At 39.9% G+C, this 144179-nt stretch overlaps 3 protein-coding genes and 1 non-coding gene across 7 annotated transcripts; 3 read left to right on the forward strand and 1 right to left on the reverse strand.

The window, feature by feature from the left end:
* Positions 1-14807: 14807 nt before the first annotated feature.
* Positions 14808-28063, reverse strand: SUB1 (SUB1 regulator of transcription). The gene is made up of 5 exons (XM_065860840.2): positions 27923-28063; positions 25997-26069; positions 24168-24287; positions 18708-18816; positions 14808-18273 (listed from the first exon to the last, which is right to left on the reverse strand). The coding sequence occupies exons 2-5, from the start codon at positions 26066-26068 to the stop codon at positions 18194-18196; spliced, it is 381 nt and encodes a 126-aa protein (XP_065716912.1). The 5' UTR covers position 26069; positions 27923-28063; the 3' UTR covers positions 14808-18193.
* A 9925-nt stretch (positions 28064-37988) lies between these two features.
* On the forward strand, positions 37989-79103 carry ZFR (zinc finger RNA binding protein). Of its 3 annotated transcripts, none has more exons than XM_065860591.2 (20): positions 37989-38145; positions 38421-38505; positions 50672-50954; positions 52614-52758; positions 53498-53716; positions 54973-55220; positions 56266-56457; positions 57555-57855; positions 58765-58958; positions 61611-61730; positions 62691-62836; positions 63214-63376; positions 65036-65241; positions 65473-65623; positions 67045-67186; positions 72007-72104; positions 72925-73020; positions 75985-76096; positions 76206-76303; positions 76706-79103. In XM_065860591.2, the coding sequence occupies exons 1-20, from the start codon at positions 38109-38111 to the stop codon at positions 76883-76885; spliced, it is 3216 nt and encodes a 1071-aa protein (XP_065716663.1). In that variant the 5' UTR covers positions 37989-38108; the 3' UTR covers positions 76886-79103. The 3 variants fall into 3 exon arrangements, with proteins under 3 accessions (XP_065716663.1, XP_065716664.1, XP_071658986.1); XM_065860592.2 differs by having other exon boundaries at positions 37990-38145; positions 57555-57843; XM_071802885.1 differs by lacking the exons at positions 72007-72104; positions 75985-76096; positions 76206-76303; positions 76706-79103 and having other exon boundaries at positions 37990-38145.
* On the forward strand, positions 48811-48947 carry LOC136115593 (small nucleolar RNA SNORA66). Its single transcript, XR_010653240.1, has one exon. It is a non-coding gene; the product is annotated as a small nucleolar RNA SNORA66 (small nucleolar RNA).
* A 13046-nt stretch (positions 79104-92149) lies between the features above and the next one.
* On the forward strand, positions 92150-127162 carry MTMR12 (myotubularin related protein 12). Of its 2 annotated transcripts, XM_065861029.2 has the most exons (17): positions 92200-92310; positions 93505-93641; positions 100429-100483; positions 101659-101798; positions 103632-103704; positions 104931-105061; positions 105703-105796; positions 108229-108352; positions 109492-109567; positions 111981-112087; positions 114289-114413; positions 118762-118840; positions 120458-120528; positions 121346-121518; positions 122274-122441; positions 123355-123516; positions 124346-127162. In XM_065861029.2, exons 4-17 carry the CDS (start codon positions 101685-101687, stop codon positions 124919-124921), a joined length of 2073 nt encoding a protein of 690 aa, XP_065717101.1. In that variant the 5' UTR covers positions 92200-92310; positions 93505-93641; positions 100429-100483; positions 101659-101684; the 3' UTR covers positions 124922-127162. The 2 variants fall into 2 exon arrangements, with proteins under 2 accessions (XP_065717100.1, XP_065717101.1); XM_065861028.2 differs by lacking the exon at positions 93505-93641 and having other exon boundaries at positions 92150-92310.
* Positions 127163-144179: the final 17017 nt, after the last annotated feature.

Raw genomic sequence — 144179 nt, forward strand, 5'->3', positions numbered from 1 at the left:
CTACTTTCTGGTCTCTACTCCTCCAAGCTTCCCCACCATCCAGAATCAAGGATGTTCATCAGTACATTCCTCCTTGCTTTTTCGTTTCAGATTCCCTTCATGCACATGTCTTTGTCACATCCTTTTGAACCTGCCTCCACCACCCTTTGTGGCAGTAGCCTCACAAGTGCTTTCTTTTTCCTGCCTTAAAACTCCCTATGACTAGTTTCACCCTGTGGCACCCAGTTCTTGTGTTCTGCTACTTGTGAGAACAGCAATCCTCCATTCCATTTATCTACCACCTTCTAGACTTCCTAAATTTCATCATAAACCTCATCGACATCTCCCCACACACTGGGGAGTCCCAGTGTTTGCTGGGGCCTCACACAGGTACAGGAACACCATGGATCTATCTAGATGTCCAAGACCATCTGACTTTGAATTAAACTAGTAAACTCCTTGGTTTGTGGCAAAAAGAAATAGGTAGACATTTCTATCCATTACAGTAAACATGTATTCATGATGAAACCCAGATAGAGAGTAGATAGGCATAAGGTTCGAAAGGTAAATATTTATTTCATTGAATCTTTGAATTATCTTTTCTGATAGCATACAAAAAAAATCATCACTCCTGATTATGGACTCACGCTAAGTGTACCAATATTGAAAGAATTTTCATTCTCTTAGACACAGACAAGATGGATTTTAGTGAATACAAGGTGTTAGAGCATCTTTCACAGAAAGTCTATGAAAGCTGTGATCATGAAACAGTCAATAGGAAGAGCTGTCCCCTGCAGATTCTTCACGATAGTATTTTATACCTGGAGCTGAGTCATTCTGTCAAAGATGATGATACTCAAATACTAGCCTTGCTCGGGGAGCAATCAAATTGTAATAAGATCTCTCAGTCATCACCTTGTCACATGAGGCCTGTGCAATTTGGTCTAACGAGGCATTCAGAACAGCCAGGCTCTACTAGGTAATGCAATCACAGTAAAATGTAATGTATAAAGATCCTCTAATTGAAATTACTAGTTAGAAACTGTCAGTGAGATTCAAATATACAGTATAAGGATTGCAAAGTAATGAAGTCCACAGAATTTCTAAAATAAGTCACAAATGATCTGACAGGGTCTGTGGCAAGAAATAATCTAGTTTAGCTTAATGGCAAACCTTGATAACATTCTCCATATCACCCAGCTTTTCTAGCATACAGTATTATTTTGTAAAGCAAATGAGAAACCAGCTGATATTTTTTCCCTTCCAGATTCCCTGCAACATGAGTGTCTAAATCAATTGCACTCACATTTCAGAAGACATTGGCCTCCCAGGCTGAACACTCATCTGCCAAATTTTAGCCTAGAAGATATTTGGGGATGTGGGGAACAATGCCAAATGTAAATTCCACTGGGGGGTATAACAGAAGCACTGACAGCACAGCAACATAAACACATCTCTGTCTTCCTGAATGCTTCATAAGACCAGCTCTCTCAACTCTCAATCTCTGGTTCAGGAACTGATGAGATGTGTTGTTTCCAACAATATTTTGTGTTACTTTTCCTCAGTGTAAGGTCTTCCTGAGGACTCAGGGCCCCATTCCTGCAAGCTGAGGCACGTGAGCCTCCACAAAACCCCATTACCTTCAACGGGACTTTGTGTGGGTGTAAGAGTTTGCCTAAACAGATTAGTTTGCAAAATCAAAGCCTGAGAGACTGCACTTGAGTGCATTTTCACCTCTGTCTCCTCTCCTCCCTGCAGCTGGGCCTTAACTGTATTTCCCCCTAAGACATCCCTCCTCTTCAACTCAGTCAAGGCTTATATCCCAAATTTCTCTGCACTCAAGTCCAGACTTTCACGCTCCCTCAACTTTTTATTCAGAAGTCATTATGCCTTTACTCACCAGTTTTTTCCTTTATTCGCCATCATCCACCTCTTCGCCCCCATTAAAAGCTCAGTCTTCTGCCCAGCAGATCAGGTTAGGAGCAGCTTCAGCTCGTCATAAACTTCACTCATGAACGAAGCCAGGCCTGAATCATCGCTGGTATTTTCGTGAACTAGAACAGAGCCATGATATCTGATTCCCTAGAAAAGGATTTGACTCTTTGGGGACACACGTTTATGGTCAAATCCTTTTCTAGAATAAACTTCTATGGATTTGCTTTTAAACTTTAAATCACTGTTTGTACTAAGTTCCGTAAAACCCATTCCTAAAGAAAACTTACTTGTAGTGTAACTAGTAAAACTGTACTTTTAAGGTTGGTATAGCAGCCTTCACTTTGAACATTTTATTTCAAGGCCAACCTTGCAAAACTTCCTCACCTCTTCTCAGTGAAACCCTGAAAACTCACATGACTGGTCCTGCTGTACAAAGTTACTTACGGGTGTACTTACTGGACTGAGGCACACATGAGGTATTTACCAGATAATCCCTGAAACTGCTTCCATCCAAACAAACTACCCTGGCATAACAAATTATGCAAATGTCCACAGCAAATCCAGAACTCCATGGTGGGGGAAGGCAGACACGATTCCACGCTGTTTTTTCCAGCTCCATCTACTATTACTTGCATTCCTGAACCTGCGGCTTTTTGTTTCACAGACAGTGTCCGATTTTCCTTCAGGATGAGGCTTGACATCATTTTCAATGGTTCATTTTTGAGATTGGTAATTTTAAAAGATTTTTTAACATACTTTTTATGTTTAGAAAACTGGAAAGAAAGACCCTATATTGTCTGACACCTAACACTGGATGCAAGGTCTCCCTTACCTCTCTAAATTCTATACAGGATGGAAAGCATAAAACATTCTACAGCCCTTCATTGTAGAAAGATAGCCATCTTATTTCAGCTTTAAGTCTCTGTTGGTGAGTAAAGGTATTTGCCCAGTTATCCTCAATGATTAGCACTGCTGAAACTAACTACACTTGCTTACTGAAATGCATCTTCAACATAATCCTGATCACCTCAAAAGGCAGCTCTAGTTTGCTCCTAGATTTCCTTTTCATAGTAAAAAAATAACTTTAGCAGTAGATTTACTAAAGAAACTTGCCTTCCCACTTCTCTTAGAGAAAACATTCACCTCACTCCTCTGTTGTATTTTATAACCAGCCTTTTTCCTGAAGCTTTCTCTAAGTATACATAGCAAGGGGTACATTGATTGAGCTGTTGCAGGACTCTTTCAACAAATCCAAACAACAAAACAACCCGTTTGCTCTGTTTTCCTGTCTTTGATCCTACAAAACCCAGGAATCACTGTAAATCAGTTATCACTAACAAAACAGGTATATGTTGAAGTCCTACAAACATTGTCTCCTGCCTACAATTTACCCAGAGAGATGCCCCACCTGGATACCCCAACTCCCTTCTGTCCATCTGCTCCCCCCACATGCACCTACCACAAAAACTGAAGTTGCTTTCTTGGTTCTATCTAATGTCTTCCTGCACCCCTGGGAAAGGGATGTGAATTGTCACTTCTGAGACACATAAGAGGTGTAATAATCTCAGTAGGCTGAGGGACTTTCAGATTGATGGGATTTCAAATTTAGAGTAGGTGTGGGGATTGTCCATATGCCCAGTCCTCCCAGATTTTGAAAAATGCTGAAGGGATATTACCTGCAGACCCACAGGGGTAAGAATTTGATGCATCTTGCTATCCATATTTAGGTCTATTTCCACCTTTCCACCTAACAGACATATAAAACCAAAAAAAAAGATACTGCAATTTACTACAGCTTAACAAGATTGACAAATTCTGAATTTTTCCATCACTTAATTGGTCAAAGTAAAACAGATTATAATGCACACTTCATAATTTCTCAGTGCAATCTGTGTTCTTCTCACTTCCCCTTCCAAAACAACAACATAAATTATAGGGAAAAATAGGGGTTTCTTTTTTAATTAATACTGGGCTGAGACCAAGTTTTTAAGTGGAAGAAAAATTTTATGTCCCAGTTTTAACCTCTGAAAAACAACTTATAATGAGAAAGCTGACACAATTTTAAGTGGAGTGACATGAATGGCGCCAATATAATGCAGTAAAAACATGTGGAAAATAAAGTATTTTGTTCCAAAAGGATATGAAATTCCCAACTCCGAATAAAGTATATATCTGATATTTAGTGGATTCTACCAAACATAACAGTTTTGCAAAACATAGAAGGGATTCAGGGAGTATAGGATTAAATCACAATTCAAAACCTCTTCATATTGGATACATTTGAGACAAAGGGATCCACGAGCCACAGGGGCTAACTTCTTTCCTTCCTCCAGAAACTCAAGTAAGACTTACTCTGTGACAATAATGGTAATAGATAAAATAGGAGCTCAGCAAAAGATCTGTCCAGCAGAAGCATTCAAAAGCCCACATAAAATCCAAAATACTATAAACCACTTGAAATTATGAACTGTGTAGTAACTATGCAGCACGGGAACAATAGCAATATATACCAAAAAATAACAGAACTGGAGTTGATATATCCTCTACAAATCAGCAGAGGTAGTTTTAACGCTGACATGAAGCAGACCCTGAGATGAGCTATTATAATGTTATTCTTTATTAGTTGTTAAGCACCAATGTCATATTCAGTTCTTCGCCAAAGAGCCCTTGTCCTAATGTATTTACAGTTTCAGGCCCTCTGCCATTTTTTCCAGCCAAGTCTTAAGTCCTTGCAAACTCCTAACGTCAAGATGGATAAAGAGATCTGCCAACACAAACCAAATCACTGCACAAAAAAATACAATAAAGAAACTATACAAGGCTAGAAATACAGAAAGAGTTAATAGTACTTTTACAAATCACTTACTGTGGGAAATACACAAAAAGGAAATATTTGAGAGTGATTTGAATGGGAAGAGCTGGATTAAGGAAACAATGGATTAGTTCTCTCTTGAGAACAAGAAAACTGGCACGGGGAACTTTAGAAGACACTTGCAGAGTTCTACCCAGCATATTTGATAGAGCAAAAAAGGGAAAGAACAGCCATGAAAAGCAAAAGGAGCAAAAGGGGTCGGAAATTGTGTCTTCTATAGGATAGGTAGATATCGTGTCTCTTGGGCAGGATACAAACAGAAATTAAGGAAAAACCTAGTGACTCACATTTGTCAAAAAACCAGTTGTCCCTCTGCCTTCCTTCTTCCTGCTCTGAGCTGTACGGTCTCACCCTTGGTGCTCACAAAGTACTCATCTGATGGGAGAGGCATCATCTCCCCATGTTCCTGCTGAGTTATTTTCCGGCCAAAATAGTCACTTGAAGAGCAACAGAGAGGAATGGGACTGTATTTTTCCTGCATGAGTGAGCCATTGAATTGGTTTAGCCAGCTTCCCCCCGTAGATGCACCTCTAACGTGCACACAAAGGAGCTTCAGCTGAGGGGCTCTGTGATGCAAAAGCATTCTTGCTGGCGTGGAGCTGCCTACCTTACCTCTCTGATGAGTCCATGCTCAAATGCAAACACAACTGAACTTCAAAATTGTTATTATTAAAGCTCACTTTGTTCTTAACCCCTGTAGCAGATATCCATGTCTATTTCATGAGGACTAATATGCAGCAAATTATTACGCAAATCCACTCTGGTATGGTGCTAGCAACATGGGTTTCACTGATCATCTCACAAATACAAAAGCCTGCACTAGTACCTGTCTATACCAGTTACCAAGTCTCTGTCAGAAATCAACTTCACATCAGCGCATTTTAAGTAGTGATGGCCAAGTGGTACCTCAGCTGTCAATATTTAAAATAATGCTGACATCTAGTGGCTGGCTGTACTCATGCACATCTGCGCAAGACTAAAAGCCATGTGCTTTCCAGTTGTGCACTGTTCGAATTTAGAAGATGCATCCTAGTTCTGTAGACATCATAAATTAAATATAAAAGAATAAGCAAAAATATAGGCAAAAAAAAAGAGGAAGAAAATGTTATTATTCGACTTTTGTAGATGGAAGTTGCCACAGGGTAAAAGAACTCAGGGATCTAGGGGTTCTGGTCAACATCAAGTTGATCATGAGCCAACAGTGTCCCTGGCAGCCAAGAGGGCAACTGTGTCCTGGATTCATCCAGCACAGCATTGCCAGCCAGGCAGGGAGGTGATTGTCCCGCTCTGCTCTGCACTGGTGCGGCCTCACCTGGAGCACTGTGTGCAGGTCTGGGTGCCACAGGATAAAAAGATATAAAGCTACTGGAGAGTGTCCAGAAGAGAGCTATGAAATTGGTGAAGGGTTTGCAGGGGAAGCCATATGAGGAGCAGCCAAACTCACTGGGTTTGTTCAGCTTGGAGGAGACTGAGGGGAGATCTCATCGTGGCTACAGCTTCCTCACAAGGGGAGGGTGAGGGGCAGGCACTGATCTCTTCTCTTTAGTGACCAATGACAGAATCCGAGGCAATGTCAGGAAGATGTGCCAGGGGAGGTTTAGGTTGGACATTAGGAAAAGGTTCTTCCCCCAGAGGGTGCTGGAGCACTGGAACAGGCTCCCCAGGGAGGTGTCACAGCCCCAAGCCTGGCAGTGTTCAAGGAGAGACTGGACAACATCCTCAGACACATGGTGTGAACTGTAGGGTTGTCATGTGCAGGGACAGGATTTGGACTCAATGATCCTTGTGGGTCCCTCCCAACTCAGAGCATTCTGTGATTCTATGAAATTAGAAGCCAGATGATTAAAAGCTGATGGGGTCAGGACTGATGCCAGCTGGAGCTGAAGAAAACTCAAGAAGTGTCCAGACTTTCCCAAAAAATATCAGGTGTTTGAAAATTGTCAGATTCGATGAGCTGGAGAGAGGCACATTGAACACTAACCCTGCCACACTTACTCCTCACAGTCCTCCCTCAGCAGAAGGCTGCTGACCGGCTCCGCACTATGGCACTGTTGCTCCTGGTCTGAGCAGGGAGGAGACATCCTGGGCTGAAGTGTCTTAAGTGACACATACACAAAGAGAACACACCCAGAAGAAGCAGCTGGACCTCAAGAGTCCAAAGAGGAGCCTGAAATCTGGCCAGAGCAAAGATTAACAATCTCTTGTCCTGTCTTACCTGGACAGTGAGCTTTTTGTTGAGACCTATAAGATACAAATCAAATAAAGCTATACAAGAATGAATCTCCTTGTGAGAAATTTCTGCAAAGACTTTTGCGTGGATCTCACTTTTGCCCTGGATTGCAGCCCTGCTCGCCTTAACTGCCAGAAAACTGGAAAAATCTAAATAGATACATTTCCAACAAATGAGCATCACTGCCCATGCACCGCTCCCATACTGCATTTGCTTCCTGATGCATTAAAAAGCAAGAACAGAACCCTTGTTTACACAATGCATTTAAATTTTCTAGCAGAACTTAAACATCAGGCCCTTGAAGATGAGACTGGGAAGCTTTGCATACATTCACATGCTGACTAAACTGTGAGGTGGTTCCCCCTCTTCAGAGTTATGCAAAGCTGCTCTGAAGTTTTCTCCAAATGTTGGTTGTTAGAACACCATTTATTGATAGAAGAGTATAGGCCGACCCTGCATCTTACCCGCTGCAGCAGTGAAACAGATAATCCAGAGATTAACAGGTCCACCTTCCTCGTGCTGGAAACTGAGTTGTGCCATTTTCTAGAGACAAGAGGCATGTGTTCATCTGGAAACACGTTATTGGCCTGGAGATACACTTCATACAGCTGTTCTTGCATTATTTTTTTTCCACAAAGAATCATCCAAAAAGACAGCTGCTATACTTTGCAACAGTACCTTACTTCATTTCAGAGCAGACTTTGGTGGAGGAAGGTTTTTCTCCTTTTTCCAGGTACCAAGGAGCGCCGAAGATAGCAAAGCAGACAGCAAGATCCCATAGGTGCCACTGCTGCTACTACCAGCATCTCAGGACATATGCCCACTGGCACTGAAAAGCTGACAGGGGTTAAAAATAATTTATAGAGAATTACAAAAGGTAGGACCACAGCAAGATCACTGATCATTTGGGAAAACCTGTATGTAGCAGAGATTAATTCACACTGAATGTCACAAAATACTATATTTTAGTACCAGAACAACATACAGAGTAGGGCCCACCTCACCAAAGGACAAGCCAAGAAGTCCACATGCAATAATCCATCTTCACAAATTTTTCAAACTTTCAAATATTTTACAGCAGTAAATGTTCAGTATTGTCTGAAATAACCAAGTGTTGAGGCAATAGAAGCAATATGTGGCCCACATGATCTGTGCTGGTTTTCATCTCTTTGCTCTGGCAACTTTCCTAGAAGCTGAAACAAAATTCTTAGCAACAGTAAACACACGTTGTTCTAAATATTTCGAACAATGGACATTGTCTTGCTTCAACATATTACTCAAAGTCGGCATACCAAGACAAAAATATATCTGCAAAACATTGGCTGATTAAGTCTTCAAATTGAATTGACACAGCAACAATTTTCCTGGGGGTTGAAGTCAACTGCTCTCCAATATTCCCGGTCCCATCATTAAAATAATAAGGGTGTTAAGACAATGTTTTAATTCTGTGACTTCGAAAACAATGACCCGAATCCCTGTCCTACCAAAGTCAAAGTCTCATGTCTCAAGAAATGAGACATTTGTGTGTCAAGAAGTGGAGGAAAGCACTCCCACAAATGTTTCTTTTAAGTGCTGAGAGGGCCTGGCACTACTGGCAGGCAGCCGCACAGAGTACTCAAATAAGCTTTACTCACAACTATTTGCCATCATAACCCAATACTCTCACTGTGCTGACTTCAGTCTTTTCACAAGAGTCCTCCATAAAACATGGAAGAGGTTGACCTCTAAAAGATGATGAATCTAGGGGGTTCAGAAACATTTTCAAAGTGAAGGATTCCAATCTAATAACGCAGTGTTATTATAGGCCACACACATGTAGACTTCCAGATATTCTATAACAAATACCTGCAATGACAACAGTGCAGAATATGGTTGGAGGCCTGTTGTTAGTGGGGTTTCACAGGGGTCGGTACTGGGTCCAGTCCTGTTCAGCCTGTTCATCAATGACCTGGATGAAGAGACTGAGTGCACCCTCAGCAACTCTGCTGATGATAACAAACTGGGAGGAAGGGCTGACACACCAGAAGGCTGTGCTGCCATCCAGTGACATCTGGACGGACTGGAGGACTGGGCAGAGAAGAACCTGATGGATCTCAACAAGTGCAAGTGTAGGGTCCTGCACTTGGGGAAGAATGACCCCAGGCACCAGTACAGGTTAGGGGTGGATCTGCTGGAAAGCAGCACTGCAGGTAAGGACCTGGCAGTTCTGCTCAACAGCAGGTTGACCATGAGTCAACAATGTGCCCTTGTGGCCAAGAAGGCCAAGGGTATCCTGGAGTGAATTAGGAAAAGTGTGACCAACAGGCCGAGGGAGGTTCTACTCCCCACTACTCTGCCCTGGTGAGGTCACATCTGGAGTACTGCATACAGTTCTGGGCTCCCCAGTTTAAGAAGGACAAGGAATTACTGGAGGAAGTCCAGCAATAGACTACAAAGATAGTGAGAGGTCTAGAGCATCTTTCTGATGAGGAGAAACTGAGAGAGCTGGGTCTGTTCAACCTGGAGAAGAGAAGGCTGAGATGGGATCTCATCAATGTTTATAAAAATCCCTAGGGTGGGTGTCAAGAGAATGGGACCAAACTCCTTTCACTGGTGCCCAGCAACAGGATGAGGGGCAACGAGCACAGACTGAAGCACAGGACGTTCCATCTGAGTATGAAGAGAAACATCTTTACTCTGAGGATGACAGACACTGGAACAGGCTGCCCAGAGAGGTTGTGGAGTCTCTTTCTCTGGAGACATTCAAAACCCGCCTGGACACATTCCTGTGCAATCTGCTCTGGATGACCCTGCTTCAGCAGGTGGGTTGGACTGGATGATCTCCAGAGATCCCTTCCAACTCCAACCATTCTGTGATTCTGTAATGTCCTTTCTACTGTTCAACACCCAAGAAAACCAAGTGCATGGATCGAGACTTGTCTCAGGCAAATTATTAAGAGTCATTGTTATGGGGTTAACTAAAAGGGTTTTATTAACAATTAAATGATCAAGTGATAATTAACCAATGATGGATGGAAATTAAACTTTAATTAATCAATAATTGAATGGTAATTAGACAGTGATTTGACAATTTTTAAATGACTATTTAAACAACGGTTTAGGCAGCAAACACTCTGCTACTCACTACTCTTCTAATAATTAAGCTGTAGCTGGAGATATATATACACATAAATGTCACTAGCATATGATACACCTTTAGACCAAATGTAAAATGCCACTTACCTCACTGCAGATACCAGATGCCGGGTGAAGGGTGTCTCAGCCTTCAGCAGCGACCTTGAGAAGCATCCCTGCCCCAAGGGAGCTCACCGCCGTGCAGCTCGCTGCCCAACCGCAGAGCTTGGTGGGCTCGGTGAGGCCACAGGCATTTACAGCGTGAAGTGACAGCCTCGTCATCAAACCCAGCCTCGGTGTTTGTGCACGCGTGCAGCCGGGGCAGTTTTAATTTTGTTCAGTCCCAGCTCGGGCCGGTGCTGTTATCTCCTGATAAGACATGGCCCAGACTCCCTGGTGCCTGAGGACATGCGGCCTCGCGGGGTTCTCAGGGTTTGCAGGGCTGGTATCAGCGTCACCTGCATGTCAGTGATGACAGAACCAAAGTGCTGCTGTCAGTCAGAACCAGGGCATCCATCACCGCACCATTACAAACTTAACGTACACATGCTCTGCTAACCTATACCAAATTATTATTTAAGCAACATTGCCAGCAGAGAACTTGCATTTAGTAGCCACTTACATAGAAATCTGTCTGAATATTTGTTAGAGAAAATGTAAAAAAGTAATTATTGAGGGTTACCCAAAACAAACAAACAAACAAAAAACAGCAAACAAACAACAAAAAACAGCAAACAAACAACAACAAACAGCAAACAAACAACAACAAACAGCAAACAAACAACAAACAGCAAACAAACAACAAACAGCAAACAAACAACAACAAACAACGCACTTATCTGAAATATTACATTCACTGATGAAGACATACCAACAGGTTGTCAAATTGTTTTGTAGGAAGGTTTTCAATTCAGAGCCTGTATTTTTCATGTGAACAGCAGTAATACGAGTTATTTTATTCCACTTCACACCTTCCATATGTGCTGCATGCATGGAAAAGATCCATAATGAAAAAAGAACTGCTTGGCAACAGAACAGTACCTTACCTTGCACCGGGATTTCCATCCTAAATGTTGTACTGGTCAGTGATGCCTATGGAAGTACATGGACCATGACTCAAACAGATATGTAACCAGATGCAAAAGAGAACTGAACATTGTCTGAACTATATACCAATCGCAGAATTATAAGTTTCTTGACCATGTGCTAATCTCCATCCCCTTGAGGACAAAACCACACAAAATTGAATGTTTAATTAATAAAGCTAAATATCCATCCAAATTTGACTTCAATAAATACACCAAAAAGTCTTAAAAAGCCAGTTGCCCCCTTCATCAATACTGCAAACTGCTGATATCAAGGTTTTGAAGCCATACTGACCTAAAGCAGACCAAACTCTTTGCCCAAAGCACACAGCAGCCTCTTTGTGCGAGAACTTCCACACAAGTTAACAGTTTCTTACTGCAGTCAAGGGTGCAACCTCTGTCTGTGGAAACCTACAAAGTTCTCACAAAGCATCAGAGCAATTTACTTCTTCAGTTAAGATTAATGCTTCAAAAGATCAAAAGAACAAATAAAAACACTTAAAAACTATATATTGGTATAGATTCAACTAGCTTTAAAAATGTTGTGTTGCTAAACAGTGTTCATATAGGCAGATTTATTTTTTTAAAAAATCACTATAATTTTTTCAAAAATATTGGATTAAAAAGGAAACGTCTGATGAACTTGTGTTTGAACAGAAGTACAACTTTAAGCTTAGCATTTTTTAATAGTTTTGGGTTTACTTTTTGCCTTCAAAATGGGAAAAATATTGTTTCTGGAACACGTCCTGAAAAAATGCAGAAAACTACTCATTTCTTTAGCTGCACGTTTTCCCCTCCTCACCCTTTCACATAGCATATCACAACCTTGCAACTTCACATTTCTCTCTTTTATAAACAGGTGCTTAGACTATACAGCAGTCTCAGGCAAAACAATCAGTAACTTAACAAAATCTAGTAAGAAATGCATCCGAGCATGAGTTTGCAAGTCCATTTTCAAAAGTTACAACTGGAGCATGTTAAAAATAAGGAGATTCAAAACTCCTTAATGATCACAACAAAAAAAAATCAGCTTCCTGTAAAACAGTGCCACAAAATTAAAATAACAAAGGCATGAACAAACGTATTGGAGGATCAGGGAAAATACCTAGATAACCTATTTACAAAAAATTGCCCCCAAAACTCAAAATGTTCGTTCCAAAACATTTTAAAAGATAAGCCACAAACATTTTCCATAGGTTGCAAATTGTTTTGACAGATGAAATGCGCATTACTATGGGATAGTAACATAACAGACGCTGTGTGAAAAAAAGATATTACGCATTCTGTACACAGTCTCAGAGGAGCAACTCAATCACAAAGAAAACAAGTAGGGACAAGCACACTGCAAATGAAGACTGTTCGAAGGTTCCTCTGCACAGACAGGAGGGCAGTCTCTACATCACCATAAATGCTACTCGTGTCCTACATGGCACCTCAGGAACTTTTCAGGCTACCCAAGCAACTGAATTTTCTTTCCAGTACCCAAACCATTGCAATTACAAATACCTTTGCTTATGGCAACCAGATATCCAGGTGGCAACTCTAATAACACTTACCCCAGGAACAGTCTCACTGTGGTATTTTTCAAGTTGGTAGTATTCACTTCAGGGAAAAAAGGATTTGTCCACTGCTTTCACTGCAGACAATAATTCAAGCTAATACAAAGGAAATTACTGCATTTGGGAAGTATGCATGTTGGCAAGAGTAATCCGGCTCTTTCACATATACTTTATATTATTTTTTTAGCATTGTGATAAAGACATATGACCATTAATTGGCCTCTGTTAGCAACAGCAGTTGTATCTGCCAACCATAATTAGGAACCAATCGTTAAGGTATCTTTGACTTGTGATGACATGAGTGTAGTCAGAGATGCTTCTGTTCCAAGAGATGGAAGTGATGCCTCCAGTCAGAATACAAATAACAAAGGAAATGTAAAGGGAGCTGCAGATCTCAGTAAGGGATGGCAAATGGAAAGCAGATGAAACAGCAGAACCACAGAGACACTTCACGTTGAGAGAGCAAAAAGCTTCAAAGATTACATATAAGCAACACCACAAACAGACAACTAAGTTTTATTCCTATATATCACCTAACTTTCAATTTCAAGTAGTTAATTGTTAGGGCCATGTCAGTCTCAAGTTTGTTCTTAATAATGTCATTCACCTCTCTCTCAGATGTATTGTGTGAGGATATTTTAGTGAATAGGAAAACTTAGGCCTTCCTACTCCTAAAATGTAATGGGCTTTCTTGTCTACAGCCTGAAAATTGACACATTAGCCTATTAGTGAAATCGTAAAACATTTAAAATCTTCATATGTGAAACAGTTCCTCCTTAGATAACAAAGGTAATGGGGCTTATGTAGTATCTTACCCCTTCCTCACTTAAGCAGTTTTTCTGCTCAACTGAACCAATCCCTAACAGTAGTCTGCTAGGCATGCTGGCCAACGAGACACAAAATGTTTTTCTTGTTTAGCCTTATCAAATACACCTAGAGATTTCCAAGAACAGTCTGTTCACTCCACCAACTTCCAGTTTTACAGCAAGCTGTATTCACCTTTAGGACTGAGAGGCCACCTCCTCCCAAAGGATAACAATGTTCTTAAAAACTCGAGTCCTCAGCCCAACCTCAGTTCCCACCTCACTTCTCATCCCATCATTGAAGAATACATGGATCCATTGAAAGCAAATAGGAAGTACAATGAACACCAAATTAAGAAGATCTTACAAAAATAACATTTTTCTTAAATGAACCACAATTTAAGCTTCCCTGAAAGACCATCACTAAGCCATGGACCATTTATTCCAGTTCTTCAGCAAGTGTCTTCTACACTTCTACACGACAATAGGAAGGACACATAGGAAAGACATTGGCTATCAGAATGTTCTTCCATACCTGCTCACCAGACCTCCAATGAAAGTTGAATCCTATCAATAAGTGGAAGGCAGTAGACGAAAAATAGGTAGGACATGATGACCCTCCGTCAACCACAAACTCCGTTTCTTCTCTCTGAGCCACAGTCATTTCTGTGCCTATGGCAAGAAATTGCTAAACTAATCAAAATTACTTGAAAAATCTGTTCAGTTCGACGCTACAATCAGTTAATCCACTCCTTACAAATCAGTCACAGCAAGCATGTAAAAACCAAACATCCTTCCCAAAGAAGACCCCACTGACCTAACTGGCCAATGCAAATAAATAAATGCATGAGAGGCTTTAGCTTTTTTCTATCTAATCTAGGCTTAATTTATTGTCAGATCAAAACAAAACTCCACTGAAAAAGATAATCAGCCATTTTCTTAACAGCAGTGGGTTAGCAGGCACTTTCCTTCTCTTTGGTATTTGAAAGTGTGTTTATATCTGCTGCTTCCATATTTACACACCACTTGGTTCTTTCATCATAGTGAAAAGCTCCTCTCCCTCCAGGCTACCCTATCAATCCCCCACCCACAAACATGGAACAAGTATAAGATGATTAAGCTTTCAAATTTCCAAATTACAACAGTTGCAAGAAAGAAACATCATTTTCCATAACAATTTGGGGAAAAAAAAAAGTTTTAGTGACGCTAAAGTTCTATTAAAAATAACACTTATGTCAACAGAAGTCTTCATTTATTTCCAAGTGTTCAAATTGTTATTACATGTATACCATTTAACTACTTTTTTTATTTGAACATTAAAGTAATTACAGCTGGAGATCATATTTCCAGTGGTCTCTTTGCAATGGATACCACCAGAGCAAAACATGAAACATTCCACATGGTTAACATGACATTTGAGTTACCAGAATTACAATCATGAATTTTTTTGCTAACATATCACATAAGTAGTATGTAACTGGGGCATTTCCTTTACCAAAAATATCAAACGTAGTACTGGATTTGCTAAATTTCAATATGAACATCTCTACATAAGAGGAACATCATACATGACAGTTTGATTTATCACACATACAGTACTTTGGCAACTCTGTGATGCATTTTTCTCCCTAAGCTCCTTAGTAGGTTTAAATTGTAAAACATATTGCTAATATGCCCCTGCACAATTATCAAAAAATCAAATGCATCTTTATTTTACCACCTTAATGGAAAAGGAAGCAGTGTTTTATCTTACATTACACAGCCTTTTCACATATGCAGTGTTTTCTTCCATGGACATTTACTTCTACAGGTACTCTAACATCTTGTCTGCAATAACAGATTCAAAAAAAAAAAAATCTGAATTTTCTTCTCAAATTATAAAGACTACAGCCATAGACAATTGCATGAAAAATCACTACCAGCTGTTTATTTCAAAATAACAGCAAACACGTCAAATTTTTATCAAACAATAAGCACATCAGTCACCTGAGGTGCAATGGATTTCCTCAATTCAACTCAACTCATTTTGAGCTTTTGTGAAATTGATTGGTTTATTTAATTACCTTTCTTGTGGGACATTCATACAGACGACTGGCTCAGGTAAAATGTATTTTATGATTATTACAGGCAAAAGGAAAAATATTTTTAAACACACAAGCTAAGTAAAGTCAAACTGCTCCAAGTTTCACCAAGTAAATGGGATAAACAGCTCCAGTAATTATCACAAATTCAGCAAGGGGGTTATCTACAATAGGACTGTTAACAAATACTTGTTTATTTGAACACCTCTATCACCAGTTTCCATGAGAGAACTAATCACTATATTGAAAGTCCCCTCAAATGAATGAATTGTCCACCTTCTGAACGCAATTACATTGTACTCTGATACACAACTTCCATTCAATGACATATTACAACAGTAATCAAAGTGAGGACAACGTTCCCTCTAATATAATTATGCACTTTAAAGTAGCCACATGAAAGTCTTCAGGTACAATGGCAAAAATCTGGTCACAAAATTTCAGGTTTAAAAGAAAAATTCATATATACATACCACAAATACAAATTACCTAGAGCCTGTCAATCATAATCTGAAGCAATTTATTTCATTCACTTATCTGTGAAATTTTAGCACATCTTTTATATTTATTCTATTTGGTCCAAGTATCCCCACACACCTCTAAGAGTAACTCAAAAAAAGAACGTTGTGCCCAAAAATGCACCTGCTACCACAAAACATCGCTTTACCCTTTTATTCACCCTCAAGCAGTTCTTAAAAATCCAGATTTCCTGAGCTACAGAAATCCAGATCTTTATTTGTAATATGTCAAGAATAGGTAAGTTAAAAAGCAGGTAGGAGTATCTGGCATAAATAACATTTAAATTAAATACTATAAATTTAATTTGATGAAGTCACTCTTCCTCACCCTTCAATGCTTATTTGTATTGAATTACAAACTGCAACACAGAAATAGTATGTGTATGGCACCTCCACACATGTCTGCACTATAAACATACTAAGATATTCCAAAATTAAACAAATAGTAAATCCTGTTTATCTATACAAAATTTTAAAAATATATGAAGTTTAACAACAAATCGGAAAACTACAGCTGAACCAATTAAGTTGTACATTCACTACACATCTCAAAATATCAATTTTCATGAAGCTGCTTCATCTTCTTCCTTCAATTAACTGAATTAAGTCAGAAAAATGAACTCCTGTCTAATTCTGCTAATGTACATTTCTTCACTGTAGTTATTATATGTCAGCTAGCTTTGAGTTTTCATTGTTAGCTTCTGCACCGGCACACCCCTTATCTCTCCAAGTTCTACTCAAACATCACATTGTCCCTCCTTCATTCCAATTATTTGTGACACCTACCAAGAAGCCCTTCAACTGGGGCAGCATCTTGTCTAACAGAGCTTCCACTGGACAGAAGCTTCTCTTCCAGACACTGCAATGTTTGACAAGCGAAGTTCGCTACTTGTGATCCACTATGTACCAGCGCTCCACTGTAAGCACGAAGCATCTTCTGTACAAAAGATAAAGCAGCTGTGCACACATAAGCCACACAAAGCATGCCAAGTTAAGTGGTTTGGGCAGGCAGTGTGGACAGGGCAGAAGCAGGAGAGCCAGACATTTTGGTTGAAGCAATTTTAATCTTGTTTGACCTGTAACAGCCTAGTTTATGCATCGATTTTTATGCAATACTCTCGAACAAACAAAAGCCCTACAAAGACAGGTCAACTGTTCTCTTCTATAGAATAACTAGTTTGTATGTGCTTAAGAATGAATTTAACACAGAGCTTGAAAAGGGTACCTAACTAATAACCACATTTGGAGCTTTTAAATACTATCTTACTCTGAGGTATATGTTTATTACTGTAAAAGTTTATGCATCACATTCTAAAATCTAGGGTTCAATAAAAAAGTCTAATTGTATTTTCTAAGAGAAGCAAGCTATAGAAAAATGGGAAGAAATCGTGTGTGGCTTGTGTCCAAGTGTTACTGTTTATCGTAATGTTTCATGCAAGTAATGCAAAAAAGTCATATACTCAGGAATGTTTACATCTTAATAAATAGGGTAAATTAGCAAATACAGTATTTAAAATTATCTACAAAAATGTGTTTTACCAAGTCTTCATTGTTTGTATCAAGTCTTAAAACAGAAAGCTGTCAGGGCAATACCAAAGAGTATGAAATAAAAGAAAAAAATAAATTGAGGCATTTTAAGAAATCTCCTCAGAAAACAAATTCATATTAACCATTAACTAAGCTGAAACTAAAACTAAGACTAAAGCTATTAGGTGGTCTTATCAGCAAACACCTTCAATCAAACAGCCATAAACAATTATGCTTTACATATTACTTGTTTTGTTTATTTTACATCATGAGGTGAAAGCAACACTCTTACTTTTAGTAAAGTATACACAAATAGCCTCACTCAGAATACACTTTTAATGCACATAAGAAAAGTATTCATCTTACAAATCGATTTGCAATCCAAATATACAATAGATTGGAAAACAATATTTTAGAAAACAAAAGCCAATATAAAAAAAAAGTTCGCTTTAAACAACTGAAATGATTAAAGTTTCTGTATGGTCTGTCTTTACAGTTTTCTTACTGCATCATCAATATCAGAAATCTGTTCCTTCAGCTGGTTCCACTGTTCTGGATTTAAAGAAATACCTGAAATGCATTAAAAATAAACACTTAAGACAAAAAGAAAATTGCAGAGAAGAATCTTGCATAATTACTACTAAGGCTGGTTTCATACACCAAGTCTGTGTTGTGACTACTAATGCCTGAGCTACTTCAACAACTGTCTCAGTTACAAAGCGAAACTACTCATCTGGAACACTTCAGATTAACTTCTGACTTCAGCTTATCTCTGGTCAAGTTTATAAACTACAAATAAAATAAGTGCAGTATAACAAATTCATTCACAAGTAGTAGACAAAACACAGGAAATGAATACAGCTCTGGCCTTGACAGAAAGCAGCACAAAAAATATTACTCTAAAAATATAATGTAGTAACAAAGTATAAAAAGCTGATACACAACATTCTCCAGCACACTGTAGCCAATGTTTTAATACAAAATAACATGAAATGGAACAATACCTTTTCTGCCAGGCTTCATTTCACCTTCTTGATCCATCCAATATTCTCTAATATCAATTAAGACTTTCCCTTTAAAGTCACGAACACTGACATACCTCATTTTGCCAATCTGTCAAAACACATATAAGAGTCTTTCAGGTATTTCACATATTACAGCCCTCACTTTCCCCAGCAGTATCAGACTCAAACACATGACATTGCACACTGTAGCTTATTTTAGACACCAGAGAAACAACTAGATGAGAAGTTTAATCCAGAGTAGTCAGTAGGCTAATAAGTAATGACAATATAAATGGATGAACAACTTAAAACAAGTTGAGTATCCAGTGCTCAGTGCAAAAGTAGCTCTCCTAGACTAAAAATACCTATATTCTTTACATGCTTACTTCTTAAAAAGCCGCTAATTTTCTGTTTTCTGAAAGAAAATTTTGCCTCTATTATAACCATCTCTGTTTGCAGCATTTGTGAACAAAGAGGGAAAGAGGGAGCTATACTCCCAAATCTAAATCTTGGTACATTCCATGTACAGAAAGCAAATTAGATACATAGGATAATCACAATTTCTAGAGGGGTTTTTGTTTGTTTCTCTGTTTTTTTTAAACACAGTAACTACAGATGGAAATGAAAGTTAGTCACCAACTATCCCATGTTTATTCTCAAATCCTCATGGCACTTCACTGGAATTGTGGTTAAAAGACTACCTCACTGTGCCAGGTGTTCCAAACAACCATTCAAATCTTTTAAGTTTACCAGTATGCAGCATAGTATGAAATGACTTTGGAATTCCATAATTTCTGCACTACAGTGGCTTTACTGAATTATGAGGGCACTTTTTTGTTCTTTTCTTTTTTTTTTTCTTTTTTTTTTTGTTGGGGGGGCACAGAGCGGAAGGCCAGCAAGGGAACTGACAACAATGCATTACACCACATATTTAGGTGCATTAAAGATTTTCCAAATTGGATAAAAAACTATTTGTTCACATAAATGCAAACTATAGCGTGAATTTCAGAATCAGAAATTATATAATAAAATTACAATTCATGTAATAAATTACTAGAATTCTGCATGTACCTTCTGGATACACTTTAAAAGAAAGAACACATTCTAAAGTAAACACTATTAAAACAGAATATTCCTTCCTAATAAAACATTAACTTTAGTTTTCAACTTCCTTAGTTTATACATCTTGCATTTTGACACTATTTAACGAGGGCCCAAACACACCTTACTAGCATTAAGTCTGACCAAAAAGGTTGAACAATTCTCTAATTAACTAAAATATTCCACAGATGTCTAAGTTATAAACTGTTATTTCACAAAATAGATAAACAATAAATTTGTTTGCTTAATGTAATTTTTCTTCTTATGCAGATCATGCTAAATTAATTCTAAAATTTATTTTAAAACAATTAGAACATCTTTAGATACATAAGCCTGAAACAGTTTTCCTACTTCACAGCATCCTTTAAAATTAACAAGACACAACAGTTTATAAGATAGTATTTTTGATGGATTTATTAAATACTTTCACAGTACTACAAATGTAACATTCAAAAATAAGGTATGATGTCAGGGTAGCTTAGCTCTTTCAGACCAAACTTGGTACCATGCCCAAGCCAGTCAGCGCTGCTGGCAGAGAATACCTTGGACTACATTAACAATATTTCTTGGTTTTACCCTTTAAAAGCTCAGTGACTTTTAAGGTCACCTTTAAGAACAGCTTCAAGTGATGGTACTCCACCACACCTTGTTTTTCCAGGACTATCAAAGAATATTAGAGCATTGCCAAGTAATTCCAAATTTGCTATAAAAAAATGAAACTTGATACAATATAGCAGATTACAGCTACAAATACAGAAGTGTTTAGTACTTGAATATTAAGGATAAGACTACATCTCTTAATTCAGTTACAGCAAGGAGTGGAGCAACAATGTAAAGTTTATTTACTCAGTTAGTAAATCTACCTTAAATGGAAACAGTTCCATATGAAAACACTGAAATTAGGTTTTACATCAGTCTCTAGATTTCATCTGAATGCCCACTTTAAATTTTGAATGTTTAGTTGAACTCTGTGCAAAACCGTAGCCGCTGTTAAAAGCTTGAAATAGGCTTCTAAAGTACGGTTTCAATTAACGTCTAAAGTTAAAAACCTCAACACAAATCTCATTTAACTATTTAAGCAAACTGACGTTTCTTGATTTTCAGTTACCTGCAATTCTGGCGAATTCATTCTGAACAATTCTTTTTTCAAGCAGCAACTGACAGTCCTAGAATAATTTCACTGACCTACGACACCTCTGTATCTCTATAACCACAGCAGTATTCCAAGGGTTGTATTGACTTATCGCAGCTTAGTTACTGCAGTTTAGCATTCACAGACAACATATGCTTTCTATTAAATATCACTTCTCCTTAGATTATACTATTCTATTGAATTACATAAATCAGAAGACATTAAAAGCATTATTTCCAGGTTTCCGTTTCTTAGAATAAAATGCACTGAACTGTGTTGTGGTTTCGTTCACAGCTACGCAACTGACTTCCTTTGTGAGTTTCAGCAACCACCTTCTTCACCATTCTTTCCTCCCATTTTCAGTTTGTCTTGATTAAACTGTATACTGACTGCAGATGTAGAAACAGCAAAAAAGCTTCCTTCTTTCTTAGCTGCTAATTATATGCATAGGATCAGAAGCAGCACAATAAAGAGTCCCATAAACAGAGAGATGTGCAACACAGCAAATGGATTGTGAAATACATTGGTGACCACTTAAGTTTCAGAATTAATGTGCTAAACCAATCACCTTTCCAGAGTACCATAAACTTATACGTGTATCTACTTTTAAGAGCCTATGATAGATAAAGACATTACACTGTGAAACTGAAGAACGTATTCCTCAAAAGTCAAAAACCAAATACAACCAAATTTACATGAATAAGAAAAATTAAGTGGAGGGGAAAAGTGCGACCACACAGAGGCAGACATCTTTTGAAGTAAAAATCCCCATGAAATGCAACATGGTTCCACTCTCGATAGCCATTAATATGGTATCCTGACAGCATTAACAAACCTTATCCAAATCAGGCATAGGCAGATGACAGGATCTGTCAAACTAACCAAAGCACATGATGCAGAGCTTACATTGGCTTGAAGTCACAGAAGGAATCTAATGTATCAACACTAAATCCTTCTAAACTAACATGAATAATGCTTGTCCTTACGGCCTCTACAAGAGTAAGGTAAGTTTCCACATGCCAGCTGTATCCAAATCCCTTAACAAATTCCAAAGATACTAGCCTACCTATAAAGCCTAAAAAGGCCAAGACATGTAAATAAACATAATACAAAGAGCCTTTTATATTTAATTAATTCCCTTCTACTCACGTTTATACTGTTCTTCATAATTAGTTTCAAGAATACAACTACACCAACATTAGTCTCAAACAAAACTAACAAAACTTAGATCTTTATGAACATGCTGAACCTTTGGAATACAGCTGTCACAGCAAGCTCTATATCAAGGGAAGTTGTACACTTTAAGAGCATAGCCTGAAGGTGTAGAACAACAAGTCTGTGAGTTTCACATCATCTGCTGCCACTCAGATAGTGTGCACACCACAGAACTACTGACTATCCTATGAATGCTTTACAGCCTGATTTCCATCAACTGAAGCCACACTTGTAAGTTACACTGCAAAGTCACTTGCACACCAGAGATCATTTTACTGCCACAGGAAAGCAGAAAGGAGAGTTTCTAGTATTACTAACAGTCCTAGAACAAATAAAACCATAGCTAAAAAATTAACATGCAACTAGATCCTCCAGCACAGTCTCCTGGGGAGGTGGAAGAGAGGAAAAGTATCCTCAGACTTACAGTGCTATTTCTACACTGAAACAGTTGCATCTTAGTTAATGTACATAAGATGTTGCAGCATGAAGAAAATTCACAATGCCTCACATAACACAATAAGTGATATAAAAAAAGAAAAATCTGGGTTTGATAAACTAAAAGGCAGACAGAGACTAATTAACACTGATGTTTTAGGTCAAGGTGATATTCAAATATTTTTTCTGTACTGTACTCACCACTGTTCTTATCAGACTAACAGGAGTCCTGTACTGCCTGGTTTTTAGTAATTTATCATCTTAGATCAAAAAGGTTGAAAGAAATCAGAGCACGCAAACACTTTTGCTTTTATTTGAAAGCGTTTGGTTTTTTGTTTTGGTTTGGTTTTTTGTTTTGGTTTGGTTTTTTGCGCATTGGGGAGACTAAAACATTTTAACTGCTTTCCCCAAGGCTTGAATTTCCCAACTTATTACAAAGAGAATAAACTTACACACTTTTTTTTTTTTTGAGTTCTAACTGCAGTTTGCCTCATCATGTATAGAAGACATTATCTCATTTTTCCTACATGGTTCAAAGTATGCCCCAGCAGAACTACAAATAGTATATTCTTCCTTTGATGGGGAAGAGTCCAGGTATTGCTCTCAATTGAATCTCTCCCTCCCAACTATATGTGAAGAGGCAAGTGAGAAATGGTACATTAAAAATAACTGCCCTGTATTACAGTCTCAGTTAAGCAAGTCTTCCCTCTGGAAAAGCTTTTTTTTTTCCCGTATTATTTTGCACAACTACAGTCCAAAGTCATTTATTTTTGCCTTATTTCTGTGCTGGGGCCATCTTATTAGGCACCTCTCTCATACTCTTTCACAAACTTAAGAACCAAAGTTTCTAAAAATTTAAGTTCCTTTCCAGACAGCTAGTCAGAGACATTTAAGAAGTCTTGATCCACACCCCTAAAACAAGTAATTCTGAGCTTCATGTATTCACACAGAGCCTTCAGCACACAAAGCTACTGCCTCAGCTAACCCCAGGAACTGCAATACCCTAAATTCACAAATGGATCTTACTACTGAAAAATATACATTCATCCCATCATAAAAACAAGGACAACGACAAAAATTACAATATTTTTGGATATTCAGTGAGAAAAACCTGCATCATAAAACAAAGGAACACACAAAACTTATTACAAGACACTGTCTTGTAATACAGCAGCCACGTAGCCCTTGACCTAGTTAAATAGGAATGAAGAGTCCATACTTTGGTTTCCAAGAACCTTTCAAGAGCCCTGATTAAAAAGCATTTCCATGTAGAGATAGTTCTGATCTAACATTTACACTATATTCATGGTAAGTGCTGTATTTATGGACAAAATTACTACCCAGCGAGTTACCGTGGGCAAAGATATAAGGATTAGATCAACTGCTACAGTTCAGATTCTTTTACTCTGCTGAAACCTGAAAACGCTTTTTCTGAGCATCTCATCTGCAAAACTAACATCATAATCCCCAACGCTTACGGAGACCAAACACTATGCTGTCAAGATATTTGATCACCTCATAAAATTTATACTGAATATGATATAACATGTTACCTTAACCAGAGTCATCAATTTTACCTGAAACATATTCTCGTCTCTGTTACTGCTTTGCTTAGAAGAAGCTGCACCTTTTGAACTTTCACCAGTCTTTTGTTTCTTTACAGGTTTTTCTGGAGCTACTTGCTTTTTCCGCTTTGCCTTGGAGCAAAAAGAAAAAAAAAAAAATATGAACCACAACTGATCTTATAAGTTATGAAAAAGTTTACATTAGAGGTCACAAATTACTACTATGCAATGCACATTATCATCTTCCTTCTGCAAAACAAGAATTCAATGCTGTATATTTTGACTGGAATTAAAAAAAACCCAAAATATTCAAATGAACCTTATTCCATTCCCAGTGAGGTTTACCATAACAGTTTGGCTCTAAAAAGAACTGAATGAGATGAGAATATATTTCAAAAAGCCTGTTCTTTCTGCACAGTAATACTGTCAGTTCAGTCGTTTTAATAAAAAAATTAAGGTCTGATGGAAGTTTCACCCTACTTTCCACTGAGTACAACAAAAATGCAGGACAGCCTACAAATCTTCTAAAAGAGAAAAAACAATGACATAATGAAGAAAGCATCTGGCAATCAGCTCCATTACAGTAGATTTTTCTCTTTTGTTAAATCACAGTCCAATCTCTGTCCATAACACGATAAATCAAACACGTTTTAAGAACATTCTGATGATATCACCTGTTAATCCATTACCTGCAGATGTTATGAAGTTACTATTTCTACTAATGGTTATATTGGAGTCATGCCCACTCCAAAAAAAAAAAAAAAAAAAAAAGTAATATGAAGATACCAAAACTTAGTCTCAACTGCCAGAATCATATTGCGGATAAACTCTTTTAAAGGCAAACAATTCCAACAAATATGGAAGGTTATAATAGGAAAAAAACCCAATGTCTTAGGCCACTAAAGCAGACTATTAAGACTCTGTCTTTTCAGGAATACATTTCCCTATCAAACTCACCTGAACATTTTCTCTTATGTTAAGATCCAACACAACGCCTGGTTTGCAAAGTGCAACCAAGTCACATTTGAATCAATTCACTAAAGCAGAATGACTCTCTTCACATATTACACTTCAAGACCTGACACCTGCGTTACCACCTAACATTTCTTAAAAAGAGAAATTCAGTGTTTTTTTCAATTTCTGTTCATGCCTAGCAAATCTATATAAATGTATAAATTAACTAACTATAAAAAAATAAATGGGACCACTCAATTTATACATTTAAACTAGTCAACATACATTAAAATTAATCAACTCAAAGACATTCAGGCTGGCTCAGCTTTTAAGTGAGAAACTAGCAGGTGCTATTACAGTAAATATAAGAATTTGTAAGAAACAAAGAACATGGAAACAAGATAAGCAAGTGGCACATGGAGGACAGCGCATCTAGTGGCTTTTCTTTTGGACAAGTAATCCAGATAACAAATGCAGAGGCATGGATGGGGGTGTTTGTCCTCAAAATTAGTCCAAATTCTTGCCACCAGGGGCAGCTTATACAAGAAGCCTTCTATTACTTGCCACAAAGCAGCAAAGAATTCCAGAAAGCTTGTGGCTAGATATATCACATGGAAAACCCTGTAGAGAGCAAAGTGCAATTTAGGAAAAAATGTTTAGCGCAAGGCACAAAGCATCCTATCTATTCTACCCCTAATCTTGGTGGCTGTTTTGTTGTTGTTGTAGTTGTTTGGGAAACATTAGGTGAGTGGATTGTTTTAGGGTTTTTCTAAGTGTCTGATGAACCATATGGAATGACACGTATTTTCTGACATGACCTAATCCCTTAATCCCAACCTGAAATATAAGAGTTAATACAGTAGTAATAAACTGCATATAATGTTCACCTTTTTGTCAACTTCACTATCTGAATCACTGGCAGATGAGCTTGAAGACACAAGTTCCTTTGACTTAGGCATTCTAGGAAGAGAAAAATAACATGAGAACACTATACAAGGAATATGTGCCATTACTTGTTTGTAGAGGCTCATCTTATTCAAAACCCTCCTAAAGACTTTCCTGCCCTTTCATATAAGCCTTAATACACATTGTACATGCAATCTCAAAACACTCTTCCCTCTTATACCTCATTCCCCTTTTGCTGCAACTACATTAAATGCAGTGCTTTAGTTTCTGAACTGTTTACAAAAGGTACAATTTCTCACCATCTTCATACACTCCTGGATACAGCAGAAACCATCATGTAAAAAATACAATACTGTCCTCCAGATGAATTATCAATATTACATTCACAAATACAAACTTCTAATGTTCTAACCTTATCTATGAACTTACATGGGCATTTTGCCCACTCGGATTTGCAAGCATCATGCTGCATAATCGTAATACATGAAACTAAAGTTCTCCTCAAAAATAGAAAAGTCTGAAACAACACCTCAATTAGAATGAACTACAGTATTGAGATTAATATTCCCACTGCAGCTTTAACACATCAGTCTCTAGAGTCCACTGATTTGCCAGACAAGTGGACATTCAACTTTCCTTGAATGCATGCTGCCAGGTGTGCTTCTACATCTCTCCAGTATGCAAATGTGTGGTTACATATAGCAGTTGCACATCTTGCCTGCTATGAGCAACTCTTTGCAACAAATACAAAGCTCTTTTGTTCTTTCAGAATAAAAACAAGCATCCCAGAGATAAACTGTATAAATTAAACTAAGCTAGGAAAGTATTAAAGAGGTATATCTTAGGAAAGGAAGTGGAATAGCAGTATTTTTATGCTGGCAGTGAAATAAATCACATGCAAAGGAAAAAACAGAGTCTGAATACTGCTAATAGATCAATGTGGTTCTAAAGCAGGCTAAGTTCTGTCTTAATAGCTTGGAGCACTAGGATCGAAGCTGTAGCACTGAAAATGAAACAGGGTATGGGGAAGCACACACCAGTCACGCTGTAGGGTGAAGTCAGAGGAGAACTGGAATGGGACAATGGGAAAATATGCACAGGGATGGTACGAAATCGGGGAGTCGAACAAAAAAGCACTGATACCCTGGGGGGCTTAAGGGAGCGGGCAGTAGCAGGGGAGAACCCCAGGGCCCGCAACAGGGGGAGCGAGCGACAACATGGAGGAAGGTGGGGGCGGAAACTGTAGGGAAAAGGAATCGGTAGCTCGAGGTGCCCCTCGGGAGAGGCCGCCAGGCAGAACCTGAGGAGACACCACAGCACTGGGAAGAGGGAGGGCAGAACGAGACGGACTAAGTGAGGACGAAGGAAAGGGAGAGAGAGGAAGGACACCAGGTAGGCGGGCCCGAGCCGCCATTTTCCTCCCCTATTCCTCTTTTCCACGACTGGTGTTGCCCCCCAGGGGAAAGGAGCGAGGGCCCAGACAGGGGGACGCAGGCAAGGACGCGAAGGCCAACCCGCGGCAGCGAGGGGCTGCAGGTCACCGACGGCGCAGGGCAGCACACACACATAAAAGGGTCGGGGGTCGTTAGCGGGCAGGGTCAGGTCCCAGCGTCGGGGAACCGGAGCCGGGCGGTTCCCCGCCGCCATTTTCTCCCTCACTCAAATCCTCTCTGCCCCCCCAACATGGCAGTTTCTCCTCGACGGCGGCTCCTCCTCCCGCCCCAGGCCCGCTCCTCAGCGGGGCATCCCTCCCGCTGGGCATCGCGGGCACTCGAGGAACACGCGAAGCCTCGCCGCATGGCTGCCCGGCGCGCCTCCCCCGCGCCGGCCGGGAGATGCCGAGCGCCCCGCCGCCAGTGGCAGCCCTGGGGGGCGCGACGGGAGGGGGTGGGTTCCCCAGCACTCACGTCCTGCTCTACGCGCGGTTCCTCTGCACCAGGAGAGAAACGGAAGTGACGCACGGCGGAATCCCCGCCCCTGCCCCACACCACGTGGGAGGGGCAGAAGGGAGGTGGTTAAAGGGGTCGCGTTCCTTTGCCCGTGGTTCCCGCCGGAGGGGGGGCTCGGGTGGCAGGGCGGGCCCGAGCGCCTCCGGTGGGGCTGGTGTTCCCGTCCGCCGCCGAGCGCCGAGGGGGTCGAAACGCGCCCGCCGAGCGATCTTGTGGGGCTGACAGCAGGGCCTGTCCTGGAGCGGGCACCACTCGGAGCTGCGCGCTGCTGAGGGGACGCGGCGCCGTGGCCGGGCCTTCACCCGCCGTTTGAGCTGCGAGAGAGGCTCGGGTCCTGAGTGCCTACCAGGAACGCTTAAAAAAATAAATCCTTAAAAGGCTGTTCTCTTTCACACGCTGCAGCGTTTCCTCGATCTCGTTGGGAGCCGCCCGGCAGCAGCCGTGCCCGGGGCAGCGCCGTGAGGCGGAGGCACTCCGGTGGGTTTGCAAAGCGGGGCCGCAGCCCCCGCGGCAGCTGGGCCGCTTTCCAGGAAAGCGCTGGTTCCGCTTTCTGTGACCGGGTTTCGCTTTCCTCCTGCAGAGCTTTACGGTCCGGGGCCGTCGAGCGTGAGGGCTCCGTGGGGCAAGCGCGGTCCTGGAGCCCTGCGGACAGAAGGTTAAAACAAACCCTGCTCCTGTTCTGAGCACCTGCTTTATCGAAGCCCCCAAAGCAATTAAAAACAAACCAAACAAACAACAGCAACCAAAAAAAAAAAAAAAACCACAAAAAATACACTGACTTGAAAATATAATTTGACAATCTTTTTTATTTCTCTAGAACGTTTACACCAGAACAGGCACCCTGAAGCTGTCCCCTATGTCAGCACTTGAAGAGGTGCTGCAGACCTAGTGCATTTGAACAGATCCACAGCAGCTTCTGGGGGGAAATGACACCTCCTTGCAGGGGAGGCAAGAAAAAGGTCCCCTGCCCCCAAGTTGGTGGAAGACAACTTTCAGCAGCCTTTGCAAACTGCAGTAGGCCAAACATGCTGCTGGAGCTCGAGTGGGTTCATGTCATTGTCTTCCTATGCTATGTACTGAAGCCTGTACTTTCTTTCCGTTTATGGAGCAATACTGTTGTAGTCAACACAACTTCACACAAAATTAACACAGCCTGTTATCATTTGCTTAGCACTGTTTGCACCAACATGTCATGCAGTTTTGCTGCAAGCACAGCAGGATGCCAGTGCTTCAAGGACTCATTATCAGTTTAGTTTTGTCCACTGTTCATAGTTTTTGCCTGCAGACCTCTGCTTTTGTTACCACGACATAGCAAGCTTTTTATAATAAGTGCAAGCAAACTATGAGACTATTGTGGCTGCTGCCATCGCCACCATTTGGGGTTTTTTGTTAATGGATGGCCTACACAGCACCAGGTTTGCTGGTATCAGATGGTATTCATATTTCTCAAAGGGGGAAGAAGGTCTTTGCACATGATCTAGTTGGGGTCATTGACAGAGCTTTAAACAAGGCATGATACGGGAGGGGGTGGGGATAATATCATGCTTACCTCTGACAAGCTGTGGGTTGAGAAGCCAAGGATAGAGAGGGGTAGGGTGCTAGCGAGGACCCTCAGCCTCTGGCCTTGAGAAATGTTGGCCACACTGGAACACACTTGAAGTCTTATGGAGATGAGCCAGTGACTCCTGAAGTAATAGGAGCCAACAGGAAAACAACAGTGAAATACTTTAAAGGAATCAGCGGGTGTTCTTCTCAGAAGGTGGCATGGCTGACAGCCCAGCTAAGTGCCTCTACACCAATGCATGCAGCATGGGCAACACACCAGAGGAGCTGGAAGCCACTGTGCTGCTAGAGAGCTACAGCCTACTGGCCATTACTGAAACTTGGTGGGATGGATCTCATGAATGGAGTGCAGCGATTGATGGCTATAGCTGTTCAGAAGGGACAGACAAGGAATGAGGTGTGGAGGGGTTGCCCCCTAAGTTGAGAAATGGATGGTGTGAAGAGCTGTCTCTCAGCCACAAGCACATTGGAAGCTTGTGGGTAAAAATCAGAGACCAAAGCAGCAAAGAGAACTCTGTGGTTGGTGTTTACTACAGGCCACCTGATCAGAGGGAGACAATTGATGAAGCCTTCTTGCTCCAGATACACGAGGTATTGCACTCACAGGCTCTTGTCCTGCTGTAGGACTTCAGCCACCCTGACATCTGCTGGAAAAGTAGCACGGCGGAGCTGTGGGCGATCCAGGAGACCCCTGGAGTGCATAGAGGATAATTTCCTAAGCCAGGTAACAGACAGCCCTACCAGAGGGGATGTGATATGGGACATGATGCAAGTGAGCTAATTTGTGATGTCAAGACTGGAGGCAGCCAGGGCTGCAGTGATCAGGCACTAGTGGAATTTGCAGTCCTGAGGGGACATGGGTCAGACAAAGAGTAAAGTCAGGACCCTGAATTTTAGGAAAGCCTAGTTCCAGCTGTTTAAGGAGTTAGCCAAGAGGATCCCCTGGGAAACTGCCCTCAAGGACAAGGGAACAAAACAGAGCTGGCAGATGTTTATGAACACTTTCCACAGAGCACAAGAGCTCTCGATCCCCAGGTGTAAGAAATTGGGTAAGGAGGGCAAGAGACTGGCATGACTGAGTTGAGACCTGCTGGTCAAACTAAAGGGCAAGAAGGAAATGCACAGGCAGTGGAAGCAGAGACAGGGATGCTGGGAAGAGCACAGGTACACTGCCCAGTTGTGCAGAGATGGGGTCAGGAAGGCCAAGGCGCAGCTGGAGCTGAACTTGGCAAGGCACACAAAGAAAAACAAGGAGGGCTTCTACAGGTATGTCAGCCAGAAAAGGAAGGTCAGAGAAAGTGTACTCCCCTGGTGCGCAAGACTGGCAAACTGGTAACAACAGACAACGAGAATGCTGAAGTACTCAACAACTTATTTGTCTCACTCTCAGTTCCCACACTTCCAGAGTGGATGAACTATAAGACAGGGACTCAGGAGCAAAGTTCCTCGCATTTTAAATGAGGATCTGTTTCGTGACCACCTGAGGAACCTGACTGTACCTATGTCTATGGGATCTGATAAGATGCATCCCAGAGTGCTGAAGGAATTGGCTGAAGTACTTGGCCTGTCACTCTCCATGATATTTGAGAAATCAGAGAAGTCAGGTGAAGTTCCTGGAGACTGGGAAAAAGGCAACATTGCACCATTTTTAAAAAGTGTGGAAAGGCGGAACCTGGGAACTAACAACCTGTTAACCTCACCTCTGTGCCTGGGAAGATCATGGATCAGGTCTTCCTAGAAGCTGTGCTAAGGCACATGGAAAACAGGGAGGTGATTCAGGACAGCCAGCATGACTTCACTAAGGGCAACTCCTGCCTGACCAAACTAGTGGCCTTCTATGACAGAGTGAATGCATCAGTGGACAAGGGAATAACTGTGGACATTGTCTATCTGGACTTCAAATTGGAGATATATGGATTTGATGAGTGGACTGTTCAGTGGATGAGGAATTGGCTGGATGGTCGCATGCAGAGAGTAGTAGTCAATGGCACAATATCTGGATGGACACCAGTGACAAGTGATGGCCCTTAGGGGTCCAAATTGGGTCCAGTACTGTTTAATATCTTCATCAACAACCTAGACAGTGGCATCAAGTGCACCCTCAGCAGGTTTGCAGAGGACACCAAGCTGAGTGGTGCAGTTGACACATGTGAGGGATGGGATGCCATCTGGAGGGACCTAGGCTCAAGAAATGGGCCCACACGAACCTCGTGAGGTTCAACAAGGCCAAGTGCAAGGTCCTACTTCTGGGTTGGGGCAACCCCTGGTGTCACTACAGATTGGGGGATGAAGGGATTGAGAGCAGCCCTGCCAAGAAGGACTTCAGCGTAGTGATGGAAGAAAAGCTAGACATGAACCGGCAATGTGCACTCACAGCCCAGAAGGCCAGTCATATCTTGGGCTGCATCACAAGGAGTGTGTCCAGCAGGTCAAGGGGGGTGATTCTGCCCCTCTGCTCTGCTCTGGTGAGACCCCATCTGGAGTCCTGTGTCCAGCTCTGGAGCCCTCAGCACAGGAAAGACATGGACCTGTTGGAGAGGGGCCAGAGGAGCCACAAAAATGATCAGAGGGCTGGAACAGCTCTGCTGTGAGGACAGGCCGAGAGACTTGGGGCTGTTCAGCCTGGAGAAGAGAAGGCTCCAGGGAAACCTTATTGTGGCCTTTCAGTACATAAAGGGGCCTTATAAGAATGATGCGAACAGACATTTTAGCAGGACCTGTTGTGATAGGACAAGGGGTAATGGTTTTAAACTGAAAGAGAGATTCAGGCTAGACATGAGGAAGAAATTTTTTACAATGAGGGTCATGAAACACTAGAACAGTTTTCCCAGAGAGGTGGAGACATTCCAAGCCAGGCTGGATGGGGCTCTGAGCAACCTGATCTAGTTGAAGATTTCAGGGTGGTTGAACTACATGACTTTAAAATGTCCCTTCTAAACCAAACTGTACTATGATTCTATGTTCTGTTTTTCAATAATGATAGGTGTCTTTGAGAATTATTCTGGTCATTGAGTATAGTGTCTGTTTGAGATTTTTGGTAAATTACACTTACTGTATTTTACTCTATTTAAAAAGAAGAAAGAATATACTAAGAAAATACGTTGGCTTTAGAAAAGTGGGGAAGGAGCCTTAATTTTTCCAAGGTAAATTTATTCTTTTACCTTCTGAGTGAGTAATCTATCCCTCCAAGGGGTATAGTTCACTTTCTGAGCTCTTAAAATGTATTTTTATAATGGGTTTGTCCCCTCATCAGACACTTCCCTTCTCTGGCTGCCTTAAAAGGGCTTAAATTCTTCTAGTTACAGTCTGATCGCCTCATTTCATATCACATGTCTTTGGCTGAGAAGAATGTGGTAGCATTAGCTTTTCCTTCAAAGCAAAATTTTAGCATGCAGGTTTTAACAGGAATGCTGAAAAATACAGGCTCATGCTTCTGATCACACAGCAGTTACTGAGTGCAGTTGTTGACTCCTCTACTTACAAATAGTAAAGCTGGTAGGAAACACATTTTGAGTCAAGCAGAATGAGTAAACTTTAAGTATTCAGTACTTACTAGTTTAAAAGGTGGATGAAGAAATCAGCTGAGTTAGTCTATAATACGGGCACTAATTTTATTCAAGTATCAGGAAAGAAAGAGTAAGGGATACTGCCAGGTAGTATTTTTGCTTATGTACTGGAAGCAGTTCATTTCTCATATGCATATGATGTGTAGTTTGAGTTTACATTAATACTTGCATATTTTTTATTATGCTTGGTCGTGGGTAGTGGTGGGTTTTTATGTTGCAATTTGATATTCTGAACACTAATATCTTCCATTTCTTGTTTAATAAATTATTTTCAGTTATTTTATGAACACGTCTGTTGTTATAGTCTCTGTTCAACACCTAAACCCTACTTTTTTGCTTTAAACACTTTAATCGTTGGTGAAAACATCTGGTCTTTGTCTTCACTGCTTAAAAAATGTTATTTCTCTTTGAAAAAAGGTTGACTGTGTAGCTATTTGCAATAATTTCCAAGTGAGAAGATAGCATTTAGCTCCTTATACTGATTTTAAATCTTTTCCTATCTAGGGCTTTTACAAAGAGAGCACTAAGTATTGACTTACCTTTTCAGGAAATGAAAGTGCAGCCCTTGTGAAGATGGTCGGTAGCATACTGTGTAGGAAAGCTTTAATACTCTGCTGCATCTGCTCTGACCTCTGGTGGTCACGCAAAGCTCAGCTGAGAGTCTGGTTTTAAGTAAACTGGGAGGTTACCTCTGACAAATCTTACTTCCAATTTACTTCCATTTGCTACGAAAAACAAACAAACAAACAGACAAACACAAAACCAACCAACCAAAAAAAAAAAAAAAAACCACACAAAAAAAACCCACCAAAAAAAAAACCCACCAACAAAACTTCATGTTTGCTCATTTTTAGTGGTTAACAAAGAAGGTACAAAAGCTTTAGAGTCTTCCCCATTATGTTTCAACTCAAGTTTTGTAGTCCTGTGGTGGAACTAGAGATGTGCATGTTGGACATAGAATAACAGAACTATTGACACTAAATGTTATATGGTGCTTTCTTCTCACCATTTTTTGGAGATCTCCTTCCATATAGATGAAATGAAGGTCAAAGATTTGTTTTTCTGAACATTACCTTGCCATTTTTTTCTGTGATATTTTTAGATAATTTTAGAGCTTTGCACAAGTAGAGTAGCTTTACTATTTAATCACAAAATAAAGTTTTGCATTCTAGTGTAAGTTTTCATTCTGTAAATTCTTGGCTATTCTTCTGTAATTTTAATCGTAACAGAGATGGAGAGGATTATTTTTTTATTTAAAAAAGTCTTTTGAATGTTACACTAAAGCGATTCTGCCTTTCTTCCTCTGCCACATGACTTGCACATTATCACTCCATTTATTTTCCTTCCAGTTAAGGATACTGAAATCGGTAAAGTTCAAAATGCCCTAAAGGATCTAATCTGAATTTATTACTGTTTCATTTTGAAGCAAATCTGATACACATGTCTTACAAAGATGCAATCATCTTTTATAACCCACTGAGGTTTTTTAAGTATAGACTATGAATCTGATCTTGCAAGCTAGTAGTAACATAAATAGATGTTATGTAATGGTTCACAAAGTCACCGGGAAGCATCAGGTTCTTATTAGGAAACTGCTGAGGGGAAGACTTGTATAATACCACTGGGTTATTTGCCTTTTTTTTTAATTCTGAGAAAATGCGAAACCTTCTTGATTTCTTTTTCTCACATTTAGTCAGTGTGACTTCTCATAAAGTATGTTGCAATCTTTTTTAAAGTGATATAGGCACTGAAGATTCAATAGGCAAAATTCAACCGAAAAAGTAATCTGAAACTTCTCCCGAATTTGTAGCTGAATTGGGCTGGCAAATGAGAGCTTATGCTCAGTCATATGCAGGGCTGAAATCGCAAGATACAGGGTAGAATATTTGAATTAGAACTACTAGAAATTACAAGGATGAAAGAAGTTATGAAAACTGAGACACAAATCTGTACTGTGAATAAGAAAGTGGTTTTTGTCCTCAGATTGTAGAGCCAAAGATCGAACAGAGGGTAAATATCCCAAATGCAGGTACAGTACTATTTAGTTCCTAAAACTGATAATAATGACCAACAAATTACGTTGAGTGAATGTTGGCATCTCAAATAGCTATACTTAATATGCAGCTGCAATAATGTAAGATTTACATGGGAAATTACTTTAATCTTCTAATTCGTTTTATGAACAAAAATACCTTCGCTGAAGTCTTACTGCCTAAGATGACTGCGGGTGCTGTGGGATAAGGGAAACCCAACCCCTGCTTTTGTGAGGACTGTGGGAGATCCCATGCAGGGGCATTTTGAGTAGGTATGGCTTATGGAAAATAAGTACTTCTAAAATGATAACTTTTTAATTAATCCAGAAGTGTTTTATAAGTCTTGATTAGTTTAGGGAAAATGCCTATCATAGACGAAGTAGACAAATGAGATGCAAGTGTTAAGAGTTTAAGTTTCGCTTTGCTCAGAGCTTTGAGAAGCCTCTGCTGCTGAGAGGGAAGAACTGCCTGGATGTGGAACAGGGCTGTGGGGAAATTCAGTCACTTTGAATGGGAGAATACTGCACTGACTGTGGTGCTCTGCCCAGCAGTTTTTAGGAGTAATCCGATGGACTGCTGGTGCCTAGAAACTACAGATGAGTGAGACTTGTAGAGGTGAGGCTTTGCCTCGCCTGTACAATAAGCACATGGGAATTGTTGCAGAATTAATTTGTGGACACACATCAGCCATGGCACCTTGGGGAATTTGAAACTAGTTTGAAGTTTAGACAAGACTGAGGTCTTGCTGTGAACTTCGGACACATGTGCTCACTGCAGCTGCTGGCTTCTAGCTCTACGACCTTGTGAGAGCGCTGACCGAGTACCTGCTGCCTGTGCTGGGCTTCAGTGGAGGATGTGCTCATGTGGGAGAGCTGGTGAACACTGACATGGGCAGTACGGCACGGGGACTGTGCTGGTTTGACTGAAAATTACTTGATTTTCTTCATGCAGCTAGAAACCTTTCTTTTTCATAGCTAGCACGGTCATCATTTGGACTTAGTTTGAGAACAAGCGATAACACCCCACCACAGAGTTAATATTTTTAATTGCTCTGGTCTGAGAGCCAAGAATATTCTTAGCGCTCTGCCCACAGGTGTGTGAGGTGTCAAGGAAGGGGAGCCATGGATGGGGCAGAGCTTGACTGACATCCACACTGATCAATAAGAGTATTCCATCCCATTAACATCACATTTCATATTTAGAGGTGGGGTCAGGATCTTCCAGTCTCACGCTCTGTCTCTGGCTCTTCTCTTTGCTCTTGGAGACCTGTTCAGGGGAGTTCTGTTTGGGATGTTTAGTTAGACCTTTTGCCATTTTGCAGAGACCTCTGAGCCTTTCTGCCTTTTCCCTCTTTTCTCCCTCCAAGATCAGCTGTTTGGGACCAGTTGCTGCTTCCTGGGACTGGCTGCTCGGTGTGAATGGAGCTCATGAGGAATTGCATTGAGTATCTTTTATTTTACATTCTATTTATATCATATATATATATTTACTAGTAGTGTAATAGTATTTTGTTGTTTTATTAAACTGTGTTTATCTCAGTCCAAGTTTCTCGCTTCTGATTCTCTCCCCTATTTGGGATTTGTGGAGGGGGTGAGTGAGCAGCTATTGTGGCTGTAGTGCTAGCTCAGCTTAAACCATGACAGGGACAGACACCATTATGGGGTATGGGTGGTAGTGACCTGCTTCACCTGGATTTCTCTTACTGGAGCTACTCACTGCTACTTGCTGTGCTTTTGCAGGGAAGAATGAGAATCACAGAATCACAGAATGTCAGGGATTGGAAGGGACCTCAAAAGATAATCTAGTCCAGTCCCCCTACCGGGGCAGGAACACCTGGCTGAGGTTACACAGGAATGTGTCCAGGTGGGTTTTGAATGTCTCCAGAGAAGGAGACTCCACAACCTCCTTGGGCAGCCTGTTACAGTGTTCTGATACCCTCACTGAGAAGAAGTTTCTTCTCATATATAAGCGGAACCTTTTGTGTTCCAGTTTAAACCTATTACCCCTTGTCTTAGCATTGGTTGTCACAGAGAAGAGCCTGGCTCCATCCTAAGGACACTCACCCTTTATATATTTATAAACATTAATAAGGTCACCCCTCAGTCTCCTCTTCTCCAAGCTAAAGAGACCCAGCTCCCTCAGCCTTTCCTCGTAAGGGAGATGCTTCACTTCCTTCATCATCTTTGTTGCTCTGCACTGGACTCTCTCCAGCAGTTCCCTGTCCTTCTTGAACTGAGAGGCCCAGAACTGGACACAATATTCCAGGTGTGGTCTCACCAGGGCAGAGTAGAGCGAAAGGAGAACCTCTCTTGACCTACTAACCACCCCCCTTCTAATACACCCCAGGATGCCATTGGCCTTGCTGGCCACAAGGGCACAGTGCTGGCTCATGGTCATCCTGCTGTCCACCAGGACCCCCAGGTCCCTTTCCCCTGCGCTGGTCTCTAACAGGTCATTCCCCAACTTATACTGGAACCTGGGGTTGTTCCTACCCAGATGCAAGACTCTACACTTTCCCTATCGACCTTATCTTTGCAGTATGAGACCACGGGTGTGGACCATGGGGGTGGTCCATGGTGAGGGTGCGGAGCAGGGGATAACAAATGGAGGACGGGGACAGGCAGCGCTATGAGCAGCGCTCTCTGGGGAGTGGCTCGCCATGGCGGCTGGGCCTCAGGAATGAGGACTACAGCGCCCAAGAGCCTTTGCACATCCCGCGCATGCGCACAGGGTACACGCGCCTCAGGCGCGGCCCCGGCTCCCAGCGCGCTGTTCTGCGGGCGCGGGCCGGACTGCAACTCCCAGTGGCCCCCGCACATCCCGCGCGTGCGCGAGGCTCCGGTCCGGCCGCGCTTCGCCGTTGTCGCCGTAGGTGGGTGGGGGGAAGGGAGCGAGCGCGGCGGTGAGGAGGAGGAGGAGGAGGAGGGAGGGGGGGGTGAGAGTTGAGAGTTCAGCCGCCGCTGTCGCAGCCAGCTCGGACTCATGATTCCCATATGCCCGGTAGTTTCGTTCACCTATGGTGAGTAACGGCGCTCGGTGTGTGTGTGTGTCCGTGCGCGCGGAGGGGGAGGGGATGCGGCCCGCGCGCGGGGCGGGGGCGCGGGGCGGGGGGAGGGGAAGAGGTGTTCTGAGACGCCGTGTCTGACCTGTCGCTCGTGCGCTCTTTCTGTCCCTAATCTGTCTGTCCCTTTCTCTTCCCCCCTCCCCGCCTCTTTTTCCCCCCTCCTCCTGCCCGGGCCTCCTGTCATGGCCCCGACCGCTGCCGCCGCCGCCTTTTGGTTACCGTCGCCACAGTGCCCAGCCGGCTGGGAGAAGATGCCAAAATGGCCACCGGCAACTACTTTGGATTCACCCATAGCGGGGCTGCTGCCCAGTATAGGTAACCACCGCGACCCCTCCCTGCCCCGCCCTCTCTCCGCGCCCGCAGCCCCTTCTCCCCGCTTGGCCTCCGGTCCCTGACCGGCCTCTCCCCGCCCCTCGGGCTGAGCGCTCGGGCCGCTCCTGTCCCCTCACCCCGCTCCTCAGGGAGGGTTGTGTCCGGGACCCTCCTGCGTGTCCGCCCCGCCCGGGGCCGTGTTTTCTGATCCTCCTGGTAAGGGCCTCCCTTCATCCCCGGGGGTGTGAGGGTGGGGAGGTGGCGCTGGGCACCGCGATGGAGGAGGAGAGGCAGCGGCGGCATCAGGTCCCGAGGCTCCTAAATTAAAATGGCCACTTGCCGTCAACGCGACCAGTGAGTTACTGCCAGCCGCCCCCGGGCCCTTCTCCTCCTTCAGCTTCGGGGAAGATGGGGTTTTCTCCTCGAGCCTTTGCCCTCGCTTATGTCGGCGTGGGAGGATGGAATCCTTTTTAAAGCAGGTTAGAATTATATCAGCTCTACCTGTTGGAGACTGGAGGGATATGGGAAGAGCTGAAGCACCAGAAAATACAAGGGACTTCATTCCACTGAAGTAATGTTATAATTAAGTATCTACAAAAGTAGAGAAGGTACTTTAAGGGCCAGGCACATTTTTGAAAGATTTCTTACTTTGAATATACAAGACTAGGAGCAGATCTTATACTGGAGCTTGGGGACCTGTAACTGTACAACTTGTATAGACACACTGCCATAAGTCTTTGTATCTTTGCAGGTTTTGTGCATCTGAATTATGTTCCAGCGTATTAAAAATAAGTGGTAGCATCTATTATCTCACGTTTTCTGAAATCAGATCACTTAAGCTGGGAAAAAAAGAGATACAGTCAGGAACGACTTAACATTTTTGGCTTGTGTTGAAGTAGCACTCTAAAGTCCATATTTGGATCTATGTTGTTCGTTTCATAAATCTGTAATACAGACCTTGCTTGATTCATCTGTCTTGGTTAATGGGAAAAACAGACATATAAAGCAAGTATATGAGAAGTTATTAACAAATGAATGCAGATGTGTGATACTGTTAGTTAGTTTATCAAAATTGCATACCTGCATAGCTTCAGGAATATACAGTTTTACAGAGGTCTTGGAATGACTCCAAATCTATTATTTCTATCTGTTTTTTCCTGGAAGTGGATGTAAGTTTCGTTTACTCCAATGCATGATAGTTGAAGGAGAGGATTAAATTTATCTGCCTTCTAGTTATTTTATGCTTAGGTGTTCGCAGTATGTTTATGTTGTACTTGACAGTTATAATGAAATTTGAAACAGGGTTTCATGAGGTATGAAGGAGTTTCTAAATATGATTTTTTTTTTTTGCCTTTTTTTTTTAAAGTAAGTATATTATCTTTAATAATAATCTGAGATCCATGCATCTACATTTTTGAAGTGGAGATGAATTTTTAAAATTGTTGTTCCTTTTATTGTGGAGCTAAGGTGGTCTCTAGGCTCAACAAACATCAACAACTTACTTGGAATTTCTGTTTCAATTGCAATATAAAAACATAGAATTGGAATAATATTCAAGTTCAAAACTTGTTTTGTTAGTTAATCTTAAATGAGTCCTTGAGAAAATGGAAAAACTAATTTAAATAAGCTTTTTCATTTGCTATCACAATGCAAGATACTATTTCATATGCTATTAGTAAAACAGTCTGAATCCCATACACTGTTTGTATATTTACCACATCTGAAAGTGAAGAGACACAGCAATCAGTGTTAAAACAGCCCTTTCATAAGAATTAATTCAATATTTTGAGCAGAAAACTAAAGAATCACTTAAAATGTCTAAAAGGGAACTTACCTTCATGAAGCAGTCTTGGCAGGTCCTTATTAGGTTGTTCGCAAAGTGCTACAAAATCATAGAATCATAATAGAATAGTTTGGGTTGTAAAATGTGTATTCCAGTCCAACATATTTGAGAAAGAGATGTTGATGACAGGGGAAGATAGTAGATTTAGTATTCCAACGAGTCCTGTACTATTGTTAACAGTATTTGAAATAACAGTTTAGAGAATAATAAAATTATTGCATTCTTAGAAACCAGTATAATAGATTAAAAAATTGATATTTATCCTCATAGCTAATATGTAGGTGAGCCTCGCAAATCTGCCAAAAAAAAAATTCTAGCCACAGGAATACTACGTGGATTTTTTAAAAGTTGCTCAAAACACCAAGTTTTTTTAGGAGGGCAATACAATATTTCGGTTGGAAGGGATCTAGAATGATCATCTACTCCAATTGCCTGACCGTTTCAGGACAGACAGACCAGAAGTTACAGCAGGTTTTTAAGGGCCTTGTCCAAATGCCCCTTAAACACTGACAGGCTTGGGGCATTGACCACCTCTCCAGGAAGTCTGTTCCAGTTTTTGACCACCCTCTTGGTAAAGAAATGCAGCCTCATGTCCAGTCTGAACCTCCCTGATGTAGCTTTGAACGTTTCCCATGTGTCCTGTCACTGGATCCCAGGGAGAAGAGCTCAGCACCTCCCTCTCCACATCCCCTCCTCAGGAAGCAGTAGAGAGCAATGAGGTCACCCCTCAGCCTTCTTTTCTCCAAACTAGACAAGCCCAAAGTCCTCAGCCACTCCTCACAGGACATTCCTTCAGCATTTGCACCAGCCGTGTTGCTCTCCTCTGGACCTATTCAAGGACCTTCACATGCTCATTAAGTGGTGGGCCCAGAGGTGCACACAATGCTCAAGGTGAGACTGCACCAATGCTGAATCCAGCAGGACAATCCCCTCTTCTGACCACTGGTTATCCCATGTTTGATGCTCTGCAGGATGGGGTTTCCCTCCTGGCTGCTGATCATGTTGAGCTGCTGTCAGCCAGCAAAACCAGGTCTCTTTCTGCAGGGCTGCTCTCCAGCCACCCCTCTCCCAGCCTGTACTGGTGTCCAGCATTGCGCTGTGCTGGGTGCAGAATCCAATATTTGGAGTTGTTACATTTCATTCCGTTAATCGTTGCCCAGTGCTCCAGTCTATCTAGATCCCCCTCTTAACTTGCTTCATATTTAATCAAAGGCAGCAAAAGAGCTAAGTACCTTTCAAACCTCTAAATAATGGATTAGAAGCATTCTTGTTTCTTTCAGTGTTGTCAGTGCATAAAATTTCCTGCCACCCGCTCATTCAAAATTCTTTCTGTGCACTACCCAGTAATAATATCATGACTTAATGAGAAAAGCATTACCTTATGCAAATACCAATAGAGGAAGTTTCTCTGAGGATTGCAATACCTTTACAATCTGTGCTTTCTGCTAGCGGTGGTATTAGGGCCTAAGGTTATAAACCTACGTTCAGTGCAAACTTCATCGGTTACTTATTTAAGTAACTGTATTAATCCATCTATTTAGAAGCCTGAAATAAATGTGGAATTGGTAATATTAGCCCTATTTTCTTTGTGTGTGTGTGTGTTCTCTGTGGATCACCTGAACTACTGTGTGTCTCTCCTGTTTGAAATAAACAACGGAATATTGGCTTGTCTTTAATGTTTAAAAAATAATAGCATTCTTGATTCAGTGCTGGAGAGAGGCTTAGTTATGCTTTTATTCTGAAGCTGGCTGATGGAAATGTGGGAATGCTAGTGGAGAGATAGGAGCATTGAAAAATATGTGGACAGAGAAGTGTGCGAATGTGGTAGTCTCATGAAATTGTTAAGATTTTGGGTTCTATTAAGAGAAAAATGTTTAAGTGTCTTGAGTTTCTTCTTAGTCATATTCGTAGCGTGTACTTTCTCTAAAGAGACAGGTCAAAGGTGGAAGATTCTTGGGTAGTTTGAAGTGATTTGTTGATTTTTGAATTGCTCTATTGGTCTTGCTAAGTATGGCAAGACTTCACAGGTAAAGGCAATTTAGCAGTTCTGGTCCAGAGCAGACCACAGTGCCTGTGAGTTTAGGTTAAGATGCAGACCTCTAGGCAGCCATATGCAAATCAACTCTTGCAGTTGTAGCTTGTTTGACATTCAGGTACAGTGTGTGACATTATAGGATATTTGAGGCTGGTGCAGAACAGCGAAGGATGGTGAAACGCTGTGGATGTGTAAGTTGGCTATTGGGAATTGTTTGGACATGGAGTGTTCTTTTCGCATTTGCTAGTACTTCTGATTACTTTTGTTTTCAGTGTCTGCCTCAGTTGCCTTTTTTTCAACTAGATACTGGTTTTGGAAGTGTTCAGTCTTTCAGAGACATTAGGGCGGTAATTCACACAGGTCTACTAGCAGAGTCTTGCAGTATCACTAAATAGAATTCATACTTGTGCTAGTGGACAACACAAAGAAAAGGACAATACTGAATGGGACATACGGCTTATTCTGAAGTGAAAATGTACTACTAGGCTTAAACTTATATTAAGAAAAACATTTGTTCATCTTACAGTATTGTGTTCTATGCAACCCGCTCTAAAATGCGTGGGAATGAAAGTAATCAGTCTTATCATTAGATGAATGTTCCTATATCATAGTATAACAACTCCAGATCATTGCTTTCTGTTACTTTTATGCCCATGGTATCTTGAGTTGCATCATATATTAAGGCATATTTGTTTTTAGCAAAAAAGACTTAATATGATAGAGCTGCATGATGCTGATTCTCTTTTGTTCACCTAATGTTAAATCTAAGGTGCTGTCCTAAACTTGCTGTTCTAGTGTGCTTCATGTGCACAGGAAGCCTCCAGTAAGCTACTGCTCTTTGTAAAAAGATTTTGATAGACTTCTTTTCAAATCAGTGAGGTCCCACTCTCAAAGGGGTTGTGCCGATTTTAGAAAGACAGTAAGGGGCTCTAGGTTCATTAATGTGGACTGTGTGACAGTATTGCAGTTGACTAATGATGAGGTTTGGAAGAGGTGGTGGTAATTGGGGAGGAAAGGTGCCTCACTAATCAGAGGGGCCTTTGTCATTTTTAGGAGGGAGGTCTGCCAAATAGTTGAAATTTGCAACAGGCTCATGTCTTTAGGAACCGAGCACTTGGGGAAAGTTTTCTGTTAATGGTGTAGTTACTTCCTTAGTAGTTGTAATCTCAAAAGGGATTGATGGTTGGAGGCTTAACTCTGGGATGTTAAATTATGTGTAAAATTTTGTCTGCTGCTAAAATGCAACCATGGTAGTTAAAGTGTAGTTGCATTATTGGTACTAGAAAAGCAAAGTAGTAGCTTAAGGCAAGAAATACAGAATGTTTTAAGCATTTAATACATTTTTTCCATACTAGTGAAGTTTCTTTCCTTTTATAGAGAGCTTGCCAATTTTAGCATTATTTTCTGTTTAACATCTTCATTAATGGTCTGGATGATGGAACAGAGTGTGCCCTCAGCAAGTTTGCTCATGACACAAAGCAGGGAGGAGTGGGTGATGTCCCAGAGGGATACAGAGCCATGTAGAGGGATGTCAACAGGCTGGAGTAGTGATCTGACAGGAATCTCATGACGTGCAACAAGAAAATGTGCAAAGCTCTGTACCCAGGGAAGAACAATCCCTTGCACCAATATGTGCTGGGTGCCACACAGCTGGAAAGCAGCTTGGCAGAAAGGGACCTGGGGGTGCCAGTGGAAACCCAAGTTGAACATGAGCCAGCAACGGGCCCTCGCAGCAGAGAAGGCAAACCGTGTCCTGGGCTGCATTACACAAAGTGTGACCAGTGGGTTGAGGGAGGTGATCGTGCCCTTCAAACTCAGCCCTGGTGAGGCCACACCCAGAGTCCTGTGTCCAGTGCTGGGCTCCCCCAGTACAAGAGAGACATGGCCACAGTGGAGAGAGTCCAGCGAAGGGCCACAAAGATGATGAAGGGACTGGATCATCTCTCCTTTGAGGAAGGGCCGGAGAGCTGGGACTGTCTGGCCATGAGAGGAAAAAACTGAGTGGGGCATCTTCTTAATGCATATAAACACCTGACAGAAGGGCACAAAGGGGACAGAGCCAGACTTTTTCCAGTGGCCCCTAGAGACAGGAACTGAGGCAATGGGCGCAAGCTGAAACACAGGAGGTGCCTTCTGAACGTAAGTGAACACTTTTAGACTGTGAAAGTGACTGAGCACTGGCACAGGTTGCCCAGGGAAGTGGTGGAGTCTCCCTCCTGAGAGATATTCAGAAGCCATGTGGACATGCTCCTGGGCAGTGGCTTGAGGTGGCCCTGCCTGAGTGAGACTGGACCCCAGATGACCTCCAGCGGTCCCTTTCAACCTCAGCCATTCTGCGATTCTCTGATTTTGACAGGAAAAATGTTAGGAATTGATATTTTTTAGGCAGAAGTAACATCTTGATTTCAGTTCATTTTATCTTGCAAGCTATCATAGTGAACATGGTTGTTGACTAGACTTGGATAAATCAATGCTTTCATAATGAAGAAAGCTGTATAGGCAATGAGCAGTTCCTTGTCTGCAACTGAGTAGGGAGGTAGGAACAGAGCATATATTGCATCACTGTTACAGGCACTTGCAGTTACATTGTGATGTACAGTGGGGAAAACCTTGGAGAATTTGGTTGGATTTAAATCAGATGGTGAAACTAATTGTGAAGATTAACAAAGCAGTAAGGGTGAATTGAAAACATGAGAATATTTGTCATTGAGGTGATTTTTTTATAGTATATGGTTTAGCTATCCAGTAGCAATCCATATTTTTTGTTTGTAAGGAATAATGCAAGTATGTTTTTAGAAACAAGGAAGAGGAAGGGAAACTCAGAATTGCTACAGAGAACTGTCTTTGTTAGACCGTGGGTAGTTAAATCATAGAATACATTACTTGGAGCTACTGAAATTTTGATCTACATAAACTGAAAAGCAACAGAACTCAAGAGGGGGTTGCACATTTGCATGCCTTCTGACCTCACTTTGGATTCTTAGTGAACTGGCTTACAAATAATGTTCTGTTCACAAAAAGTTAATAATAGGATATATATTTTTTGTTGAAGTTCTAAAAATACATATTCAGTCCTCTTCAAAATTTTATGCCCATAGTGAGTGACAGGCTCTAGAAAAACGGAAGTCACTTCTAAAGTACAATGTACTGTAGTCTGTAGTGCAGTATTTAATTTCACCATTTTTGTGGTTTATTGTTAAGTGTGTTTAGGAGGAAAAAAACTCTTTATTATCATTATCATTATTTTGTTTTTACTTTGCTTTGCCCAGGTTCTGTTAACACACTTGAATTGTCATCTGACTTATTCACTTATTCAGTAGTGCCTCTTCCTAAGTTCGGATCTGAAGAAGCAGCAGATTGTACTGCGTCTTTCAGTTTTTGTGGGGTTAGGATTGTTTCAATCTTCATAGCCCTGGAAGAAAAACTGCAAACTGTGTTTTTTGCTATTCAGCTACTAACAGAATAATCTATGAAACTTCAAGAAATCTGGCAGCTAGGTCTCAACAAATATGGTTTCCTAAATGATAAAATGTTCAAATGTTCTTAAAGGTTAGATTTAAAAAAATAAGTTGTGGTCATTTTTTAGTACAAAGAATTTGTATTGTAAAAATTATTTTAAGAGTAGCTTAAATGTGTTTGTTAAACCATCCTGAAAATCACTGCTTTAAATGAAAAAAAAAAAAAACCTGCAAGAACTGTGTTTAAAAATGGCAATTTCTGAGGAAACTTGCAGTTTGGATAGAGACAAAATTGGTTTTAGTCCTCATCTTAACTCTATATCAAAATAGCATTCTTCAGAAAACTAAAAAAAATTAATATCTTTGCTGCTAGAAAGCATTTTCAATGTTCAGCACCCTAAACACAGCTGGAGTAGCAGCAGCATTCGTGTGTGTGTGTGTTGGTTGGTAGTATGGAGACGAACTGGAGATCAGCATTTTTGTTTTTCTTTGGCTTGCATACACATGAGTTACAGTACATTTTTGTTTTAAAATTCAATCAGTCAGTGTGATGAAAAGCAAGACTTACAGGAAACCTTTTATGTGCTTCCTTTATGTATACTTTTTGCGTGCTATTTGTCTCATATGGAAATAGACTGCATTTTCCTGAAAATGTGTTCCTCTGACAATAACTACAGATAACTGTATTAAGTTTCTTAACGTGTGACTTACTCCACAAATACCTTAATGTATAAAATATCTTACAATCTTAAGTCATATGAAGTTATTAACTGGCAAAGTAGAAAGCATTGTATCAAAGCATTGTATTTTTTAATATTGTTAAAATGCAAAACATAAAGCTTTCTACTTTAAATTTACATTTTCACAAAAAAACACATTTTCTTACTAGAAAAGGGCTATAGATGGAAAGGAAAAAGGACAGGAGCCCAGTGTTCTTCAGAAATGAATTCAGTATTTGTTTCTTAATTTCTCTTAATTCTCTGTCATTCTTGGGCTGATACATCACAGGAAATCCAGATGTTCTGTCAGTGTTGCTGTGTAAAAGTAACTAACAAGTGAGGGTTCTGCTATATTAGATCTAATAATTATAACAAGTTCTCATCTAAGCTTTTTTTTGTGAAATAATGTTGCTCATTTACAAACCCACATTGTATGGCTTTTGAAGTTAGAAAGACCTGTGTGGTTTTGGAACTGCGGAACAATGTTTTGCTAAGTGGACTCCAATACTTCATTTATTGCTATTTTTCAGCAATTTCTACCTCCTAGACAGCTTCTGACTTAATTTTAAGTGTGCTGCCAGCTTTTTTTTTCACTTTGGAAGTCCATAATTATTTTTCTGTATCAAAAACACTGCTATGGTTTCTTTGTGGATTTCAGAAAAAGGTTTTAATTGCTTCTTGAATATCCTTGGTTTTGACGAGGGGATTTAAAGTTACCAACAAATTAATCTAGTTATTTTAAAGCTAGTATGGAGTAGTGATGGCTGAAGAATGTTAATTTTTCTGAAGAATGGCTGAAGAATGTTTGCATGCCCTTAGCCCATAGAACATACAGAGTAATTTGGTTCAATTTTTTCCCGCTGCGTTGCGGGGTTAAGCTAAATAAAATTACTTGCTTTGTTGTGGTAAATAACACGCATGTGGTTTGCTACCATGGCTCAGCTGTATTTCAATGTTGCTCTAGTAGCTTGATCACGTGTGTAAATCTTTTGGAGTCTTATTTATTTGTATTAAGTTGAAATACTTGATGTGGTGCAGTAGGGAGAGTTATTCCTTAAGGTAGAGATTAGTAAAACAATTGTAGAGAGTGTTAGAGGTGGTTAGTAGTATTAGTACAGTCAGACAAATTAAATGAGTAATTATCAAATAAGAATAATTGCAGTGGAGTACCCTAGGGATTGGTTCTGAGTCTTGCTTAGTATTTGTTATTAGTATGACGTGTCGTGATATTTGATATGAGGAAAATACTGTTAACACACAGGTGACTTTAAAAGAAGCTGCTCTGGGGAAGCTAGACTGTTTGGAACGAGAGCATGGTCTGCAGTAGAGTGGGTAGCACAGCTGAAACTTCATCTGAAATGATGCGTGTGGTTCTTGCCACCTGTAGTCAAGAAAGAACAATAGTACTAGGATAGGTACAAAGGTGAACTGCAAGAAAGATCAGTGGAATAGGCAGCCTGGTAAAATAATCTAAGAGGAGATAGGTTCATCTCAGCAAATGTGATGAGACACTGATTATCAAAGAAGAATAAAAACTCTTGTAAGTTAAATGAAGAAGTTGGCACAAAAATATTTTTGTATAAGTTAATGGCATGAAAATGTCTTGTCATTTTAATCACAGAATCACAGACTGGTTTGGATTGGAAGGGACCTCTGGAGATCATCTCATCCAATCCGCCTGCTAAAGCAGGGTCACCCAGAGCAGATCGCACAGGAACGTGTCCAGGCAGGTTTTGAATGTTTCCAGAGAAGGAGACTCCACAACCTCTCTGGGCAGCCTGTTCCAGTGCTCTGGCCCCCTCAGAGTAAAGATGTTTCTCCTCATGTTTAGATGAAATGTCCTGTGCTTCAGTCTGTGCCTGTTGCCCCTCATCCTGTTGCTGGGCACCACTGAAAGGAGTCTGGTCCCATTCTCTTGATACCCACCCTTTAGACATTTATAAACATTGATGAGATCCTCTCTCAGCCTTCTCTTCTCCAGGTTGAACAGACCCAGCTCTCTCAGTTTCTCCTCATAAGAAAGGTGCTCTAGGCCCCTCATCATCTTCATAACCCACTACTGGACTCCCTCCAGTAATTCCTTGTCCTTCTTAAACTAGGGAGCCCAGAACTGAACATAGTTGGAAGGTTTTCAGGGAGAAAAGGGAATGTGATAAATTTAGAAAAGATGTCACCATGAATTTCTGTAACATAATGTAACATGACTTCTGAAAAGGATGAAGCAGTCAATTCCAGAATATTTTTCTTGTAGTCTTGCAAACTCGATCACTAGCTCTGCATGACGTTGCAGAAGCAAGGGGAACAGGTTTGCTAAAGTAAACATGGTTATAGAACTGTACTGGCCTTAGAAATCAAATTATTTGGGCTGTTAATTCTATACCATGATAAGAAATTTCAATACAAAAATAGCACAGGAGAAGTGAAACTGTCTGTACCAGCATCTTATTAATAGCCCTGGTGATGATGATCCTAATCCTCTTCACGATATTAAATACTGAAAAATGTCACATAGCTTTAGTCATATATATTCTGAGAACAAAAGCATTTTTTTTAATAAACTGGCTGGTACTGTTACAAAATATGATACAGTGCTCACAATACACTATGAAGTAATACTAACTTGAGGATGGTTTCATGATAGTTGGAAGAGCCAAGTTAATGCTTCCTAGACAGGTCCCTGTTCTTTCTCCTACTCCTATTTGGTTTTGTTTTCGTTTTTTTTTCCTGTCTCCCTATGCATAATTTATGTGCGTTCTGGCACTTGACAGACTTGTTTCATAGGCTCCAATGTTTCTAATGCTTCTACCATGGACTTCTACGAGCCCAGCAACAACTATTTTCACCATTTTCTGCTAGATTAATGACTTAAATCTTAATGCACTGAGTATCCTGACAAGTAGCAGAACTAGCACCAGAGATGGCATAAGAGAGCACAGCTGGGGTTGCTGTGTGGGAGGAGGGAAGAGTAAGAGTGGAGGTAGGGTGGAGCAAGGCTTTTCTATTGGCAGGATTGGACTGGTGATGTGTTCAACTGCAGCCTGAGCTTAACAATCTGCTCTCTGTTTTCCTCAATTTAATGTGGTTTTAGCAGATATATATGATAATGATAGTTACCTTCGAATTTGTGACTATTTTACACTTCTGTACTGTTAGATATGTAGGTAGTGCAGTCTAATTTTATAGACTGTCACTCACTTTTACCATCATAAGATAGTCTTCCTGAATTTTCTGGTGGAGTCCGATTTCTCACCTTAAACTGACAAAACAGAGTTTTCCTATGTATGTCAAGTAGGAGGAATTGTTTCAAGCAGTAGTGGGAGCTACACCAAAGCATTTCAGGGTGTTTTCTTTCTATTGTTGTACTGAGAAATTGAAAATGAAATGAAATGTAATTGTGAGTACCACTCACAACTGAATTAAATTTGGATGGAATGCAAGTGGTCTTTTAAGCAGTCGGGCCTATGATGGACAGAAGGTGGAGTCCAGGCATGGAAGTCCAGTAGTAATGAAATTTTCCACATCTGTGTTCTAAGAATTTTTTTTTTTTTTTAATGTATTGAAGTTAATGGGTTCTGCTTTAGTTAAAATGACAAAATTAATTTTCATAAAAATAAACTAATAGAAATTACTATAGCCACAAGAGAGTTATGGAAATGTATTTTGCAAAAATAATGGTATCTATAGTTAAAATGTGTTTTGTTTCTGGTAGTTATGTCAGAGAGAATATTGGGGAGAAAATGCTGTAACTTTTTATTCCTTTTGGTCTTGAGCATAACAGTACAGTTCCATTGTACCACTGAGTATGTTTGTTTCATGTGAGATTTTATTTTTCATTTTCTTCTGAAAAATACAGGATACTACTTCTCTGCTAGGCATGGAGTTGGTTTTGAATTACCTTTTAATAGTGCTATGGAGATGTGAAACCCTATAAAGATTTTTAAATATTATTGAACAACAGTGCAGGATTAAAGTGTATGCATAGATGGATAGCTGCTGCAGGTCTGTCTGTAGAACAGACAAGTATTAATCAAATCTGGGATTTTGAAATGTGTAGGCATTAGTTTAGTATGTTGGATTGATGTAATTATTTACTTACTGTCCTTTTCCAATATAGCCAGCAGCCAGCTTCGGGTGTAGCCTATTCCCATCCAACTACAGTTGCTAGCTACACCGTTCACCAGGCACCGGTTGCTGCACACACCGTGACTGCGGCCTATGCTCCAGCAGCAGCTACAGTTGCAGTAGCCAGGCCTGCCCCGGTAGCCGTTGCAGCTGCCGCAACAGCTGCCGCATACGGCGGCTACCCTACAGCACACACAGCCACGGACTATGGTTACACACAGAGGCAACAAGAAGCCCCACCACCACCACCTCCTGTCACTACGCAGAATTACCAGGTGGGTTTAAAAAAAAAAAACAAACCTTCTGTTGCACAATTTTTAAATGATGTGGTAAAAGGAAGAGGCCTCTTTGGAGGAGAGAATGTGGTAATACTTCTATTTTTTTCTTCTCTGAATCACAGTTTGAGTACAAGTCAAATTACTTAGCGAAAACTGATAGAATGTGAAGTGGCTGCAGTCTCATATGTCCTGTATAGAGGATTATCACTGCTAGTACTGCAGGAGCTAAGGTCTAGACATTGGCACAATAAGTAATGAACTGATGTTTATCTCCAAGTGCTTTTGTGAAACTACTATTGAAAAGAGTAGTACCGTCTTCTCTCAACTAGCTTGAATGTTTGAGTGGCATGCAGTAAACTGGGTTCCTGAGTGCCACAGAAGTTCTTAGTACTGAACATATGAGAATAGAACATTGTCCTAGGACAGGAACAACCCTTTGGGTGGTTTTTGATACCCTTTGTGAGATCACTGCCTAACCTCGTGTTCCCTTCCACAAAAGGGAACTGTTTGTCTGTTTTGATCTTGGATGCTGAAATAACATGTGTCTTGTAATATTTTTTGAAACTTTTTAGTCCTAAACTCACCAAGACATTACCTAGAGTCTAATTAGTATTTTTGTTTGTTTAAAAGGACAACACTGTTTCTGAATGTTTTCGATTCTTTTGTATAGCTTTTATAATTTGTTGCATATGGTAATGAATCATGACGTAGTAGGATTTTCTCATAGCTCGGGTACTCATAATTACCAGGTCAGCTATTAAATGCATTTGGACAGATAAGAGAGTCCCCTAAACTACATAAAAATAGTTTTATTTTACACTGGTTGGATGGAACATAGATTTTATTGTTGCATTTATTGGAAATAAAAATAATTTTTATATCTCAGTGCCTTTCAGCTATAGTAGTTCATGCTTTGCTACCCCTCAGTTGATTAACTCTTTATGCTTTACCATGAATATGGTGAGGATGAGAGAGTAAGTGTTCATACATACAGTGGCTTCCAGACCCTCCCCTTCTAAGCTTACTAGCCATCTCCTGAATTCTAGATGTGTCAAATGGGCTACTTTCCTTGCTGTTGTAGATGAGATGTAGTTTTGGACTAGTTTTGAAATATCAAGAAGTAAAGAAAGCTTTAAAAGTACCACTTTCATACTCTAAAAAATAGAACCAAGGAAAGTATTGTTAACAATGGGATTTTTAGAGCAAATAAAGGGTAATGTTTGTAAACCTGTGAATTTATTGAGGTTTGTAGAAATTCACGTTTTGTGGAGATATGTGGTGGTTTTTCACATCATATTTTACAGAAATGTAAACTGATACAGTCATTATGAAAATCATGAAAGTAGTTGCTTTTCAGTAACAAAAATAATTTGGTAGGGAAAGTGATTTAATGGCATAAGGTTAATTCCTGTTTAAAGTCTGAAAAAGATGATCAGAGTTGTTTTCAAGCCTGAAGTACCTGTAAAAATAAATTTATTTTATGCATTTATTTATATGTACTGTATCTGTAAATGTTTGGGTGTTTTTTTTTAATCTACCTTAGCAAACCAGAAGAAAACACATTGTTTCTTTGACTCTGCTAATGACTTTTATTACTGCAGGTATATACTTGAAGGAGAAAGTCACTGTTTTTCTCTTTTTTTTTCGAATTTGCAGGATTCCTATTCTTATGTTCGATCTACTGCCCCAGCTGTAGCTTATGACAGCAAACAATATTATCAACAGCCGACAGCGACTGCAGCAGCTGTGGCTGCTGCTGCCCAGCCTCAGCCTTCAGTAGCTGAGTCGTACTACCAGACAGGTGAGTGGCATGATTCAAACTGCTGTCATTATACACAGTCTGTGTGCTGCTTTAATAACCTAAAAATAGGGGGGTTTAATATTTCACATAATCCAGATTCTTTTTTTTAGTTTAGTCATGTAATCTCTCTCAACATGTAGAAAGATTTGCTGTGTCTAGAACTTGAACATTATTGTGACATTTCCATATGTAGCTGTATCTGAGGTTCAGATTGTTTTTAAATATACTGAAAACTTAGTTCTAGGCAAACGTCTTGTTGATTTGTCTAGAAACATTGCTGAAGTAGGCTCCAGTAGTCACTGGTGGGTTCATCTGGTGACTTGCTTAGAAAGACTTTTTTTACTTTTTTACTTACTTAATATATGTAGTTATTAGTTTCATGATTGCTACAAAGTATACATTCCATTTACTTTTTTTTACTTTAATAGGAAGCTTTAAGTGTACTTTCATTTACTGCATTCTAGTAAAACCCCTGAATGAGGAGGTTGTTTAAAAACATGGCATCGCAGTTAAAAATAAAGGAATCTGAGGCTTACTAGTGTGAGCTGTGACGTGACTAACAGTTGTGTGATACAGGGTACACAATGCATAACGGTAACTAAGAAAAAAATACCCAACACCAAAAACACGTTACATATTTATTGCCCAGCATATAATTAAGTATCACTTAATATGGTTTGCATTTCATTCAGCTAAAACATGTCAATGTTTGTACACTTTTATTTTCTATCCTTATCAGCTCCAAAAGCGGGATATAGCCAGGGGGCAACTCAGTATACCCAAGCCCAGCAAACACGACAAGTGACAGCTATAAAACCTGCAACTCCAAGTCCAGCAACAACTACGTTTTCTATATATCCGGTATCCTCTACTGTGCAGCCAGTAGCAGCTGCAGCTACTGTTGTTCCATCCTATACTCAAAGTGCGACATACAGTACAACAGCGGTTACTTACTCTGGTAAGAATTTTGTGTATTGTGTTGCTGGGATCTTTGCAGTTGTTACAGGAGAGGCTTTAAATACTCGGAATTTTAGCAGTTTGTGTTCAGTTCATCGTAGTCTACTGATAAGTATCAACCAGTTTGATCATTATAATGGCAAAATATTTTGCTGTATCTTTAGAAGAGGTGTGATGTTTGTATATGCCTATTTTGTTACATGTGAGAATATGCAGAGCATTGGCGTTTTGTGACTTACTGTAAGGTTTGAAGAGAAAAGATGTGAGGCAGCAAAAAATAAGGAAACACACCCATGCAAATACTACTCAGTGAAATTGGAAGAGCACGTGCTGCCATCAAACAGCAACTATAGAGACAGGGAGCACCAGTCGAAATCTGGTACATTTGGGTTGTCTTGACGTAAAATGGGAGGTGAATAGGTGCTTAAAAAGACGTCCCTTCGAACATTAGAAATCCGAGAAGTGGTTAAACATGAAAAGATGATAACTTTCTGGCAAGATGGTAATAAACTGGCATATCACAGCTGCCTTGAAATTGTTTTATTCTGTTTTCTGTTTAAAAATGGATTTTAAGACTTCCTTGAGACAGAGCCTGATCAGAGGATTAAAATAGTTGAAGCAGTAGATGTAGAAAGTTTATGGGAAAATTGGCTTAAAGGTATGAAAGACCAGTTTCCTTGATTTATTCAACTTTGATACTAGAAATCAAGGACTGAATATTCAGGTTTTAGCGAGCAAGCAGCTCCTATGCACTAAAATAACTTAAATCAGTGAAATAGAATATAATAGCACTAGCCATTCTTTTTTTATCTTCATTTTCCCGCTTTCATCTACATAAGGTCTGTCTTCCTTGCCATTTTGAAGCTTGAACAGTAAATCTGGTTCTAGAAGACTGCTTATTTCAAGTGTCTTTGATAAATCTTTTATTAGAACTCTTGTTACATCATACTCATTCTTACCAGATGTACCAGGAAATTTCGCATATTCTTTAGGAATGCTTTCATCTGTCTAACATAACTGTGTGTTTGCAAAGATGTGTCTAAAATTAAAACTATTCCGGATACAATTGATACCTATGTATTTGCGTACTGTGAAACATGAAGAAAAATTCAGACTGCCTAAGAAGATCTTAATAAATCATTTATATCCTTCCCTGCCCCCTTCAAGTCCATTATGCAACATGTTTTCTTTTATTGTGTTATGTAATTGATACATGATGTACAATGATGTAACATTTATTTTATTTTGATCTTTGAGGTACCTCTTATTCTGGCTATGAAGCTGCAGTGTATTCAGCTGCATCGTCCTACTACCAGCAGCAGCAGCAGCAACAGAAACAGGCAGCAGCAGCAGCTGCTGCTGCTGCTGCAACCGCTGCTTGGACAGGGACCACCTTTACAAAAAAGGCACCATTCCAAAATAAGCAACTGAAACCAAAACAACCTCCCAAACCACCCCAGATCCACTACTGTGATGTTTGTAAGATCAGCTGTGCTGGACCACAGGTACCTGTATTATGTAATATTCTGCTATACACTTTAGACATAATTTCTTCAGCTAAAAAATCTGACCCTTTTAAGAATACTGATTAATTTTTAAAGATCTGATTCTAAAATTCTATTAAAGAAATAATGAAAGGAAAATATGCGCTATTATGGAAGGGGTTCCTCTGAGAAAACAAAAGTTATATCCCCTTAGTTTGTACAGAGAAGCTTCAGCTGTGCTTTTGACATCCGAAATATTCTAAACATTGAATTTTATTTGCTTTTTTAACGTAGCAAACTTCTTAGAAAATACTTTTTTCAAAACTGTGGAATTACATAGATTTTGTAAATTATAAGCCTGAAAATTTAATGTTCGTTGTATTCCAGCATCCCAGTTTAGTTTCTCAATGGGTACAAGTGCTTAGAAAGTAGATACCTATTAATGCAGAGGGTTTATGTGCATGTCTAGCTGAACAGTTCTTGCTCTTTATGTAAACTTGTCATTATTTCCCACCTTGTCTGCTCTCTAGGTTGCCAGTGTTGGTATAGGAACAAATAACAATTTCTGCCTTTCATTTTCAGCACAGCTTTATTTGTGTGCTACCTTCTTTTGAATTGCTTTTTTTTTTTTTGTTCTCTGGATACAGTTAATCACTGTAGTCTTCTAGTTTGTGGAAAATTCAAAATCAAGAATAATTGAATGCAATGCAGGAAACTACAGTTTTCTGATCTTATCAGGTTTTCAATGGTAATATCTGTTGACCAATACTTGATTGAGGAAGAGAGAAATTAGAGAAGCCCGTATTGTATTACCTAAAAGTAGAAGAAAAGCTCCTCTTGTATTATCTAAAAGTGGAGTTCCGGGGTTGGAGAAGAAAATTTCTTGGTCTTGGAAGTGGCCTGCTGATACCATAGAGCATGTCGCATGGAAGAAATGTTCAGTGTAGGAAGTATTTCTTAAAAAAAGTATAAGTTTTATGCTATGTTCTATGTTACATGTATTCACATGAATGATGAACAAGCAATACAAAATGGCTTATTGTGTGCGTATTGTTTATTTGAACAGACTTACAAAGAGCACTTAGAAGGCCAGAAACACAAGAAGAAAGAAGCCGCATTAAAAGCTTCCCAGAACACCAATAACAGCAGCACTTCTGCTCGTGGAACTCAGAATCAGTTGCGCTGTGAGCTTTGTGATGTGTCTTGTACAGGGGCAGATGCTTATGCTGCCCATATCCGTGGAGCAAAGCATCAGAAAGTAAGAGTTTTCTCTTATTCTTACTATACAGGTCAGTCGTATATTTCTTCCTGTCATTTTTTCTCATCCTTGAGATGATAAATACGTGGAAACAATATAATTTGAATTATTTTGCGTAAAGACATGTAGTTCTGCATTTTTTTTCAAACTTATCCATAAGCTCAATATTGGAAGGGCCTTGTTGGGAGAGAGGGGGAAGAATATTGCCACGGCATCAGTGAGGAGAGGCTGTATTAGGGAGAGTATGTAAATTGTAGGAAGAAGGTTTTGAGTAAGATGGGAAAAAGAGTTAATGAGGACATGCAGTAGCATACTTTTGCTCTCAGTCGTTTTCAGGATCTTTCTTGACATTTGTCTTATTTATCTGGTGCTGTGAAGCTTTAAATGTACTTTGAAACACTGTAAGCTGAGTCAGTGCCAAGAGACAGGACTGTTATGCATCACTCCATGGTATTTCTTGTAGAGAAAATTGTCATATGGGAACAGGGAACAATGTCCTGTAGTGGACTTTACAATTAGTATGTTTAGAAGACTTGCTGAGCTTGTTTTCCCTACTCTTTGGGTGCAGTTAGGTGGGCATTCTGGAATAAAGACTGGGGGCCTGTATTTTAAATTTGGCTATACAATAGTTAATGCGATGGCAATGTAGAATGTTTGGTTAGATATTACAGGTTTTCCTCCTAACTCTGGAAAGATTTATGTCAGTAACAGGTACAGTATTAATACTCAGTTTTTATAGCTCTTTGCATCTCAGAATGCAAAGTGGCATCAGTAACATCATTCCTATTAAAGTAAATAAATCTCACAGCAGCTTTAAAATGGTTTTCCCTATATTATTTTTTGTTAGTACAAGAGCAGAAATTACAATTTAGGTAGACTTGCCTAGTGTTCTTTCTTTCATTAATAAGCCAAGCTATTTAATTTTTGGGTTTTGCCCAGTGGCTCTGTAGGTTTAGGGAATATATTATCATTATATATTGTATTTGGCCAACTTTTTAGTTACATGGATTTTTTTTGTTGTAACGATGTTTGTGTTACATAGTTTTTCACAGTTACCACAGAGAGATCATATTATGAATTTCTGTTTATTCTTATAGGTAGTAAAGTTGCACACAAAACTTGGCAAACCCATTCCTTCAACTGAACCAAATGTGGTTACCCAAGCTACTTCCTCAACATCCACATCTGCTTCCAAACCAACTGCCTCTGCTTCAAATATAGCAACTAGCAACAGTACTGTGAACTCCTCTGTTGCGTCCTCTGCAGTGAAAATTCTTACTCCCACGACAAACACACCACTTAACACTGCGTCCAACAACAAAACATCTTCAACTGCTGCTAACATAGCTGTAAAGAAAATATCTACACCGAAAATAAACTTTGTTGGCAAGTACAGAAGTCAGTCTTTATTTTGAAACCTAACCTATTCTATTTTTTTTTAAGACTTAGTGCAGCAAATATGAATGTATTCAGTTAACTTTATGCATGAGTAGGTATGTGCTTAAAGAATTACTGATAGGTGAAAATAGAGCGTAAATAAAAGTTTTGCTTCAAAATCTATGGTGTTTTCTGCCCAGTTGTCTCCACATGACCTCTCTTGGACGCTTCTAACATCATACAAAGTGTCCCACGTTTGGTTTCTTATGTAGTAGCTGCTGGAATATTGCAGTTTACAGTCCAGTTGATCCTAACTTCAGTTTACAGCCTGGGCAGTAAAGCCAACCTGCAGTAGGTTTGCAGTTGATAACTGGGCAACTGAGACATCCTTGTAAGAGTGGAAATCTAACGGTGGAAACTTTTGAACTGAGCGTGACAGATGGGAAGCAGCTGTTCCACAATAAGGTATCCAGTTCTTGAAGGAAAGACCTATGTAGTTTCAACAGTGAGAGTATGCTACCACCTTTGTTAATAGAAACATTACAAGGTTTTGAAGTAGTTTTTTGGATCCATTTACAAAAGAAAAAATTATCCGATGACGAAGAAGAGATTATTAAATTACATTTGCTGCGTTTTTCCCATTCAGTCATATCTATTTTAAAAAGGCATGAAAATTGCAATTATATGAAGCAAAAATTTTTCTTGCTAAAATAAAAAACTAAGTATTTAAGTAACCTGAATGTTGTTAAACTTACTTTAGAAAAACTTAAATTGTATTTTAAATATGTTTATGTTTAAAATAATTTTAAAATATTGAGAATACTTTGACCAGAACATCAATATTCGCAACTAAAGTCTCTGGTTTGCACATCCTGTGTAATCACATTCTCATTTTATTAAAGTTAACAATTTAACTTTTTTGACTTCTAGGTGGCAATAAGCTGCAGACGACAGGAAGTAAACTGGAAGAAATGAAATCAGCCGAAAGTGTTAAAACACCTCCTGCTGCTACAGCACAAACACAGGAAGTAAAAGCAGACACAGCAGCTGAACCAGTGACTCCCACAGCTCTTGCTGCCTTGCAAAGTGATGTCCAACCAGTGGGCCATGACTATGTGGAGGAGGTATTGATATGAAAATGTGTACTGTTTTTTAACTAGTGAAAGCTTGTTCAACGTGAGACAGAATCGCAGAATGGCTGAGGTTGAAAGGGACCGCTGGAGGTCATCTGGGGTCCAGTCTCACTCAGGCAGGGCCACCTCAAGCTGTTGCCCAGGAGCATGTCCACATGGCTTCTGAATATCTCTCAGGAGGGAGACTCCACCACTTCCCTGGGCAACCTGTGCCAGTGCTCAGTCACTCTCACAGTCTAAAAGTGTTCACTTATGTTCAGAAGGCACCTCCTGTGTTTCAGCTTGCGCCCATTGCCTCAGTTCCTGTCTCTAGGGGCCACTGGAAAAAGTCTGGCTCTGTCCCCTTTGCGCCCTTCTGTCAGGTGTTTATATGCATTAAGAAGATGCCCCACTCAGCTTTTTCCTCTTGTGGCCAGACAGTCCCAACTCTGCGGCCCTTCCTCAAAGGAGAGATGATCCAGTCCCTTCATCATCTTTGTGGCCCTTCGCTGGACTCTCTCCACTGTGGCCATGTCTCTCTTGTACTGGGGGAGCCCAGCACTGGACACAGGACTCTGGGTGTGGCCTCACCAGGGCTGAGTTTGAAGGGCACGATCACCTCCCTCAACCCACTGGTCACACTTTGTGTAATGCAGCCCAGGACGCCGTTTACCTTCTCTGCTGCAAGGGCCCGTTGCTGGCTCATGTTCAACTTGGGTTTCCACTGGCACCCCCAGGTCCTTTTTTGCCAAGCTGCTTTCCAGCTGCGTGACACCCAGCACATACTGGTGCAAGGGATTGTTCTTCCCTGGGTACAGAGCTTTGCACATTTTCTTGTTGCACGTCATGAGATTCCTGTCAGATCACTACTCCAGCCTGTTGACATCCCTCTACATGGCTCTGTATCCCTCTGGGACATCACCCACTCCTCCCTGTTTTGTGTCATGAGCAAACTTGCTGAGGGCACACTCTGTTCCATCATCCAGATCATTAATGAAGGTGTTTAACCGGGACTGGACCCAGTTACTAGCCTCCAAGTAGGCTTCATTCTGCTGATCACCACTCCCTGGGCCTGGCCATTCAGCCAATTTTCGATCTACCTCACCGTATACTTATTCAGCCCATACATCAGTAGGTTGTGTATGATGATATTATGGTGAGACTGTGTCAGAGGCCTTACTGAAGTAGACAATATCAGCTGCTTTCCCATCAGCTACCAGGCTGGTCATTTCACCACAGAAGTTTATCAAGTTGATCAAGGATGACTTGCCCTTGGACAAGCCATGTTGACTATGTCTGATAGTTTTCTTGCCCTTAACTTGCCTGGAAATGGTTTCCAGGATTAGCTGCTCCATTACCTTCCCAGGGACTGAGGTGAGGCTGACTGACCTGTAATTCGCAGGATCCTCCTTGGAGATAAGAATTACAAGGCATTGAACCTGCAAAGGATTGTGCATATGTTTACAATTTTGTATTATACGTGTTTCTTTTTTGTTCAGTGGGGCATTCTTCATATGGATGGCCTCAGATATGTGGATGAAGTCTGATGTAAATTTTTCATGGTTTGCCGTTTTGTAATTATTCAACTTAGTATGTTCAGGCTCCAGTTTAAGGCTGTGTACTCTTTGGAATGGAAGAACTTTGTTCTTTACCAAGCACAATGGTGTGTCTGTCAGAATTGAAAGTTCTAATCTGACTTCCTTCAGTTACTGTATGAACTTTTTGGCATGTTTTGAGACAGGCTAACATTATCCAGTGTCACTGAATTGGATTACTTTTTAAATCAGTGTGCTGGTTTGACTGAAATGGAGTTGATTTTCATCATGCAGTTAGAAAGCCTTCTTTTTCATAGCTGGCGTGGTCATTGTGTAGATTTGGTTTGAGAACATTATGCTAACACCCCAGGACAGAATTAATGTTTTTTGTTTTTCTTCGGGTATATTTCCAGTGGTTTTGAGTTGGAATTAAGATAATATAAGAACTTACTGCTATTTTAGTTGTTGTCTGGGAGCAAGGTCTTTCTGGGCTCTCTATGTGCTGGTGGGAGGCAGTGAGGAAAGAGGACATGGATGGGGCAGACCCTGACTGACAGCCAGCCTGATCAATAACAGTATTACATGCTATTAGCATCATGCTTTGTATTTAATGAGCGTCAGGTTTTCTGGCTCAGGGGACCCATTCTGGTTCTGCTCCATTTTGGTTGAGTTCCATTAGGGAGTTCCTTTAGTTAGGCATTTTGCTGTCCTGCCATTTTGCAATTGGCCTCTGGGCCTTTCTACCTTTTTGGCCTCTTCACTCTCTTCCCGGGATCGGCTATTCAGGACCAGGGTACTCTCTTCCAGGGACTGGCTGCTTGGCCCAGACAGAGTTAGTGCAGAATTGCTTTGAGTATCACTTATTTTATATTTTATTCTTACTTTCATGTATTTAATTAGTATTATTTTATTCATATTATTTTGTTATTTTACGAAACAGTTTTTATCTCAATCCGTAAGTTTCTTCCTTCCCTTTTGATTCTGTCCTCTGTTTGGGGCAGGCGGGGGTGGGGAGCGAGCGAGTTGCTATCTTGGCTCTGTTTGCAGGCTGGGGTTAAGCCACAACAATCAGCTTTGTGTAATGCAAAACAAAACACCAGAAGAGATGTGTTACAACTGTATTTTCCAGGTAAGAAATGATGAAGGAAAGGTGATCCGCTTTCACTGTAAACTTTGTGAATGCAGCTTTAATGATCCTAATGCCAAGGAGATGCACTTAAAAGGGAGGAGGCACAGACTTCAGTACAAGGTTAGTAGGAATGCTAATCCTTCTATCAAAAAATCCACTTGATGTCAGCCACCTGATGACACATTCTTCCATTTAAAGACTAGACAAACGTAGGTACTCTGAGTAAACAGCATATAAAAAAACCTAGAGAAGTATGTTTCTTATGGAGTATAAAGAAGTAATGCAGACTGTGAAAGTGTATTTTGTTTTGTTTTGTTTTGTTTTTTAAACATTTTGAACATTTCTTTCAGGCACCTTTTGCAACATTAAAATATGCTACAACGTATGCAAGCAACAGTAGGTTTTTATGTTGTTTACCATTAATTTCAAAAAGTGTAAAATAGTAGTGCTCAGTGTTTTGGGCAGAATAAACCATATAAACCCTTCATGGAGATGTTTGAGAAAGAAGTGTTGCAAATTTTTTCAGTCAGGAATGAGATACACCCCTATTGACATAGGGTGTGCTTTTTGATTGGAATAGTCTGCTGTCATCCCAGGAGATAAAATGGACCTGCATAATTGTGAAAGGAATGAAAGAAGAGAAAAAATTGCTAGAAAATTTTATTCAGTAACTCGTTAGTATGGCCCTATATGGTGGACCCTTCAAGGAACAGCATCAGGAAGCACACTTGTAATTAAGATGAAATGTTTTTTCAGGCTATAGTGTACTCCTCCTGCTACACAATGGACAGCAAATTACTTAGTAATTAATGTAACATTTTAATGTTAAGTTCCTTTGTTCTCATATAAGTGAAGAGGGAATTCATACTCTTTGTAATATATTGGTATTTCTTTCCTTTAAAATACTGAACACAGATTTTTCTTCTTCAGCTACTCATTCAATGCAGTTCTAAAGCTACATTTTACTCCCATTGATTTTATCATAGACCGGTAGTGTTTGTTAAACATGTCAGAAGAACCCTGTAACCTTGAGATGGCAAGAGGAAAAATAGCATTTTATTCATTATTTTTCTCAACTAGAAAAAAGTAAACCCAGACTTACAAGTAGAAGTAAAGCCCAGTATTCGAGCAAGGAAAATTCAAGAAGAGAAGATGAGAAAACAGATGCAGAAAGAAGAATACTGGAGAAGGCGAGAAGAGGAAGAACGCTGGAGGATGGAAATGAGGTAATGTACTCTGTTTTATTTGTGAATGAAGCAGAGGTGCAGTCAGATTATGTAAAACTAACCATGCTTCTGTAGCTAATTATTTTGAATGCGTGTTTTGGCAACTCTGCGCTGTGTTGTTTTAAATTAATTTGTCATTACCCTTCTGATATTTTTGTGTTCAGTCCCTGTGAGGAATGCAGACTTATTAGAATTATTTTGCTGTAAATTCAGACTCACTTTTAAACTAACCACTCATTTTAGTTACTCTCTGGAGATCAGTGGTATTTGCTTATGACTACTGGAAATGAGTTAATGAGAACATACAATAATTTATTTAGAATGGTTACAAGTATTAACTGCTATATAAAGAGAACACTTTGATTGATGCACTTCAGGCGATATGAAGAGGACATGTACTGGAGGAGAATGGAGGAAGAGCAGCATCACTGGGATGACCGTCGCAGAATACCAGATGGAGGATATCCTCATGGTCCTCCAGGACCTCTAGGCCTGCTGGGCGTTAGACCAGGAATGCCTCCTCAGCCCCAAGGGCCAGCTGTGAGTTTCTTAACTTGAGAAGAAAAATCAAATCATACTTAGCAGGCAGCTAAGAATTACAAATTATTCAGTGCTACTTTAGTTGTTTCCAGTGTTTCTTAATAAAGGATTTGGAAAAATGGAGAAGAAACTATATACTAGTGAAACTGTGGAGATGAACCTGTCTTCCAAAATAAGTCCACTGAAATGACAAAATGGTGCCTTAAAGACAAATATTGTTTCTTCGGAAACATAAATCACTCTGTATTTGTGTACTACTTTTATATTATCTAATTGCTTTATATAATACTATTTATCTAATTGTGGACAAATCTGTAGATAAAAAGTAGTTAGATCCTCAGTCCCAGAGGATAATGGTTAGTGATGGGTCGTGCTGTATCTCGAGGTCAGTAACACATGCAGTACCAACGTCAGTAACACATGCAGTACCAACGTGGATTTATCCTGGGATTTGGCTTATTAACACCTTATCAGTGACCTGAAAGGTGGAGTGAGTGCACATTCATAAGGTTTGTAGCTGGCATGAAACTGAATCAGTTTGGGGTGGGGAGGGGAGCTGATACCTTTGATGGCAGGGGTGCCATCCAGAGGGACCAAGGTGAACTGGAGGAATAGGCTAACAGGAGCTTCATGAAATTCTACAAGGATGAATGCCTGTTGCTGCACTTGGGAAAGAATAACCCCTTGCACAGATACAGGCTGGGGAGTGACAGGCTGGGTAACAGCACTGCTGAAAGGGACCTGAGGAACTTGGCAGATAGGAAGCTGAACACGAGTCAATATGTGCCCTGGCATCAGTGAAGGCAAACAATGTCTAGGGTTATATTAACAGTAGTGTAATTAGCAGGTAAAGGGAAATTATCAGCTTTTATTGGACCCACACTGCAATACTACATTCAGTTTTGGGCTTTCCAGTACAAGAAAGATGCTATAAACCATAGCAGGTTCAGTGGGAGGCTACCAAGATGGTCAGGGGTCTGGAATGCATGCCATATGAGCAGAAATTGAGGGATCTGGGCCTGTTCAGCCTAGAGGAGAGGTTCAGTGCAATTTAATAGCTTTATAATAACTGTACGTTATAAATGCGGTGGAGCTGGGCTATTCACAGTCATGAGAGGGTGAGATACAACCAGCTTAAGCTGAGAAAAAAGAGGTTCAGATTGAATACAGAAAATATTTTCTTTTCACACAGATGTTGTGCAGCCTCCATCTTTGGTTTTCAGGAACCAACTGGATAAAGCCCTGAGCAACTTCATGTGGTCTTAAAACTGACCACGGCTTGCACAGGAGGTTGGACTAGAGGACCTCCTAAGGTCCCTTCCTATTTGAATTCTGTGATTCTACAAAAGCAATCCTAATACTTTCTTTTGCAGCAATATACAAGTATTTCCCAGATGATAGACAATACATATTTATGTTGGGGAGATACTTTTGATCCTCGGATTTCATAATTTGTTGAATTTTGATATATTTTATGTTTTTTCAGATGTGATTGATTGTAACCAGTTTAAGTTGTTAAGGACGCTTCATGTTTTGTTACCTTTCAGTGGTTTGAGATTTGAGTATTCTGTTGTTTAGCGTGTTTGGTTTTTGTCCTTTATGATTTGTGAACTTGGGAGCATACCCAAATTTCAGAAATACTCTTTTTCATCTCTTTAGCCTCTACGCCGACCTGACTCTTCTGATGACCGCTATGTGATGACCAAACATGCAGCTATATATCCAACAGAAGAGGAACTGCAAGCAGTCCAGAAAATTGTTTCTATTACTGAACGTGCTTTGAAACTTGTTTCTGACAGTATGACTGATCTTGAAAAAAGCAAGAACAAAGAGGGAGATGACAAAAAAGATGGCAGTAAAGACAGGTAATTTTTAATTACTTTTGGAGTATTTCATCATTTGTTTCTGAATTTTTTCCTTCCACTATTATCAGTGCTTCCAGGGATTCTCTTCTCTCAGGGTTTTGATATGATATATGTCACTATGGCCTCAAAAATATGTGGAATACTCTTAATTTTATTTCACTTTTCTGTCTTTAGGATTAGTTTTAAGATTTTTGTATTATTTTAAATGCAATTTTTAACTGTAATTCACAGAGCTTTGAAAGGAGTTTTGCGAGTAGGCGTTCTGGCTAAAGGTTTGCTACTCCGTGGAGACCGAAATGTTAATCTTGTTTTGTTATGTGCTGAGAAGCCTTCTAAGACGTTACTCAGTCGTATTGCTGAAAGTCTTCCCAAACAACTTGCAGTAAGTAGAAAATAATTTTTTTTATTTTAATTTTTGTAAGGATACTGTAAAAATCTGTCCGCAAGTCAAGTGCCAACAGGGCTGACTGTGCCACGTTTCATAGCTCAGGTTCAGTCTCTTTCGGTTTTCTGAGTGTTTGCGTCTGAACTTGGGGACTATGCTGCATATTTTGCTTTCTGTATATTGTGTCCATACAAGTGTCTATGTGTAGTGTCACTCATCACATAACAGATTTCATTTAATTGGGAAATAGAAATGACCAGAAGATAAACTATTATCCAGTTACCAGCAGTGATAGAGGTAGTTCGTGCAGTACTAGAGGCAGCTTTCTGCCTGACGATCAGGGTTTTCCATGTCAGTCTGTTTGTACTTATATCTTGTTTCCAATTTATGTGTGTCAATGCTTTGTACTTCCATAGTGAGTTAACTAAGTTTTGTGTGTTTGGTTGGTGTTTTTTTTTTTTAATTTGGCCCTTAAAAAAAAGGTACATGCAGTCCTAGACCATTCAGCAGAATTCATATAAAGCATTTTCTATATTTCCACAAGAAATAAAGTTTCTGCTGAATAAAGCCTGTCTACCATAATTACAGAATGCTTGTCACAGCATAAGTATTTCGATACTCTCTGGTAAAATGTTTGACAGAATCAGTAAAATGATACAAGCTTTAGCAAGATAAAATTGATTAGAAAATCATCTTGAATATGCTTTTATCGAAGAAACAGAACAGAAGGAAAATTTAAAACTGCACATCTTGCTCTTGCTTTTGTGGAAGTCATCATCCCTCTAGTTTGTGGAAGAAGGTGACAGAGGTGCCTACAGCTTCCTTTTGGGGATATTTAGAATTATTAAACCTAGTAGCAAGAAGCAATTCAGAGTAACCACCTCATTAGTTACTTTTACATTTTTTTCCCTGGTGTTTATCTTGCCTTTTTACCATATAGTGTTGTGACAGCCAAGTATAGAGTGTACCCAACAGTAGCCATTGTGTAACTGCTGGCTTGAAGAACAACTACTACATCTTTGTGCTTTTTAAAGGCTCCCGTGTTCCAATGAGAAACATATGCAGCTGACATTGAAGTGGCACTGAGGTTTTCTTTGTCTCTAAACGCTGTCAGGATTCTTGTTATGTAACTTATTTGTATGTGAATTTCCTTTCTGGGTAGGTTGTTTTTTTTTTTTTTCTTTTGCATGCTTGGTGACTGCTGTGTATTTTCACTAATGGAGACTGTGCAAGTCCATATATATATATATATATATGTATCTTAATTGTGTATACTGTGCTTTCTTTGAATATAGAGGTATCTCCTTCATATAATTATATTGTGTTTCTGTCTTTCTGTGAAAAACACTATGTTGAAATTCTTTCCGATGCTTTTATTTGACATGTGATAATGGAAATTTCTGTTTCTCAATATTTAGGTAATAAGTCCTGAGAAATACGATATCAAGTGTGCAGTGTCAGAAGCAGCAATAATTTTAAATTCATGTGTGGAACCCAAAATGCAAGTTACTATCACACTGACATCTCCAGTCATTCGGGAGGAGAACATGAGGGACGGAGGTTGGGAAGTTGTTAAAGATGTTACTTCTTTCTCACCTGTTTATGTTTATCTATTCTGCTTAAGATGGCATTAAGGTCCTGGAAGGCAACATGCTGGCACATGTATTTGATCGAAACCTTGTTTTTCAACAACCAGTCTTGGTAGAGAACAGTTGGTTAAAATAAATGCTTATATGATGTGTTTATTTAATTTGTAAAATTTCTAACTTCACGTCCAACCTCAGCTTTCTGGAAAAGGTACAAACATGACTATTTTTTTCCTCTCTTTTAAAATTACGTGGAAAACTTAAGTATTTTAGAACAAGTGGCTATAAAGTGGCTTTCTAGAGCAGCCTTGCCCTAAGAGATTGTGTGGTTTTAGGAAATCAAATAATAGGGTTTGGGGTTTAAACTGGGTCAGTATTACTATGACTTACACGTTCCAAATAGCAGTGCCACTTAAAATGCACTTTTATACTTTTGATGGTAACAGTGCTTCTAACTTTAAAAGACAATGTGATTTTTTCCAGCTTTCTGAGGTTGCTTTTTGGTCTGGAGTGCTTTTTGAGTGTATTTAGGCTCCTGGTATTACAATCAGTCTTCTATCCAACTGGCAAACCCAGACTAGTACAGTAAGAAATGGCTTTGTCGTTGAGCTGAAGCAGAAGGTGGAGCTTGTAAATCAATTCACATTTCTGAAGTCCATAGTTTCTCTGGTGCCAGCAGTGTTGCTTTAGGGTCTGTTCTGTAACACTTTCAAAGCTCCAAAAGCTTTTAAGCCAACAAGCATGATTAATGTCTGCAGTACATTGGTTCTTTTTGTTTACGGGTCAGATAAAATTAACTTTTGTTTCCTTTTAATCCTGTATTTTCATAGTTGAAAGAGATCATGGCAAACAGGGTTCTGGTTTTTGACAGTGAACCTACAAATAGGAAATCTGAGGCTACTTTAACACTTACATGCAGGTTGAAAAAAATGTATGTGTGTATGTATACCTGTGCTTGTGTATATACGTACTTATAGAAGCCACGCAGGTTTTTTTTATTTCATCTCATCATTACATGTCTTCTAAAATACTTGAGACTTCTATATTTCATCAGTAAGCATCCTGTAGCTGTGCAAGCAAGCTGTGTTAACCAAGTTGTCTTCCATAATCAGAAAAAATTTCAAGATGCATTCTTGGTTTGGATGACTTCTGAAGCATCTTCAGGAGTGCTTTGTACATGATTTTTAAGATGTGCATAGTATTCCTAGCTATAAAGGCTTTCTAAATGTACTGGCGCACCCACCAAATTTAGTTGTTTTTTGACCATCTAACTGTAACATGACCCTTCATTTGTCTGTGCTGAATCAGACGTCACAAATTATTTAAGTTTAATAAAGAATACTTTAATGTAAAATATTTGATTATTGAATTAGATTAACCACTAAATGAAATTAACCTTAAACACTGTGTTTATTTCTTAATATACTGTGCAAAAGTACAGTATCAATTCCTGCCATGATACTTAATTTCAATTAAGTGGTTTATGGCATAAAATTCCATTGTGTGGACTAAAAATAAATTTCAAATTACTGCCATCAATCCCTTAATTTATGCCACCTAAAGGAAACAAATCTGTATTTTGTCTGACCCACACTTGAGTTAAAATGATCATTGTGAGTTTATTCACTGCTGGATGCAGTACTGCCTCTAGGCAAGCAAAATCAAGTTAGATTTCTCTTCAAGACACTGAGCAGTATCAAATGGATGTGCAGAAAAGTTCACTTTTGAAACTAGAGCAAATAGAAGATGGAATTGCAAATTATTGCAGCAAAGAAGGCCTTACTACGAAGACTGCTGCTTACTTGCTGCAGAGTAACAGTATGTGTTTGTGGTTTTTCTTGCTGCAGCTTGTTATGCTCTGTGTCTTACAATGGTTTAAAGTTTTCATTTTTTTATTTAGCCCGCTTGGGGAGCTAGTTCAGGTGATAAGGAAGGCTTTACCGGAAGAACCAGTTTGAGTAAAGATGAGACTGAGACTTGCACATGGAGTAGAATCATGTTTGATGTGTAATAACCCCATTACATGATAAAAGGCTAAAAAAAATACAGTGAAATAGAATTGTTAACCGCATAGCTACTGTTTCTTACAGTATTGTGCGTTTGACAGTTTACTGAATCAGATGCGTTCAAAGTGCTCTGACCCCTGCTGTGGAATCTTTCCTTCAGCAAACAAAATGTACATACCTATAAACGCATATATGTGTGCACGTGTGTCTTTTTTATCCTTAGCTAACAGCCCCGGTCCAAAGCCTTCTAGCAGAGGGACTTGATTCCTTTCAGGGGTTGCTGCCAAGACATCGGAAGGATTTTTGACCAAGGTTTTCTAAAGCTCAGTGTCACACCTGCCATGCTTTACAAAGGGAGGGGGTTTGGATGCATAGTCCTAGCATCTGCTGTTACTTTGTGTGTCGTTTTCTTTTTTTTCCTTTTTTTATTTTTTTTTTTTCTTTTTGTCTTTGTCTCTCTCCTAGAATTAAGCAGTGTTCACACTAGTCTTGAAATAGTTGACTGGGTAAAATGTATTTCCTGTAATAAAACTTACTGAAATTGATATACCTGTTAACTTTTAACAAAGAGGTAGTGTGGACACAGCATGTCTAACTGAAGATTAACCCCTTATATTTAGGCCAGTAATAAATTAAGTTACGCAGGTTAAGAATTCGTGATTGTGTTTTGTAAATTAATTCAGTTTTTGTCTCAGCTTAACAGGGTGATATGTTAGGCATCTGAATTTAGTCAAATAGTCTTTAAGGGGTTAATCCTGAAAATACGAAACAGATGCAAAAATCCACAGATTAAATATTACAAGGGTTTCCTTGAAACATTTTTTGAGTCAATGTATTCTCAGTGCAATAGGTGCCTTGGCAACTTGTGGCTTTCAGAGTCTTTCTAAGTTTCAAGGATATTGATGTGATATCTGCTAGTAGCACATTTTAAATTGATATTTCCAACACGAAGATTCTCTTCTGTGCATTTAAACTGTTATTCTTTGTAGTAAAATTGTTTTCCAAATTGAAGTTTGAAGTCACCTATTTGCATATTAGTTTCAGAAGAATGTAAATAATGAACTGATTAGGCTGCTAGGCCCAGCAACCCCTATTTTTATTTTTAATTTCTCAACCTTACTTTACCACTTTTTTCCTGCTGTGGGTTTTTTCTAGATGTTCTCCTTGTCTCTAATATCCAGATAGTACTTGTTTCATCAGTTATCGTACCTGGCACCTCTCTTGTATAGGCTTGGGTTTGGTTTGGTTTTTTTTAAAAGAAAATACTGTTCTAAATGTCTTCATTTGCTCTGTAAATGCCTCATTAGTGCATTTTTTAATCTTTCCACTGTAACATATAATCCATAAGTTGTGTGAGAAGATAGCTGTGTTCTTCTCAGCTTCCTTCTTATCTTGAAGTCTTTGAACTTTTAGCCCTGTGCAGAGCAATGGGACTATCCTATAAAAATGCTCAAATATTAATATAGTACTTCAGATTAAATTTTATAATTATATTGTGGAGTTGTACCACCATGTTCATGCATGGCTTTTTAGCTCTTCGTATAATAAAGTATCCTACTATTTATTTTATATTTGTGTGAAATAGACGGTGTCAGAGCTGTCTTTCTGCAACATCCCTGACAGCTTGTCCTTGCAAGCATGTTTCATGAGTCTCAATATTTTTTTTAATTCTCTGATTTACATAGATTTATATCTTGCTGGAGTAAATTATGTTGTTCCTTAAAGCCAGCTCCTGTGAAATGAGTACCATTGAGTGAGGGCTTTTTGTTTCATCTTATCTCTTCTGCTTAGCATCAGTTATGCTACCAATATACTTTGTTACTACCCACAATAGCCATTTTCATAATTAGTGGAACAACTTTTAAAGCTGATCACTGCGTTATATCAGTAGAGTTTTTAAATAACCCAAGGATACCATTTAACATTGTTCAGTGGTTCCAGTTTCATTGGGAAAACCACTTCCAAAAGGGCCTGTTGATCTCTTTGCTAACAAAGCAATTGGCTTGGTAATTAAATCTTCTTCTGAACATTTAAATATACAAGATCTACTATATTTTCTTTATCTTTCACATGTTCTGTTTTGTCTTTGCCTGCTGAATCTTAAGTAAAGAGCCCTTTTTCAGATGCTTCTTTGCATCCTAAATTATATTGAAGCACATATATTATGGGTTGAGGAATTTTATTTATATGAGTAAGAGAGAAGGTACTAGAAAGTAATAGAACTCTCTAATATTGAAGAACACATTTCTTTAGTCAGGCTTTTCAAGCGAAATAATCTTAAGTTTAAGGTATGATAAAAATAAAATCACTAAACATCCAGTGCTTTTAAGATTTGTTATACCTAGTTTTCAGAATAGGTCCCAAATAACACATGACCATTAAAATTGACAAGAAACTAAGTTTGAATGTTTCTACTCGGTTAAAGTGGATTTTTGTGTTCCTTCTGTCTTGTGTTCTCTGTGCTGGTGCACTGTGTCCAACCATCCTTCCTTCAGTATTTAATTTTAGGTGGTACATGTTTTTCCAGTGTTAGCTTAAATAAAGAAGTACCATGCATTGCATAATCTGCAGTGCATTTGAAAATAAAAGTATTATACACTGTTGATCTTCACACTGGGTCGATGCCCTAATCCTAATTGAATGGCTTTTGTTGAACATTTACATTTGTTGTTCAAGGGTTTAAACTTTAAATGGCATGTGTGACATTGAAGCTACTTTAAGGAAGTGTCTTGCTCACCTGGTCAAACACCCATTCCTCACTGCATTTTGCCAATTCAATCCATTTTAGATGTAACCTCGGGTATGGTGAAAGACCCACCGGACGTCTTGGACAGGCAAAAATGCCTTGACGCTCTGGCTGCTCTACGCCACGCTAAGTGGTTCCAGGTTCGGAACATCATTTTACTTTCTTCTTGTAGCCTTATGAGAGATTAGTTCAGTTGCAATATAAATGTTTAATTATGTGAAAACACTCAGTGTTGTTCATGCTAATAATACTTAATATATTTCTGGTCCCTAAATTTAAATGTAGAAGGTTGAGTATGGAGGAACTGCTTTATGCAGTTGTTGCTCATTTGACGTGATTTTTTTTTCTGGTCATTGAGAAGGCGATGTTGAAAGCTTGACTCGCTTGGGGTGATCATGTGTTGTATATTTGTTATATATTCCATAAGGCTGCAGAGTAACTTCGCTTTAAATAATGGAATATGTGTTTAAAGCTTTGTGTTTAGATTTAAGACTTTGTTTCCTATTTCTTTAAGTGCGTTAAGTGTAGGGAATGAAAGGTGAGAAGCAACTGTTTGGTTTAGTGACTTTGCATTCGGGCAAAGGCACAATAAAGAAACCAAACAGATTCCCTTGACCTTTCAGTCTCTATACCTATTTCTTAGATCTTTACTTTATCCTTTTCATTTCTAATATAGAAAGATACTGTATTTATTGTTACAAGTGAACATAGGTCAAAGTGTACAGGGGATCAAGAAACGTTATTCTTGTATAACCTGTGCACTTTGACTTCTACCACCTTAAATTACTAACCCTGTATAAAATACTGCTGTAAATGGCGGCTCATGGAATAAAGTTGTAGAATTGTTTGTTTCAATCTTGTATCTGAGCTTCCATTGAACAGTGGTGTTTTAGTCTTTCAACAAGCCCTATTTGCCACAGGGGCTGGGATTAATTAATTTGATTTTGTATTGCTCTCAAGGCTAGAGCTAATGGTCTGCAGTCGTGTGTGATTATCATACGTATTCTTCGTGACCTCTGTCAGCGAGTTCCAACTTGGTCTGATTTCCCGAGCTGGGTGAGTAATGTTCTGTTGAATGAGTCCTTTTAATACACGTGGTGCTGCAAGTAAAGCATAGGGAAGTGTTAGTACAGTTTTTAGATGTCAGCTTTTTCAAAAAGTAATTTAGGGTTTGGTTTATGGTTTTTCGTTCTTTCTTTTTTTCCCAACATGTAATTCAGCGTGCCTCTAAAAATTTAATTTTCTGAGGTTGTGTCATTTGGAACTGGAATTTTTTTTTCCCAAAAGGAATTTTCCTGTTCTTTCATGTTGTTTGTGACTATCATTCATAGTCTAGATTTCATCTTTTGTATTTTCCATTCTTTTGTATAAAATAATTAATTTTTTCTAACCACCTACTCTAAATTGCTTGGGGTTTCCCAAAAATTATTTAAAATAATGTCAGCCGTGCCCAGATAGTTCTATGATAGCAGAAAGGCTACTTGAAGGAACAAATCACAGTAATTCCTGTGATCATTCATATGTCCCTTCCACAAGGTGAAATGCTACAGTACTTCAGTGCTGTCTGTGGATGTGTCACCACTAGCATTTGAGTCAGTGTCGCTTAAATCACTAGATTGTCCTGGGTTATCTCTCTTACAGACAGGTGTTCTTGGAGCATTCCTTTTGCATTTACTATCTTAAATGATGCTCTCCAGAAGTGCAACTCATGCTCCAAACATCAACAGAAGTTCAATCTGTGGACTGGACAAAGTCAGTCTGAAACAAAATCTCTGAAACATGTATCGTGTGGAAGTAAACTTAGCTCTGACTGTTTTGTTTCATAGTCCAAGTCCAGTTGCACTGGACTTCCTTTTCAGTTTTGGCAAGAAGAGTGCTAACGTTGTCAAGACAGTGTGACCCATTAGCAGTATTTCAGTGAGAAATGCTTTACAATTGTGCTAAGCTTGCAGACAGTTTTATGAAATTACTTCTGATAATATTTACAGCTTCAGAAATAACTGCTCCACAGTTTTTTCTAGGTTTTTAAATATTTAAAGTAAAAAAAAAAAAGTTTCTGTGCTACATTTCATGAAAGATACACTGTACAGATATAGCTTAAGAGAAGCTAAGTATGTAAGTGCCCTCTCAACATCACTTTGATACTGAGTTGCCAAGGAATAAACCCTGGCATGCTTTCAGAAAAGCATCCTTAGAACTATTGCAACACACAGCAGGTACATAGGTGAAGAAAAAGAAATGTTGTTTCTTGTTTCTCGCATTATCTAAGGCACATCCAGAAGGGAAGGGAGGTAATGAAGCAGAGTGCCAGGCCAAGCTGTATCTCAGTTCTCTGCAAAAGTGATTTCCTGATTTGTTGCTCGTACCTGGTGCATTGGCAGTGACGTAGATCAACACTGAAGTCTATGTAGTCAGCTGTTCTTCTGGCCCGCTGGCAAAGTCTCACTGATAAAAACAATGGCAGAATGAAAATGGTGATTCCACATATACGTAATTTCTGCCAGTCACAGATGGAATTTCATAGATTTTAAAAAATGTGGTTTTCTGGATACATAACTTCTCCTAACCTGTGGGCTGGAAGCATGTTACAAACCAAAGAAATGCCAAAGCTTTTCAAAAAGATCCGAGGTAGCTGTAAAAATAGATGATAATAGGACCCTAGTAGCACCCTCTTTACATACCTAAAAATAAAAATTAAATTAGAATAATTTTGTCAAGTTCCTACAAGTTAGAAAGAACTATTATTCAAGTTTTGATTTTTCAAACTTGAAATCCATCGTTTTGTACACATAAACTCGAGGGCATCATAATTCACATTTTTGTAGGATTAAGTTGTGGACTTTAGTGTATTGTATGAGGATCCAAAAGAGCTAGACTTGAAGAAATGCAAAAAACATTATCTACTTTTTTTTTTCCTTTCTGCTGTATTTTGCTTCATACTTGAAAATAACTGAATTACTGTTGCTAAATCCTGAGTGATGCAATGGGAATATGGAAATACCATGCTCAAGAACTGACGTTTATCAGTTAAATGGAGCTAAAATAAGAAAGAACAGCACCCTTAGTGTAGTATTGTAATCAACACTGCCTGTAGTTATTTGCATGCATCAGAATAGGCCTTTACACTGGGAAAGTAAAAATAAAAGGCAACAGCTGAACAACTATAAACTGGGTGCTCCTCAAGCTTCTCAACAAGCTCCTCAAAAAAAACACCAAAAACCAAGAGAGACTTGCTGGAGGATTAAACTTGCTAAAGAGGTAGTACTGAAACATCCATTTGAAACTGGGGGAAAACAAAACGCTATTCTTTACTTTTGTAAATATCTTTTGTAGGTTTTTCTGGAAAAAGTAGTGTCTAATAAAAGTAAACAATGGAAATATTCACAGAAAAAAATCCCAATATTTGTAATATAGTTAATTGTTTAAGCTATTTTAACGAATATCAAATAATGTATAAATTTTAGGAGCCTGTTTGTCATCAAGATTTCTTTACATTTGTTTAACATCTGAGTCAGTGTTAGCCTATATCCATGAGAGAACTTGCTGCTGAACTAGTAACCACTTAAACGTTAAAAGTTAAATTTTTGATGCTCTAAGTTTCTTGTAGAAAAAAAAATACTTTTCTGTAGCACTTAATTTCATTTGATACACTGTGTGTTGCTTATTCATCTTGCTGACAGATTAAGGTGACCTACTGTGTTTCATACTCTCTTTAAAAAATGGCTGTACAACTTGTCTACCTGCATATGTAGGCTGCTACTGTACACATTTCTCCAAAACTTTTGAACAACTTGTGATGACAAGGAGCGCATCAGTACTCAGTGTTAATCTTGCACCAGGTTTCTTTTTATTCATCTTTATAAAATATCTGATTTTTTCCATTTTAACTGGACGTGTTCTAGAGTGTATAATATTCTCCAAAATTCCGGATTCAAAAGTTCTGTATTGAACAACAGCAGCAGTTTGTTTCTGTTTTAATCCGTCTTCTAAAGTGGCTGGGTTTTCTTATTGTTGGTCTAGGCTATGGAGTTGCTTGTGGAAAAAGCAATTAGCAGCGCTACTGGACCTCAGAGTCCTGGGGATGCACTGAGAAGAGTTTTTGAGTGTATATCTTCAGGAATCATCCTTAAAGGCAAGTTGCATTTGACCAGTGTCTGTATATTTATTTTAACTAATTAAAAATCTCTAATCTTGTTTGAAATAAGGTGGAGATGTGCTGCTAATTAGTATAACCATTGTAGGTGGTCCTGGCCTTTTGGACCCTTGTGAAAAAGATCCTTTTGATACACTTGCTGTAATGACAGATCAGCAACGAGAGGATATTACTTCGAGTGCACAGGTAAGGAAATATATATGTGAAGTAACTAAATTTTATGGCTGTTTTTTGGGGTGGTTTTTGTTTAGTGATTCATTTTTCATTGTTGTTAGTTAGTTGGTTGTTATGTTTTGTTTAGTTGAGCTAGATGGTGGACACAACTTTTCCTGACAAGCTTTGGCTGCTTCAGTGCAAGTCCAGCAGCATGTGTGTTATTTTAAAGCTAAGATCATGGACTTTGTACCAAAGCAGCAAATGTGACATACACATTTTATTGTGTTTACTTCATTGAGGGATGGAAGAGGGGATAACGAGAGCTAAGGATAATATCATTCACCGCTAATGTTCTTCATTAATTGTTTGACAAAGTACTCAAAATTTACATTTGTTTCTAACAGAAGTTCCTTCTTTCTACCCTTTTTCTAGTTTGCACTGAGACTCCTTGCATTCCGTCAAATACACAAAGTTTTAGGAATGGATCCTTTACCACAGATGAATCAACGCTTCAACATCCATAATAATCGTAAAAGGAGAAGGGACAGTGATGGGGTTGATGGATTTGAAGCAGAAGGAAAAAAAGACAAAAAAGATTATGATAACTTTTAAAAATGCTTGTCCTCAGTGCTAGTGTCAGAGTTGATAGAATGTCCATTTGTTGCTTTGCTTTTACTTCATTCATAATAATGTCTGTTTAAAACATCCAAAACCAACTTGGGAATTACATTTGGAAGAGAACAACCTAGCTCTTCTGTGTGATTCTGAATATTTTAATGGATGTACTATACCAGACAGATTATGGATGGAGAGACTGCAAATGGAAACTCTGTCACAGGAAAAAATAGTTTTCCCTCATTGCATTTCTTTCAATGTGTTGCTAACTTTAGTAACTTTCCTTCTTTTATTTTGATCTTTTTTTTGTTAACAAGTGCGTTGTCTTCTTATCTTGACTGTATTTAATGCAGCATTTGTGCTTTTGTTGCTATGTGTATTTTGACTTTTTATTTAGAGGTTTTTTGTTTGCCCTTGACACTAGTTTTATAAGTTACTTTGGTTTAGATGGTATAAACTGTTCCCTCCCAATTAATATCTTACAGAACTTTTTTTTTTTGTAAAGTGAGACTGCAGGATTATATTTTATTTCTAAATGTGAAGGGGTTACAACACATAATTATCCTGCCATTTGAGTGCTCAGAATTAAATGTTTTTGCCAATCTTGTGGCACTTGTCTCCTTAGTGTGATATAACGGTGTAATTAAGACAAATTTGTGTTAATCTAATCAAGTTTGCTGTTAGTTGTGCATTAGCAGTATAAAAGCTAATATATACAGTATGGTCTTGCAACAGTTTTAAAGCAGCTGTATAATTGATCAAAGTTTTGCATGATGTTTTTTTTGTTTTTAATAGAAGAGCTTTTGAAACTATAATTTAGGTAAAATGCGTAGATCTTTGTATGATTGACTTTGTGACATAGGAAGGCCAAAAAATAACTTTCTGAATTTCTTTTCTCAACATACAAGCAAAAGCGGGCATTTCCCATTTAGACAAAGTTAGTTATTCTTTTCAGTCAACTTTGTCAGTATGATATTAATGCCTCTCAGCCCTTAAAATAAATGTTTGTCATATCAGTGCCTGTGAGGTTATTCCTGATAGCTATTCCTGTATAAACTTTCCGTGATATTTTTCAATGATTCAAATTTTGAAAGTGAAGTATTACTGAGAAAGTGAAGGTTATAACAAAAAAAAAAAAAAAATCCCAGAAAATTATTTGATGTGGCCATAGTGTATGCTTATGTCTCTTTCAAAAAGCTAAGTATAGCAGTGGTGTAAGTAAAAGTTACATCATACTGTTGATGTATGCTCTGGTACACAGGTGTGATTTGTTGTCACAGCACTACAGTGGAATACACAGATAAAAGCTAAAATTTATTAAATGACTAAAATTCATTATACACTGGAAACGGAAATTTCACTCATTCCGTTCAATGTGTATTGTGCTTTGTTGCAAACCCATAAACCACAGATTAACATAGACTAACTTTCTGGTAATTACTTTATCAATGGCTGTAGGAGACTATCACACATTACAAAGATCGTTTGTTATTTCTGGTACTGTTTATTAAAAAAATGTTTTTGTGTCATTTTGAGGTCAAATTTATCTTTGACCTTCTTAATATGTAACTCTTGGAGTAAGGGGATATTTCTGTTTGCAACTTGTACTGCTAACAGCATGGGCCTATAGAATAAAAATACAATATTTTAGAAAAATAGAGGGAGTCTGAAGACTTGAAGAAAAAAATTAATACAATGTTCTTCATGCATCAAGAGTGCAATTTTTAAGAGAGTGGTTATTAGTGGTTACCAAATAAAAGGAAAGCTTTCTCATTGTAAGAAAGGTTTCTTACTAATTTCAGCATCAGAAACATCGAAAGCAGAAACGCTTTAAAGTTACTTTAAAAGAAATTACACTTGTTTCTGTTGTCCAGTCTTGATTCATAGATCCAAGCATATGCTTGTTCTTAGTCTTTCTTTAAGAGGATATTTTGCTGCCATGATGTCTAGTTAGCCATTACTATTTATTTTGAAAGCTACAGGTGCTATTCATGTGGCTTGTTCAACTCCATACCAAAGTTTCTTTCCTCATAAAACAAACTTGTCTGTTCAGGCATGTGACCCTAAAATTTAGGATTCAAAAAAGTCAAAGATGTGTTTTGGATTTCCTGTATTTTTGTTCTACTGGCCTTCAACTCTTAACCAGTTTCTGAATCTTTTGAAATATTGTATACTTAACGTGATTCCACATTAAACATGAAGCTGTGACCATGAATTTTGTGCTGCGTGGTGAAGAGTGAATTTGCGGTTTGTTTCCAGTTTTCCTGCCCATTTTAATGGGCAGTTTTAGGTAACTTGTGATTTTTGTTAATCTAAGAAGAATGGAAAAAACAAGGTTTTAAAAAGTGCGGAGCTGGCTTTGATTTTAAAGATTACATTGTGCACTTAAGACAAAACCAAGACAAAGTAATCAGTTTATGAACAAGTAATAATTTTCTTGTCTTGTGTTCTGGTAATGCTAGTGGTTTACTAATCAGCAGTGTTTGGCTCTTTTATCCAGCAAAGTGTGTACTAAATCTCAAAATCCCAGACACCAGGGTCATCATACATGAAAGAGAAATGTACACAGCAATAATTTTCTGCTCAGTGCTCACCTTAGCTGAACAGTTTGTGAAAGTGTGAGCTGGGCTGTTTTGAAGCCTATTTCAAACTTTCACTTGTCTTCCTAGTTCATGAGTATGTCCTGTCTGTGAGCACTGTGGTTTCACATGGACTCCAGTACAGAGAGGTATTGCTGGAAATTAAAGTCTGTTGGACATAGTCCATCAACTTTTTGCCCTATTACAAAATTCTAGGTGAGCTGTTAATCTTACAGAGCTATTGAATGCGATGGTTTCATTTGCTGCTTCTGTCTCTAGGCTTATTTCACTACTTAGAAGTGATTTAATAGTACTTAAAGCAGCTGTACCGAGCAACTTTCTGAGAGTTGGAATCAACTTTAAATATTTCTACAACAGTTTGTGTGCATATTTAACATGCTTTTTGCTGGTTGAATATCTGCTGGTCATTAGTCTGTTAAATATTCACACAACGCTAAATTTATTTATTTATTAAACAATTAAGACTTCTTTGAACTACCCAAATGGATTTTAATAGTATAGCATTAATTGTGTGGGGGGGAAGAAGTAGTAAGCACAATCTGCAATCTGTTTTTTTCCATTTACATAGTAGGTTTACAAAGAACAGTGATAGATTCAACAAAAACATCTCTTTTCCTTCTGTTTGTTGGTTTGTTCTTTTTTTTCCTCTGACAGCTGTAAGCCAAAGCCCTTTCTAGCCAAAAAGGTTAGCAAATTAAATTTCTCCTGAGACATTCTTTTATAAATCTTCTCAACAGTACTTTTTTCCTTCAATGTGATGTTTCTCAGCCTCTTTAAAATTAAAGAGACATCTAGTCTTGGGGAGGAAAAAAAATCCAAGGAGTGTCATCTACAGAGTTATCCCAATGGTTTTGATTTACATCCAAATAAAAATCAGACTCCATTCTGTAAAGATCTGTTAATTTGTGTTCCCACGTTTTGTTCCAGTTTCTAACTTGGATTATGAAAGTGTGCATATAGATTCTGAGTACTAAGATAATTTTGCTGTTGTTTATTGAACTGCATTCTGATGTTTTACAGTTCGCATTTTAAGAAACGCTGCCCTAATAATTCTTGACAAGTGTAAAGTTCCTCACAGGGTAGAGGCTGTTGTTTTTCACTGGTACATGACTGGCAGCTGTTGCTGGGGATTTTATCCTGTACAGTGCACACTTCCCCATTTATCATAGCCTTAACATATCTGCCTTAGCAAGGGTCATAATTAAGGCTTGTCATCTTTAGTACGTGTGCTTTCTTAGACTATTTTCCAAAGCCATGGCCATGAATATTTATTCTGAAGCCAGTGATTCATTTATCACAGGGTAGTTTACAGCCTATCAGCTTTTCAAGGCTCAGCCTAGCTTCAATTTTTTCATGTTGCCTCTATCAGTCCTAGTTCAGGCTGATATCCTAAATCCAGAGAAACATAGAATGCCATCAAGAAATCTCTATGGATTTTTGAAGTTTCTCTGTATTTAAAAATCTAAGATTACAGAATGGAGTAACTGATCAAGAGAAAATAAAACACTTTCTACAGCAAAAGATTACTTCAGCTTTAAAAGGGAGACAAAAAGCCTGTTATTTCTACATGACAATCACAGACCTTGCTCTTTATATAAGCTTTTTTCTTTCATTTTCTGCATGCTGGATCAAGTTTGTGTTAATTGTATGCATCTATAATTAGGAAGTTCTGTTGAGAATATATAAGACAGCATTATCACAGGCTTCACTGCTGGCATAATTCTAAATTTGCCATAGTCTGCTGGTTATACAAGTTAATGTTTTCTTACCAAGACAGTAAGCTGAGCTGCACTGCTAACAATGCAAGTGAGAACAATATGGGTGAGATGAAGGTGCCTGAATACTCGGGTTTACTGTCGTTTTACCTGTTTTTGGGGTGCATGCTGCTCCAAAAGGGGACGGGTTCTCAGAGGTCCAGGCCCATGGCTGCCGGTGCCATGTGGATACCTCAGTATGACTTGGGACATAAAGAATGACACTGTTTAGGTAACTATGATGTACTTAACGCATGAGAGGAAAGTGCAGGTGCTTTTACAGGTTTGAGCCACTGTGATCCAGAGTGTTTCCAGTATAGCAAAACTTCAGGGAGGCAGGATAATCATGAAGGAAGCATTGTGGTATCAGCAATGGAGTGTGCGTGACACATTAAAGTGCCTAAGATAATCAAATGCCATCCCAATTTCTCCCAGTAACTTTAGTAATTTTTTAAAGTATGTTTTGTAAGTGGAGAGGGAATAGAATAGCAGTAGAATAGAATATTTCAGTTGGAAGGACCTACAATGATCATCTACTCCAATTGCCTGGCCATTTCAGGACTGAGAGACCAGAAGTTACAGTAAGTTGTTAAGGGCCTTGTCCAGATGCCCCTTAAGCACTGACAGGCTCAGGGCATGACCACCTCTCCAGGAAGTCTGTTCCAGTGTTTGACCACCCTCTTGGTAAAGAAATGCTGCCTCGTGTCCAGTCTGAACCTCCCTGATGTAGCTTTGAACATTTCCCACGTGTCCTGTCACTGGATCCCAGGGAGAAGAGTTCAGCACCTCCCTCTCCACATCCCTGCCTCAGGAAGCTGTAGAGAGCAATGAGGTCACCCCCAGCCTCCTTTTCTCCAAACTAGACAAGTCCAAAGTCCTCAGCTGCTCCGCACAGGACATCCCTCCAGCCTTTCCACCAGCTTTCTTGCCCTCATCTGGACACAGCCGAGGACCTTCACATGCTGATTAAATGGTGGGCCCAGAGCTGCACACGGTGCGCAAGGTGAGGCCACACCAATGCTGAATCCAGCAGGACAATCCCCTCTTCTGACCACTGGTTATCTCATGTTTGGTGCTCTGCAGGATGGGGTTTCCCTCTTGGCTGCTGATCATGTTGAGCTGCTGTCGACCGGAACCCCCGGGTCTCTTTCTGCAGGGCTGCTCTCCAGCCACCCCTCTCCCAGCCTGTACTGGTGTCCAGCTTTGCGCTGTGCTGGGTGCAGAATCCAATATTTTATCCCATTAATCATTGCCCAGTGCTCCAGCCTATCCAGATCTCTCTTCAAGGCAACTTGTCCCTCAAGAGAGTCAACAGCACCTCACAGTCTGGATCATCAGCAAACTTGCCACTGGTGCATTCAATTCCTGCATCCAGGTCTTTGATAAATACATTAAACAGAACTTGTACATGACTTTCCCTTTATTTACCATATGGAGCAAACAGCTTGTTGCTGGTTGTCACTCCACAAATTTTCATTCCCAAATGTATTGTTTCTGACAATGTGTTCTGTTTGAAGTTCATTGTCGTTTTGTGGTCTTTCATGGAACCAGGGGCCCACACATTTTAGCAGGAAAAGGCCTGTCCTTCCCCAGCCTTTTTTGCCTTTGATGGTCAATCACATCAATAGATGCATTTTTCCAGTGAAAAGTAGTCTTTGAGTGAATTACAACTTTGAGAAGAGAGAAGAAAGAGTGTGTTGGGGAAGGTATCAGAAAGAACAGAACTGATGCCCTGGTGAGACCACACCTGGAATATTGTGTCCAGTTCTGGGCTCCTCAGTTCAAGAAGGACAGGGAACTGCTGGAGAGGGTCCAGCATAGGGCAACCAAGATGATTAAGGGAGTGGAGCATCTCCCTTATGAGGAAAGGCTGAGGGAGCTGGGTCTCTTTAGCTTGGAGAAGAGGACACTGAGGGGTGACCTTATTAATTTTTACAAAAATACAAAGGGTGAGTGTCACAAGGATGGAGCCAGGCTCTTCTCGATGACAAACAATGGTAGGACAAGGGGTAATGGGTTTAAGCTGGAACATAAGAGGTTCCACTTAAACTTGAGAAGAAACTTCTTCTCAGTGAGGGTGACAGACACTGTAACAGGCTGCCCAGGGAGGTTGTGGAGTCTCCTTCTCTGGAGACATTCAAAACCCACCTGGACACATTCCTGTGTAACCTCATCTAGGTGTTCCTGCTCTGGCAGGGGGATTGGACTCGATCTTTTGAGGTCCCTTCCAATCCCTAGCATTCTATGATTCTGTGATTAAATTGGTCCAACTGAAGAAATAAAATGAGGAAGGCCCTTAGAGAGCTGCAAATCAAAGCTAAATTCAAATTGCAAGAAAAGTTACATGAAGTAGTAAGCCAGCCAACTACACACTATGAAGATAGTGTGGGAAAATGAAGAAAAATGCTCTATTTTGTGTGGAGAGAAGAACTAATCCAGTACATCATTTGCCACCCATGCAGCAACTGCAGTGCTCCACAAAAAAAGAAATAAATAGAAGTGCCAAGTGACTGAGGAGATTGAGACTGCAATGTTTTGGGCCAGGTGTTAATTAATGTTACATGAAATGTCACTGCAAATGGGTTGGGAGAAAAGCTGAAGGGAGAGATGAAGAGAAGGGACTGACCTTCCATTCATCTATCCTGCTTCTCAGAGAAAACTGTACATCTGGTGCCCGTGCCTTGCTGCCTTACACGTGACTGAAGGGGAGAGCATTGGATGAGCTCGAGCACACTTCTTCAAACAGCTGGAAACCAAAAATGCTGCACAGCCAAAAAGAAAAAATGCTGTGTTGTGCAGAAAGTCAACATGCTCTGCTGGACTCGCGTTTGAAATGTGTCGGTGCTCACGACAGCAGAGAGCGCTGCGTCGTTAGCAGCAGGTTCCGCTGGGAAGGCAGCGCTGTAATAACTTCCACCTTACTGTGACAAGCATGAAGAGGAAACTGATGTTTCAGCCACTCCAGCATTCCTCTCTGTTGCCAGAGAATGCAATATTTATTCAAAAGCGTTTTTAAATAAGTAAGTAAGTAAATAAATAAATAAATAAATATTTAAGATGCAGCAAAGTTGCCGTGGAAGCAAGATCCTACATAAAATCTCTGCTCATGCACCAGGAGACAGCAGTGGTTAGAAACATGATCACGACTATCTCATGAGGAAATTTAAAGTAAATACTTTTAGAGGTAAAGAAAGGAAACATTTCAGTGTAGGCACAGGAGAAGGGAGAAAAGAGATTCATTTTGCCCAGAATGACTGGGGGTCTGCAAAGAAGAAAAGTGCTGTAGAGGTTCTCCCAAGTAAGGGGTCCTGCTGAGGAAGGTAACCTGAGAAAGAGTTTATAAAGACAGACTTGAGAAACCACGTGTCAGAAGAGTATATCTGGCACTTCATTGGGAACAGGAGGAGAGGGACATTTCCGATGCAATTCTGCATTTTTGCTTTCTTGCATCCATTTCTCAATAAACTTCTTGCAGCTGCTACCAGGGGTGATTTCAGGGCAATAGATTCAGGGTAAGCATTCCTCATATGGCAATAGTAAATCACAAACCAGGATTCTGGATGCTTCAACTAATGTCCCCAACATGTTCTCCAGTGTATCCAGAGGCACAAGATGTGCCAATTTACAAGCTGTGTGACCAGTTCAGAGCTCCTTTTACAGGAACAGCCAGGGCTGAGGTGTCTCCTAAGGAGCGGTGAAGCAGAGTGAGAGAGAACAGACTTCAAAGCCCAGAGCTTGCAACGAAGTCCACACAATAAACTTTCACTGACCCTCTGCTGGTTTATATATTCTCCCTGAGGAACAGTCTGCCTGCAAATGCACCCACACATCAGAAAATAATTGAAGATTTAAAATAACATATTTCTTTGGAAAAGCCCTCTGGAGTTCTGGAAGTGCAGGTCATTTCTGGAGTCACTGAGACACTGAGACATGCCAAATTCCCATGCAGCTGTTAGGATATGTTTTAATTCTATAAAGTTTGGTAAAGAAGCTTTCCAACAGCTTGCAGCTGAAAACCACAGCAATTCTGGAGAAAAAATGTTCTAGTAAATCAAATATAGTTGCTAACAGGGAAGAATAAATAGCTTGATAAGATGTCTTCTACAATATATGCTGCTTCTACTAGGTTTGCTGGTTCCAAGATTCATTTCTCTTAGCCAAATAAAGGTTTACCTTACTTATACAAAGGTCTTCTTGGACTCAGGGACAACAATGGGAAGCTAGAGCCAGCCTCTAGACTCACATTTGTGGTTTACTATTAGTTTCTGCTAAAGAGCATGTAGCTTTCCTGAAGGAGTAAGTTTGTGCCTGTTCCTTAAATTATCTGGGCTGGGATTTTTAGCTACAGCAGCTGTATGGGAGATGGGGATGAGAGCACAAGCATTTAGCTGGATGGCTCCTGTCAGTACCCCAGATACGTGAGTATTGACTCACACATGCATTTTTCATTAGGAAATCAAAGCCAAGATCATGTCAAAGGCCTGGTAGGCAAAGTAAAACAAGCACATGTTTTATTTCAGTCATGCACTGGACACAGTTCTCACTGCTAAAGGAAAGAACAGAAGAGACAAGATGCTGCTAGCAAAATTTTCAAGTCTCTATGTGTACTTCACAAAGAGGCTGCTGTCTAGGCCTAATACTGAGTATTTCTCCCTACAGATACACTAGAACCCGCCTGCCGGTACTCCATGACTCAGACACTGGATGGCCCTTTGTGACTTCTCTCCTCCCAGAGCACAAGTCCTCATGGCCAGCGCAAACAGCCCCAGGAGGCACAGCAGTTTAACTAGACAGACCACATTCCCAGCTGGTGGTGGACAGCGGGAAGTCTTCCCCAAGGACCTCCATTATGTTTGGAGAAGCTACTTGGGCAGAAAGAATCTGAGCCACTGAGTAACTCTATCAAGGACCCCTTGGCAGCTTTTTCTACCACTCAGCTCAGCGACTGGCATCCAAATTGGGAGCTGAATGTCAACCTTTTATTTTCTGGGGTTTATTCCAAGACATAGAATCAATTCAAACTCTTTTGCTGTCAGAAAGATCATGTATCCATTTACCTTTCTTGTTCTCTAAGAGCTCATGTTCCTTAGCACCTCCCTTTGGATTGCAAGTTGAGAAGAACTGAGGGTAAGAGATGAGCCCTGGTTTAACTCCGGCCTCACATCCAGCTGTGGTGGAGGTTTTCTCATGGTATGGATGGGCTTTGGCTCGCCCTTTGGGTACTGTTAAGGAGAAGAAATGTCCAGCCTGAAGTAATTTGGATTCATAGCCTTTTGGAGAATAAAAGGAAGAGGTTCACCACACAACAAAGAAGTGTGTGTGTGCCCATGAACAAGTAATTGTGTTTTCTTTCAAGAGAGCTAAAAAAGGGTGGGGAACTTCCCTAGCTCTTGTGTTCTTGTTTCTGATACCATGCTTCCTTGGGTGAGCAGAGTTATTAGTTACTCACTTCCTCTTCTCCCACTTGTAGCTAAGAAAAGGAGATTATTTTGCTAGTAGATGTGAGGTGCTCTGACTTTGTTTTCCACCCTCAAGTTTAAAACATGTAATTCCCAACTGCGTCTCTATGACTAAAGTAAACACTCTGGTTCAGGGTGTGTTCTCAGCAGTTAATGCCTCTGACCTGCTCTTCATTATATACTTGTTAATTTAGTCTTACACTTTTCTGCATTCATGTTTCGACACTCTACACCCCAAATGGTAGAGGAACCTTCCTGGTAAGTGGTGGAATGCCCCCATGGTCCCTCTCCATAACCTTTGAATATCTAGATTATCTCTTGACCAAGACTTAAATTCTCAGTTTTCTTATTAGCTCTGGAAGGCAGTTGCAGAAAACAACAACAACAAAAAACCAACAACAAAAACACATTCAGTAATTAGGGGATGAACACAAAGTTGCAATGGTCTGTATTGCTACCGCTAAAGTAACTGCTGTTTGCCACCTGAGTCATGAATTGGCCACATGGGACCCCCCAGATGGCTTTACATAAGAAGTAAAACTCATCTCTTCAACAACCTTCAGGGGGGAACTGGGCACATCATGTCCCAGGACTAAGACACGTGATGGTGCCGGAGTCAGAGCAGAAGGTTTCATCTGAAGAAAGCTGCTATAGAGCTCCTTTCCCTTGACTGGGGGAAATTCACACAAAATTTCCCCAAATAAATTAGGTTCTCATGACAATTAATAGAAAACTTTGCTTACAAAATGAAAACACACAATACAGTCAGTAAAGAAAGAACACTGCAACAAAGATAAAAAATAAAGAATTCATGGAGGACAGCATTACGTAGTCTGTGACCATATCAAAAGAATGAAAACAAATGGCTATATTCCACAGCTCTAAATGTTACCTTGGAGTTCACTACAAAGGTGCCAGACTGTGAAGGATGAAATCTGAACCAAGTTTGGAAACTAAGTCCCAAAGGACACCTGAAAGTACCAGCAGTTATGAAAATGTCAATGTAAACCCAGTGCTAAAAGCATCATCCTAGAGTAGACCCCTTCTTTTATCTTCTTCTTTTGTTAATAGGTTTGTCTTGATTTGCAAAAAGCTAACATACATTACTTTTATTAGGAAGTTGTCTTAGCCTGTGAAAAGCAGAGATAGCTGCTGGCTGTTTGTAAGAAGACTGATTTGCTGACCTTTCCTCAAACACATTACAGTACATTCCTGATTTCCAGTTTTTTCTTTGATAGTTTCCAGTAATCTGACTTCTGTCTTCGCCTTAAGTCTTCTACATTTCAGCTACTCCAATAGAGTCTCTCACTGTTTAACTTACTAAGCCCTAAACTGAGTTATTTAATTGAACAACAGAAGTAGGGAGTATCAGACGTAGCATGTGCGGTCCATCTCTGTATAACTGGGGTAAATCAAACACTTCTGGGACACCTCCTGCCTTCTAAGCATGCACAGCCACCTGTGATGCTCTAGGAAGTACCAGACTAATTGTGCATTTACTACAGAAATATCCAGATTTCTGTACCTAAGGGCAATCATTCTGGTAATGTCAGACAAGAGTGAGGGGAAAAAAAAAAAAGAAAGAAAAAGATAAAAATCTTAAAATTCTACCCAGCTAGCTTTTCAGGACAGAATAAGAAGATTGGGGAGCCTTGATGAATGGTGACTTTGTGGGATTCTCTTTCCCGCGGCTACTTCAAACTCTTACCTGCATCACCACTGGAGGTGCGTTTATGACAAGCAGTGTCCAGACCTGGATCCAGCTGTGGTGCAGGGCCAAAGGGGGAGCACAGCTGTCCTGTCCTGCCAGTGGTTTATCACCCTGGAACAGAAGCTACACACACAAGAGTGCCTTTGCAGGTCTGTGGAAGGGCAAAGCCTCCCTCCTTTTATTTTCTTCAAAATGAGTAAATAGGAAGCAGAATTTCAGATGTAGTCATGCAAGTACCCTCAACATTCAGGCATGGCTTTAACATTAATTCTTTTCACCTGCCTACCCTACACCAAATCACCCAAAACACACAGTGACCTGCACCCCTGCCTGAGGCACCGAGGTGGACAAAGCCCCAGGCTCAGAAAAGCTGGAATGTGGTATAAAGCTGTATTCAGTGATCTTTGCCAGCTGCGCTCCAGATACTGCCTAGGATAATGCCTTATCCACGCTACTCACTTCCCAGAGCCAAAGCAACCCTGACAAGGAGGACTGCCACAAAGGAAAATATGAGATAAGGCTTGCTGTAGTTAAGAGGATCACTGAAAGAAAACTGATAGGAAAGTTGCAAACAGCTCCTTTGTGGCTTCCTTCCATCAGCTGTTCCCACCAAACCTGGGCACAGCTGAGAATTCAGCCCAAAGAATTAGTCAAATTAATGGCATGTAAGTTTTTTGAACAAAGCATTCTGTGCTCATGGGAAGAGCAGAGCTTGTCTGTGAGTTTCCCTTCTGCAGACAGCTTTAAAGGTAAGTACTGTGATTATATTTTTAGAAAGAATGCAAAAGATCAGGACAAAATAGGGGCAGTGAAATGCCATATGCTCTTAACCCACCACATAAAAATTAGAACTTGACCTTAAAAAAAAGTTTTGCTTTTCTTCATTAGCATGACTGTCATTGACATACACATAAAATTGAACAAAATTAAATTATATTATGCTATAAGCTCACTTCTTTGTGTTTTAATGTGGGTTTTGTTGTTGTTTTTTAATGGAGAGAAATTCATTGGCAGCATGGAACAAAACTTCCTATTTGGAAATAATGTGGGAAGATGGATCCTGTTAATACATCATCCCAGGAAACTTCAATTTGTTGCAGAAATAGTTTTTTAAAAAGGCCTTTGTTAGTGACGAGAACAATCCCAAATGATACAACACTGAACCATCTTATTTCCTCATGGGGAGGAGGTGACTTCGAAAAATACTACAGAGTAAAAATGCTGGAGAGAGGGAGCAAAGGAAAATAATAGAAAAGTTAATATATAAATACATAAATGAGAGGCAGCAGATGACTACAGGGGGAGCACACAGATGAGATGGGAAAGGAGGATACTCAGAAAGGCCAGCTTCAGCCTCCCCGAGGTGCTCTGAGCACTGGCCGCTCTGTTGAGGCTTTTTCTGTACAAGGCTTTTATTTGGTTGCCCCATTAGCTTCAGAAGGAGCCTAACTCCCCTCCACTGACTGCAAGGGGAATCTACAGAGATTAGGTGGCTGGGCTGAAGATGGCTTTTGGGAATACTCCTCATAGACACTCAGAATTTTAGAAGAGCAAGGCAGAAGACTGCACAGAGGTCTTTCTGGGGAAAGGGAAGGTTCCCAAGCCCTGGGTGCTCTGTAACCTGTTACGGCACAGTGTGCTGTGTTGCAGCTGTCCTTTTCAGAGGCAGATGTACCGTTCTGAGGTACATTACTTCACTTGTGTGACAGCTTTGTTTTGTTCTTTCCAGAAAAAGATGAACACACTGACTGATGAAGTGGGGATCTGAACCCAGCCCTCACATACCAGGAAAAGGGTTCCAGCGACGGGCTCAACCTGGTGTGTTTGGCATCCTGGGGAGCACACCAGGACGTGGGACTATGTGGATGTTCCGCTGATAGCAGTTATATACGTTTGGATTTTGAGGATCTAGGGCTTTTTTTGATGAGATGTTGAAGAGTGAATTCCCATGTGCTATGTGGGAACCGAAGCTCCTTTTGCACTTCCCATCGGAGTTAGCACTCTGGCCTAGTGTCAAACATCCCTTCCTCTTCAGTACATCCTAAGTAGCTGCTTTTTGCCTTAATCTGCTCGTACACTTCAGGGTGCGTTAGGAGGTAATCCTTCTGTTGCCACTGTAAATTCAGATGCTTTAAAATATATTTTTTATAGTGCTATTCTCTTTACATATTTTCTTACAACTGGAGAGCATGGAGGAACTGTCCCAATTTTCCATTCACCCTAGGTTTGCACCATTGGAACCATGGGCTGTACTTTTGACCTATGCAGCTGAGATCAGATGCAGTGTAAAGGAATTATGTGGAAACAGCTGTGGAGTGAAACGTGAGAGCTCTTCTGCGTAGGATCCCACACCAGAGTAGCCTTTGTTGTAAAACTACTAATGAAACATCATCTCTGAATTTTCTTTTTTTCAGGCTGGTGGTGACTAAATCCTAAACACTTTTCATTCCTTGAGACTGAAAATACGGAAATTAATTTATTTCTGAGTTAAAACAGCGACTCCATTTTATTTTTATAAATGCCGTCTTACGACTCCCTGTACCTCCTCTTCTTTCCCGTTCAAGTTTCTCCAGGTATGGTTTTGGAGCAAGGTAAATTAAGTGAAGTATTACAACAAAAAGAGAGGGAGCAATATGAAAAGTGCTTATCATTAGTACTTGGAGGAGCTATTGATTTTTCATGTCCTACGGTCTATTGAAGTTTGTAAAGTATGTTTTATTTTTGTAAAAATATTTCCATAAATACTCTGTATGCAAATTGTCACCTCGGTTACCATTTGTCATTTTAATTGCTGGGTAGTTCTGATGGCACAGGCAGTTCACAACATTTGCATTGTTCTTTATCCGCATAAAACTTAAGCTTTTAAAAATAACCTAGATACCCAGTAAACCTGGTGTTTATTTACAGCTCTGATTATACAGTGTCCAACGACAACATTCCAGGGAGGCTGCAGCTGTTAACACTTTAATAGACACTGGGCAGACGACTTTTCAGGGTCTATCAGCAGCCAGGTTTAGAGAATTACTAAAAATCTAGAGGGGTCGTTTAAATGTTTTGTGACATTTTCATTGCACATCTCCTGACTTAAGTAAAACTCAGCATCTCATTTTACTTAACACCAAGTTTTCTTACGAGCGTGCACAGATGCAACACGGGCATTTTGCATATGAGTGAGAAATTGACAACTTAAACAAAGTGACAATTCCACTACAGAACAGGCGAGAGGAAACACTCTATCCGTGCCCCCCAGAGCCGTGGGGATCCCTCGGGAGAAACCCCGCGGGGCGGCTGCACCCCCTCCGCCGGCGCCGGCTCCGGCTCCCGGCCCACCGCGCGGTTGCCGGGCGCGGCGAAGCGGTGCTCACCACCCGCACAGGCGGAGGTGCCGCAGTGCCCCTGCCGCCCCGCGGCGGATCGCTCTGGGCCCTGCAGCCGCCGCCCCTGCCCTCCCCGCCGCGCCGCTTGTGGGGTACGGGGAACAGCGCCCCCCGGCGGCTGGGCCGGGCCCCGACTGGCCTCTCTCTCTCCACCGCTCATCGCCCCACTTCCTCCAGGCACTTCCCCTCGCGGCCAATAAGAGGAGGGTGCAATTACGACTGACAGCAGTTGTGGCCAGTGAGAACGGGTGCGGGGGGGGGGGGAAGGTGGTGCTCTAGGAATGGCCGGCGGCGGGGTGGGCGGGCACCGGCGTAGGGGCGGGGTCAGTACGTGCTACGGATATCGCCGCTTTCGCTGCTGCCGCCGTTGGCGACTGCTCCGCGCTGCGGAGCCCTGAGGAGAATCCCGGGGAAGCGGTGCCGCCGCGGGCTCTAGGGTCAGACGGGAGGCAGCCGGAGCCATGCTGGGCAGCGGGGCCAAGGTGGCCAAGCCCTCGTTCGTGTCCTATATCAGCCCGGAGGTGCGAGGCAAGGAAGAGGCCGCGAGCTGCGGGAGGCGGGCGGAGGAGCTGTGAGGCTGCCGCAGCCCAGGCCCGCGGGGCGGGGGCGAGCCCAACGAGCGCCCGCTGGGGTCTCGTCAGGGCCGCGGGAGCAAGGCTGCCGCTCCCCTCGGGCCGCTGCTGGGCTGCTCGGACGGAGTTTGCCGCCGGGAGCTGTGAAGAGCTTGGCGATGCGGCCGCGGGACGGGCGTGCGGCTGGAGAAGGGGGGGTGCGAGCGCTGCCGGGTGCGCTCTCCCGGGGGTGGCGGGTCCGGTGCCTCGGAGGCACTTCCCTGGGAACGGAGAGGAAGCATCGTGCTTGTTGCTTCCTGACAAAGCTTAAAAAAAATGTAGCTGGCCGGTCAGTTTTGAGATGGTTATTTTTCTGGTGCTTCACATGGGTTGTTTTCGCAAGCTCTAAGCAGATGTCAGGCTGTCACCGTGACTGCTCCGCTTGTAAGGTGGGACTTTCCCACCCTGTTTTTCTCGGTGTCCCTCGCCCTCACTCCCGATGTGTGCTCTGTCTCTGCAGGCTCCTCCTGTTCAGCTCTGTTGGTCCAAAGCGCTGGGGCCCTTTTCTAACAGCTCAGGGTTGGACTCTTGGCTGTGCATATCTTTCATATTGTTCTTCCTGTTGTCCTTTCACATATTTATTGAAACTTATGTTGGCAGTCTGATTGAAGTGGCTTTAGACTCAGTTTACTGAGGTCATGTTGTTAGCAGATGTTGTTAGATCAGGATTATTATTCAGTATTCCTTCACTTATTATTCCTGGTGAACAGCTGTTTTCTAGGAAGACTAATCTTTATGAAAACTACCCACTTGTGGGGTTGTTTTTTTTTTTTCCCCTCTGTAGTTCTTTGTAATCTGTGGCAAACTGGTTCTTCTTAATTGTTGAATTCTCTTGAGAGCTTCTTAGGAAAGAGAGATTTTGTCTATCTTGTTAATTACTACAGAGTTTGTCACTGATAGGACCTTGGAGAATCTGCTGTTTCTATTTTTCACTGAATCTGAAATAACAATGCAAAGTTATTAGGGCTTAGGTCAGCTGTGCTGATTATGACTTACATCCTTATTTTGTGATAGAAACTCTAGTTTTATGTTGTTAAGCCCTGGTGACTTGTAGTTTCATCAGGTCACTTTAAAAGCTTTTTCTCTTCCTTGTATTTTTTTCAGTGGAAATGGATGTAAATGATAGTTACCAATATTTCTGGAGTCAGCAAATATATGTATGAAGTCAGTCTTTCACCTTAGGAAAGTATGTTGTACAAATATACAAAAAATGTGTACTCAAGGAACTGAATTTTGCAAAGGTAAGAACTTCACTTGTTGCACTTACTGAAAGCCACTTCACCATTTAAACAAGCATTCTGGGTGATTAAAGCTTGCTGGAAAAAGGGACCAGTGAAAAAAAGGTACAAGTCAAATATATGTAGTGCAGTAAGACACAAAACAATAAAGAGTACTTCAACTTGATTGTGATGTAACTCTTCCAATATGATATTGTTGGTTGCAGGAAGGCAAACAAAGGTATTTAATACTGGAAGATGAAGCTTTTAATAAAATATCCTGATGCACTAGAGCTTGCAGTCATTCACTTTATCAGTGTTGCTTCTAACTGTCTCCTTGATGCACTTAAATTTAGGAATTTAATAGATTCTTGCAGCAGAAACTTTGAAATGTAGACCTGATGGCTGCCCTAGAATTGGTGTCTCTTTCACAGCCTCAAAAGCTCAGTCAAACTGAGGTCAGATTCCAGTTGCAAGTAAAGGAGGTTTAACTATTTGCTCTGAGTTTGGCGTCTTGACAGCCTGTGACTACCTTAATGGGATGGTTACACAGGAAGCTGAAGACTTCAGTGATTTTTTTTTTTAATTTTTAATGAGGATTAAAAATAAAACTTTAGATATGTGATGAAACCTGTGAGGCTAATTGTGGATCTGGAAAAATCCCACGTTGATTAGATATTCTCAAATAAGCAGAAGTGAGCATGTCTCAAGGAACAGTATTCCTTATGTATGTGAGAAAAATGACTTTCTGAACACAAGTTTCCTGTAGCTGTTAACTTTCATGTAGCTGAGTTTTAAAATTTAGGTTAGACTGATAGAACAGTGGAAATACTTCAGTCCCTCTTATGTGGAAAATAGTTTGGTTAACTGGGAACTTTCCTTTCATCAGGACAGTGCAACTACCATCCTAGGGCAGACTAATACCCTGTCTCTTTCAGTATCAAGTGCTTGGGGAGAAGTGTTGGCAACAGATATGTTTAGTATCATGCTTCCTCTGGTAGACCCTTGTCAAAAGGTGGGAAACAGCAGTTGAGGGACTTAATGAGCTTCAGGTTGCGTCTAGATAGCATTTGAGTTCATGATGGACTTGTCTGTGGATTTACAGAGCCTTGCCTGGAATCTGTTTATACTTCTGACTTGCAGCAAGATTTTCTGTCAATCACGATGCAATATAGAGCAATACAGTAGTGTTGTGGTCTAGTCATTCTTGCAACCTCCAGATTCATTGTGCTTGTCCTTGTTCATTTGGTATGTTGTCTGAGACCTAAAACTGCTGCCTCTATGTTATGTGAGCCCTACAGCAAGACAATGTGACAGGTAGAGCTGGGCTTTTTTTCTAGCCCCAGCTCATTTAGTCCATCCCCAGATACCTGACGGACACATTAGGTAATGTTCAGAAAAATAAAATGGAGCGAGCTTTGTACTGGTTTTGGCATTTGTGTGTTTGAATGTGAAAAGAAACAGGAACTCTATTCATGTTAATATATAGCAAGACGGAAGTAAAGAGTGAACAGAAAATGCTGTTTATTGAAGGAACAGAAGTGATTTCTGCTGTGAAACCCCACAATGTCTATAAAAGCAGCGCTTTTGACATCTGACTAAATATAACCTAGTTATGCTGTGCTGTGTAGAACTACAGGTCAATCAATGGTCTGTTGAGAGCAAGACCGTAGGATGTTGATATTAGTGACACACTTCCCCTCAGGACAGACTTGGCTACCATGCAGGAAGTGGGGTGAATAGTAAGGGTATAAAGTCAATATTTTGACATGTCTGATTATAGACCAGGAAAATTTGTCTATGGAGACATAGAAATAAGAACCAGTGAATTACTTCATGATTTCTAACTGAAATATTACAAAAATGAAAGCATTTGTGAGGCTAACAAGCTGGATCATGTTTTACTTCGATTTGAATAAAAGTGTGTTTGTTAAACTTGATTTAAAGCTTAATGTTGCTTTTTTGTGCATGCATTCTTAAAAGTTAAATCCTCCATGTTAATTCTTATAGGATGTTAGGTCCGCTATTAGCCCGTGAACTTTTAAAAGAGTTTGTTCTGCTTCATTCTGTTTCTCTGTGAAATCTGGAGTGCAGAGTTGTGAGGGTAACTTTCAGACCTCTTGTGCTTTGTCCCAAATCATGCATTGCTGTCAGCTCATAGCCACTATGAACACTTGTTGCTTGTGAGTCTTGGTGCAATATTTACACTTAAAATAGTATGTTGCTCCTTTTAAATTGGAGCGATGAAACTGAAGAGTGGCACAAGGAATGGGAGTTACCACAGCAGACAGCTGGGCTCTGGGGTGACGTGGGGGAAGCTGGGTGTTGAAGTCAGAGGAGAGAAACAGGACAATGTAAGGAAAGAGGAAAGTATAAAAGATGAAAAGGACATGGAAAACATCCACTGTGACCTAGTGGGCTATTAGATAATGGAGCTGTGAAAGGAAGGAAAACAAGCATTTAGAGATCCTTTTCAGCACTGTTATTAAAGTGTAGTAAGTATCTTCTTTGGATTGTATGACAACACAATGTGGGATTAGGCTTGTTTGACCAAGAAATAGTCTTTCAGAAAATACCAAGTGTGTATTGTAGTTCATTTCTGAATACTAGTGTGTATTCAGAATGTATGATAAGCATGTGCACAGGTATTTCCTCTTTTGCATGAAATTTCAGTGAAACTTCTAGACAAAAGTTTGATTTATTTTACTCAGGAATACTGTAGTCATTTGCTAAACCACCACAACTAACTTGCAAATATTTTGGTAGACAGTTTGAGTTTTACAACTGATAAAGTAAAATGTGTAGTTAAGAAAGCTATCACAGCCCTCTGTTAGTCTTTTAGTACAGCAAATAAGAAAAAAACAGGTGTTCACTGCAAGCCTCACCACAGGGTCAAGCTTCCCTGTGGCAATATTACTTCTAGAAAACTATATGAGAACATTAAAATATCCTGTGTTCTCACAGCACTGCTATTTGCTGTCAGTCTTGGAAGGATGTATGTTTCAGCCAGTACTCTTGAAACCCTGGAAGTGATAACCGGTTCCTTTATTACATGAAACTAGTGGGAAATGTTTTTCCCAGTGTATTTACTGAAAATCTTGTTTTCAGTTTTTGGAATTAATTTGAACACAAATGTCTGGCTATGGATAAATGGAAACCTTACTGTGTGGTGAGGTAGGTTCAGAGTTTACAGCGTATTCTAGTTTGCAGCAGCAGACTGTATACATGGTCTCTCTGCTGAGAGTGACAATCAACATCCAGTATCAATAGGCAATACTGGTTAAAGAAGATTCAAATTCTTTGACAATATCAGAGTAAGCAGGGTTCTAGCTTGCAGGGAGTTTTTTTCACATTCTGCTCATTTTCTGTCCACAGTCAATTCCTCCCTGTGCAATAGGAGGCAAGGAATTGTGCTTAGTTGTGGTGAGGCTCTAGGACAAAAAGCAGGATCATTTGGGATCTCTCTCCTGCCCTAACTGTTATGACCCTGTTAATATAGCATAATTGCTACTGGACTGTACTGACTTAAACTGGATATTGTGTCACACATGGTGGCTCTTTTATGCTTCAGCACTTGGGGAAGACGTGTCGCCAGACAGACTTGAGGAATATATTTTAGCCCCTTTGAGTGTGTTTTTGGGAGAATGCTGAATGTAGTCCCTGCAAACTGTGCAGTTGTTCTCTATACTTGGATAAAAATCAAAAAGAGAAGAGGTAAGCCTTTCTTTAAGAAAAGTGTTTCTCTATGGTGTCGTCCCCCCTGCTGTTGAGGCAGAGGATCTGCATGGAGCATGTTGTCTCCTTGTCCTAGCAATTCATGGTTTCATAGTGCTATCAGCTGAAGGCGGTTTGAAATGGCAAGGAGAATGATGCATTATGAATTAGTGTGGTGTGAGATGTTGTGAGCCTCCAGTTTTGCTATGATTTGGTAGTCTGTACTGTGATAATTGTGGGGTGTTCCTGTTGTGCCTGCCACTGTTTGGTAGCCTGGAAAAAAGGGATGTAGCACAAGGTAAGTGTGCAGATGAGAAACATCTCCAAGTTAAGAAGTTACTGAAACCATCAGCAAAGTTGAAGTCTTTGTTTCTGTCATTTCTGAGGCAATTCAAAGTTAATTTTCCTTATTTGTATGGTGTCCTATGGGTATCTGCTTTTAGCTGTTGCTGGTAGGTAGTAGGGTTTCCTGTGTTGTATCTTGAGGAAGAAGTGCCAAGATTCTGCTTGGGGCATTCAGAACAGAGAAGCTGCAGATGAAGAAGTATCTACCTGGACGTGTGCATGGCTTTCAGTGTTCATAAACGGGAAGTGCATGCATGCTTGACTTAACAAAGGGTCAGAGGCTGAAGTTTCCTGAGGCCTGAGTGGATTTAGTAGCTTGTGGGAAGGGAGAGAGACTTGCTTCTTTCTGCTGCTTCCTTTTCTTTTGTTTCTGTGCTCATCAGACCTGTTGATGAGCCAGTTCTGCTAACAATGGGCAGTAACAACGAACCCAAATGTAGCACAAGTACAGACTTTCCAGCTGATCTTATGAACCAAATTACTTCACCCTGTAGTCAGACAAACCCAGGGATAAAAGGAGTGGGTGGGTATGAAGTGTATGACTGATTGAAGGGGTGTTGGGGAGCATGCATTTTAGTATCAGCAGGCTCTTAAGTTAGTCCTAAGATCTGTGTTGCCCCACAACTGAAATCTGTTAGAAAAATGAAGTTGAAACAGAGTGGAAGTATTAGCTAGATTTATGGGTTCCTACACAACTTGCACTGACTCATGGTGAATTAACAACGTGTTTTCACAAAGATCTTTGCCTTCTTTCTTCGAAGAACAAATATGCAATATTAGTAGAATTTAATATATTTTAATATCCTCCTGTAGAAAATCAGGACAGCAACTTGGATTGTTCAGCAATGTTCATGGCTTGCATTCTATCTCTCGCTAGTGCACATGCATGAAAATTTTCTTTAAAATATTTATTATTTTATTATGGGAATATAAATGCTGACTTTCAAATAGAACTCTTCTGGAGGCTCAGCGCTTGGAAGCTGTTGTGTGTTATAGGAATTCTGCCTATAGCACTTCAATGTCTGTGGGTTTTTGATAGCTGTTATAAAAGATTCCATGCATTTTAATAAATGGATATAAGCTCAAAGAACTCATTTGAGCTCTTTTTTTTTTTTTTTTTTAATTCAGGTCTTAAGTGCCCACACCAGCGTAAACTGGTACTCATAGCAAGAAGTATGAACATTCATGCACGAGTATACATAAACAGTAGTCATTACGTGTGTTATGATATCCTCCAAAGTAAGAGTTGCTGGTAGGACACCTAGTTAGTATACTACTTTACTGTTCAGTAGCAATGATTGTTGGCACACAGTGTGTGAGCAAACAGTGTTGCATTTAGTTGCACACAAATAGTGATAGTAGGAGGCACACCTATAAAGACCCTACTAAAAACAAAGTTTAACTTAGAGCTACTGGTGGCGAAGAGACAACATTGGGAATATGTTTATTTCTTCTCTGAATGCAGCAGTGTTCAGCTTGAGCCATGTTTGCATAGCAACTTACTTAGCTGACAAGAATGAAATATGATTAAAATTTACTTGTACAACATCCAGGCTTAGAAGTCAAAGGCAGCAAATTGTGTTTTGTTTTCTATGTTAGCTGCCAGCTGTAGTTGCTGATTTCTTTCTTCACAGCACCACCACCACTTCATTTTATAACTTTTACCTCTTTTCACCCTGTTTTGAGTGTCTCTGCAGTTCTCATGGTGTGCTTTTAGTTTTGCTGGGCACCTTTCAAGCTTCATCTTGAGAGCAAGTGTTTACGTGAATGGCAAAGGGGGATTATTTTTATGTTCTCAAGGGCTTTCGTTTGTTTCTTTGTATTTAACCTGGCAAAAATGTTATTGCTTGTGCCTCCTTTTGATTGCTTGTCTTGATTTGCATTATCTGACTTTGGATGCTGGTGACAAGCTAAAATTAGCTTGCTTAGGGCTTTGGCCCCAGGGGGTTTTCCAGTTAACTAATAGTTTTCCAGAAAGACTCCAGTGCATGTGAAGTGATTTGGACTTGGAGGAGGAAGTTCTGAACTGGCTGAGCAGGAAGGGTGTAGCATGTCCTCTAGTTTAATAGTTTTTGTTAGAGATTTTAATCCAATTATCAGTGCCTCAAGGCTAGAATAAGTGATACTGACAGTTTAATAGGGCTTATTTGTGCAATTTGTGTCCAAACTAAAGGGTATCCTGTGACAGGTTTTACCATTTGGCTCTGAGATTCTGAAATCCCTTTCCCTGCAATATTAGTAGTACTGTTTAAGTAACTTTTGTACTTTTATTTCAATAATACATGTAAGAAAAACAGAAATAGATATCAAAGGATGAAGCTTGAAAAGCTGAAGGGAAAACAAATATTAAATCATGCACAGAAAAGCTTAGGAATAAACTCTGGGAGATGGTGTTGTATTATAATAGTAAGTTTATGCTTATGCATTTGCATGTGATAAGAGAACTTGAAGTATTGGCAATGCTTTATTTCTTCCTGTTTCTTATATAAATAATGCATTTCCTTTTGCGTTCACTACTGCATGTAACCCACTGACAATGTGGGTGTCAAACTACGGACTTATTTAGCTAATAGACTCCTGACCTTTAGTGGAGGAAGCACATTGCCCACTTATTCTCCTTAATTTAGGATTTTTTTCCTTAATTTTAATTTATCTATGTGCTAGAATACGAAGGAGTTAAGAGAGAGAGTGCTGTTATCATGTGTTGAAGGTACAATCTCTGCAAAGTAATAATTATTCTTTCACTCTTTAGGAAATACACATAAAGGAACCCATAGAAAAGGAAGTAAATCCTCGCTTATTACCAGGTAACAGTTTTATCTTGTATTATTAGAATTAAATAATAAAATATTAGTCACGTAAACCATATTGAAATATTCCTGTGTCTGTGCAGCAAACACTCATGTGATATCAGTGTCCCAAGTAGTAAAAGAGAGGTTTTGGTTTAGCAACCCACACAAGTAGAAATGTTTTAAATATCTGCGTCTGCATGGGTTGTTTAAAAAATTATAAAATTTTCAATTTTGTAGTGTACAGTATCTTCAGGTAAGCTGCTTGTGCAGAAATGTCTATCCTTCAGTTTGCCATGTTTCTTAAAAGATAATTTGGGCGGGTTTTTATTTGTTTGGGAACTGAAGACGAAGAACTAGTGGAAACTTTCTAATTGCTTTGCTTTACTAGGAGTTAATTGGGCCTTCTGATGTCTCATTCACTGTTAAGACTTTTTTTTAAATTTACAATTACTAATACAAAATACAAGTAAAATCTTAGAATAAACTAGTATTATTCTGTTGGGTTTTCTGTACTTTATAGGACAGACTGAAAGTTTGGCTGATTATATGCACTAAAACCTGTTTTTACTTTCTTAAACTTGAAGTTCAGTTCCTGCTGATTTTAAGATCAGAATTTCATCAACCATTATTTATGCAAACTTGTATTTGAGAACTTTAAAATAGCCCTGGGACCTGTAAAACAAGCAACATCTCCAGTCAAAGCTATGAAAAAATAACTCATGGATTTGTAATAATCACCTCAAATGTTTCACCGTTCTTAGAGTTTAGCAGTAAGGAAAATCGGAACAGTTTTCAACTTGTTTATTGATGGTATTAACTACTCTGCAGTGGGCTTTAGGGTGGGGTTTTTTTTGAGTACACACTCACATGGTTGCTCTTGGTAGCTCCAGGCGTTGTTTTCCTGCTGCTTAGAGTGGCCATGATACAGGTACTTCTGGTTACAGAACTCCTAAATGTGTGCAGCTGGACAGCGTTCAGTCCATCTTGAGAAATGTTAATAACCTAGAAGGCTCTCTGCGTGCTGATTCCAGGATCTGCCTCTTAGTCTTTTCATATAACAGTGATGAAATACCTCCAGGCATACAGTTAGGTGAAACCGTCAGGAAGTTAATGCTGAGTTTAAGGTAACAGTTCAAATAATTCAATCATGTATATCAGTTGTGTTGCAAGACAGTGTTTCTTTCACACAGGTGAACTGCTGCTTTGCGAGGCGAGCATGGTGTACAAGTATATACAAGAAGACGGGTCAAGTCGTGGCACCTATGGGAAACTTGTATGCACAAACTTCAAGATTGCTTTCCTTGACGATGATTCTACATCAGATGATAATGTAGGAGGACAAGTCTTTTAATTATGACCAAACATGCTCTAAAGACATATAGTGTCTCTGACTAAATAATATCTTTACCTTTTACAAAGATGCAGAATGAATGTAGATTTATAACAAGTTTTAATGGCTGCAGACCAATTTTAAATAGTCTGTATCTACCTGGTCTACACCATCCTTCCTCAAGTGAAAATGATGCAAGCATGTATGTGGACACTTATAGTAGACTTAATTTATAACTCTGCGTCTTGTGAGTTGGTAATTTTGTGAAGCTTAAGTTAAACTAATTGTTTTGAAAATTAGATCAACAGTTTAAACCTGATTTCTGACTGCTTATCTAGTAGAAATTGCAAAAATCTGAATGTCAAACACACTTCTAATGTTCTATAACATCTGACTTGACTTTGGGCTACATCTGCAGAACCATTTCAGAGCTGCACAAGACTAAGCTGATATTCACTGGAAATGCTGTAGATAATTGTGTGGCTCAGTAAAGCTCTAAATTATTCCATTCAAACTCAGGTGTTGACTGCAAAGATTTAAAAACCTGGTACTGTTGAGTTGGCAAATGCTAAAAAAGCCTTCAATCTTAGAAATTACTTGAATCTTGTTTCTTTTTTTTTTAGGTGCTCAAATGCAAAGGGGAATGGTAATGCCATACCTTTTTTGATGTGCGTAAGCACCTGAAACAGTCTAGTCCCTTTAGATGATAAAAGTGAAGGACAGCCTAGCATATAGCTCTTGAGTGCAAGGTGATCTTGGCAGCGCAGAGTAATGATAAGAATAGAATTTGACACATTGATTGTAGTCAGAAATTTCTTGGGGTGAAATTTCAGGGAGTTCAAATGTTAAGCTAAGGTTTATGCAGCCAAATATGAATTTTTGGACCTTCTGGAATTACAAAATCACAGAATTTATTGGGACAACGCTGCAGAGTCCTTTCCACAGATCATGTGAGATTTATAAAGTTGGTAGTGGTCATGCTAATTTCTGTTCCATTGTTAACTTTAAATCTTGGGTTTATAGCATGCCAAGTCAACTATTATATAATTTTTATATATATGTGTGTGTGTGTATATATATACATGTATGTATTCAACGATTATATAATTCTCTTAACAAAAGTTTATTAGCCACCTGATTCAGAGTGGTGCAGACCTGGAAATAACTTGAATGAGGTTAACTCTGTTCACAGCTGTCTTCATGTAAAATGTGATTTGCTGATGTAGTGCACATCAGCCTTCTGGTAATTTAACATAACAATGCTTAATTGTGGCATCACTCAAATGTCACTTTTAACTTTGAACTCATGAATGATAGAAACGAAGAGAGCCCCAAATCACTTCAGGTTTGTCAAAACAGTAGATAAGAGAATTGAGTTGTTCGTGTCTTCATTTTGCCCAGTGATAACTCTGGCTGTCTTGTTGGAATATTCTTGGGATACTTGTTCTTTTAAGAGACTTTCTATTTCCTGCCAGGTTCCCATAGCAAGGAAACTTGTCATAAAATGGCTTGGATTACATCAAGTTACTGTATTTCCTGTTTACTGCAATGATTCTAGTTTGAAAAGTGACTCAATAGAAATGCATGCTTTGAAGCTATTTGAAAAGTAAAAACTGAATCTACATTTCAAGCATGGCTCAGACTTAAATAAAAGTGGATCTGCAGTTTATAAACTATGCCTGTATGACTTGCATCTGTCTGTTCTTCAGTATTCTGCCTTAAACAGCTTATAAGAAGTAATGCTGGTATTAAAGTACTGAATACAGCCTTTACTTGTAAGAAAGTCCTACTGCTTAATAGTATGAGATTTCTGATTATTTTTTCATGTTCTAGGAGCCACAATTTAAGAATAAGATTGTAGGAGAAAATGACATAACCCTGCAATGTGTAGATCAAATCTATGGAGGTAGGTCAGCTTTCTCCTGCTTGTTTAATGTGCCTCATGCTTCTGAGTCTTACAGTGCTGGTGCTCTTTTTGTATGTACTTGCATTTTAGAAAACTGATGGAGTTGTCGCTTTGGGAACTAGGATTGGGTAGTCTGGACAGAAGAGCTGCAATTACGTTTGACGATGAAATGACAGCTAAGAGCTCTATTAGAACATTTTGATTAATTGTCTTGCTGGGACAGACAAAACCATTTCTTCAGAGTACTGTGGTTGAAAGCAGAGAAGAGTGTACAGTGAAATGTTTGTGATTAAAACTTATGCGTAAGGACCTTCCAATGTATCAACTATTTCTGTAAATACAGAGATATTCACTTCATTAGAACAATAGCACTGCAGAGCAGTACAGGTGCTAAATTCCCAAACAGTACCTTTTGCTTGCCTAAGGGAATTTTGTTTTATGAGGTTTGTGATATCTTCAAAATATCAAAGGATATGGAAAATGTGGTTTTAATTTACTTGTAAATGAATGAGTGTTTTGCAGCAGAGCTTACAGGCATGCCTGTATGACTTAAAAAGGTAAACAAGAATGGGGCTGGTAATTTCTAAGTAGTGGGGAAGGATTTATAGAGAAGCCTGACTTTGAACTAGTGTTACGAGTTTTCAGAGTATTTATGAACCACGATGTGGATTTGTGAAGCAGTGGACTAGGGAGAGACTAGTGGAAGTTGATTATGAGAACACTACTTAATTTTGCATACAGTGGCCTACCTGGCAGCACTTGAAGCTGTGAAATGATACATCCTAAAAACAGAAGTGAATAAAGGCCTCTCCTGGAGATTTTATGGTAGTTAATTTTTTTCTTTTTTTTTTCTTTTTTTAATGTTAGGAGCTTAGAATGAACTCACTTGTTTGGGGACTTTCCCTCAGGCAAAACTATGAAGTTATGTTCTTTGTGCATCTCAGAACTTTGAACTTATTACACAGTCAGAATGTGAACAGAAATAATCACTTAGCAGCTGGCTTGTTGCAAGTTTGGTTTCTGTCTTACAGGAAGTAGTTTAAAAAAAAGTTGAGTGTATTAGTACAAGAGCTTGCCAGTCTATGTTGTATGATACTTGTTTTGACTTGCTAAAACTTGGGCTTGAATTAGTTTATGGAGAATTTTTAAAAGTTAAGCAGGGATATCTTTATCAACTGATGGCAATGTTCTTTTTTCATGTTTACTTAAACTTTTTAATTTTGCAGTTTATGATGAAAAAAAGAAACTTCTAACTGGACAACTAAGAAAATACCCAGAGACGCTAATTATCTACTGTAAAGATCTTAGAGTATTTCATTTCTGCCTGAGATACACAAAAGAAGAGGAAGTGAAAAGAGTAAGTACAGCAACTTAATTTGTTTTTCTTTTTTTAAGCTTAGTGTTGGGTGTTTAGTTGTGGGGGCGAGGGAAGGATGAAATTCACCCTGAGAGATCCCTTCAACTTGAGGTGTTTTCTGATCATTCCCAACTCAGAGAGAAAGTAAAAGACTTTGATTTCTAGCTGACATTAATCATGAAACATTGTTGTGTATAGCAGTTAAAAAGATCAGATGTACTGGCTCTTTGAAGAAAACTGGAGCTGGAGAGTACTATATGAAATTAGCTTCAGCTTTGGCAAACTTGTAAAGCTGTTCTCTTTGTGGTACATAATCTAATTACATTTATTGCATTAGACTTCAGCCTTTTTGATATGAAAGCAGTTATTTTCCTGATAACATGAGTTCTTTTGACAGGTTAATCTGAACTCCGAACCAAGAGTCTACCATTCTGGAAGTTGAACATGTATAATACTTCTTATTAAGCCTAGTAGCTACAGTGTCTTGCAGATGACAGAGAGAGCTTTCTAAAAGTCAGTTTTCAGTTGTTAGGGATAGAATCCATTGTTTAATACCTAGAAGAGGGGAGAAAAAAAAATCACTTTTTTTGCACTGCTAGTCTTAGTCTTTGTTTGGGTGTTAATTTCTGGTCCTTTCCTAGATCGTCAGTGGTATAGTTCATCATAGCCAGACTCCTAAGCTGCTTAAACGCTTGTTTCTGTTCTCTTACGCATCAGCTGCCCCAAACAACACAGGTAAATGTTTTTCTATTTTTGATCTGTATTTGTAATATACTGTTAGTTTTTTAATGAGTAATTTTCCAAGCAAGAGTAGCATTACTGGATTGAAAACTTCCTGTGATCAGTATGTGCAAAGGCTTTTCATCTGCTTCTGGCTAGAGTGCTTTCCACTAGAAAATATTTTGCTTATTTAATCAATGTGTTTTTTCTGTACTATTGCAGTGAACCAAACTTCCTGCTCTTAATTCTCAGATGCCACTGAAAATATAATCATTTGACAGCAAGTATTTCCCTTTTTGTTCTTATTTGCAAGCAATCTGCTTCTCCCAGGTAACTGCAAAAAAACAAAAAAAGCATAGGTTTGCATAGCAAGATTCCAGTAGGCATCTGACTTCCTGACTTACTACATAGTCTTCCCACTTGATCAAACTTTGCTGAATAATACGGTAAGCTGCACAATTCAAGATAAAAAGTTGTCAGTGTACTTTCTATTTCTAGCATTTCATAGCTCAGACTTCAACTGAAGTAATAGCACTGTTTTGAATTAGGAACCTGATTATTTGTGTTCCAGGAACACTTATTCCTTTAACAGAAGGAAGTTTTGATGTACCCAAGGTATTAATCGGACATTTAGTTTGATAGTTAAGGAATTACAGAATCATCAAGGTTAGAAGAAGCCTCTGGAGATCATCTAGTGATGCTCCTTTCCAAGAGCCCCTATTTAGAGTAGGGTTAACTACAGCAAGCTTACCAGGGTCATGTCTGGTTGGGTTTTTAATATCTCCAAGGACTGAGACTCCATAACCTTTCTGGCCAGCCTGTTTCATTAGTTGACAGTCCTCGTAGTGAGAAGGTTTGTTACATTTAAATGGGGATTTGCTGTATTTCAGCTTGGGTGCGCTGCCTTTGTCATGTCACCAGATACCACTGAGTGGTTCATCTTCTTTGGTTTCCTCCTGTGCTTCTGCCCTCAGGTTGTAAACACTGGAAAGGTTTCTTGCCCCTCTGCACCCCCACCAGGCCTTCTCTTGGCTGAATGATCCCAACTCTCTGTCTTTCCTCATATCAGGTTCTTCAAACCCTTTAATCTTAATGGGCCTTCAGTGGATTTGGTCCAGCAGGCCCAAGACCTGTGCCTGTCTTGTGCTGGGGAGCCCAGCCCTGGGCAGAGCACTCCAGGCACAGCCTAACCAATGCTGAGCAGAGAACGATAATCACCTCATTCAGCTTGTAGCCAATGGTTTCCCTAACGCAGCCCAAAAATACTTTGGCTGCCTTTGCTGCAAGGGCACATTGCTGGCTCAGGTGTTTCCTGCAGGCGTCATCTGTAACTGGTGTTCGGTTTGAGCTACAAACATTGGAAAGACTGTAAGCTTTTCCAGATGGAGACTAAGCAAATGTGGGAGAAGCATATTCCTTATAGCAACATTGAAGTGTTGTGCAAAATTCTTTCATATTTTAATAAACATCCTCAATAATAAATGCCTAGGTCTCATTGTTTATGAAGTGGTTACAGGACAAACCAAGGAGACTTTAGAAACTGGATTTTGAGCCTCTAATGGTCTGACACTCTTAAATCTTAACTTGTACCTTAGAGCTCATTAACAATGTTCTGTTCTCAGCTGTAAATTTTTTATCTACCTTATCTTATGTTGGGAAGTTTTAACTTGCCATTGTGTCTTCTGTGAAAATTCTAGCTCTGTTTGGTATTTCAGTGTTAGCTGATGTTGCAGGATACTTAATTATGACAAGTGTTTAAAACAGTTTTCCATACTCCATAAATTACATTATTATTACACAAGATCTGGCACTAAATGAACCTGCTCTTTTAACTCTAGCTGAGGTGGCTAAATAGAATTGCAGGTGAAGTTCCCAATTGAAATGACTGACACTGAATTGCTGTAATAGTTTTGGTTTCTTTTGCTGTGATCGATTTTTCTGCTCTTATTAAGTGCCTGACATGTTCTGTTCAGTGCAAAACCCCTATCTGTGATGAAAGAATGAACTTTAAATGAAATGCAGTATCTGAATTGCAGAAAGGCTTTTGGTCTGATTACTAATTCTACATCCAAGTCTATTTTATTAGATGCCAATCTAGAGTACACTGCACTAGGGTACAGTGGTATTTGCTGCACAGCATCCTGGGTTTTAGTCTGGATGCAAGGAGAACCTCAGCTGTATGAAAGTTCTCTAAGAATTGATTGGTTTCTGTAGGATAAACTATTCCTGAAGTTATTAGTTAAAGCAGTATTTGACAGAAGATGTGTTGTTAAAGATCAGCCAGAAGCAGAGTGTTGTACAAAGGCATTTTACCTTTGACTCAAGGCTTTATGTACAGAAGAGGTTTTGCTTGCTTAACTTAATGAAAACTAACTGCTTAATTTAGGAATGTGTTCATGTTAGAGTTCCTGATACTCTGCAAAGTTAACGCTATTGGTGTCTAACAGATGGAAGAAACCAAACTGTGATGTTTGATACTCTTGAGGACTGGCGTGATGAGTTGGAGCGGACCAAAGGGAATGTGAAATACAAAGCAGTGACTACCAATGAAGGCTACAGAGTCTCTGAAAAGTAAGCTTGCCCTGGTTAATAGTGACCTTTGGATATACATCTCATTAAGATTTGCAAAAATCAGTGCTGCTGTTGATGCTGAGCGTTATATGGTTGTTTATGGTTTTTTTTAGCAACTGGTTTCCATTTTGGTTAATGGTATACTTTGATTTGGGACCTCAGGGAGTCAGGCTACTCTGGTCAGTCAAGCTTGGAATATCTCTAGAGGTGGAGAATACCACCTTAAAATGGAATAAAAAATTTGTAGGTCTGGTACCTATGCTTTTGTCATACTCACTAGTTAGAATATTTTCTCAGTCTGGTACCTTTACTATGGTAAAAATTAAAGTCACACGCACTTGAGATTTTCTTATTAGTTGAGTGACTGGATGGGGAAAGAGTAACTGGTTTAAAGTATATCTGGAAAATGTGCTGATGGAAGTTAAGTTGCGTTGCCTCTGGTGCAAGATGATAGATGTGTATGTCTACTAATTTAGCTAAGTAGCTGGTGAATTACTGAACCCCTTAGGATGTACTCAAGGCTTTGTGTACTAGTGTTGTTTAATATTGAAGTCCTGAAAGTTTTCATGGACCTTGGAAACACACACCAATTTTCAAAGAAGTCTTGAGTATTCTACAACTCTGTCTTGAGAGACCCAAGCTGAGGTTAATTGCTTCTCTTTGTTGGTTCTGTGGGCCTTGAACATACATAATATTGACTGGTACTGAAAATGCATGATATATTAAGTGACATCCTTGAATTGTGATGTGAACTGCTTATGGGGCATGGAAACAGAACTAATTATCTTATAGTACAAGTTTATCTTTTGTAACAGCAAAGAGTGAGAGAACCAAGGCAATCTTAACTATCAGTCTTATAATAGATGTTAAAAGTAAATGTAGGACTAAATTGCAGCCTTGGAAGGGCGGGGTTATGTTGCAGTGAAAATAATGAACATTTCAAGATTGGAAGAAAATACCTTATCCAGCTGAAAATAAAGGGAGAGTGGTGAGGACAGTTATCTGGTACATTATTGTAACTGTGAGAGTGAATATATAATTAGTATGTGGGCTAGAAAACTCACCATCATGAAGAGGAGCTTGGAGAATGTTCTTTGTTAAGTTTTTAAGTGCAATAAACTCTTTTTCTGTTATCTTAGGCTGCCTTTGTATTTTGTTGTTCCCATATGCGTTTCTGAAGAGAGTATCTTGAAGTATGAAGGCAGAGGCATTCCTGTAAGTACCTATGCATGGCTGTGGATATCTCATTGAGAAGTGATAATTTTAACAAGCATTTCAGATGCTACTGCATATGATTTTTAGAACTTGTTTTCCACAGCTCACACTTAAACCTTGTCATCTATAGAAGGGGAAAGAAATGCTGGAAGAAGTGCTCAAAGTGTTCTGTATTCCCCTTAAACAGTGTAAAGGAAAATGGGTGTTCACAGCCCCCATTTACGTATATCAAATGTCTAATGTCATATAGTCTTCTGTTGAGGTTTTGATTGCGAGGTGACAATAAACCATGGCAGATGTATTGTTAACCCCCTCTTCCTTCCCTTCCCCCTTCAGTCCCTCCCTCTCCCCCCTTCCCACTAAGGACAGGCCATCAGGAGAGAAAGAAGGACAGAGAAAAGAGAGTTGGAAAAAGTTAAAATTTTTTTACTAATGCTACTAATAAGAATAGAGAAAATAATACAAAATATACAAAACCAATCTTGAAAAGTCCCAGCAACTGCAGAGCCGGCACCCGAAGTCCTGGATTGGACTCTGCAGCCAACCGGAGCTGGATTCAGTCTCTCACTAGGCCTCAGTTCGCAGGGACGACCAGCAAGGTCCTCTCCTAATGTTGGCCGTAAGGAAAAAGGGACAAGATCATCGTCATCTCCCACTTTTATGAAGTATTCATGTGAATGGGATGTTATACTCCGTTGGTCAGTTTCTTGGCCACCTGTTTCTCGTTGCCCCTCTCGTGAGAGGTGCATCCATGCTTATCAATAACTTTGCGTTCCATTGCTGTGTTTACCAGAACATGTATCTGGTTTTCCAGAAAAATGCAGCTAATATGAAAGCCTTAGCTGACAGGCAAATTCACTAAAAGAGAAACTTGTTTTTAACAAAACCAGGACATCATCTTATGCTACTAGTCTGTCTGTCCACCAGCCTGTTTTTCATGAGACTGACTGGCATTTAACTGAGGCAGGATGTAGGGCTTGAAATGCTGTTTGGATATTGAAGTGAAGACCATGCATGTGCAGAAATAGTTGAATACCTCCAGTTGCCTAGCTTGGGTACTGGCAGGTCATGTGACTCTGATGATGCAGCATTTTTACAAAGCCAAGTAGCCTAGCTGAAAAACTGGTTCTACCAGTCTCAATAGAAAATGAAGCTAAATATACTGTTTTGTGCCCTCTAGCAAGCTGGCTTTGACTTTCTACCTCACATACCAGAGTTTAAGAACCAGTAAGACAGAGCAGATAGAAACAGGGAGCAAAGTAACCTCTACTTACGAGGTCTTCTATTATTTGCTGCATGTCTATAAGGTTTGCCAAGGAAAATCATGTTTACTTCATGCCCTTAAATCAACCAGTCTATGGAGACAAGTGGTGTATTGTCCTGAACAGTTTGTCCTTTCAGATAGTGAAGTTTGAAGTAGTTTGGTTTGCTTTTTCTTAGATAGTCAACCAGAAAAATGACAGTGTCTCTTACAAAGAAACAGAAGTGGTGTTGGTTTGTGGTTTGGTTTTGGTTTTGTGTGTGTTTGTTTTTCAGTTGTGTCGTGCATTGCTCAGAGGCCTTGTAGAACTCTTACCTTTATTTCCAAGTCCTTTTTGGGAAGTTACTACCAGACTAGCTTTACTATATTAAATCTGTTTGAGATGGCAGTGAAAGGACAATACAGTCACTTTTTCCGCTCTTGATGATTATGAGGTTTCTGCATCCTACTAAGGTGCTCCTCTTGCCTACGGTAAATTAGTAACAGAAGCCTTAACTTCCTTATTTGATTTGTTTAATATTCCTGATAAAGTTTAAAGATCAACTTCAGAGCTTCAAGCAACAGGTGAGTCAAGAAATTACATGTCAAGGGAAGAAGCTTTGAGGACTGACTTGCCACAGGAATACCTGTAACTATGTAATCTGATTTAGTTGTAGAGTTCTTTTTTAATATCCTATTTCATATGCCTTGGTGACGTTTTATGCGTAATTCACATAGAAAGACATGACAATGTATTTATTGTGAGTTAGCTCAAGGGTGAACTACAAGAAATAGGCTACTTATAGCTGTGTGGACAGGAGCTGTCTTGCTGTGGCATATATTCCAACATAATTTGGCCATACACCTTCTAACCATTTTTTTCACCTGTGAGTACAGTTGAGAAAATAATGTTCTGATATAATCTGACCTTTTCTATTTCCCTGTTCCTGTATAAAGTTTAACTTAAAACTTGCAAGTGATAACACAGTGTACTAAGGCATGCAGTTTTGGTGTAAATGTCCGGTTTGCTCCTACTAATGATATGTTGAATACACGACAAATTTGGTAAAGCACAGCATAGAGACATTTCTTGTAATCATTTGATCACTTAAGCAAATACTTTGTATGGGACAGTGTACCAATTTTTATCACTTGGTAAATGTCTTTCTGCAGATTTGGTGTTGGTCTTGCCATAACGGTGCTGCTCTTCTCAAAATGTCTGCATTTCCCAAAGAACAGGATGACAGCACTTCACAAACACATAAAGCCTTCTTGGATGGGTCAGTAATAGCTATTCTGTCCACAACACTTTGCTTGGTATGGACCTTGCTTCTCTTTTTCCATACATGCTGTATCTCTAAGCTTGCGCGCATCAGGAAACAAGTTCTAGATCTAAAAGTAGTTTTCTGTAGTGGAATGGGTTTAAGCTCTTGGCCTAACAGCTTGGTCAGTTGTGTGAGACTGTAACATCATTGTAGGCTTAGTTGCTGAAATATATATATCTATATATATCTGTATCTATATCAGATGAATCTCTATAGAAACTGTGGCTTATAATTTGGTAAAGCAACACTGAAGCCTGTAGGTCTTAAGTACAGTTAAAGTATCATTAATTGATTGGCTAAATTATATTTGCAAGCAAGTTCAGACTCCATCTGTAAACATTAATTTGCAAGCTGAGTTTTAAATCTGTTTGAACTCTGTTGTCTTCTCAGAACTCAACTTATGTTCTTAAACAGCTTTAGATAAAGCAACCTAAAATGACTGAGATGATCTAGCAGTTTGCTACTGCTGCTTTCATATATGATGGCAGATAGAGCTTTTTTTCAGCTGAGACAGTAAGCTGAATTAGTTCAGCAGTCTGAAAAATGCCCATGTTAACATAAGAGGAAGAGCACAGCCACCTGGCTGAGAGTTATGGCAATGACTTGTTGCTCTCTTTTCCTGGCTTTTTTTTTAACCTGTTGGGTATCCTGGATAGAACTTCTTCCTTAGCAGCAAGCTAATAGATCAAGCTATTGTGTACCATTTGTACTACTTCACTGCTAGCTCCTTTCTCCTCATACATGGAGAACTTGTTAACCACGTAGAACTAACAGAAAATAGGTCAATAAGGCTCTTAAAACCCCTTGTTTTTAAAATTAATTATACTTGCATGGGGAAGACTTTTGGCCCTTCCTGCAGATCCTCTAATATTTCTCCCCTGAAACCAGCAAGTTTCATGACTTAGAGTGCTTTGTAATGCTGTTTCATAGTGTGAAAGCAAGAAAAACTAGCAGTAAGTTGTAACAATGCATAAACTGATACTTTGATGCGTGTGGCCATCTGGACTTAGGGGAATAGTGGTGGGGTTTTTTTGCTATGGAGTACTGGTGGTTAACCACTAATATTTAAAAATATATCTACAAATTGTCCATAAGGGTGTGTTAACATTCCATTGTAATAATAGTCTGAACTCAAGCACACAGCAGTTGTTTACCATTAATAGCTTCTTCTATTAAAGTTGTTTAGAGCCAGATCTTCTACCACAAATTTTTTGCTTCAATTTGGAGGATGTATTGTAATTGACAAATGATTGCTTTCCCTCAATCCTCGTATCTGGTGCCTCTTCCAGTAGGTCTAGTAACCTGCGTTCTGGATGTGGGCTCCTGTAGTTCTCGCTTAAAGCAGGCTCGTGTGCTGCAATATACAGGAAACAAATGAGTCTGCCCTGTCTGGGCAAATGCCTGCAAGGCTTCACTTCTGAACCATGAACTAGAGCAGCTTTTTCCAAATCTTGACAATAAAAAGCCGATGTGACAACAGAGGTATTTACTAAGCTGATGTCCATCTGAGCTATGGAGCCTGAATGAGAAGGGATATTCTGGGTACAAACCAAAGCTTCATCTGGCCTGACAGTTTTTCCTCTCCTCCTAGGGAAAAAATCAGCAGATATGTATGGCAGCACAAGGCAGATATACTTTCGTTTTCGAGTCCAAATTGTTTCTTCTTTCTTTTAGTTCTATGTTTCATTAACAGACTTGGCAGCTAGGTATTAGAATGTAATTTGGTTGGTGAAAGCCAGGTAAAATTTTAAGTGTCTGCTGGGAGGTTTGAGTATTTTTGTCCATCTCTACTTTCTGGATTAATTTCTAAATAGCCTGCTAGTAAAGTAATTTTGGTGTGTGTCTACTGAAGACAGAACTTGATTTTCACTACTGCTTCTTTAGTAATACTTGTAATATAGCTGTACAAATATGCACAAATACCATTTTATTGGTGTAACAGTTAAGAGCAGCAAAACTTGTCATAAACTTGTAGGCAAGCTTCCAGCCAGTATTTAAAAATTCATGGAGGCCATTAGCTTTCCAATGTGTGTATCTTTTTCATCTTATAACTGTTTCCCAAATTGTGCCTATTAACTTTGTCTTCAGTGACATTAGTTGGTGCATTATTTGACTGGTGAAGCAGAAGACTTTAACATCTTGATGATTTGATTTAGAATCTATAAGACAATTAGCAAACCTCCCTATGAACTCCTGAAGACGGATGATTTGTCAAGCAGCCTTCCATCTCTGCAAGATATCCAGACTGCATACCTAAGATTTAAACAGCTGTTTTTGATAGGTAAGTCAAACTTTAGCCTTTTTTTTTTTTTTTTTCCCTGAAGTGACTGAAATGCAAAGCATAATAATGCTAGTTTAGGTCCTTATCTTGATTGGTGACTTGCTTTTGACAGTGGTTAAAAGCAGACCTTTATGTAACTGGAGGCTGTGCTTATGACTGGAGTGTTTGTAGTTCTTAGACTTACTACCTATTGCTAAGCAGTCACAGTATCTGAAAATGACTTTTAAACAGAGTGAGATAGGAGTTCAAATGTATGTTGGTTTTAAATTTATGGGAGAGATTTTTTAGTCTTTTGTGGTCCCTTGAAATTGAATGTTAAGGGTTAACCTTTTAAGCTTTTGTGCTATGTCAAGAGTTCAGTCTAAATACTAGTTAATTTTTGCCCTACCTTTTGTTATGAATTAGTCACATCTCAAAACCTATGAAGCATTAACTTGCTTAAAATTCTGTCACCGTGGCTGTAGTGCTAAATGTGACTGCTCTAAGTAGGAAGTCCAGTTGAACAGAGTAACAATGGAAGCCATGTGAAAGTATAGTCTAGGCTTTCAGACTTTTCTGGGACTCTTTAAGTACTTTGCTGTCATGAAGCAGTACTTTGACCTGGCCTGTTGGCATGAGAAAAGCTCCACAGCACCTTGCAACTGTGCAGTGTGCCATTGGACCATTTTGGACAGTAGGTCTTCTACAAGATAATAAGGGTAAATGTTGCAATAACCTCTGTCGGATGTCGTTCTGAACAATGGGGCAGTTTGCCTGTGGCTACTGGTGTTGGATGAACTGTATGTTTGCAATGTAGCCTACAGACGGTATCCACGTTGTGTTGGTTTCATACATGCAGATTAGCTGGTAAGTTGATATTGATTGCAAACTAGTATGGATGATTTCTGGTAAATATGTAGTAAAGATTTCAGTGGTGTTCTGAAGAGAAGTCCAGGATATATGAGGCATTTGCCAGAGTTTCACAGTGAAGATTTTGTCCGGAATACAGTGTCAAATCCACAGTGAACCTTAGAAGCTAAAATTAATTACCTATACTTTAATGTAGTTTCCGGTAACTTACCCTCTGTCACGGAGGTACTTCAAAGTCAGTTTTAGGCAGACAAGAAGTTTCAAAACAGACTTTATTCTAGCTGCAGAAGTGTAGCCAATAAACCGTCTACAAACAGGGTTTATACAATTATTTTGCACTCCAATGACCTAAAATATAGGTTTGAATATCAGTTGAGGAGATTTTTGGGGTACAACAATATAAGAATAATGAGGATCCACAATGTGCTCTCATACACTCACAAGAGACAAAACTGGAGGGTACCCACAAGAAAAAAAATCACTCGCCTGGGTTAGGCAAGGGCTTACACTTGCCTGGGTTAGGCAAGGACTCATTCAAGGATACATCCAGTAAATGACCACTCGCCCAAATGAGGAGGTGAGGAGCTCTCAATCCCAGGAAGTCTCCTTAGACGGTGTCCCAGTCTAAGGGGCAGGCTCCAGTTCACAGACCCAAGCTCCGAGAAGGCCACTCAAAGGGAGCCTTCGGCAGGGACCCAGTTTTATAGCCTGGTCATGTCTGGTTGTGGGCAATTATAACATGGTCCAGAAGCTTCGCAGCTACTCTGGGCACCTCCTTTGTTGAGGCCCCTGTCAATTGACTCAGGGTCTGGTTGAGGGCCCTGTCAATCCACCGAGGGTCCCATCCACCCTACCCCTCAGCGGGTGGAGGTGAAGTCACCCTGCCCCAGGGCAGGGGAGGATGTGACTGACAGTACCTTGGTACCACTCTGGGAGTGTATATGGGGACAGGCACAGTGGGGCACAAAAGGTGCTGAAGAGCCATCAACTGCCCCTTTGAAGGCTCCAGAGCTCAGGGGAAGGTGCAACTGCCACGCCCTCTTTTAGGAAAAAGGGCAAAGCTGGAATTTAAGTCAATTAACCTCTCAGGAAATAGTGCATTTTCCAATGGTGTAACTTTGTCACTGTCTTGTAATACTTGAAGTAAAATGGAATATGCTAAAACTGCGTTCCAGTAAGTGGTTTTGTCTTACAGCTTTTAAAATAAGCTTTGTTAGTAGATCGTGGCTCACTGAATATAGCACTATGCATTACCAGTCTGAGAACCATTCAGGTGACTTTTTACAGAAGTGGACTATGTTACTACTGTTTTTCAAAGTCTGAACACATTAACCATTATTTTGTTCCATACTTGCCTAGTTAATTTGATTTAGGTAACCTCCAATATAACTTAAATTTCCCGAACACATGCCCAAACTGAAGTTTCAGCTATAAAAATCCCCATTAAATGAAGCAGAAACTGCATTAGTAGGTAGCTGCTTGAAAGAGGATTTTGATGGGGACAGCTTGGATCCTCTTAAATTTTTCCTCTTATTTGAAATGTTGCAAAAGCAGATGCTTCTTTTACTAGACTGCTCTCAAGCCTCAGTGTATGCCATTTGCTCACATACCTTAAACGAGACTTTGGACATTTCAATTCTCAAATCCTAGTGGAGTATTTCTTCATTTTTGTAGAAAATAGGAAGGAAGGGAATGCTTGTGATGTTATTAAGGAAAATACCTCAATTAAGGGGTGAAACTACCTGCAAGTGTTTTCTTGCGTTTTTAAAAAGAAGTTCCTGCTTTGTCTTGGAGATGATTTTGGCTCAGGGAGAACTGCCAGACCGAGTGATTTTTTGCAGAGGTCTGCATACAAGTGGTTGAGTGTAGATGTGGTTGAGCATGACTGAACAAAACAAACAGCCACACTTAATGTGCCTACTCAACTTTTTGAAGTAAAACTCTTCTGTACTATCCATAATGTAAGAGAACTAAAGAAAACTTAAGTATGGAATATAAAATGTTATTGCTATAGATGAAAGCATGTTATTTCTAGGAAAAAAAAAACATCTCTTTCCCTTGGTATCATGGTTTTTTGGGTGGTTTTGAAGGACTAGAACTTGGTACTATAATTTTGCATTGATTCAGAATGGACAGAGGTTTTTCAAATAGTGATGGCAGGCTAAATGAAACTTGAGATTTGGGTGCAAGGGAATATTCTAAAACTCAGATGGAAGAGGGTGAGCTGGAGACCAAAGGGTATCTTGAAGTACTGTAATGTGTAGACTTTAAAGGGTGTCATATGAGAAGGTTGGAAGTTAATTTGAAGATGTTAATCAGAGAAGATTGGAAAAAACAAACCAAATGTGAACAGAACTGACTAGGGAGCTTTGAAGATTCATTTTAATTGTTTTGTGGAGAACAAGATTCTGTGGCCCAGGCGAAATGAATTGGGGAAAGAAAGTTGGTGGATTTTTTTTTATGGTTTTTCTTTTAACTGTATAATGAGCAGAATGAGGGGTGCAAGCAGGCAGAACAGCTGCAGGAACAAAGCAGATATATGCCTGTGCACTTGAGTATCATAGATGCAAGCTTCAGAGAACAAAACAGAAGTGTGTGTTGGAATTAAACATTGGAAGCATATGGAGAGACTTTGGGAGGGGAAAAGAAGTTCTACAGAGACATGCAGAACCAGAGCTATCAGAAGAAGAGCAGGGAAGGAGGGAAGTGTGGTGTATGTCCATTGTTTCTCAGTAGTGGAACAGTTGTGTGCCTTTGGCATCAAGGTTTCTGCTTATTCAGGAAAGGTAATCTAATCTCGTTTTAATCGACCATATCTGCTTGTGAAAACTTTCCAGTTTCTAAATGCTGGCTTTGATAGAAATAAAAGCAATAGAGATGTAGGTTGCATTTAACCAGCTACAAAAAATGCTAGTGAAATTCAGAAGAGTTTAAGGACCTTGTGGTATTGTAGGCCTCCTGGTTTATCTTAGCTATGCCCTTTTTTATCTGCCTTAATGCCTCTTCTGTTTAAAACATTTTTCAGGTAGTCTTATAAATTTATATAACGTCCTTCTAAAACTCATTCCTGTTTCTGGTTTTAGTGATAATTACTCTCAAAATCCAGTCTCCTTATGATAAGGTTTATATAGATCATGTTTAGAGTCAAGGCAACTGGAACTTCGAAGAACCATCTCCTCTGATTAAACTACTTTTCTTTTCCATTCCCATTTTGTCAATAGATTTATTTACTTGGTTTTGTTGCCATGAACTGACAGCATACTTCTTCTAAAAGCCCTATGGTGCTATAAAATTTTACTGGTGTTTTGTAGGACTACTTCACTTTCTCATTTAGTTACAAGGTATTGACTTTAACAGTGATGAGCATTTACTGACTCCTTAGTATTGGTTGTTTCATAGCAGTTCATAACTGAAGAGTAATACAATGGATGGCTGTTAATTAGCACTACAAATATGGGAACAAATCAATTTCTGCATTGTGTTATTTTGTTTTTTTCAGATAATAGTACAGACTTCTGGGCAACTGATGTGAAATGGTTTTCATTACTGGAGAGCACAAACTGGCTAGAGATAATCAGGTTTGCTATATCTGTAACTTTCTGGGTTTCAAATTGTTACTAAAATAAATTTGTTATTAAAGGTTTCTTGAAATATTATGACATTCTTTACCTGCAGCAGTAAAGACAATTAAGACAGACTTATGGTTCCATTGATGTATCTTATTTCTACAACTTGAGACAGTATTTTTACAGTGCAGGCTTATGTAAAGCCTCCCACATAAAGGATGGGTGAAGCAGCAAATCATTCCAATTACAACTCTTCCAGCAAAACTATTAAAACTATTGATCTTAGTAATTTCCCTCCTACACTTTGGTCACCTTCTTCCCAAACTGAAGAATCCTATTTGTTTTTTGCATGAAACCTATTCCATGTCTCTGACTAGCCTTGCCGTTCTTCTCTCTACTCTCTACTTCTGTAGTGTCCTTTAGGGACGGGATGAACTGCAGTATTCAAGATGTTAGCCCACCAAAGATTTAAAAAATGACAGTTGTTCTCAGTTTTGTCCCCTTCCTCTCCTGATTGTTCTTCAAGTTCTTTTTTCTTCTCTCAGCAGTCCGCAGTGAGTAAGTGTTGGAATGGCACTGGCTAACTTAAGGCTTGCTATAGTGGAATGTTGAGGCTTTTTATTTGGCTTCAGTGCTACTTTTTGCCAGCTCTATTGTCAGCCAGTTTATTCTGTGATCAGCTTGTTACCATGAAGTGCTTCTGAGTCAGCTTTAGTTCTTTCTGGTCTTAATAACAATCAATAAATATTGATAGTTATTCATTCCTTAATCCAGAATTTAAATGGATGTTGAATGTGAGGTTCTAGTGAAGATCATATGTTGAGAAAAGCATTGACATAACAAAGATTACAAGCAGTGTTTTGAGACTGGTCATTTCCATACTTGGATCCAGTTGCTTCCTGTATCAGCCTGTTCTTGGCTCTCACAGTTAGCAGGAATGCCTTGTCAGCTATTGTAATGCTAGAACAAAGAATCTGACAACTCCACACTTATGAAAGAAACTATCAGCTTCTATAAGTGACCTAAGCATTTGCAAGAATCCTAATTTGTGTGCAGGCTTCTGCTGAAAAGAACCAGCTCTATGAAGAGGTAGGTCTGGAAACCAACAGTGTTACATCTGGTTTTATGTGGTCTTCAATTCCACTTAGTGTTCCTTGTGTAATGGTAATCTCTGAATAAATTTTGACTGCATGTTTACAAGATCTGATTGCTGGTCCTTCCCTCTGGCTCTTAAAACCAGATTGTGGGAGAAGCTTAGTATGTAGTGGGTTAGAGCATAAGTGCGGTGATGTTGGCTCTTTCCAGGATAAAGATCTGTCTCTTAGCAGTTGTATTAATAATATGAGAGTGTGTCTGATGGCTGCTATTGATCCAGAATAAAGCATTGTATTACAGATGTACAGAGGTAACAACTGGAAATGCATGACCAATGGCCAAATAAAGATACTTCTTGGAAGTTTGTTCTTGAGGCTAAACAGTTGTTCACTTAGCCAAGTTGAGCATGGTTTTTGTGGTTTTAATGATTAGTCAAGTATGACATTCCAATCCCTTTTAGGGGAAACCAATGTAAGAAACTTAATTCAAAAATGCTATGAAAATGTTCACTTATCTTTGTCTGTACCACAACAGGCGAGTCTTGAAGAAAGCAATAGAAGTTGCTGAGTGTCTGGAGAGACAGCATACAAATGTTCTCCTTATAGGTAAGAATTTAATGAGATCATCCTATATATTTTAAAAATTTCTTTAGATGTAGCCTAAAATGTGAGTCTATAATTATGGTAGAGGCTGGTAAAATTCAGAGAGTACCAGACACCTATATCTCTCACACTCCTGGAAATGCTTCCTGTAGTTAAGTAAACCACAGTAAGTATAGTCCCAGGCTAAGACAAATAAGTTGTAAATGAGAAAGCTACTGATAAATTGTCAGGAGAGTCATGCTACCTCCTGTTTCTGCATTCCTCTTTCTTAACTTGTTTTATTGAAGACCTCATAGACCTTTTGCTGTGCTTTAAGGGGAGGTGGGGGAGGGATACCTGCAGAAAGAACATGGAGCATTAGAACTTTCTAAAAAGAGTTTTTTATGTTCTAGATATGTGCTGAATACTATGTAGTCTCTTTGCTAATAATACATGAAAGAATACACTTACTGTACACACGTTGAGCAGTTTATTTTCCTAGATTGATTGAAGTAACCAGGTGAAAAAACAAACTCAATGTTAACTATTAAGCGAATTAGGTTTTTGATTGGGTTTTTTTCCCCACACACTGCAATTTGGGAAAGCTAGCATGGGGGCATTATCGTACTGTAAGTAGACAAGAAACCTTACATTTTTACAAAGGTAAGTATTGTAAACGTGGATTAACTTTTCTCTTATGCTGTAACACTTGCAAGAAATTGCGTGCTTCTTTCATCTTGAAATACAATTTTGTTTTTGTGAAACTAGAAATACTTTGCTTTCTTAACCAAAGTTTTATGAATGGCTTAGCAGACAATGTGGTTTCTGCTCTTTTCTGTAGAAGAGAGCGCCACTGATCTGTGCTGTGTAATCTCTAGTCTGGTTCAAGTGATGATGGATTCACACAGCAGAACAAAGGCAGGGTTTCAGAGCCTTATTCAGAAGGAGTGGGTAATTGGAGGACATGGCTTTTTGGATCGTTGTAACCACTTACATAAGAGTGACAAAGAAGAGGTATGTTTGGGGTTTTTTTATTACTTCCCTTGCTTACTGTTTAAAAGATGACCCTGTGTAAAGAGGGAATTAGATGTCTGTCCAGAAGTTCTAATCACCCTGAGGATCTTTAATTTTATGTTTTGTTTTATGGGCTGATATTTTGGGCAGTGTCACTATTTTTGGAGTTTAAAGTTCAGCAATGTGTTTGTAACTAAACAGAACAAATGTAAAATTTCCTATTCAATCTTGTGGTCTTTCGAAAGACATGTATCTCATGTCCTTTTAAACTGCATTAAATGGTAGTAGTAGAAATAACTTGAGTTGCCCATTCTTGTCATATCTAGAGTGTCACTTTATAAAGTCTTGCTAAATGTTGCAGTCACACCTCTCCATTTTTGTTTGTATTTTGGAAATAGATCAGATTGCTATACAAAATAGAAATCGTAAGTGCAAACTGACTAGTTCTAATCAAGAATTGCTGTAAACTAGTTTTGTTTTGCCAACTTGAAAAGGCTGCATAGCAGCAGCTTTCATAGCTAGTTAATGTGTGCAAATTCAGGTTAGCAAGTGTTCATCTCTTCTGTCAACAATTGGCCAACTGTAGCTCAGATGGTTCTTCTTCAGGGTTCAGCCAAAGTTATATGCAGCAGTTCTGTAGTTAACCAGATTGCTTTCCTTAATATTTGGAGAAACTAAATGCTATTAAATGAATTATCTGCATGGTGGAACATTATTTTTTTTTCTGAAACTGATGCAGTATCTTCTTTACTTAGGCTCCTGTTTTTCTGCTCCTGCTAAATTGTGTTTGGCAGTTGGTACAACAGTATCCTCCAGCATTTGAGTTCACAGAAACTTACTTAACTGTCTTGTCAGACAGCCTCTATGTGCCTATTTTTAGCACTTTCTTCTTCAACTCACAACATCAAAAAGACACTAATACGGTAAGGGTTTATTATTTGCTGGATACAATGTGTTGGAGAACAGGTTTCACCAATAAGTGAGGGATACTAAAAATAATTATTCCCCAGCAGCACATATTTCCATGCTTACTTGAAGTGTAGTGCCTTGAAGGATAAATGAGTGTAGCTTTGCTTGTAAGGAGGCAAGTTCAGCACTTAGGAGTTTATGATGACAAAAGGAAAGTGACTTGGGAATATATTACTCCTAATGTGTGGATATGGGTTCATGTTTGTTGCTTTTCTATGAAAATGTAGTTCCTCGGCCTAAGAGGAATATTCTCCTGTCCTGCAGAGTAAGTTATCTACAAAATTCTTGTATGGTATTTTCTGTTCTGTTCCGAAGTCAACATTTCCTGGATGTTGATTTACATTGGGTCGATGGAAGCAGTGGGAGTATCCTCTGCAAGGCTGCACAGAGATGTAAAACAAACAAACAAACAAAAAAATCACCGTCTTGCATATAAATAAAGTATTTATCATAAAACTTAAACTGGTGGCACTGCATAACTGCAGTTAATTTTGAAGTTTGGAGTGGTTTATTCCACAATCATAATATGCCCCTTGTTTTTGAAGAACTCTGTCCTGCCCAATTTTCAAAACTTTTTATTTTATTGTTAGATTATTTAATCTTATTTTCAACTGGGAAAAGTATTCCTGGTACTGTGTAATTGCACTGTTGAAATGAAAGACTGTCTGATGTTAGAGAGAATAATATATAGATAGCTTTTGTGTCTGTACTCAAATCTGATAATGTTCATCTGTTGAATACATAGAAATCATGAGTGTTGTTGCAACTCTTTGGTCTCTTCTCTGAAAAGTCGGTTTCTTAATTTCACCTTGACTTGGTCAGAATTCCTTTCTAGTAGTATTAATAGTGAGCTGTTTGTTTTGGCAGAGTGGTGAAAGCCTCAAGACACAAAGTGGTCCTTTCAGATTTCTTACTGTGTGGGACTGGTCTGTGCAGTTTGACCCCAAGGCCCAGGCTTTCCTGAACAACCCTCTTTATGCAGAGAAGCCAAAACCTGATAAAAGTCAACGGAAAACTGCACGATTCAAAGTAAGTTATGTGCTGCTTAACTACTTAAAATGATAAAAATATTTTACACAACGTAGCTGTGAACTGAGGTTTTTTTTCTTCATACTTTTGTGCAAGTGTAGTGATAACTCATGACACTTAACATCCAGGTGAGCTACACTGATGTGTTTGGAGTGAGCTTAATTTGTTGTTCCATGGAGTGCCTAACTGAAATACATAGGAGGTTTATAATCACCTTCCTAACTTTGTGTGAGTGTAACTGGAGTGTTTGCTTGTACTTGGAGAGTGGGGAAGAGTGACCACCAACAACAAATACTGTCTAGGGTGTGGAGAATTACAGGGTTGGTAATCTCATTACTGGACAGTAGCACGAATTCAGTAAGAAAAGTTTGTTTGGGATAGCCTGCTTCTGTTGAAATATCCCTGTTGGTAAACTCTGTTCTGTACAAAGCACTCAGACTGTCAGCATGATCTACAGCATTAATCAGGGACTCTTACATGGTGGGAGGCAATGAGGAACCACTGGGTAAAAACGTCTAAGCGCTCCTTGATTTATGTGGCTACCTTAAACTAAACATAGAAGTTGGTAATACTTGCATTGTTGCTTAATTGCTATAGTTACAGTGCAGGGAATATTATATCTGGGAATATTATACATGCTGTATGAGTACATTAGCCACTGAAGACAAACAGTTTTAGACTATATAGCAAAGTAGTGGCTGTGTTGAAGGGACTTCATTGCTTGCAAGTATGTTCTGAATCCAAGTTATGTTTTTATTTCTCTTAAGATGTCTTCTAAAGTCCCATCAATACCTATCCCAGTAAATTTTTCTTTTCTTTCCTCTTAAAGCATCAACGGCAACTTTCTTTGCCTTTGACACCAACAAAATCTTCCACGAAGAGAGGATTTTTCAGGGAGGAAACAGATCATTTAATTAAAAACATTCTGGGTAAAAGAATTGGCAAATTCATAAATTCTTCAGATGAACCTCCAAATAGCTTCAGGGAATTTTATGATAGCTGGCATAGTAAAGCTGTTGACTATCATGGTCTTCTGTTACCTCGCATCGATGGCCCTGAAATCAAAGTCTGGGCACAACGGTATTTACGATGGATTCCTGAAGCCCAGCTTCATGGTGGTGGTACAATAGCTACAGCTGCCAAGATTTTGGACTTGATGGAGGAAGTGCAGAGCTTGCAGGTGAAAATGGATGAAGAACATAGTCAAGCTATTTCTGTAGGTGTACATTCTGTTCCACTGCTGAGAAATTCTGCCCGTTTGTCATCCTTGTTTCCATTTGCTTTACTTCAGAGACAGTCTATCAAACCAGCTTTACCCACTAGCACCTGGAAAGACTTGGAAGATGAAGATGACTTGGTCAAGAGGGATGATGAGTTTGTTGACCCAAGTGGTGATATCTCATAAAGTGTGTATATAAATTAAAGTATCAATTGTATGTGGCTAAGCTCTGAGTTTTAAATGTTGTGCTGTATCCTCATGTAAGGAACTCACACAAGTATCTGCAGCTTATCTAATGGTGTTTTGGGGTTAAAAAAAGACTTGGTTAGGAAGAAATAGTTGCCATGATTAACTGAGCGTATTTTGAACTTCCATGTCACTCTAATAGTATTTATTGCAGAAGCACACTTTCAGCATAGGTGTAATAAAAACAGAACTCTAGCCTGCAGTAGCCATATGTGAACTTAAAACAAAACCCAAAAACCACAACAAACAACCACAATCACACTGCCTTATTTTCTCACATAAATGATGTAATTGTGGAATACTAAATACAGCAACAACTTGTATTTTGACATAAAACATCTTCTGCTAAGAATACTAAAATTGTAAGTACTGTGGCTAGGAACTATTAATACATCTGGATTTTCCCCCAGCCCATGTAAAACAGGGAAAGATGCAACTAAATGTGCATTCACAAATAAGCTTTTTACAGCTGAGGAATAAACTTGTGCTCACCCAGAATCTTCTGTCTACTGTGGCATCAACTGAAGTCACGTTCTTGTCAGCCTCATCTTTTCAGACTGTGTTCATCTTTGGCTTGTTATAACAGCAGCTTGGCTGCTTTAAGCCTGTGCATGCACTTAGCTAAGGATCCGATGCAAGAGCTTAACTACACATTTCAGGTCTTACTGTGTGGCTGCTGTGCCCTTCCTGCCTTGAAGTCCCAAATGTTTGCTATTAATTGCAAGAAATGGCCTAACTGTAAGATTCTAACTTGCCATGAGTATTTTTTTTCTCCTTTTAAGAGAGTGAGACTTTCATTTTGTCTTTCCCCCTTTATACCCGTTGCCTTTGAGGCTTTCTGTATCTTGCACTGAGACCCTCCACATAGAAGGGAAGACTCTTTTTCTGTAATCCTCCTGTGCAGTCTGTTGCCACTTGTTGGTGGTGCAGTCTATGAATGTGGCATTCACACCATATGAATGAAAGCTTGCATCCTCTTGCTGGATGTTATAACAGTACCTCAGTGAAAAAAGCCATAAAGAAATGCCTGTTGACTTTGATCTACTGCGTGTATGTTTATATATTAAGTATTTTTACTGCAAATAATTGTCCTTTGTAAAGCTGAATACTATTTGACTGTCAAATCTATTTTGAACCCTTAAATTCTAGAAAACTCCAAGAATGGATGCAAGTCATAAAATCAGTTACAGTAAGAGGGCAGACATTGAATATTTTCTTTACTCTTGTACCAATTTAGAAATCCATGCTGGAGAATTTAGCTGTTGAAGAAACTGTCGCTTAAACTAGATCAGCTCAGTGTAACTGGGGATATTAAACTGGGTTACTGATTAACTCACTTTACACTGGGTTGTATTAATATATGAACATGTATAGCAAAAATTTATCAGCAGGCCTCTAAAATAAATTCTAATGTGTTAAAAGAAATGTATTAATGCGGAAGGGGGAAGAGCTTAATGCAACTATGCCAAACTGAAGCTTCCTAACTCTTGATTGCCTTAAGTCTTAGTAGTGCAAGGACAATACTTGAGTATGTACTGTTTTATTTAAAAATACACTAGTACTTAACACTTCCTTCTGTGATACATGTGATCTTACAGCTAACACTTGCTAGAATGGGCTGTCCAGCACATGTCCTTCAGACTTTGTTATTGTAGTTCAAGTGACTCACGTATGCAATAGTACTTCACATGTTCAATGAGCAATGCATTTTTATGGTGAAGAAATACCTATCATTTTAAGATCATCTGGCTTCAAGGGGATATTTTTAAACACTGCCAGTAGAAAAAAATTAAATGGATTTTTCTGTACTTTTGATCAAACTGTTGTAATGTTTCAGTCATGAAGATTATGTATTTATATTAAAGAACAGATGTTGGACATCTTATTTGTACATAAGTTAACAGAAGTTTATATAGAAGAGAAACATATATGTGGAATTGAACTTGGGAACACTTCTAATTTAGAGCAAATACCATTGTTACTGTTTTTCCACACTGTGGGATTGGAAATGTACTTAATATTTTTACTCCAGGCTTCTGTTTATACCTCCATGTTTTTACACTGAATGCAAGCTAGAAGCTTTACAGTTTTGGGCTTTTTTATTACTGTTATTTCTCTCTAGTGGGCTGTTTCGACAGTGCCAATAAAATATACTTTGCCATATCTGTCCTGAAATTAGAATGTATGTTTAAGGTCTTATTTTGCAAGCGATGCTTTAAATTGTAGCAAACCTGACAATCTGCAGTGACTCGGGTTTTCTAGCTCTACGCTGGGTTTTTACAGACGGTTACAGTGCAGGAGCTGTGTGGCTTGGACCTGGCTGTGCTCTGGAGAGGTGCTGCCTGTCCAGGGAAGAGGAGTTGGTGTGTTGTAGTAGGATGACTGTGAGAAGTTACTGAAAGCACCTGCCGAATGTCAGCATTTGAGGGCTTCTTAGACACTATTTCAGTCTTAGCAATGTACTTGTCGTCTCCCAATTCAAGGGGGAACATTGTTCTTGCAATGTTAAACTAAGCAACTTCTCAAAACGGCTACAGTGAGGTCTTTCTCAGACCAAATGTGTTTGAGAATAGATTGGGAGACAGTCACAGTAAGCCTGAGTACAAATTTAAAACTTCTGATTTTGTATTTTTTTTAAGATACTACAAATTACTGTCTTCTGTACAAAAACAACAATAGGATGAATCACATATTCATCACGCTACTTCGGGTATTTACTGAAGAGAATGTTGCAAGACTGGGACAGATTTGAAGCCTCACACAGCAATATCTTACACAGCAGCTGTGAAGTCCTGGGTCACGTTGTAACATGAGGTGTGCCTCTGCCTCACCCACATCTTCTGGAGTGCCTGTACTTTGACCGCTTGGCTTTGATTTAATTTGTGTTCACTACTGAAAATGTATGCCATATTGGAATGCAAACATGCACTTCATAAAGGTACTTATAGCCAACTTGGCCTCCTGATCTCTTGCTCAGTTAAAGCTTTTTCCATTCATGGTCAAAGCATGGAAGTGTAACTTCTTCAGGAAGATGCAGAGTACTTTCAACTGTGGAATTCTGATATGGGTTAGTTCTGTCATGCCAGAGATAACTAATCTTCATATGCAGTTTTTTACTGCCTGGTACTCTCTTGACAAGAGCTAGGTTTTGCATAAGACTTTATTTAGAAATTATGTGGGATGGACTTCATTTTCTGGGACAGGGAGGAGATGAATTAGATGAACTCCTTTGCATCTAAAGAGCATTCTATACACAGAACTATATGTATTCTTCCAGGATTATTTTAGTGGTTGGGGAGGTGAGAGGGGCAAAACTCTTCTCATGCTCATAGGTTCTTTATCCTGTTTTACAGTAAAGGTGACTTGTGACAAATACTTTTTGTCAGCATTTGCAGGATGGCAGAACTCTCCCCTGGTGCGATAGTAGAGTTGTCATGGAAAGGAGTGAAGCCAGAAGGTGAGGATAGCTGATGTTGGAGCTGGAGAAACAATATTGTGGGGAGGGCACCTCCATGTTGAATACAAAGGGAGTAGAAAGGAGTTTGTTCAGGCTGCGTTAGAAGAACACAGTAAGGACTGCAAACAGTTCCAAGTCCTGGAGAGGCTTCCTTTGGAGGTAACTTTGACTTTAAAGAGTATCAGCTTTAAATTTATTATGGAGACTGAGAAGAGGTTAATAGAGGACTGTGAACATCTGGGTAAGTGTTTGTATGGGCAACAGATGTTTGCTGCCACGTTTTGGATCAGTGTGGAGCCTTTTCATGTGGAAAGCCTACAGAACAGTAAACACTGTTGCTTGATTGCAGCATGTTACTCCCAGCAAGCATTTGGTTTCTCAGGTTTTTTTTTATTTCAGCAATCCAGTAAGAAGTAATAGGTACTTCCCTTAATGTTAAGCCTGGATGCTTAAAGCAAGCAGACAAGACAGAATCATAGAATCATTTAGGTTGGAGAAAACCTTTAAGATCATCAGGTCCAACCACTAACCTAACAGTGCGAAGTGCACTCCTAAGCCATGTCCCTAAGCACCACATCTACACGTCTTTTAAACCCCTCCAGGGACAGTGACTCCAACACTTCCCCGGGCAGCCTGTTCCAATGCCTGACAATCCCTTCCATGAAGAAATTATTCCTAATATCCAGTCTAAATGTTGCAAGACACAATTAGAGGCCATTTCCTCTTGTCCTAATAAACACCTAAGAAGTGCATTTGTTAATTTATTTTGTGCACAGCAAAACTATGAAGGCTGATTTTCCCATGGCATTGTCTTGTCTGGCCACACCACAGTTCCCTCAACTCTGTCCTTTCTTCTGGTATTTCCTACCTTCACTCTCATAACATAGCATCTTCAGTCTTCTGTCCATCCATCTCCTCTCTGTTCTTAAGTCATGTTCTATACCAGCAGTTAGTGGGTTTGTCATTGCTACAAACTTACTGCACAAGCCAAATTCAGTACCTTGGTTCCTGGGGGACCAAGTAAATGGACATGACTTGGTGTTGCCAGGCCTTACAGTCTCCAGACCACCTGTTGGAATCCAGCAACTTCTGAAATCTGTTTCTGTTAAATATGATCAAAATTATCTAATGGTTTTCAAAGCTTTGGTGCAGGTAGAGGGAAAACTGATTAGCTCTCCTGTGTGGTTCCTAAGGAAATCACAGTGAGAGATTGAAACTAAAACCTCTCTATCTGCAGCTCAAGCATGATTTAAATCTGCAGTTTCCAGGCTAAAAGTAATGTTAAATAGGAAAATCTGCTCATTTAGAGTCAGGTCATGTATCCCATTTTTCTCATAATGCAACATATTTTTTATCTCTCTTTATTTTGGATAATTTAGGGGTTTGTACTCTGAAATAAACCTTTTGTTATGCTGTAGAGGCAAAAATTCAGGCTAGAGTACCACTGAGTTTCCTGGGAATCAACTGATGTTTGTAGGACTTCTTATTTTGATCCCCATCTGAAGCAAATTACCAGTTAAGAACAGCTAACACAGCTAGAATAAATGTACAGTTTTGCTAATGAAAAATGTAAATCTTTACATACTTTATAAATACTAGTAAGCTTTTAAATGTCAGAGCTTTGTGGCCTCACTGGCTTGCTCCCTTTGCATTCAGTGTGATTAACTTTCTTTGGTGTTTCTACAGTCATTTATTTAAACTATGTTTATGTACGAATGTGATGACAGAGAAGCAAATTTTATGCAGAGAGCATAAGTGCTCATTGCTTCATGTTTTGGTGATGATGTAAGAAGGTATTTCAACTTTCATTATGACCCCAGTTCAGAAATTCAAACAGGATGCTGATGACACCAAGTTGGGGGGCAGCATCGACCTGCTGGAAGGCAGGAGGGCTCTGCAAAGAGATCTGGATAGACTGGAAAAATGGGCTGATTCCAATGGGATGAAGTTCAACAAGGCCAAGTGCCGGGTCCTGCACTTTGGCCACAACAACCCCCTTCAGCGCTACAGGCTGGGCACAGAGTGGCTGGAGAGCAGCCAGGCAGAAAGGGACCTGGGGGTACTGATTGACAGGAAGCTCAACATGAGCCAACAGTGTGCCCAGGTGGCCAAGAAGGCCAATGGTATCCTGGCCTGTATCAAAAATAGCGTGGTCAGCAGGACAAGGGAAGTGATCCTTCCCCTGTACTCTGCATTGGTGAGGCCACACCTGGAGTATTGTGTTCAGTTCTGGGCCCCTCAGTCCAGGAAAGATATTGAGGTGCTGGAGCGGGTCCAGAGAAGAGCAACAAGACTGGTGAAGGGACTTGAGCACATGACCTATGGGGAGAGGCTGAGGGAGCTGGGGTTGTTCAGTCTGGAGAAGAGGAGGCTTAGAGGTGACCTCATCGCTCTCTATAACTACCTGAATGGAAGTTATAGCCAGGTGGGAGCTGGTCTCTTCTCCCAGGCAGTCAGCAATAGGACAAGGGGACATGGGCTTAAACTCTGCCAGGGGAAGTTTAGGCTGGATATTAGGAAGAAGTTCTTTACGGAAAGAGTGATCAGGCATTGGAATGGCCTGCCTAGGGAGGTGGTGGACTCACCGTCCCTGGAGGTTTTTAAACTGAGATTGGACATGGCTCTTAGTGCCATGATCTAGTAAATGGGCTGAAGTTGGACCAAGGGTTGGACTTGATGATCTCTGAGGTCTTTTCCAACCTAGCCAATTCTGTGATTAGGTTCCTTGCACAGATGAACCCAGTTTGTTTCCTACAAGCCACTTCCTGCATTTTCCATTCAAGACTTTCCATTGTGGGTTCACTCTTTAAAAAAATTTTCTTTACCTACAATTTTGATGGCTGTTTAAGTTTGGAAAATATTTGTTTTATACCTGCTATATATGCTTATTTTTTCCTGTTGCATTATCCTGAGGTAGTGGGAATATCTGAAAGCCAGACAAGAAGTACTATATTTTCAAAGTCCCTCCCTTCCCTGCTAATATGGAGCATGGCATCTCTGGAAGTTTTCCTGTAATAATAATAATAATAATAATAATATAGAATAAGTAAAATCCTCCGCAGCATTTTTCACTAACAAAAACTGAATCAAATAGAAAGTATGGTGATAATCCCAAGCTGTGTTTTCTAATGCAGCATATCTCCTGTAGCTTTCAGTACATTGCTGTACCGATGCCTGCAGTGCAGACCAAAGAACAATGCTCTGTTCTCCCAGGAGGGTGTTGGTTTGGGTTACACCCAATATGGGGCAACCACGGGTGGCTGCCAAGGTATCGTGCTGTGCATGGCACCTTCGCTGTTAGTCTCATGGAGCCGCCACCTGATTTTATAGAAATACCTATTTTGCTTTTGTGGATTAGGTTTCCATCAGGTCAGCTTGAGGAAACAACAGAAGCAGATTGTTTGAGGATGCCCTTCTCAATAGGCAACTCCAGCTACAGCAGACAATGTGAAAAAGTGGACTCACAAGTGCAGTAAATCCAGCTCTCAAACTGCCATGTTGTTGAAAAAGAGATAAATCCTGGGAACCACATCTAATGTGCTGCTAGCTGAACTGTCGTAAATAACATCACAGCTAACTCCAGCTGTTTAACACTTCTGAGGGAAAAAAACAACAAAACCCACAAACAAACAAACAACAAAACCACCACAGCCCAAAATAGCTTTGGTTTGAGGTTGCCTTTACAGGGTGATTTGAAGTTTGGTTGCATTGGCTATGACTTGTTTGCTATAGCAAGAAGGTAAGGTAAACAAAACCAGTTAATTCAACCTATGGCCATCAAACATACTTTGCTCTTCAGGCCTGTAGTTCCCTGGGCTGTGCTTTGGGTTGGACTGGCAGTGTTTAAATACCATCATGCTGCTGGGGCTGTAATTAAGTGGTGATTGAGCACAGCTGTTGAAAAGCAAAAATCATGTTCCGACTTGTAATCTGAAAACAACCATTGCTCGGAAAGTGATTTTGGATTCCTGATGCATTCCTGCTTTTCTCTTTTAAGCTTCAGCCACTCATAGCTAAGGGGATTGGTTACCCCCCCCCTCCCCTATTTATTTAAATGTTTTTATTTAAATTTAACGCAGGTGATATGCTTTGTCCATACACAGCCCATTATCTGTCTCAGGTGGAGGATGGAGGTCTCTCCATTCTGACTGGAAGACCCGAATTTTCAGGGATATTTATCCACTTAATGTCATTCCTAAGGCAGCGGCCCTTTTTATGATTCAAATTGCAGCTGAATAACTGCAGAGATGGTGATAAAAAGGGCTAGTTACTGAAATGAAATACAGTAATAGTAAAACCATTACTTAATGTCTTGGTATTAAGTAGAGGCTGCATGAATATGCAAAGCCTCTGGAGATCTGCAGGTAATAATGGATGCTAGAAACAGTTGAAATACAATTACCAGTGACTCAGACTCACTCAGGCAGCAGGAAATGACTGAACATAAATGTTTCTTCATAATCTTTGGGTCGTATTAAAGTAATAATAGCCCTGCTGGTGGTGGCTACTGATATTAATATTCTGTCTAGGCTGGCAGACATGCTTCCCGTTTTTGAACTTTTTCCCGCTCAGTTGCCTACCTCAGCTGCCTACCAGATCCACCCTCACAAGGCAAATGTCTCTCCAGCTGCAACAGGGAGAAAAGTTGAATGAAAATCTTTGCATTTGTCAGAGGAGCATTGTATACGTCTGCTCCCCCCACCCAGAAATGTATCTTAAAAGCTTATGGTCAGTTAAATAAATCTGGGTGTACCAAACTAGAGTTGAAAAGGTAAATTTAATCACAGGACTGAAAAGGAATTATTTCATACAACCGGACTCCTTTAAGTGAGGAAATGACGATCAACTCTTCTTTCCGTAGGCATGTCAGGGAAAAGAAACACTGCATTTGGTCTGGCAGGCTGTTCTGAGCAGTCCACAGAGGTCCACACCAGAGCAGGGGGATGGCCAAAGGAGCTGTGACCCCATGGGAAGCCCACACCAGAGCAGAGGGATGGCCAAAGGAGCTGTGACCCCATGGGAAGCCCACACCAGAGCAGGGGGGTGGCCAAAGGAGCTGTGACCCCATGGGAAGCCCACACCAGAGCAGAGGGATGGCCAAAGGAGCTGTGACCCCATGGGAAGCCCACACCAGAGCAGAGGGATGGCCAAAGGAGCTGTGACCCCATGGGAAGCCCACACCAGAGCAGAGGGATGGCCAAAGGAGCTGTGACCCCCATGGGAAGCCCACACCAGAGCAGGGGGGTGGCCAAAGGAGCTGTGACCCCATGGGAAGCCCACACCAGAGCAGGGGATGGCCAAAGGAGCTGTGACCCCCATGGGAAGCCCACACCAGAGCAGGGGGGTGGCCAAAGGAGCTGTGACCCCATGGGAAGCCCACACCAGAGCAGGGGGGTGGCCAAAGGAGCTGTGACCCCATGGGAAGCCCACACCAGAGCAGGGGGGTGGCCAAAGGAGCTGTGACCCCATGGGAAGCCCACACCAGAGCAGAGGGATGGCCAAAGGAGCTGTGACCCCATGGGAAGCCCACACCAGAGCAGGGGGATGGCCAAAGGAGCTGTGACCCCATGGGAAGCCCACACCAGAGCAGGGGGATGGCCAAAGGAGCTGTGACCCCATGGGAAGCCCACACCAGAGCAGGGGGATGGCCAAAGGAGCTGTGACTCCTGTGGGAAGCCCACACTGGAGCAGCTCCTGGCAGGACCTGTGGCCCCATGGAAAGAGGAGCCCAGGCTGGAGCAGTTTTTGCTGGCAGGACTTGTGACCCCATGGGGGACCCAGGCTGGAGCAGTCTGTGCCTGAAGGGCTGCACCCCATGGAAGGACCCATGTTGGAGCAGCTTGTGAAGAACTGCAGCCTGTGGGAAGGGACCACATTGGAGTTCAGGGAGGACTGTCTGCTGTGGGGGGGCCCTGTGCTGGAACAGGGGAAGAGGGTGAGGAGGAAGAGCGGCAGAGACAATGTGTGATGAACTGACCAGAGCCCCTGTTCTCCTCCCTGTGTGCTGCCCGAGGGGGGAGGAGGCAGAGAAGCTGAGCCTGGGAAGAAGGGAGGGGTGGGGGGAAAGCGTATTTAAGATTTGCTCTTTTTTCTCATTATCCTACTCTGATGTTAATTGGCAATACATTAAATTAATTTCCCCACATTGAGTCTGTTTTGGCTGTAATGGTAATTCTTGAGTGATCTCCTTGTCCCTATCTCGACCTATGACCCTTTTGTCATATTGTGTACCCCTGCCCTGCTGATGAAGTGGCGTGATAGAGCAGCTTGGTGGGCACCTGGCAGCCAGCCAAGGTCAACCCACCACAAACACCTCCATAGTTGCACCCCTTAACAGCATCTGTTTGGCTGTTAGCTTCTGGAAAGCTTTTATGGTGGGATTTACACCAGGTATGGCTGAGTTTTAAAGGTGTAGAAAATGTATTTTATGCATATATATTAGATTTTGTTCTATTTGCTACCCAGACAGGTACACTTGCAGTAAGACCTTGCTCAGTTAAAATCACCCCCTGATTCATATTTCCCAGGTGTCCTGAATGTCTCCCCTGGCCTACTGTGAGAAGGTACACGTTGCATTAATAAGCGAGCAGTCTCAGCTTGGCTATTGCCAAATCCTCACTGCTGAGCTATGGAACTCTAAGCAGTCTGTCCTGCATTGGGGCAAGCGATAGCTGCCTAACAGCTCATCAATAACTCCGTTGTATCAAATAGATTTTGAGATTTACTCAGTGGTGGGGAGCGTGAAATGTGTTGCTCGAGGGAGAACTGTTAGGAGAAGTATCGCAGAAGAGCTCGTGGGTACGGTGCTGGCTGAAAGAGCTGTGTTTAAAGAAACTGCCTCTAGTTGTTTGATTTATACTGTGCTTAAAGAAACATGGCTATATATTTTTGCAAATAAATAAAACTACATCAAAGATGCTTTATTCCTAACTGGAGCAGTGCATTGGACTCTGAGCTGGCCAACTGCCCAGATCACGAAAGATCTCTTCCTACAGAAGGGAAACTGGCAGATGGAGCAGAATGAGGAATTTTGATCATTTTTTGATTGTTGTCAGCTGCACTGAAGTAAAAAAGTCTACTTTGAAGTAGTTCTATCTATGTGTTTTCAAATGTCACAATTATTTATATGCTACAATATCCTTCCAATATGGTCTTGCCAATGGAAAGTGGTAATAATGGCATCTTCTTTCCTGAACAGTTTTGGTCCTCCTGTATGTTCCATGCCATATTTCCTCATGATAACAGCAAAATTAAGTTCCTGCTACTGTCAGCTTAGAGTACACCTTCATGAAAATTATTTGCTGAAGTTTTCAGTTCTGTTGCAGTAGTATAGCTAAGAGCAACGTGGCCTTGTGCAGCATCAAAAATAGCTCGTTGAGAAACAGAATGTTAAAAACACTTGGCACCTTGTATTTGCCTTATATTAACAATGCCTAACAAACATGTAGTCAAACATGACATTAATATCTGAAGCCAATTTACAATCGTGGCACTGTGCAGGTATAAGTAATGCTTTTGTTTTGGCTGCAGGATGTTTATGACTGATGGTGAAGTGCCAAGTTGGTTTCCCAGTTCCAGGCTGGGTTTGCAGCTAGAAAAACAGCCCATTTGATTTAAAGAAGAAGGAGAGTCCTAAAATTGTTGGTTTGGGGGTTTTTTTGGTGTGTATTTATTTGATTGCAGAGCTGTACTTCAGAGTGGGACCATGCTTCCAGGATAGGGAGTGCTTTCTTTGCTTTGGCGTGGTGCCTGGTCCTGATCTCCTACTGTAAGCAGTGAGAGATCACCTCACTGGATTTCAGCCACAGGTACATTTTGATACTTAAGGCCAGTAAAAGCTTAAACTTCTTCTGCTTGTGTGTTTGTTCTGCAGAAACACAAGAGTTGCACCTGCTGCTTCACAATATAGGATATGAACAATGAGACTACTTTTAGTTTGGGGGAATTTTTAATTTTTTTTTTTTTTTTTAAATTTCTCTCTGAAGGACTTACTGTGTAGGAGATAGCTGCTAAATAAAATCATTATTTTATCCTTTGGCAAAGAGAATTAAGCTGATGGCCCACTAAACATTAAGGAAAACATTTAGTGAGAAAAGGCCGTACGTATCAAAGCAGGACACCCTAATACAGATGGCTGACTCACCAGTGTAACATATTCTGTATTAAATATGAAAAGCTCAGATGCCACTTGTTGTATCTCTGCAAGAGCAGAAAGAGATTTATTTTTTCTTCCAAAGATGACTTGTGAACCAGAGAGAGATCTTGACTCACTGCCTACGCAGGTGAAAATACTGTTTCGCTGTACAGCTTCTCTCATTCCCCGCTGCAGCCAAGAACCTCCCTTGCAGATGCAACAGTGTTATTTGGAGGTTCCTGGACCACGCCAGGGCCACCTTCTTAGCCTGCAGTATGGGTTTCTATGACCAGTCATCAGCTGTGTTTCTCCGTTAAGTTTTTGTTTCTAACTTCCATCTTAATTTGCAACTGATGATAATTTAGCTGCTAATCCTATTTTTTTCTCCTCCCTGGAGAGTCATTTGAGTACTGAAGGTCTAATTGTGGGTGACACAGTTTATTGCTGCAAGCATCAGACCACTTCTGGGAGCTGTGGAGGCAGATTTTTGGGAGAACCAAAAGGAAGGCTGTTTTGTGTCCAGTCCTGCCACTGCCTGCATCAGCATGCGAAAGTGATCTGCTGGTCACTTGCTACACATGGCTGTTACTGTAAGCGTGAAGCTTTGAGGTATCAATGTCATGGCTTGAAGCTGCAGTTCAATGGTAGATGGATTCAAGAGAAAAGGAAAGCTGCTTCTGCCCTGTTCAAAGCTAACTTTTGAAACAACTTAGTACTCTTAAAAAATAACAAAAAGACAATGCAAAAGTAAGCAACCATCAGCAAGACAGCAGTCCGTACAACTGAATAAGTGATGCAAGCACTTTTTTACGCTTGTTTTCCTTCTCGTCTCAGGTATAGAAGAGTATTTTGGGGAACTCATGCCAAGTTTTTAAACACTATTTTTGTCAGGCTCACAGGCTTTCTCCCAGTGCTGCCACATGTCTGGGCATGCAGAGAAATTTACTCAGCTGCTGGTTCACTCCGGAGTCAGTGAGGCATTTTTCTAGTGAGTCCCCTTTCTGCATTCCAGGATCCCTAGAAAAAAAAAGTCATATAGCTTTTCCAGCTATGCTGTGTATTTCTGGTGTTGTTTTAGCTTTTCTTTTTTTACTTCAAGAGTGAAGCCCCAAATCCACTCTCTTATTCCTCAACCTGCTCTTCAGGGAGAAAAAAAGGTACTAAAAGGCAGAAATGTGGGCATGCTATAAATGTACAAGTCTGACTGTAAAATTATTGCTTTACCATGAGTTTTCTGATTGTTCTGATTACTAGTTAGGTTTCTGCTCTGTTTGAATCCACTGTGATTGCTACAAATACCCATATTACAAAAACAGAGACACTCTAGGATTACACCCCTCTGTATCTCATGGTAGGATATTGTACCTCATCTTTAATTACTCATGTGCAGGTAGTCTAGTGCTCAGTGCTACATGAGTACATAGCAGAAGTTTTTACATATTTATAGCTCATTAATGAACTCTGAAATGCAATCAGTACTTATGAAAATGTCCTCATTCAGATGGACAGAAACAATTTTTTAAATAACTGGCTGACATCAGAGACAAAGTGGTTAATTCTCAAACGCTTATCGATCTGTACTATGCAGGTAACATCCTAAATGGCCTTTTCCCCAACCGTTCAATTATTACTCTAATTTGAACTAAGAATGTGGTCTGCAGTGTAGATTTAAATCAAAAATTCTTTGCATATTCCCTATGAAGATACTTTTGCTTGAACAGATCTTTTGCATCAAATGCAATTGATTTAATAGTTGTAATTGATTTATTAATATAAATGTTTTCATGGATGGTAAAGCCATTAAAAGCCTCTTTAAAAGCCATCACATAGAAATGATCTAGCGGTAATATAGTTTTTTGGTCCCAAAGATAGATGGTCTTGCACAGATAAAATCCAGTGCAGAATTATGGGAAAATGTTCACAGGATAATGTTCTTAAGCTTTCTGCCTTGCATTCAATGAGGTACTGGGAATACAGGTGAAAACAGAAAAATGACAGTGCTGGTGGGGTACTCTGCTGCTGAGTGAGCAGTCTCACTTCTGAACTCCCCCAGTTAAGAGCAAGTGCATCCCCTCCAAAAACGATCTTCTTGAATTTTCTCACTCTGTGATAATCAAATCCACGTTCAGTGTCTAGCCAGTCATGACAGCAGCAAGTGTGCAAAGATGTTTTCACATGATGAGGGTGGTGAGGCACTGGAACAGACTGCCCAGAGAAGCTGTAGATGCCGCATCCATGGAAGTGTTCAAGGCCAGGTTGGGTGGGGCTTTGAGTAACCTTGTCTAGTGGAAGGTGTCCCTGCCCACGGGGCTGGACTAGATGAGCTTTAAGGTCCCTTCCAACCCAAATCATTCTATGATTCTAAGCTCAAAGCAAGATAGCAAGACATAGTGCTCTCTAATACTTAACCCACACAAGATTTTATTCCTCCCTGTTTTCAAAGCCAACATTAAATCACAGCATCACAGACTGGTTGGGATTGGAAGGGACCTCTGGAGATCATCTAGTCCAACCCACTTGCAAAAGCAGGGTCACCCAGAGCAGATCACACAGGAATGTGCCCAGGTGAGTTTTGAATGTTTCCAGAGAAGGAGACTCCACAACCTCCTTTGGCAGCCTGTTCCAGTGCTCTGGTACCCCCAAAGTAAAGAGGTTTATCCTCATGTTTAGATGGAACCTCCTAATTTCCTATGCAAAATTAGTTTTGGTGGGGTTTTTTGTTTAGTTATTTTTGTTTGTTCTAATACTGCCAATTAATAAAGTGTCAGCACTTTTTTTTTTCTGTAAAATTAGGAGCAATGATGAAGTCACTGAACTATATGTCTTTGTCAGACAGACATACATGTGTCCACAATTACTCTGTTGGACTCACTGGAGGATGCCTGATCCTCTAAATTAGCAAACCTCAAACACATGCTGAAATCATATTCCTCAGAACTCTGTGAAGTGCTTGACAGTTAAATCTTTGGCTACTGAAAGCATTTGATTAATAACAAAGTTAAGACTAGATCAAATCAAAGGTGCGTTTGGTAGCATTTTTGTATTTACTAGCCCTTCATCAGCTTCATTTCCTTTTTCATAAGGTCATGAACCAGCGCTTAAAAATTTCAAGAATAAATGCTGTAGTGCCAGTACATTGTCAATCAAACACAGTCAGATGAGACAGTCTGACCAAAACATTGTGAATCCACTGTTCTACGTTACAGGTACTGGCTGTACTGAAAGAATGGCGATATAATTTATTGCACTTGCAGTGTATAGCTACTACACTTGCAGCACAGAGCAAAAGACATATATGTTAATGTTTAGCAACTGATAGTTAAATACATCCATTCTTGGACAAAGCAATTGTTTCTGTAATAACCTGCACTCCAAGGCAGACAATATAGCAAACTAATTACACTTGCTTTCACCCTGTTTTGGCTCTTGAATGAATCAGGGAGAAGTGTAACCCAGAGATGTCTGCATGTTTAATCTACACATGTTTATCGCATGTTTTTTGTTCCCTGGGTAGAAGGTATTGTGGAAGATACTATCATCTGTGCCAAACTTCAAAACCTTTTGGCTTTCACTGTGAGCATAACCTCCTGGCTGCCATCAAAAGAACAAGCATCCAGCACAGGCAGGGTGTGCAACCTCTGCCACGAGCACAACAGACATTGCAATGCACTTGGATTATTTCTCAGGAACAACATAACTCAAAAATGCAGCTTTTCCTCCTTTACAGCAGTCTTTGTCGAGGCTCAGAGACATCTGCTGCCAAATATTTCTAGATTTTTCTTCCATTTCCCCTTATCCTAGCTGCTCACACCCCTTTGCTGAGTTCATACAACCACTGTTTCCTGGAATCCTCATTTTTCTCCCTGGCTGACTCCATGCTTCTGTTTGTGTCACATTTACTGTGCTCTGAAATTATCACTCATTATTTGATTCTCTCTGCATTGGTCTTTGGTCATTACAAGAGGGTGTAAACCTACCAAAAGTAATCAACATTTCTTCTACACACACTTCTGAATGAACACAAGTACTCTCTAATTAGACAATAAGAATACTGTTCTAATCATGATTTATCTTATAAATTACAACTCCATGGAAACATTTGCTTTGTGCCATCTGGATTTATTAATTTTTTAATGAGTTGATGAGTACTTATATACTTTACAAGGAACAGATAGCATTTGTTACGTTAGGAAATGAAATAGAGCTTTTCAAAACTGAATTTATATAAAATTCATTGTGTTGGTCTTTTTCAATTTTGCAAAAATACCAATGACAATCAGGTTTTGTGGATGTTTCATGGGACTCATTTTACTCAACGAACATCTGTGAAGAAAGCCACACATATTTCCTAGTGGTGCTGGTTGAACTGGACCCCTGTGTAGAAATGAAAGCACATCTTCATTACAAACAGCACCTTGACAGACACTTTCATCCTTTTGATTTCAGTACTATAATTGTAATATTAAAATAAGCAGTACAGATTCTTGCTGCTGAAGAATACCACTCAAATATAAGGAGGAAGATGCTAGGAGAATACAAAGATTTCAGGAACTAGCAATCATTTGAACTCTGCAGGTGATAAGAAAATGAGAGGATCTGGAAATACTTGAAAGAAAAAAAAACTTTTTGAGATGAGCAAATATGAATAGCGCCTTTCCATGTCTACCTTTAGTCTTCCTAAAATGCCTGTCACTCTGTCTGCAAAAGATCACGTCTTGTTTTTTCTTTTTTAATATACAAAAAAATTAAAAGCCCAACTATGTTTTTAACTCAAAGCCCCGTGTAGTTAAAATAAATCTATTACTGACCTAGTGGCTGCATCTGATTTTATATGAAGTAGGTCTTAACAGCTGGCGCTATGCCACTGAAAGTGGTAATTCTTACTATTTTTGAGAAACCTAAAACATCATCCTTATATCATCTGAAGGGAAAGGCTTAAGAAGAGGCTTACCAGAAAAAGATACATAGCCAAATTTTGATTTTGTAAACTGGTAATGTAAATGATGTCTAATTATTGGGCACTAAAAGCTGTCAAAGCAAGGGTTTGGTGTGTGGAAAGAAGGAGCCATATCAGTAGGTGCTTTTTACTTTAAAAAATTTGCTACTAGTGGTGGAAAGTCCTTTCTTAAAAATAACAAAATTCCAGCTGGTCTGAACTGGCTAGTACTTAGTACCCAGAACAACAGTAGGAGTAAACAGGTGCAGCTGGAAACAAAAGAGAGAATAGTACATGACCACTGTGTAGTGGACATGGTTTCTATGCTCAGTTTATCACTGACTCTAGTTTCTTTTCACTTACAATATGACACAATAGTGTGCTCAGTTCTCTTGTCCCATACCTTTGAACACCTTTTTGCATCACCCTGCACCTTTCAGCGATAGTGGTAGTGCCTCTGAGATAACACAGTTAAGAAGAGGAAAAAAACCCCAAACCTGCTGCACAAGAGCAGCTGGGGGAGTGAGAATATGTGAGAGAAACAACTCTGCAGACATCAGGGTCAGTGGAGAAGGAGGACAAGGTGCTCCAGGCTCTGGAGAAGTTCAGGGAGGACTGTCTGCCATGGGGGTGCCTTCATGCTGGAGCAGGGGAAGAGGGTGAGGAGGAAGGAGCAGCACAGACAACGTGTGATGAACTGACCAGAACCCTGATTCTCTGTCCCACTGTATCACTCAGAGGGAGGAGGTAGAGAAACTGTGAGTGAAGCTGAGCCCAGAAAGATGTGAGTTGTGGAGGTAAGGTGTTTTTAAGATTTGCTCTTTCTTCTCATTACCCTACTCCAATTTCATTGGTAATAAATTAAACAAATTTCTCTGAGTCGAGTCTGTTTTGTCCATGGCAGTAATTGCTAGGTGATCTCCTTGTCTTCTTGATCATGAGCCTTTTGTTATATTTTCCTCCTCTGTCCAGATGAGGTGGGGAGTGATAGAGCAGCTTGGCGGGCACCTGGCATCCAGCCAAAGTCAGCCCACCACACTGCCTTTGCTCCTGGCCACTGGCTTACCTAGTTTGCACACCAGCTCAGTGCTCCTTCAGTAAAGATACAGTCCCTATTTGTGAGGCTGCCCTGTCAATAAGTCCTTGAAATCATACAGGTAAACATGACCTTTTTCTGACTGTTGTTTACAAGTCAGATCCTTACAGAGATTCAGGGCACAGCTCCACCCACCTGACACTTGTTTTCAGTGGCATACTTGGGAGTGGCAAACTTTCACTGGGAGAGAATGGAAAACACAGGCAGGAATGTAAACAAGCTTGACTGGTGAAACCACAGGATGGTGAAGCTGTACCAGAATCAGCAGTCTTCTTCTAGAAAACAATTTCTGTATTCTTGCTATCAACTTCAAATCATGCACATGCTATTATCTAATCATCCTCCAAGAGAAAAATCTGCCCATGAGTATCTTGTGATGCTGTGACAGTAGCACTAGGATTTGTCCACTACATCTTAAGTTTCAGCGCCTGCCACGTCTATTAGGTCGAGACTTTTACGACTTCTGGTTTTAATGAGCTGTATGTCATACTCATGACATTCAAGGTACAATACATTTCTCAATAGTTACTAGCAGGTGACCTCTTGCTTCAGGTGTTAAATAAAGTTACACTTTGCTTGACCTCTGTCCCAAGAGACATTTGCACTCATTTTTTTAATCACTTTTTCTGCTGACATCACTGAGGTAAGCCCTGCTCCCACAGTGAAGTAAATTACAGCAACTGCAGCTAGTGCAATGCAAAACAAAAGTCGACGATTCATGCCTTTGCTGTTTTCCCTTTTATTTCAACTTGCCAGTGGGCTAGCAGCAGTTCAAAAAACCTAGCTACTTTTGAAGTCTACTGCATTTAGTGAAGATAACCTATACTCATCAGCAACTGTTAACAGAAATTCTGCCAGATATTGGCTAAAGAATAAAAAAGGATGCGTTACAAGGTCCATTTACTGCAAGACAAACAAAATTACTTATAGACTATTTCTTTTTGCATTATTGCTACTTAAAAGAATGTTTTGATGATTTAGGTCCCCTGCTCTCAGGCAGGATGCCATTGGCATTGGGATGGATGGAGGAAGAGAAGTCTGTACCCCGTGAGGTACCCACTGACAGCACAAATGACGTGAACCACCTGTTGCACCAGCCTGTGCCAAATGCACTGTTGGAAGTTACAGCCTTCTGAGCTCCTGATAAAGCCACATACAACTCAAAATATTTTTCAGATGCAGGTTGGTTCTGTAAAATGAATTGCAGGTAAGAAGGTTGTGACATGGTACATCAGGATCTCCTAGGTGGAGATCCAACAAGCTGAGTCATCCCCACTGACGCACAAGCTCTTGCATAGGAGGAATCAACACCACTGAAAAATTGGTGCTGAAATGTGTCTTGTTTTACACCCTTTTCATTCAAAGTTTGTTTTTGTCCACCAGCATTGCACTGGTGTGAAAAAGAATAATTTAATAGGCTCAAAATTCAATTATAGGCATTTGTAATTTGATTAACACCATGCTTATTAGTTTTAGGTTAATGATAAAGAGTCAGAACTAAAAGTAGTGATGAAAAACCATATTTGTTTGAAACCATTCAATTTGTGCAAATATTGTGAGTTTCTAAGTCAGAAA

Source organism: Patagioenas fasciata, chromosome Z, assembly GCF_037038585.1.
Source record: "Patagioenas fasciata isolate bPatFas1 chromosome Z, bPatFas1.hap1, whole genome shotgun sequence".
Classification (NCBI taxonomy): Eukaryota; Metazoa; Chordata; class Aves; order Columbiformes; family Columbidae; genus Patagioenas; species Patagioenas fasciata.

Excerpts from the sequence above, each read along its gene's own strand:
- SUB1 (XM_065860840.2), bottom strand. The coding sequence starts at position 26,068 with ATGCCTAAGTCAAAGGAACTTGTGTCTTCAAGCTCATCTGCCAGTGAT. Across the intron at positions 24,288-25,996 it reads ATAGTGAAGTTGACAAAAAG|GCAAAGCGGAAAAAGCAAGT; the intron begins GTGAACATTATA and ends TTTTGCTCCAAG. Across the intron at positions 18,817-24,167 it reads GAGACGAGAATATGTTTCAG|ATTGGCAAAATGAGGTATGT; the intron begins GTAAAATTGATG and ends GTGTTTTGACAG.
- ZFR (XM_065860591.2), top strand. The coding sequence starts at position 38,109 with ATGATTCCCATATGCCCGGTAGTTTCGTTCACCTATG. Across the intron at positions 50,955-52,613 it reads TCACTACGCAGAATTACCAG|GATTCCTATTCTTATGTTCG; the intron begins GTGGGTTTAAAA and ends TCGAATTTGCAG. Across the intron at positions 58,959-61,610 it reads GCCATGACTATGTGGAGGAG|GTAAGAAATGATGAAGGAAA; the intron begins GTATTGATATGA and ends TGTATTTTCCAG.
- MTMR12 (XM_065861028.2), top strand. The coding sequence starts at position 92,251 with ATGCTGGGCAGCGGGGCCAAGGTGGCCAAGCCCTCGTTCGTGTCCTAT. Across the intron at positions 114,414-118,761 it reads TAAACAGCTGTTTTTGATAG|ATAATAGTACAGACTTCTGG; the intron begins GTAAGTCAAACT and ends TGTTTTTTTCAG. Across the intron at positions 123,517-124,345 it reads GGAAAACTGCACGATTCAAA|CATCAACGGCAACTTTCTTT; the intron begins GTAAGTTATGTG and ends TTCCTCTTAAAG.